The 144,179-nt window shown below is 37.8% G+C and overlaps 5 protein-coding genes across 5 annotated transcripts in view; 4 read left to right on the plus strand and 1 right to left on the minus strand.

The window, feature by feature from the left end:
• Positions 1-23,659: 23,659 nt before the first annotated feature.
• Positions 23,660-26,442, plus strand: LOC149846392 (uncharacterized). Its single transcript, XM_089997970.1, has 3 exons — positions 23,660-23,720; positions 23,849-24,379; positions 26,235-26,442. Exons 1-2 carry the CDS (start codon positions 23,684-23,686, stop codon positions 24,376-24,378), a joined length of 567 nt encoding a protein of 188 aa, XP_089854096.1. The 5' UTR covers positions 23,660-23,683; the 3' UTR covers position 24,379; positions 26,235-26,442.
• Positions 26,443-30,723: 4,281 nt separating this feature from the next.
• On the minus strand, positions 30,724-97,438 carry LOC149846393 (uncharacterized protein At5g01610-like). The gene is made up of 3 exons (XM_089996335.1): positions 97,218-97,438; positions 68,616-68,670; positions 30,724-31,244 (listed from the first exon to the last, which is right to left on the minus strand). Exons 1-3 carry the CDS (start codon positions 97,302-97,304, stop codon positions 30,874-30,876), a joined length of 513 nt encoding a protein of 170 aa, XP_089852461.1. The 5' UTR covers positions 97,305-97,438; the 3' UTR covers positions 30,724-30,873.
• Positions 97,439-120,190: 22,752 nt separating this feature from the next.
• Positions 120,191-121,160, plus strand: LOC149846394 (uncharacterized protein At5g39865-like). The gene is made up of 2 exons (XM_089991143.1): positions 120,191-120,888; positions 121,046-121,160. The coding sequence occupies exons 1-2, from the start codon at positions 120,191-120,193 to the stop codon at positions 121,158-121,160; spliced, it is 813 nt and encodes a 270-aa protein (XP_089847269.1).
• Positions 121,161-130,036: 8,876 nt separating this feature from the next.
• On the plus strand, positions 130,037-134,314 carry LOC149846395 (mannan endo-1,4-beta-mannosidase 1-like). Its single transcript, XM_089991150.1, has 5 exons — positions 130,037-130,363; positions 131,493-131,687; positions 131,920-132,042; positions 132,159-132,361; positions 133,930-134,314. Exons 1-5 carry the CDS (start codon positions 130,037-130,039, stop codon positions 134,312-134,314), a joined length of 1,233 nt encoding a protein of 410 aa, XP_089847276.1.
• A 1,080-nt stretch (positions 134,315-135,394) lies between these two features.
• LOC149846396 (uncharacterized) overlaps positions 135,395-144,179 on the plus strand; it is an 8,843-nt gene continuing 58 nt past the window's right edge. Inside the window, exons 1-4 of the mRNA XM_089991159.1 lie at positions 135,395-135,535; positions 142,666-142,770; positions 142,869-143,222; positions 144,045-144,179. The exon at positions 144,045-144,179 is cut by the window's right edge and continues 58 nt beyond it. Of these exons, the coding sequence (XP_089847285.1) occupies positions 135,395-135,535; positions 142,666-142,770; positions 142,869-143,222; positions 144,045-144,131 (687 nt within the window). The 3' untranslated portion in view covers positions 144,132-144,179. The remainder of the gene's footprint in view (positions 135,536-142,665; positions 142,771-142,868; positions 143,223-144,044) is intronic.

The following is a 144,179-nucleotide window of genomic DNA, read 5'->3' on the forward strand; positions in this document are numbered from 1 at the left end:
GATGGCTTAACGATGGATAGCGTTCATCGCTAATCCACAGAATTCTTGTGGTGGTATGATAAACGAGAGAAACTTTCAAAGGCCAAACAAAATAGGATACATCCCTAACTTCTGCAAAAGAACTTAGATGTACCACCTATGACAAATTAGCGATGACTGGGGACTAACAAATCCTTACCACTCGAAGCATGATAGTACAATTGATCTCGAAGTTTTGTACCACTTATGAAATTCCACTAGAGGGGGGTGAATAGTGAAATACGATATAGATCGATAAAATAAAATAATCAGGCAATAAGGCACAACACATAAAACATAGAATTTATATTGGTTCGGTCAGTACCCAGACCTACATCCAGTCCCCAAGCAAACCACTTGAGCTTTCCACTATAACATCCGAGTCACTGGATAAATAGTACAACACCCTCTTCCTCAGAGGTCTTCTTCTCTCAACAGAGAAGGGGCACACCCTCTTCCACAGAGGTCTTCTTCCCACAACAGAGAAGGACAACACCCTCTTTCACAGAGGTCTTCTTCTCTCAACAGAGAAGGGCAACACCCTCTTTCACAGAGGTCTACTTCTTTCAATAAAGAAGGAAAACAATGAATAACAGAGTTACAATACTTCCTATAGAACCTTCAGAATAATATGAATGCACGAATGAAGGATTCTCAGAATGTTCTGTTTGTCACTCAGAGGATGCTCTTTGTCAAAGAGCTGGACTTGACTTTTTCTCTTTTCTTTCTTTTCTTTTTCTCTTTCTTTTTCAAGGCTCTCTTTTCAAATATCGAATAGGAATTTTTCTCGTTGTAAGCTCACACGTCTATTCCATTCCATCGTTGAATAGTTTATTTGAGTGTGTTTATATAGGTTATGAAAAAGTAGTCGTTACATTTTGAAATCGTAGCCTTTTTGAAATGTGAAATGTTATGTCATTTCAAAAATATCTTTTAGAGAAATTTGAGAATGCCTTTTTCCATAAAAGTAAAATATAGGGTACACTAGTCGTTGTAATATTTTAGGTAATACATATTTTATGTAAAAAGTCTATTTCTTACAATAGTACATTGAACGTTGGGTTGTAGTTTTGTCTTTATTCTAATTAATGATTTGAGGTACATAAGTACTTCTTTACTTTAAATGAGTGTAAGTACAATGAGTGCTTTGAGATATTTATTTGTACATAGTCATGTCAAGTGTTTTCTTTATGTTGTGTTTTTCAAAGTCTTCAGAGAGAATGAGGACTAAAAGAAGGTCGACATTCTTTGAGAAGGATATTAACAAGGATTTGTTACAGGAGGTATTTAATGCTTTGTACAAAAGAGAATGATGACTTCAAGTAAGTCGACATTCTATGGTTTTGTAAAAAGGTAACTAGAGTCCTTTCAAAAACATATTATATTTGTTTTTCTTTTGTGTAGCCGATTTTATGTTTTTGTATTCTTCTTATATTAAAAACATTTCTTTAAAGAAGGTAACTAGAGTCTTTTCAAAAACATATTATATTTGTTTTTCTATGTAGTCGATTTTATGTTTTTGTCTTTTTCTTATATTAAAAACATTTCTTTAAAGAAGGTAACTAGAGTCTTTTCAAAAACATATTATATTTGTTTTTCCCTATGTAGCCGATTTTATGTTTTTGTCTTTTTCCTACATTTCTTTTTCATGTTGTCTTGTATATAGTGTAAGGTATAATTATTACATGACAAAATATCTTTTTCATAAAGGGTTGTAAGAAGGTACAATTATTGGTTTTCAAAAAGGAGCTTTTTGAAACTATCGTATACTTTTATGATATAGTTTTTATGAATGAGTATGTAATATGCAATATGCAAGTTCCTGAAGGCTCTGTTACATATGACTCTAAAGAAGAAAAAAGTCTTCATTTTGAGGTAGCTGATCTCTTCATTTGAACTTTAGGAATGCATGGCTCATCAAGCTTTTTCTTCAAGGAGTATGATTGCACCATAGTTGTACTTGAATCAGGAAGTCTCCATCCTTATTGGGTGAGATATCCTTGCATCAAATACTCGTTAGATTTATGGCAAAACATATTCAGTCATAATATAACATTTTTCAAGAGGACATATTATCATATCATATAAAATCAAATACGACAGTGTATCATATTATGTGACATCAAAACAGAGTTTCTCAACATTCTCCGCCTTTTTGATGATGACAAAATATGCTCCCCCTGTCAAAAAGACATTATGCATAGAAATAATAATATGATAAAATATTGAAAAAAAGTTTAAAGAGAGTATTTCTCCAATAATGGAGACAAGTTTTCTCCCCCTTTGTCATGGACAAAAAGGAAGGGATCAAAGTAAAAGAGTTATTACAGACCAAAAGGAATTAAAGGTTATTACAGACCGAAAAAAAAAACAAGTTTATCCCGAAGGTGGAGGAGGTGGATGTGTTCGGTCGGCACGATTCCGCTTGTGAGCTTGACGAGTCTGCTGCAACAGGGCTTGATTGCGAAGGATACGATCCTGAGAGCGCTCGATATCCATCAGAGTAGGGAAGTAATTGAAGGTGGATGTTGGATCTTCTTCATCAGAGTCGGGCATGTGCAGGGACCTTAGATTGAAGGTGGTATCATCGAGGACCTGAGAGGGACGGAGGATGACTTTGTTGTGAAGGGGTACTTTGAAGTATTTGAGAATGAGAGTTATGAAACACCCAAAAAGAAGAGGCTCGAATTTTCGATAACGAATAAAAAGGTCGAACAGAATGGAGGACCAGTTTATCGGAATAGAAGAAAAAACTGCGTAGATAAGGAGAGAGATTTTTCGTGGGACTAATCCCTTGCGGGGAAGCTTGGGATAGATGTTGTGGAGAAGAATCTGGGCAAGTAATTGAGCATGAGGTTGGAGATTCCTCATGTGCTAGGGTAGTTGGTAGCAGTTGGTACAGAGAAGAATTTTTTGAAGTATCGACCGTTCGATAGGTACTATGGTGTTGAGGTCGGTGCCGGTGGAAGGTAGGTTTAGAATTCTACCTAGGTCGGAAGCATCGAAAAACATCAGCTTGCCTCGAACATTGGTGGTGATTGTGGTTTGTTCATGATCAGTAGAGAAGTTGGTATAGAATAGTCGAACTAGTTCGGGATAATAGGCAGCTTGGGATGAAGATCCTAGTAGAGGTTTGAGTTCAGGGAGATAGTTGTCTAAGTCAAATAGCATGAAGTCGTCGAAGTTAACCAATTTACCTTCATGAATGGGGCGAGAGCATAGTAAGTTGTAGTTGTGAAACAGATCTGGATACCTTAGATCTGTTGCAGTAATCACATTGTTGGAGGAGGAAGAGGCCATTGCAAGAGTTTGTAAGGAAAAAGGAGGACTAAGAAGGGCGAGTTTGAAGTGGGTAATAGTTTGTAGGATGATAGAGAGATACGAGTGGAATTGGTGTGTGATGAATCAATCCATTAAATAGAGGAATGAAAATAATTTTGATAGGTTTTGAATGACATTGGAAGTGAGTGATTTTTAGAATTTAGTCAAATAAGGAAATCCGTGAGTAGTAAGTTAAGAGACTTGTGAATGACAAATCAAATCAATGTTTGAAGATAGTGTATTATATTGGGTTGAGAAGGACATAGTTTTGAAATATATAGATTTTACTATGGGTGAGTTTATCGACTAGTGAGAGAAGCCATTAATAGAGTATGTGGCGTCATGTTGAATTATAAAGAGTGAATGATTTTAAAAATAATGGCCTAATAAAACAAGCAACTTTTTACTTTATGTGAAAGTATTCTTAATTCGTGAATGGAGAGTTTAGAATAGGACAACCCATGGGGTATGAGTGAGATGCAATAATTTGTTATTTAATAAGTATATATTTTGATATGTGTGAAAAAAGAATGAATAGACATAAAGAAGGGTGTTACGAATATGTGGTTTGAAAGATATGACATTTTGGAAAGAAAAGAATGCCTTAAAAATGTGTCATGATTAATGTGTCTTCACATTTGTGATTTCTATGAGTATACGTAAATATGAGAGGGACATACTTTGACTATGAATAGTGGTGAGAGAGATGATGAGACAAAAAGATATTCATGAGTGAAGAGTAATAATTGCTTACATAAGAATTATTTTTGTGGATATGTGTGGAAGGAGTGTGAGTAGTCATAGAGAGAAGTGAGATGACATATATGGATTTTTGAGTAGGATAAGAAGTACTAAAAAATTCATGATTGATATGAGATGAAATACATGAGATAAAGTTATGATTGACATGAATTAATGTTTATTTGATAAACATATTTTTAAAGAAACTCGATTTGAGGAAGTTCATAGTTATTAGAGAATAAAGTTAAGTTTTAAATTGGTAAAGGAGTCACAAACAAGAATTGACAAGAATGGAGACTCAATTCGTATGAGAGAGAGAGAAAGTACTAAAGGTACTAATGAGAAAAAAATATAAAGGACAAGGTTTTAATGAGTCTCGATTGGAGAGAGATATAAAATATATGAGAAGGAGCTTCATATAATATATATAGAGAGAGATAAAAAGGTGATACAAAATGTACTAATGGGTGGAGTACAAGTGTTTTTATGATACTTTTTGTAAAAGATGTAAAGCATGAAGAGATGATAATAGATAGTTCGTTAGGGTATGATATAAAAGATGATATAGTAAAAATTTACGTGAGATATAATAGAGTGTACGTAATCTATGATATATCAAATGATATAGTAAAAATTTACATGAGAACATAGCAACTAGATCTTTAGAAAAAGGTAAAAGAACTAAAAAAATAATCATTTGATTTTAACTAATAATTTGAAAAGCAAGAGTTCTCATAAACTAATATGTTATCATGTAGAAGGTGAATCAATTTATCGTAAGAGAAGTTTTCACAAAAGGACAAAAATAATAAAGGAGTTATGAGATGAGTGATGGGAACAATGTTATGATAGCTTTTAATATAATTAGTTTTTATGGATATGAGTGAAAGGAGATAGGACAAGGAGACATAATGGATGTGTACTTGAAAGATGACAAGTTGAAAGACATAAAGAATGTGTCTTATAAGAGTTTAAAGTGTACGTGAATATGGAAACCTAATTTGACTAACAAAAATCGATAAGAAGAAAAGCTATTTAAAATAAGATTTTAACAAAACTTATAAGAAGTATTATAATAAGTGTGATTAATTTATAAGTCACTTAGTTTGCATATTCCTAGTTCTCTTCTAATTCGTGTAAAGTCTTCATGTTTCAATGGTTTAGTGAATATGTCTGCTAACTGTTGATTAGTGGGTATGAATTCTAGTTTAATTATGTTGTTTAAGACTTGTTCTCTTAAGAAGTGGTGTCTTATTTGAATGTGCTTAGTTCGTGAGTGTAAAATAGGATTCTTAGATAAGTTTATAGCACTCGTATTATCACAGAAAATAGTTGTATTTTCAAAATTTAAACCAAAATCTTTTAAGGTTTGTTTCATCCCGATAACTTGTGTACAGGCTAGGCTAGCAACAATGTATTCAGCTTCAGTAGTTGATAAGGATACACAGTTTTGTTTCTTACTGAACCATGATACTAGTGAGTGCCCTAGCATATGACATGTTCCACTTGTGCTTTTTCTGTCAGATTTACTTCCAGCAAAGTCAGCATCGCTGTATGAGATTAGATCAAATGTAGAGGATTTTGAATAGAATAATCCAAAATCAACTGTCTTTTAAATATCTCATTATTCTTTTTACAGCTTTAAGATGTGATTCTTTTGGATTTGACTGAAATCTAGCACACAAGCAAACACTGAACATAATATCTGGACGGCTAGCAGTTAGATAAATAAGTGATCCTATCATACCTCGGTATACCTTTGTATCAACAGACTTACCATCTTCATCTTTGTCCAGAACAGTAGTAGTGCTCATAGGAGTAGATTTTGAAGCAGTTGAGTTCATGTTGAACCTCTTCAGAAGTTCACGAGCATACTTAGATTGATTGATGAAAACTCCATCCTTGGTTTGCTTAATATGCAGTCCAAGAAAGTAGGTGAGTTCTCCCATCATACTCATTTCAAATTCTTTCTGCATGGACTTAGAAAATTCTTTACAAAGAGTGCTGTTAGAAGATCCAAAGATGATATCGTCTACATATATTTGAACAATTAGGGTATGATTATTCACTATTTTAACAAATAATGTAGAGTCTGCTTTGCCAACAGAAAAACCAGTTTTTAACAAAAAGGTTTTAAGTCTATCATATCAAGCACGAGGTGCTTGTTTTAAACCATACAAAGCACGTTTGAGTTTGAAAACATGATCTGGATATTGTTCATTTTCAAATCCTGGAGGTTGTTTTACATAAACTTCTTCATTTATAAAACCATTTAAGAAAGCACTTTTAACATCCATTTGATATAATTTGAAATCCATATAGCTTGCATATGCTAGAAACATTCTAATAGATTCAAGTTTAGCAACAGGAGCAAATGTTTCATCAAAATCAATACCTTCCTCCTGGTTGTATCCTTGAGCTTCTAGTCTGGCCTTGTTTCTTATAACATTACCTGTTTCGTCTAGCTTGTTTCTGAAGATCCATCTTGTCCCAATGATTGTATGATCCTTTGGTCTAGGTACAAGATCCCAAACTTCATTTCTTTGGAATTGATTCAGTTCTTCAGTCATGGCTAGCATCCAGAACTCATCAAAGATGGCTTCATCAATCTTCTTTGGTTCAAGTTGAGAAATGAATGCCATATTTGCAATTCGTTCTAACTGAGCTCTAGTCTGAACCCCCTTTGTCAGTTCTCCCAAAATCTGCTTTTGAGGATGATCTTTGATATCGATAAATGTTCTTTGATGATCATCTTCATTAGACTTAGCTGTGTTATCTAAAAATAAATCTGTACTTTCAACATCATCATCATTAGTTTGCTTATGAACAGATTGATCAATAGATTCACAAAAACTAACATGCATAGATTCTTCAATAGTATTATAACTCTTATTGAAAACTCTGTATGCTTTACTATGACTTGAATATCCTAAGAATATGCCTTCAACAGATTTAGCATCAAATTTATCCAGGCTATCTTTTGTGTTTAGGATAAAGCATTTACATCCAAAGACTTTGAAATAGTTTATTCTTGGAGTTCTGTCATAGAATAGTTCATAGGGAGTTTTATTTAATAAGGGTCTAATGAGAACTCTATTTGTTATGTAGCATGCAGTATTAACAGCTTCTGCCCAAAAAGATTTAGCAAGATTATTGTGTTGGAGCATAGTCCTGGCAGATTCCTGAAGGGTTCTATTCTTTCTTTCTACTACACCATTTTGAGGTGCAGCTCTAGGAAAGGCAAAGTTATGAGAAATACCATGCAAGTTACAAAAATTTACAAAGAGTTCATTTTCAAATTCTCCTCCATGGTCACTACGGATTTTAACAATAGAACACGATTTTTCATTTTGTAATTTTTTACACAAAATTTCAAATTGACAAAACGTATCACTTTTGTTTTTCAAAAATATTACCCAAGTAAATCTTGAGTAGTCATCTACAATGACAAAAGCATATCTATTATGATTAAGACTAGCTACTCTAGAAGGACCAAAAAGATCCAGGTGGAGAAGCTCTAAAGGTCTTTTACTTGAAATGATATTTTTTGATTTGAAAGATGATTTTGACAGTTTTCCTAATTGACATGCATCACAAAAATAATCCTTTTTAAAAGATATTTTGGGTAACCCACGTACTAACTTATCTTTAGCTAATTTAGACATGTATTTAGAATTGACATGACCCATTCTCATGTGCCATAGATGTTGAGTGTCATTATTAGCTATGAGGCAATGTTCTGTGATGTTTTCTAGGTATAGTTCATATATATTATTCTTTCTTATACCTTTTAAGATGATGTTTTCATTGGAGTCTGCTATGAGGCATGCATCATGATTAAAGCTAACATTATAACCTGTGTCACACATTTGACTGATACTTAGTAGGTTATGTTTTAAGCCTTTAACAAGGAGAACGTCTTTGATAAGAGGTCTATCTATGTTACCAATATTACCAATGCCCATTATCAAACCTTTGTTGTTATCTCCAAAGGTGACGGTTTCTCCTTCTTTATGATGAAGAACAACAAAAAGGTCTGGATGTCCTGTCATGTGTTTTGAACATCCACTGTCTAGAATCCATCTGTTCTTCTTATTTGGAGCCTGCAAATCATTAAGTAAAATTTTTTTTTGGTACCCAATCGGGTCCCTTTTTGTTAGACCTTGGAACCCATATCCATTTGGATTTGGGTTTGTCTACAACCTTAGAGGAGTTAAAAAGATTAACATTATAATACTCCTTATTTGGTTCAGATGAACTTTTCACAAACGTGGTCTTTTGATTCATACAAGAAGGTTTTTTGAAATGAGAGTAGCCATTACCATTCTTGTAAAAAGAGACTTTCTGAGAGGATAAGAGTTTATCCAAGTTCTCTTTACCTTTAGTAAACTTGAAAACCGTTTTCATGAGGTTCTCAGTTTTACTTTTTAGCTCTGAAATTTCTACTTGCAGATTTTTAGTTTTGGAGCTAGTAGAAGAAATTTCAGACATAAGCATAAGGTTTTTCTTTTTCAACTCAGAATTTTCACTGCTGAGCTTTTCATTCTTTTGGGAAAGCTTTAGATTTTCAGATTTTAAATCTTTATTTTTGAAACTCAATTTTCTAGATTCTTCAAATAGTTCTTGAAAAGCATCTAGAAGTTCTTCAAAGGAAATATCAGAGATTTCACTTACCGAACTTTCATTTGCCATGAAGCACATATTTCCAGTTTCGGCTTCATCATCACTTGACTCTTCACTAGTGGATGGTTCTGAATCATCCCATTGAGCATGCAGAGCCTTTTTCTTGAAGAACCTCTTCTTTGGTTCCTCAGTCTTGGACTTTCTTTTGAGAAGGGGACAATCACATCTTAAGTGACCTGGCTTATTACACTGATAGCACATGAGATCTTCTTTAGGATCTTTTCTTTCCTTGTGCCTATTTGGAAGCCGGTTCCTTCTCATGAAGCGCTGGAATTTTCTGGTAAGTAGCGCAATTTCTGATTCTTTATCTGAGTCGTCATTCTCAGATAAGGCTGGGAAAGCTAGAGTTTTCTTTACTGGTTGCTCTTCTTCCCTTTTTTCTTTCATGTGGACTTCATAGGCCATAAGATTGCCTATTAAGTCGTCCAAAGTAAGCTTAGATAAATCTTGAGCTTCTTCAATAGCTGTAGTCTTTTTCTCCCAATCAGTTGTGAGAGATCTCAAGATTTTCTTCACCTTTTCAATCTGGGAATATGTTACACCCAGAGATTTCAGATCGTTGGTGATGTTGGTGAATCTGGTAAACATCTCTGTGATGGGTTCATCTTTGTTCATTTTGAACAACTCATATTTTCTAACAAGAGATGAGATTTTGGCTTCTTTCACTTTGTTGGTTCCTTCATGAATAACTTCCAAAGAATGCCAAATATCATATGCAGATTCACATATAGATATTCTATTGAATTCGTTCTGATCAATGGCACAATATAAGGCATTCATAGCCTTTGCATTTAGGTTTGCCATTTTCTTTTCTTCATCAGACCATAAGCTATAGTCTGCGGATGGAGATGTGTATGGATGCTCAACAATTTTCCATACAGCAAAATCTATGGATTTGAGAAATATAGCCATTCTGCACTTCCAGTATCCATAGTTGGAGCCATTGAAGAAAGGTGGACGAGATGCGTGTTGACCTTCAATATCACGAGCATAGGAGGTAGATGCCATTTGTGCTGAAAGACTTGTTACGTCGAAACCAGCAAACCTGCTCTGATACCAAATGAAATTCCACTAGAGGGGGGTGAATAGTGAAATACGATATAGATCGATAAAATAAAATAATCAAGCAATAAGGCACAACACATAAAACATAGAATTTATATTGGTTCGGTCAGTACCCAGACCTACATCCAGTCCCCAAGCAAACCACTTGAGCTTTCCACTATAACATCCGAGTCACTGGATAAATAGTACAACACCCTCTTCCTCAGAGGTCTTCTTCTCTCAACAGAGAAGGGGCACACCCTCTTCCACAGAGGTCTTCTTCCCACAACAGAGAAGGACAACACCCTCTTTCACAGAGGTCTTCTTCTCTCAACAGAGAAGGGCAACACCCTCTTTCACAGAGGTCTACTTCTTTCAATAAAGAAGGAAAACAATGAATAACAGAGTTACAATACTTCCTATAGAACCTTCAGAATAATATGAATGCACGAATGAAGGATTCTCAGAATGTTCTGTTTGTCACTCAGAGGATGCTCTTTGTCAAAGAGCTGGACTTGACTTTTTCTCTTTTCTTTCTTTTCTTTTTCTCTTTCTTTTTCAAGGCTCTCTTTTCAAATATCGAATAGGAATTTTTCTCGTTGTAAGCTCACACGTCTATTCCATTCCATCGTTGAATAGTTTATTTGAGTGTGTTTATATAGGTTATGAAAAAGTAGTCGTTACATTTTGAAATCGTAGCCTTTTTGAAATGTGAAATGTTATGTCATTTCAAAAATATCTTTTAGAGAAATTTGAGAATGCCTTTTTCCATAAAAGTAAAATATAGGGTACACTAGTCGTTGTAATATTTTAGGTAATACATATTTTATGTAAAAAGTCTATTTCTTACAATAGTACATTGAACGTTGGGTTGTAGTTTTGTCTTTATTCTAATTAATGATTTGAGGTACATAAGTACTTCTTTACTTTAAATGAGTGTAAGTACAATGAGTGCTTTGAGATATTTATTTGTACATAGTCATGTCAAGTGTTTTCTTTATGTTGTGTTTTTCAAAGTCTTCAGAGAGAATGAGGACTAAAAGAAGGTTGACATTCTTTGAGAAGGATATTAACAAGGATTTGTTACAGGAGGTATTTAATGCTTTGTACAAAAGAGAATGATGACTTCAAGTAAGTCGACATTCTATGGTTTTGTAAAAAGGTAACTAGAGTCCTTTCAAAAACATATTATATTTGTTTTTCTTTTGTGTAGCCGATTTTATGTTTTTGTATTCTTCTTATATTAAAAACATTTCTTTAAAGAAGGTAAATAGAGTCTTTTCAAAAACATATTATATTTGTTTTTCTATGTAGTCGATTTTATGTTTTTGTCTTTTTCTTATATTAAAAACATTTCTTTAAAGAAGGTAACTAGAGTCTTTTCAAAAACATATTATATTTGTTTTTCCCTATGTAGCCGATTTTATGTTTTTGTCTTTTTCCTACATTTCTTTTTCATGTTGTCTTGTATATAGTGTAAGGTACAATTATTACATGACAAAATATCTTTTTCATAAAGGGTTGTAAGAAGGTACAATTATTGGTTTTCAAAAAGGAGCTTTTTGAAACTATCGTATACTTTTATGATATAGTTTTTATGAATGAGTATGTAATATGCAATATGCAAGTTCCTGAAGGCTCTGTTACATATGACTCTAAAGAAGAAAAAAGTCTTCATTTTGAGGTAGCTGATCTCTTCATTTGAACTTTAGGAATGCATGGCTCATCAAGCTTTTTCTTCAAGGAGTATGATTGCACCATAGTTGTACTTGAATCAGGAAGTCTCCATCCTTATTGGGTGAGATATCCTTGCATCAAATACTCGTTAGATTTATGGCAAAACATATTCAGTCATAATATAACATTTTTCAAGAGGACATATTATCATATCATATAAAATCAAATACGACAGTGTATCATATTATGTGACATCAAAAACAGAGTTTCTCAACAACTTACCCTCTTCAAGGCAAGCCCAAGTATGATGGAGTTATTTATTGTATTAATTTCATTATTAAGAGTTTTATTATCTGATCTCACAGGTGCTCACTAAGTATTGCACCCAATGGCTCAATGGTCTAAGTACCCACATAGAAAACGAACCATATTGCCATAGTGGCATGAGCCCAAAGATTTCCTACCCTAGGTAGGACATCAAGTTTCTATTTATTTAGGCAAACCCATGATACCTTTAAACCAATCAAGGAACAAGTGCTCTGGTGTCTTTAAGGTAATATCTCAAATTATGGGTGAAAGTATCTAAGTTTTATAAGTTAGTACCATTACAACACCCCCATTAGTCTATTTTAGACTCATGCCCAATCCCAGTTAATCCACTGTATATGTATACCATATAGGTCATATAACACAGTCACATCACAACCTGTGCAACACCACATTGGTAACTCTGAACCCACACTCACTCACGGGCCAAAACCTGTACACACACTATTTATCTGTAGCCACAGGTGTAAACTAACCCAGATGTCACATGTAATTATCATGCCATCATCATGCGGCTAATAAAAGTATCTAACATTCACAACCCCTAAGAAAGGTACACATATCGCTTGCATGATTCATGTAACTTTAATAGGTACAAAACATTTATATGCAAGTATCACAGGCACATTTTGCATCGTACATCCGGTTCCGTATGTAATACATATACTTATGACTTGTCTTAGCATTGCCTGCCTTAAAACCTCAGCTCCATAGATCAAAGCAGGCTATATGTCCCCCCCCCCCCCCCCCCTCGAAGACGGTTGTTAGCTACATCTTGTGTTCGGGGTCCCAATGAGCGCCACATATGTCAGCACATACGGCTCGTATCTCCATGTTTTTCAGCATCAATTAGCGTTGGAGTCTGGTGCGGTTGCAAAGACTTAAGTATCCTTTCCTCCATGGGTGCCATAAAAATGACGATTCTAGAAAATGAGCGGTTGCAAAGACTTAAGTACCCCGAAGATAGTTATTTAAGACTCAGTCCCTGCACTGCAAGATTATCCGAGAAAGGAATCCCCCCTGAAGAAAGCCATGAACATCAACCCTCTCTCTCTCTCCCTTCTCTTTCTGCCTCTGTGCATATCCAGCAGGCGATCCTGCACTGCTCCATCAAGCATCGACTGACCTGCGCACTGACTATAGCATGGTTCAACTTGATGAGTTGTGGAGCCTGATTCAGAGTTTTTTCCCTTACAGGAGGGGGGTTCGGGGGCTCCCCCGGTGCATGTCCCAATGAGCGCCATGTTACAAAGCTTTTTTTTGGGCCTTGTATAAATTCTTTCTTTTCTTTCTCTCTTGTAACTGTTGAAAAAGATCAATAAAGTGTTTTGTTTGATCGTGACGCTCATATGTTTCCTTTGGTTGTTTCTTGCTCGAAGTTTTGTAACACCCTTTCCCGTGATTTTTTATTTTTTTTGCTACGTGATTTTCGTAAATCGCTACTCGATTTAACGATTTTCTATTTTTTTTTTGCTACATGATTTTCGTAAATCGCTACTCAATTTAGCGATTTGCCATTTTTTTTGCTATGCAATTTTTGTAAATCGCTACTCGATATAGCGGTTTACGAAAATCGCATAGCGATTTGCCATTTATTTATTTTTTTCTACGCAATTTTCATAAATCGCGATGCCGAACACGGCCCCCTTGAGCACGATCTTCGTCGTGATCAGGCTGTAGTCGCCAGCCGTCCCGATGGCAGTCTTGCGGTCTGTGATGGGGAAGCCGGAGAGGAACGTGCCATTCCCGACGCCCGTATTGAGCAACGTCACTGTGTCCTGGAAGGCATAGCCCTGATCGAAAGTTTTGCCGACGTAGAGGGTAAACAGATTGTACTTTGAAAGACTCAGTTGTAGGTGTACTAGAGGAAGATTTCGTTGTAGGTATCCCTCGAAGGCGGAGGAGGGGCCACCGCAGTCGGTTGCCCGTTAGACGAGGGCAACATTCCAGCCACTGCTAGCAGAAAGAGGATGATGATCACCATCGGATCACCGGCTCTTTGCCTCCCTTAATTTCTTCTCTAGAGAGAGACAGAGAGGATTTTACAGTGTTTCAAGGAGAAGGAAGAAGAATAAGATGACGACGAAAAGTTCAAATAGAAAAGAAAGAGAGAGCGCTTCAGGTTCGTTTCGTTGTTTAGACTTTGAAAAGTCAACATCATCCTCGACTTTCTGGATGAATGATATTTTTGTTCTTTTTTTGAACAGTTGTTTCCCTTTTTTTGAATGAAGGACATTTTTGTCATTTTCTCGAACCATCGTTTTATGGCAAGAATAGCAAGAAAGAGTATTTAAGTCTTTGCAACCGCACGGGACTCCAATGCTAAGTGATGCCGACACACACAGGAATATGAGCCCTATGTGCTTACATACGTGGCGCTCATTCAGACCCCCAAACACGCATTGCGGTATTCAGTGCATCTTCGGGGGAGAACACACACCACCCTCTCCTCATAGATGCAAGAATTGCAGGTAGCATAAATTTTACATGTACTAAACATTAATGCAACCTTAAAACCTCATATGTGCAAGAATCGTAGGTAGCATAAATTTCACATATACTAAATATTAATGCAGCCTAATATTCAGCCCCATTATGATAGAAAAACAAATATCGGTGTAGCATTATCTTCGTGGGTGCAGTGAACTCATACTATATATATTTCACATGTGTAAATTCAGACTAATTATATTACTTTAAACTCCCTTGATATACCTGATAAGAGAGCTACCGAAGCAGCTCCATGATAATAGAAAAGTCAGATCAGTTTAGGGTGAGCGATGCTCACATGCTGTGCATTCTTGATAAATATTGTCATGGGTTTTAAAGAAACAACAAAACTTTATACATCAAGATATTTGCAGAGTTTTAGGCAGATTTCAAAATGCATTAATAGCCTCATGTGTTTGGTTTCCAATAGTTCCAATATAAATTGCCTATACTGAACAAAACTTATCTCGACCATATTACAATAGTGAAGAAAAATGTATGCTCTAAAGTGTGAAACATGAACTCCTCTGGACCCAAAGTGTACCAGAGATTGTGTGAATATGCATGTATCTATCGGTACATGCTAACAACATGCGCAATAATGTAGCATAAATTATATAGGCAAAAGCATTACATGCAGAACTCTATCAAAAATTCATCAAGATTGCAACACCATTTTTGCGCAGAAATAAGAATTTAACACTTCCAAATATCATAAAAAATGGCAGCCTTGGAAGTGTCCATTTGAGTAGTAATTTTGTCTGCTTGCTCCAATTATACAGTTAACATCTTAGAAAAGAGACAGATCCACTGTGTCAAAATTCTAAAACACACCCACTGGTTCTTAAATAATACAAAAAATAATATCCCCTATAATTCTCCATTTGCCACCGGACTCAAAATCATTTAATAATTGATGTTGACATATTTTTGAAAAAATGTTTATAAACACGTTAACATGACCTTTTTTACCATCAAAGCATATAAAACGAATACCAGCCAAAAACTACAAGTTATTGGGTAATCCACATTGTCTGCATAACATCGTTATTCCAAACCATCATAATAGGTTTTATAAACGTAATGTAGAGAGAAAACCCCTGAGTTGTTTGACAGTCATGTTTCAACCCAGAGTCTGTCATACTAGAAATTTTTTTATATTAATCTGCAGGTTTTTAAATCGACCCAAGAACACTTACATGATTGTTTTTGGTTGTTGTTGTTAAAATAAAGAAGACAGAATGTAACGTGGTTCAGCACGTAGCCTACATCCACGATGAAGGAGCTTGTTGTGCTCTTTTCTCTTGTATTGATCTCTTCCATTTTACAAATACATAAAGGGGCCAGATCCTTAATTTTAGGAAATGACAAAGAAGGAAGATAAGCAAGAAAAAGGAAATGATAAAGAATAGAAACAAATATCCAAGATTTCTAAAAGAGGATAGATGATCCTTATCTAATAACAACAAGCATCCTAACAATCTCCCCCTCAAGTTGGTGTGCAGATATCGATCTGCCCCAACTTGCTTATAATATTCTCGTGCTTCTCACTGCTTAGAGATTTGGTAAATATATCTGCAAGTTGATCTCCACTTGCGACATGAGGAGTTTTGATTATTCCAGCTTGAATTTTCTCTCTGATAAAGTGACAATCCACTTCTATGTGCTTTGTTCGTTCATGATACACGGGATTTGCTCCAATATATATAGCTGCCATATTGTAACTTTTTAGTTCGACTGGATTTTGAGTTTCTACTCCCATGTTTTTCAAAATGGATTTTAACCAAACAATTTCACACGTGCACAATGCCATGGACCTGTATTCGGCTTCTGCACTAGATCTGGCCACAACACCCTGCTTTTTGCTCTTCCATGTAACGAGGTTGCCACCTACAAAGGTACAATAACCTGAAGTAGATCGTCTATCATTTGGGTTTCCAGCCCAGTCTGCATCTGCATATCCCATCAAAGTAAGAGACTGGTTTCTTTTGAACATCACACCTCTACCAGGACTTCCTTTTAAGTATCTCAAGATTCTTTGAATGACTTCAACATGGGTTGAACGTGAGTCATGCATAAATTGAGTGAGTAGACTCACGACATATGTGATGTCAGGTCTAGTCATAGTTAAGTAAATAAGCTTATCGACCAGTTTTTGGTATCTTTCTTTGTCAGCCTTTTTTCCATCATCTATTTGAAGCTTGCAGTTCATTTCCAGAGGAGTTTCTACTGGTTTGGCCTCAAGCATCCCTGTTTCTTTCAAAAGATCAAGAACATATTTTCTTTGACAAATAAAAATGCCTTTTTCTTAATGTGCCACTTCAATTCCCAAAAAATATCTCAACTTTCCTAAATCTTTAATTAATTTCAAATTGGTTATTCAATTGTTGCTTTACCTTTCTCATAAAATGTTCATCATCACCTGCCATGATAATGTCGTCAACATAAACCAGTAAAATAGTGGTTTTAGAATTATTTTGGGCGGTGAACATTGTGTAACCTGACATGCTTTGTTTAAAACCAAGTTTAACAAGAGCATCACTTAATTTTGAAAACCATGCACGAGGGGAATGTTTCAGACCATATAAAGATTTTTCTAATTTGCAAACATATCTCTGTTTATTTTCGATTCCTTGCAGAATTTCCATGTAGACTTCTTCTTCGAGGTCTCCGTGAAGGAAGGCATTTTTGACATCAAGCTGCATAAGGTTCCAGTTTTTGTTAGAAGCAATTGAGAAAAGAGTCCTTACGGAATTCATCTTTATTATTAGAGCAAATATTTCATTGTAGTCAATTCCCTCCTGTTGTGTGTACCCCTTTGCAACTAAGCGAGCCTTGTATCGTTCAATACTGCCATCACTGTTGTATTTTATCTGATAAATCCACTGACACCCTACAACCTTCTTTCCTTTTGGTAAATAGACCAATTTCCATGTTTTGTTCCTTTGGAGAGCTGAGAGTTCTTCTGACATGGCTTTTCTCCATCTGGGGTCTTTGCTGGCTTTTTCAAATTTAGTGGGTTCATGTTGGGTATGGGTATTGAGAATATAATCTTGATAAGGTTTGGATAAGTTGGAAATGGATATAAATTTGTTGATAGGATACTTGCTAGTAGACGCAATATAGGTTTGGTAGTCTCTAAGATAGTTTGGTGGTCTACTAGGATGGGTAGATCTCCTTAATAAAGACTCGGTTTGGTTTTAGTCTAGTTCAAGAGTTTGATCAATATTGGATTCGGTTTGAGTAGTATCAAGTTCGGCTTCATTTTGATCCTCATTTGAAGTAGATCTATCTTGGATTGACAACACAGGACCTGTGTGGGTGTGTTCGGACTGGTCATTGTCTTTAGGCATGGCAAACTCCCCCTGGTTGGATTTTTGAAAGAATGGTTCTTCTTCAAAAAAATCTACATCCTTGGATATTATCATTTTTTGTGTGACAGGATTATAACACTTATACCCCTTTTTTTATCCTCAATACCCAAGAAATATACACTTGGTGGCTCTTTCTTTTAATTTGTTCCTATGAACTGTTTGTATGTGAACATATCACTTACACTCAAAGGTTTTAAGGTGTCTGATAGAAATAGGTCTTTTGTACAACAATTCCAAAGGTACCTGATTATCTAGACTGGAGTTAGGGATACGGTTGGTCAAGTAGCAAGTTGTGGCAATGGCTTCCGTCCAGAACTTGAAAGGGACATTCATATGAAACAACAACGAACGAGCAACATTGATCAATTGTTTGTTTTTCCATTCTGCAGTTCCATTTTGTTGGGGAGTCCCTGCACAAGTATTTTGAGGCAAAATTCCATGGTTGTTCATAAAGTTATGAAGCACCTCATTCACATATTCTCCACCATTATATGACCGCAAGTATTTAATTTTAACATTGAATTGAGTATAAACAGGTTGAAAAAATTTACAAAAACTATAACAACTTCATTCTTGTTTCTAAGAAAATAAAGCCAAGTAGTTCTAGTTTTATCTTCAATGAAAGTAACATAATATCGATAACCATTATGAGAATCAATGGGGCAGGTCCCCACACATCAGAGTGTACTAAATCAAATACAGATGATGATCTACTTTCAGATATAGGAAACGACAACCTGGTGGATTTGGACAGCTCACATGCATCACAAGCTTTCCCATCAGAATGTAGATCTGGGACCATCCTGTTCAACACTTGATCTGATATGTGCCTAAGACGTGAGTGCAATTGTCGATATACCTTGTGCTGATTAGTAATAAAAAAGTTAGAATGAAAATTTTGCAAAAAATACAAGCCATTGTGTTCCAATCCTCTACCAATCTCCTTCTTCGTTTCCAGTTCTTGAAAAATCACATCCTATAGAGAAAAAATAGCAAAGCAGTTGTATGTCTTGGTAAGTTTGCTTATAGATATCAAGCTGGTAGATAAACTAGGAATGTATAAAACATTTGCTTTTCTATTTTGCAAGAAAAAATCAGTATTGGTGATTCCTTCAACGGCTATGGGAGATCCATCGGCAGTGTAAACAAATTTGTTGTTGATCTTGCATAGATCATTGAGCCTTAAAGGTATACTGGTCATATGATCAGTAGCACCAGAATCGATAATCCATTTAGGTTCATTAAAATTTGCAAACAGGGCTGAATTATTACCTTCCATCTTGTTGGACGATTGAGTGGTGATGAGTTTGGTTTTAGAGAATTTTTATAAAAAATTCTCTAACTCTTAGTAACAAAATTTGCATTTTCTTAATTTTTTGTACTTTGTTTATCTCGATTTGGCCTTCCCACGATTTCCCAACAATTTTCATGAATGTGTCCAAGTTTCTTGCAGTGGCTACATCTAGGTCTTGTACAGCCCCTTGATTCTTGTTTGTAATCGGCTCTTTGTTGGTCCCCAAAAAAAATCCCTTTTGTAGCTTTGAGTTTGAAGAACTACTTTCTCTTCAATTTCTCCTTTAGTTTCGGGTTTTGAATTTATGTTCATGACTTTTCGCCTAGCATCCTCACATTGAATGGCTTGACAAACAACATTGTAACTGGGTAAAGGATTAGTCATTAGGATCTGACTTCGAAGACCTTCAAAGTTGTCTCCCAGACTGGCCAACACTTTGAATATTTTATCTTCTTCAAGACGTTGTTTGTAAACATTTGGATCAGAAGTTGTTGGCATGTACTGCACAAGCTCATCCCACAATCCTTTTAATATGCTCAAGTAAATATGAATTTGTTTGTCATCTCTAGCGCATTTTGAAATTTCCTGTTGGAGTTGGTAAACACGGGCAATAGTATTTTGTTCACCATAGAGTTCGTAAAGAGAGTCCCATACCTCTTTTGCGGTTTCTTGGAATAAGGAGTTGGCAATATGGGGTTCCATGGAGTTGAGAAGTCATCCCATGACCTGATCGTTGGATGAAACCCAGTCATCATAGTTGGATTCAGTGATGGCTGGTGGCTGGATTTTGCTATTGACATATCCAAATTTGGATCGACTGCTAAGAAAGGGGCGAGCAGCCTTTGCCCAACTCAAGTAGTTGGTGTCATTCAAAAGGTGAGTGGTGATTTTCAGGGTATTACTGCTCTCTTGATGATCTGAGTTGCCTTTACTCATATTTGTATTTTGACTTCCATGGTTGGATCCAGGCGCACTTGATTCACTAGTCATCGAATAGGTAGGAAGGAGCAACCACCATGGTGAAGCTTAAATCACGACTAACCTCACTATGATACCATGTTAAAATAAAGAAGACAGAATGTAACGTGGTTCAACACGTAGCCTACATCCACGATGAAGGAGCTTTCTGTGCTCTTTTCTCTTGTATTGATCTCTTTCATTTTACAGATACATAAAGGGGTCATATCTTTAATTTTAGGAAATGACAAAGAAGGAAGATAAGCAAGAAAAAGGAAATGATGAAGAATGGAAACGAATATCCGAGATTTCTAAAAGAGGATAGATGATCCTTATCTAATAACAACAAGCATCCTAACAGTTGTGTGAATCATTGATACACACCATAACAACCTTGGAACGATGAACACAACAAAGCCATAGAGATCCTACCTTTGCGGTGAAACGAGGACACCTAATAACGTTGGATTGTTGGTTGTTCTCTCCTTGTGACAGCAACACCCGCCCTGGCAGTCTCCTTAGAGTTGTGTAGGGGAGAGAGAGAAAGAGGGAGGAAAATAAATTCACGAGAGAGGGAGAGTTGAAACCATGAGAGAGGGATTTATGGGGTTACGAGAAGGAGAGAGAGATTATGAGAGAGGGAGTTAGAGAGGAATGGGGGTGGGGGCGAGTGAGAGGGAGGGAAGGGAGATCGTGAGAGATGGGGAGGGAGTTAGAGAGGAAAAAGAGAGTTTGAGTTCCCCTTTTCTAGCAAAGACGTGAATGTGTGTGTGTGTGTGTGTGTGGGGGGGGGGGGGGGGGGGGGGGGGGATTCCATGAGAGGTGGTTCCCTCCCACCTCTTTAAGTTACCATTATATATATATATTTTAACCTCTCCCCCTTTTTGTAATTTTTGCTTCTTTTATGTTAAAATTTACATTAAATCTTTTACTGGCCTACTTGAATATTTTATCTATTACATAAATATATATACATATATATTTATATATTAAGTAGGTGAGTGATGCCCCACCCTACTTGACTTTTCACTTATCATGGGTAATTGGATCAACTTAACAAGGATCCGAGATCCATTCATATTTTTGGATTCATATTGGGACTATCCAGATCCATACAAAAATCTAGAATTTTTGGAACCCGAAATCGAAGATCCAAATCTTGAGATCCAAATAAGATATCATGGATCCAATACTAGAGATCCAAATAAGATATTAGGATTCCAATATCAAAGATCCAAATAAGATGTCATTGATCCAATATCAAAGATCCAAATAAGATATCAGAGATCAAATATCAAAGATCTGAATAAAATATTCAGGATCTAATATCAAATATCCAAATAAAATATTACGGATCCAATATAAAAAATCCAAATAAGATATCAGGGTTCCGATATCAAAGATCCGAATAAAATATCTAGGATCCAATATCAAATATCTAAATAAAATATCATGGATCTAATATAAAAAATCCAAATAAGATAATAGGGATCCAAATAAAATATCTGGGATCCAAAATTAGATTCAAAAGTAAAAATACTCCCATATAACATTTGACCATAAAAAAAAATTTAAAATTCATGTTTGTTCATGTAACAAAATTCACAAGCGTTACATAGCATACATACTACATACAAATCTTATAAAATTATTTAATTAAATTAGGGCTCTGAACGTGTAATCCCTATAAATAAGAATGTCAAACCTCAGGGCCAACTCATTTATTTTATATCCGCTATAATATATTAACTTAAACTAAAATAATTCAAATAATTTTATAAAAATCATTCTATTTTTTTTCATATTTTGAGATTTTTTGAAATATCAAACAACACCTACCCTATTTCAAAAATCCATAACAATGAGGTATGTGAGTATTTCTTACCCTAATTCAAATCATAGTATCCAAAAATTATTTTAAAAATTTGGACAACACCCGCTTTATTTTTGAAAAATAATACCTATAAATTTACTGAGATTTAAACAATACCTGACCTATTTTAATTTGAAAAATCTATAAATTATTTAAAAAATTTGATAGAACCACTGTTATATAAGTATGAAAAATCCAAAAGTTATTATGAAAATATTGATAGAACCTCTGTTATATTAATATAAAAAATTTTGAAGTGTTTCTGAAAATTTTGACAGAATCTCTGAAAAATTGAAAGTATTTCTAAAAAAACAGAAGTATTTCTAAAAATTTTAACGTAAATGGACTAAATTTTTGGCATAATCACCGCATTTTAGTCCATAAAAAAATTGTAAAGGCTCACGAGGAAGCTAAGAGGTCCTATAAGTTAACACAAGAGCTCAAATGAGTTCTACAGGTACATACCCTTTTCTAACAAAAATTTGGCAACGCTTTTGTGGTGCTATCTCAAAACTGCCACCGATTTGGGCAAAACATCTGTTAGCCATGCTCTAAAAGTTGATTTTGAACTACTAACACTCCAACAAATCAAAGACTGGCGATAGGTAGCAGTAGGGAACATAAAAATTTCAATTTCTAACAGAATAAATCAAGAAAAATTTGGTATTTGGGGTAAAAAAAACTAGAGAGAGAAAGAGGGAAAAGGAGAGAAGGGAGAGAGGGGCGTGTGAGGAGAGGGAGAGAAGAGAAATGGGTTAGAGAGAGAAGGGGGGAGAGGATATTTATAGGATTTTTTTAGGAGATGCTTTTTGGAAAAAACCATGGGAAATGGTTTTAGAAAAACCATTGCCTTTCACCTTTTTCTTTGTCTCCCACCTTTTTTTGGAAAATGGTTTTAGAAAAAAACATTATCTTGTTTTCTGAAAAACTCTTAAACTTTTTAAAATTCAAAAATCTTTTTTAAAACTACCAAAATACCCTTGGTCTAATTTCAAGTAACAAAGTTGTCACTTGGATGCAAAATTACCTTTTTGCCCTTAAATATTTTAAATATTTATCAAAATATACTCTTGTGATGGTAAATTACTATTTTACTCCTGAACAATTTAAATATTTATAGGTATGTCCCTAAAATATAGACTTGAATAAATATCCAGATCCGCTAAAAAATCTATTTGACTAATACTTCAATCCGTTAAAGGATCAGATATCAGAGTATCCAGATCTAGTAGAAGATCCAGATTCAAATATCAGTTGGATCAAGCTTCTGAACTTCAGACCCAGTTTAAAATCCATAGGGTTTAATTTCATAAAATGAATTTATTTAACATTTAGAAATTATAGTTATTACACCCAAGCCTGCCCATATATTGCTCGGGTCGGGTTCAGTTGGACTTGAAGATTATTCATGTCAGCACTTTTCATGACTGTACACGGGAAACTTGGGTTTAAGTCCGGTCGGGTACCCAATACAAACTGGAGCCGTTGACAGTCCTGGCTTGATTGCACTTGGCTACATCTTGGATTAGATATACTATGCAATATTTGGATACATGACTAATGAGCTAACTTAATTAGGATTATCCAAATCTATTAATCAAATGGCCCGAACCAAGGTCCACCCCCGGAGCAGCCTCACTCGAACCTCCTGATAGGTCTTTTCGGTCAGGCTGTTACAATTGCATTATAGTCGACCCACCCTAGGGAATCACAGTTGCAGAAAGTTGGGCACTAACCGTGTCTAGTAGGTTCGCAAGTTTGGTCCGAACCCTGATCGCACCTTGCACGTTTAGGTGAAGTCTCGGAGCACTAGAAGAACCCACCGTGTGGGTTGTGCCCTCTCTCTCTCTCTCTCTCTCTCGCTCTCTTCTGCGTGGCCGGAAAATGTCTATTCCTCGCGCGCGTTCTTCTGACGCCGGCGGTACTCTCTCTCTCTCTCTCTCTCTCTCTCTCTCTCTGATGCTTCTCTTTATATTGAATCAATCGATACCATTATTTGAGAATTGCATCTAACGCCGTTCCTTCTTGGGATTTTGGTGAACGACGAAGACGATTCCGCTAGCGAATCCGACGACGGTGCGGCCGATTACTACGAGCCAATCTCAACAGAGGATAACGGAGGGGAAGATTTCTTGATCTTCAATCATGATGGTGGTGGTGGTGATAACCATCATGGGATTTCTCATCATTATGTAGATGACCATGATGGGGCATCCTTCGAGAACCACATTTTTTTCTGCAACGGCGTCTCCTTGATCGATTTGGTGAGGAACGGAATCTCGACCATCGATCTCGTTCATGATAATCATAGTGGTGGGCATGGCGAGGATGATCATGATGAAGAGGAAGAAGAGGAGAGATCGAGGCAAGATTCGGAGACGGCCATGTTGGCGGCTTTTAGGGAGGACGAGAGCAGGAGGAGCGCCCCTTTGCCGCCCGAGAGGAGCTCGGCGATCGTCAACGCAATGAGGAATGTCAGCTTTGGTGGTTTGCACCCTTCTTGGGCCGATCAGATCCAGGACGACCAGTGGATCGATCGGCTTCGGCAATTGCGGCAACAACCCGCGAATCAGAATTAAAGTAATTTTGATCCCCAAATGCTTTGCTTGATTTTCTGAATTCTCAAATCTTATCACCATCATTCCTACTGATGATTCATGCTTTATGCTTCAGTGGTTTGTTTAGAATTTTGAAATTTAAAGGTTGCTTCGAATTCAGATTGATTTCGTTTTAGTGCTTCATTTTCAACATTTTTGAAGAACCGTTCCAAGACGATGCGCCAGAAACTATACCAATGTCCAATTACATCTCGACTAACACTTGCTGTTGAATTTGTTACTTCGGCATATGACGGTGTTTTTTTAACCGATGTGTGATGGAAAATGTCCAACCACTCACTAAAGGGACCAAACAAACGCTACCAATGAATCATATTGTGCTATCAATCAATCTAATTTTATAGGCTTCAAATTTTGACATCGAGCAACAGATTCCATAAATTCTTTTTCGCGATAAGCTGCAATTAAGTCGTGATGATGCAATTGTAAACCTTACTGTTTTCCCAAAAGGCCTTCCTTTCCTGTTGGATTTTATCTTGCCTGATTTCATTGTGTGATCCTTGCTAGTCATAGATCTGTAATTTGCAAAAAAAGAACAGGTCATGCATCTTGCCAACCGATAGCGTGAAAGGAAAACTGTGAGAGAGATTAGCATGGCAACTGGGTTATCCTGCTCCCTTTTTGCATTGGTTTTGATAACTCTCAAGGCCCATAACATGGTGCATTTATACTAGAACAAATGCTAGGATGATCAAGACACTTATCGTGGTTGATTGTAGAAATTTTTAGGATAAGAAAATTTAAATTTCTTGTCATACTATGAAAATTAAGTTTGATGCTTTGATGATAAAGCAGAGGTGTAAAAATGACAGTAAGGATTGGATGCACGTTAAAGACAATAAAGGAAGGGACAAAGAAGAAGAATAGTCACTGGATTATCTTAACGAAAGATGTTGGAACATGCAGTTTTAGTTGGTGTAGGCAGAGTAAGCTGCTTGTGCTAAGAGCGAGGGACAGGTTGATAGGAGGAACAGAAGTTTGCTCGCAAACAATTGCTGCAGGATGGCTTGTGATGGCTGATAGAGGTACCACTTTGTTGTGGGTGGTCGTGTTGATCACTAAAGGATGATGTAAATAGATTCCATAGTTGAATTTGACAGTAGGGAAAGGGAAGCTCTTGCTCTTGAAATGTATACAATGAATCATCTTCTGCTGTCTCTTCTACTTGGGATTGCACAATACGATGAATGGACGTTGGCAACTTGGATGTCTTCTTCTAGGTGGTGAAAAAAATATATGCCCTTATATACATATAACAATGTAAAATGAATCACTTTGTTAATCCACTGATGATGTTTCAAAGATTCATCTAGGAACATCAAGCTGAATAATCATCATTGTTAGTATTGTAAAGCAACCTGTTCATTGCCTCATGGAGATTGCCAATTTTTCTGGTCTAGTGAAATGTCAGGGGCTAACTTTATTTTGGACTGATGACTTTATTATGAACTTGAACATAGTTGAATCACCTTGTCTACTTTTAAATAACCTGTATTCTTTACTATTTATTGCTACTTATTCTTAGCGTTCATTAGTGGCCTTGATATCAATTCTGAAAATTTCTCTGGTCCAAAGAACAAATCAAGTTTTATTTCGATTTCAAGTCATCTAAATGCTATATTTCTTTAAACCGTAACTCATGATAGGGTTTCTTGGAGAAGAGAAAAAGAGAAAGGGAAGAATACCTTTTAGGTTTTATTTTTGTGTCATAGTTCTCTTTATCAAACAAAAAGGAGAAGTGTTCCACAAATATCAATGTCCATGATGAACTCAGGCGTTTTCCTGCTGGAAAATAATCCTTTTTTCCTGGTTATCAGGTTGGAGTTGGACGCTAGAGAACAGGAGCCTCTTGCATGTTCTATCATCTCATCTATGTGGAATTTTGGAAAAAGATGAGTGGAAATGGGGAATTTTCTACTGATTGTTATTTTATATGACACAACAAGAGGAGTCCTTAACTCACAGGGAACAAATATAAAATGGATCACTTTGTTGATAATTCTATGATGATTTGGATTTTACTTCCATGAAGCTTGTTATTTAAGCATTTAAAGATCAAAAACAAATTATGTATTGCTTGCATGGAGGTTGCAAAGTTGCACATGGTCGATGGATGCAGGGGGCTAGCGGTGCAAATAAGGTAATAATTTACATTATTGGTTCTAACAAACACCAAATTCCTCATTATTTCCTTCTCTTTGAGATGCATTTTGAGGCCCGAATGCCTAAAAATTGGAAATTTTGCTGGTCTAGAAACTCATCCTAGTTTTTTCACTCAGTTTCGGTTCTTCAATGCTTGCTCCTTTGGTGGTTCACTTTCTTTAAACCAAAAGCCCTTGCTAGGGTTTTGTTAAGAGAGAATATATATAAAGGACATTCTTATGTTTTTGTCTTTTAGGTAGGAATCCTAGCTTTATCTGTCTTGGATAAAAAGAGATCAGAACTCCCAAACTTGATTGGCATCTGATGTATGTCTTTTGTAACACTAATGGAAGCATTGTCCCAAAAAATTTGCTGACATTATGAAAATATCTTTATATTCTCAAAGGATGATATTATGCCCCCCAAAAACGTGGTATTTTATAAATATTGCTTAGTTTGAAAATATCACATTTTTAACCAATATTAAGGCAATAGAAACACATTTTGCCTACTCTCTCTACATATATATAGGAAAATTTTACTATTTCAAGAATCAAAATCAATTAGTTATTGCCATGAAGTGACTATGCGAGTTCTAAGCGCAACTAGGTCCGTTTGGTTCCTCAATCACTTACCTGATAAATATATGAACCGAAACTAAATGCATTTTCATTTGACCCAAAAGCCAATCTGGTTATAATTGACAAAAGTTTTACTATTTCAAGAGTCAAGATCAGTTAGCTATTGCCATGATGGTGACTATGCGATCTCTAAGTGTAACGTCTGTTTGGTTTCTCAAGAGAGAGAGAGAGAGAGAGAGAGAGAGAGAGAGAGTCGACATACTCACGACTTGTGATATGTGGAAAAAAGGCTTCCTAAAAACTAGGTTTTCTCATGTGACAAGACATATGGGTAGCATGGTCATTTTAAAAAAATTACAACCAAATTAATTAGAGGGAATTAAATTGGGGTCATTTGATTAACCCAGGTAAAAACTTTGGTGGGCATTTGCAAACTCTGAAAAGTTTGGTGTGCTCAGGCCAAAACGTTTGGGGGGGGGTATTTGAAAATTTCTCATATATATATATATATATATATATATATATATATATATATATATATATATATATATATATATATATATATATATATATATATATATATATATATATATATATATATATATATATTCCGGAGTTTTTTCCCAAAAAACTCATTTTTCAGAATATAACAAGATTTTCTCTTGCTGCATTTTCCCGAGAATAAGATTTGTGGCTGGTTGGAAGGGCCCCATTGCTACCATGTCTCCTACATAAGCATATACTTGATCTTAGCCAAAAGGCTGAGAAGGGTCCCACATGCCCATATACGCCTACTATATTGAGGTCATGGTAGTGCGTGGAGGGAAAAGTCTTAAAAGAAAGAGGGTAAACCATGTTAAAGATTTTTACACAATGGTTGGTAGGGTTGGGAATCCCATTTCACGGAAGAGGGTAACATCCAAGATGACTGGTGCGGCTGAGTAAATGGATTTCAGATATCCACTCTCTACCTCCCAAATTGGTCATTGCGTGGCATCTAGTGATTGGGCAGAGTGCCTCCTAAGGTACTTGGTCCCATCATTGGATTTCCTCTCCACCTCATGCCTGATCCCTTCCCTATTTCACTTAGAGCTTTGGCAACAATGTCATGCCCTCGCTGTCCGCGAGATTTTTCCCCCTGTTTTTGTGAGATAAGTGGTGCTGCACAATGAGCCGGGCTATTTGCAGAAGCTTGAGTTTGTCCTAGTAAAGCTCAGCTTGATCTTGGTTCATTTGTTAAACGAGCTTAGATTGAGCCTAGCTTGAAGCTCATTTAGTTAAACAAGGAGCTTGAGGATCAGCTTAGGCTCGTTGAAACTAGATAAAGCTTGTCAATATACATAGATATCTCTATGCTGAGAGAGAGAGAGAGGGAGAGAGAGAGAGAGAGCACTTGCCCCAACGGTTATTCTTGAAATTAAGGGGGGTGTTTGAATAAGATCTAGTCTGGCACAGAGCCCGTGCCAGTGCACTTTCTCCAACGGTTAGTCTTCTTGAAATTAAAGGGGTATTTAAATAAGATCTGGTCTGGCACAAAGCCCATGCCAAATCCCCAGCTTTTGCAGAGGAGATCCTCAAAGACTCCCCAAGTTCATGAATCCCCAGTCGGTCGGAACATCATGAATTTTTTATTTCACGCATTAGATCTCTCTCTCTCTCTGCCCCCACTTTTCAAATGCTGCATCTATGATTGGAGATCCTAGGATCTCATATGGGATCTTAAATCCCAACGCCATCAAATACACATTAAAGGAAAAAATGAAGGTTCAAGTTCAACTCCTCGTCCCCTTGTACATGTTAAAACCTTTGAAAGAATATATGTTATGTTTTCTGGATCAGCTTGACCCCAACTCTAGTTGCGCTGAGCCAAGCTCAAATAGCTCAGGCTGGATCATGTGCAGCCCTAGCTAAGGAGAAATTTCTAGTAAACTGTGTGTGTGTGCAGGGGCATAGCTAGGATTCATGTGAGGGGGGGGGGGGGGGGGCAAACAGGGCTGTAGAAAAAAAAATTTGTGTGATAGTTGGGGGGTTCGGGGGCGCTGCCCCCGAAAATTTTTTTTTGAGATAAAATAAAAAATAGCTACAATTATTAATAAAAATCTATTTCATATGGACAAATCAAACTATTTGCTGCAGTCAGGGCTGGGCTAAAAAATGGATAAAAATCTATTTCATATGGAATCAGGGCTGGGCTAGGACTGGGCTTTTAAAAAAATTTAACTTTTTCGGGAGGCAGGACTGGGCTACAGCCCAGTCCTGCCCCCCCCCCCCCCCAGCTAAGCCTCTGTGTGTGTGTGTGTGTGTGTGTGTGTGAGAGAGAGAGAGAGAGAGAGAGAGAGAGAGAGAGAGAGAGAGAGAGAGAGAGAGAGTTTGCTTGCTCAGATTATCATAATTGATAATGAAGGGCCTAGGCAATCTTCATGCTTAAATTGGAGAGGAAAGAAACCAAAAGTAACTATGGTGTTTGTTTCAGACGTGAGAAAGAGAAACACAAACCTCACAAGATTTCCATTCCACATGATAGTAGAATCATGTGAAAAAAAGCTCATGAGAAAGTCTTTTTTTAATGTTTGTTTCGAGTGAAGACACCAAAATGCACATTTAGGGCACGTTTGGAAGCGAGAAAGATGTAGGAAAAGCGATGCAAAATGAAAATTCTGTATGGATTTTCTGACCCTTCCAAACGAGACTTTTTTGCTGAGAGAGTTTTTCTAAAATGTATATTTTTTGATAGAAAATATTTCTCCATGGGGGTTGGAGGAATGTTTCTTCCCAAGAGAATTTATTTTTACACTCCCCATCACCCATCTCACCACCACCACCACCCTCCATCACACCACCTTCCTCCTCTCTCGTTTTTTCACATTTTTTCACTCTGTTTTTCTCATGCTATACAAACAAGCAAAAGACTTTCGTTTGGAAAACTTCTCATATAAAAAACTCTCATAAGCAAAACTTTCTTTTCCCATGAGAGTTTTTCTCCCTTCCAAGCGTGCCCTTGTTAAAAAGAAACCCACAGTAAGAAAAGCTGGTGGAAAGCCTTTCCTCAAGGGGGGAGGTGCAATCCCACCTTAATTCTCTCACCAAAATGGGTGAAAGAGATGCACCCAGAAGCAAGTGAATATTTCTTAGTTGCTTTCTAATGGAGGTAAGATTATATCCTCTACCTCTTACCACTTCTTAGGCCTCTTTTGTTTCGTTCCCATGTAAATGAAAGCCTTTACATGAGACAGACTTCTAAAAAATCCTGCCAGCTCAGCCTTCTCATGTAAAAGGTTTTACGGAGAAGAGGTAGGAAAGGATTTACACAAAAAGTGGTTGGTAGTGGAAAAAATTAGGGCTCACTTGTGCCAGCATGGCACTTTCCCATCATTTGTTTCATTCATGGTGGGAAAGGATTACATGGGGGGATAAAAGCTCATAACTTGTCCATGTAAGTTGCATGAAGCAAACAGGCCTTGGAGTCCAATCAAGCCATCATAAGTCCATCATGCATACCTTTTGGTTAAGCTGCATCTACTCACCAAAAGCTAAACCTAAAACTTGGGCTATATACAGAATTTTCTCTAGGCAAACAGAAAGGTGAGATTAAACCCAACAAACTTTTTCCATACATAAAAACATAGTTCAGTGGAAAGAGTTACAATAGCATCCATATCCATTTCACTGATGCATATGGCAAAGTGCTCAAACTTACAAACTTAAAAACCTTTTACTTACACCACCCCAATGGTTAAAACTTTTCCACACTTACACCATCTCTAAGCACCTCATAAGCTTCACGGCTCCTCCCCTTCTTAATCCCAGATGTGAAATAAAGCTTTGAACCTTCTGATGAAATGGAAGTCACTTTTGTCCAAATCACCACCTTTGTCTTCATCCCTTCAATGTCAGCAAGCTTCCCCTTTTCCATATACCCAACCACAGTGGTAGAAAACCGCAACACAGATGAGTCCTTGTAACCAACTTCACATATAGATGGTATGAACACAGTTAGCTTTCCTGTCTCTTCATTAAATTCATAATTGGTCGCATCCCTGGGGAAAATGCCTATTGCCAGATCATATTGTTTTAGAAGTTCCGGCAGTGGCTTCTGTATCTTCCCTGCAACACAACATTCAATCTAGATCACATCAACTGACATGACATGTTAAGATTAAATGTATTATATATATATATATATCAAGGTTGTTAAATGCGATGAGGCGAAGCGAGGCGTTGAGCATGTTATGAAGCGAGGCGTAAGCCTCGAGGCGTTGAAGCGTAAGCTTCATGATCAGAATAATAAAATATATAATATTAATAAAAATAATGGAAATTTTAAATAAGAACTACTAATTTGCTTTTAGTTATTTTAGTACAAAATCATAAGAAAATAAAATAAAGATTCAGCACCAATCTCTGCGTTCGCCATTAACTGAACACACCAGATCCATATCCAAATCTGACTTTTGTGTACAAGATCCCAACCCAAATCCATATCCAAAATTTGATAAAGGTAGAGTTTAATATGGATCCAGCAAGAGGATTTTGCATTGATAGCCAAACTAAGTGCACACCATAGTCACAAATACCGGCCATTTTTTTAAATATCGTGATTTTATTGTGAGATTTTAAAAAACTGACACAATCTCGAGAAAAATGTGATATTTCAAAATATCGCCAATTTTGAAAATATCACATCTTTTATCACAATATTTTCTTGTTATAATGTGATCTTGGCATTTTTATATTTTTTGCCTATATTTTTCTACATAGTTTATCTAATATATATTAAAATTTTAAATATACCAATATTTTTTAAGATTTTCCTGAGGAAAATAAATTTTAAAGATTATCATGACATTTTCCTTTGTCAAGAAAATCGCTAATTAGATTTATGACTATGGAATACACACGCATCCAGATGGGTGCATGCTAGCATATCGGTAATCAAGTACACTTTGTTCTTTTTATTATATCTCAGGTGACGTCACATGGATACGTATACAATATACAAACATGGATGTGATATATGGATTCGAGACATGAGTACATTATATGATTTTTATGCAAGGTTAAACACAGTGATGATATATAATTATATATTTCTTAAATTTAATATATAACTTTTGATCTTTTTTATTATGAAAATCTACTAAAATATTATACATAGTGTCTTTGTAGGCCTTGTCATGTCTTCGTCCTTGTGATATAGAATTCTCAAAGTATTAGGAGGTCATAAAAGTCATCTTATGAACAAATGAAACATAAAAAGGCTAAAAGAAATATCAACGCTTCAGGTACTGAGTGTGCGCCTCAGTACCTTGAGGGTGCGCCTCGCCTGTGAGGCGTACACTTCAAGTACTGAGGCGTACGCCTCTCACAACACTGATATATATATATATATATATATATATATATATATATATATATATATATATATATATATATATATATATATATATAAATCAAACAAGTTGACTTAGTCCCAACGGCTAGAAATTCTACCCGTTGGGAGCTATCAAACTTGAGGCTTCTCCTTTTTGGCTATTGAGAGGACTTTGTCTCTTCCTCCCTTTCTCCTCTATATATAAAAGGTGTGTGTACGTGGAATGTTGAGAGAGTGATAGGTAGTATTAGGTATTTTATGTGTGCTTTGAGAGTTATGTAGTGAAGAACTTATATAATTTTTTCCTTTTGTTTCTCTAGTGTCCATTATGACCAGAGTTATTCAATGTAATTTTTCTTTTGTATTGCTAATGTTCATTATGAATAGAACTGTTCATTAACTATTTTTCACGTAACCATTTAACTCTCATGTTTTTATCCAAATGTTTTTATGTTCTTGGAGACCATTATCAAAGCCTTGACATTATGGTCTTAAAAATGATTCATATTTATGAATGGTATGGACTCAAGGATTTCACATTCCAGTATGTATTCTTGTCTTTCTACCTTTATATGTATGGTAGGTGTTTTTTCTAAATGGGTTATCTTAATATTACATGTTTTTCTTTTGAAATTAGAATACATTGAGATTGTTATCTTTTGATATATGAAATATATATTTTTGAATTATGAATATATAGTGAAAAACTATATTTTTTGCTAAGATATGTGATTTCTTAAAATCCTATGTGTTCATGTTTTGCAAAATATTAAAATTTATGTTTGAATGTTCCTTAATGTATGTGTATACATGAACTACCTTAGGATTGTTAATATATTGTGATGTTTCTTTAGGTTATTTTTAATTATGGGACTAAGATATTATGCTCTCATAGAGGTCTTTTTTATTATCATATGAATGTGTTATTTCATGTACGTGAGTGATATGATTCTATCATTATACAACTTATTAAGTAAGATTATTTTCAAAATTAATGACTTGTGAAATCTCTTGGTATATGCCTCAAGTAATTTTTATAAGTATTAAGCATGACTTGTTATCATATACTCGAATACATATTTTAAAATATTAAATGTGTTTATCTATTTTAGGTTGTATCCTTCTCTTAGTGGATTATTGTGATTATGCTTCCTCTTGAGCATTGTTAAAACTTATTTTTTCTTTTATACTTATCATTTAGTCCTTAGTGGATTTGTGTGTTTTTTGTCCATTGGTGATTTATTGATTCGGGAACTTGTGCACTTTTGCAAATTCTAATGGTTTCTCTCTTACGCTTTGATATTTTTCTTAGAAATTTCATATTTGTTACATGACATATGGATTCATAATTAGAGATCATATCTTCTCTTGTCTCTCTAATGAGACTTATTGACCTTTTTGTATGTGATGTGTTTAGTGCATTTGTTTATTATTGCTAGATTTATGATCCCTTCTCTATGTAGAGTGCCTATATTGGGCATGTAAAATTTGTGAAAATTGTCATAAGATATCATGTATTGCATATAATTACATCAATTGAAATATTATTATGCACATGATTACCCAAATTTTTATGCTAAGGTTTTTTTACCTAACTTTATTGGATTTGATTTAAAACTTATTTTTCTTTCAAATTGAATGCTTGATATGAACTCACCTATTTAAAAAATGAATTATGTGAGTATTTATTGCCTTCTTATGGCATTGATTTTGTCAATCACAGAATTATATATATGATGCATCATCTCTCTTGACCTTGTTGTTGCGTCAAGGTTAACTGTTGAGGTGAGTTATGTGTGAACCTCATATCACTTGTTTTAAGTATGATGGATGGTTGATTGGCCTCTGAACCCATTATTACTGGTATTCTGAATAAGTTGTTGAGGTGAGTTATGTGTGCACCTCAAATCATCTAATCAATCTGCTATTATCAAAGTTTATGAGTGTCGTGTTGACACTAATCTTGAATCTGATTGATAGTCGATTGACCTCTGGATCTATATATGTTTTTGTTGATTCAAAGATGTTTGTTGGGGTGAGTTGCGTGAACCTTGTTTTATGTCAATTTAGATTGTCAACTTATGGTTTGACTCTAACTGACAGTTGTTTGATCTCTGGATCTGAGTATGGTGTATCAATCATTTATTGTATGGTCATTGTTATTATTGATGCTTATAACTCAGTTTATTTGTGGTGACTATTTATTTTTGAAACCATGATGTTTCGAAAGATGGTTATAATTGATATTCTTATTGATAACATTAGTGTGTTTCCATTACAAACTTTCTTACATCGAGTGTCTTCTCCTTTTTATGCTTGTTATCTAAGTGTCATTATATGTAGACAAGAGATATTTGTTCATACCTTTGTCTATAATTTTAGCCTATTGTTGCCATTGAGATTATACTCTTGATCTAGTCGTTGATACACTTGTATTTTGGGTATCATTATATGTAGACAAGAGATGTTTATTCATACCTTTATGTATGATTTTAGCCTATCGTTGGCTTTGTGATTATGCTCTTGATCTAGTTGCTAATACACTTGTTTTGAGCGTCATTACATGCAAACAAGAGATGTTTATACACACTTTTGTGTATGTCTTTGGCCCTTTAGTGATATTATGCCTGTGCTCTTGTTCTAGTCACTGATACACTTGATTTTTGAGGATTGAAGATCTAGTGAGACAATTTCTTGTGATGGTCAAACTAATATTTTAATTTGCAAAATTTATTCATTATGATGTATGAGATTTTTAAAATTTCTTCATAATTTTTCTAAACTCATTTGCTCTTTTATGAGAAATAGTTGTTGAAATATTTTCATGCATTTTGCATTATATATGCTTTAGTTAAGTTATTCCATGATTAATTGTCTTGCATAATTTGCATAAGGTTATGTTTTTCCAAACATATATTCAGTAGACAAATATATATTCTTTTTTGTTTGTGTTTCCCTTTGTTGGCTCTTTGTATTGTCCCATAGTGGACTTGTGCTTATGCACTTTTGTGCTTGTATTGTGCCTTTGTATCTTTGTGTTGTCCATGCTTGGACTTATGTGCTTTTGCACTTTATTTTTTTGTAAATTCTACATATTTCATTACATGCTTTTCTAAACATTTCATTAGTGAAATCTCTTCTGTGTATGCCAATAGTGGCTACTGTGTGTATTTGACACTTGGTATTATCTTTTAAAAGAAATTAATGTTTCTTTAACACTCTTATCTTTTATGTCTTCCATTGTATAAAATTGTCTTGTAATCTTAACTCTTTTGTGAGTTCTTTCTTTAATAATCATGTTTTTTATGTGATAAATATATGTGTATTCACTTTAAATAATGCATGTTTTCATGTATGATTAAAATGATAAAAGTTTATTGTATAAAATTAATATTTTGTTCACTTTAAATGATGTTAAATTAAATACTTTTTATATATTGTGCGTTTGGCCATCCTCTTTTCATAATATATAGCTAATATAATTATCCTTTAAAATCTTATTAAGATATATTTTTGTATAGTGAGTTGTTTTATTAAATCTATTTACAGGTTTTCAAGGATTGATGATAATTAAAGATCTCTTGTGTAATGGAGCATATGATAGAGCACCTCCTCAATGAAGCAATGAATTAAAGAAATTGATGAAGACAAATGATGGTATTTTATGTAATGGTAGAGTGAGTCACCCTGAGTTTTAGGGAGTGTTAATATTAAATGTATCCTTTTGTGTGTGTATATATATATATATATTAGAGACTAAGTCAAACAAGTTGAGTTAGTCCCAATGACTAGAAATTCTAGCCGTTGAGACCTAGTCAACCTTGTTTGACTAGTGATCATGCATATTAGATATACGCTATGTCACACGGACTCTTCTAACAGGGCACTGCACCCGCACCCAAGCGGGTGCGACACTTGGACACAACTTCCTTTGTGTTAGGTAAAGTTAACCACACTAAGGTCCATTTCTATCCAAAAGTAGATTCAGTTAACCCTAATCAAGTCTATATATATATATATATATATATATATATATATATATATATATATATATATATATATATATATATATATATATATTATCCTTCTTGCACCCCCGCACCCAAGTTTTTTTAAAGTGCCGCATCTGCACCCATGTGACATAGGATATACGTTTATGTGCATGATTCATCGCAAAAATAGAATAAACATCTGTGGTTATCAACTTTTCCAGGGCATTACTCAAATTCAGAAAACGAGGAAAAATCACACAAAATGAATCTCACTAAAGTGGTTTTTGAGAAATGATTTATTCTAACAGCCCTTCTTTTGGAAATAAGTTTTAGAAAAGGTAGTTTTGAGAATTTCGTAAATTTAGGTAGTCTTTAGAAAATATTCTTTCTAACCTAATTTTTTTAGTATAAATATTATTAAACAAAGAGAGGGGCGTCTCTCCCCTTGGGATTCACACCCCCTGCTCTCTCTCTCTCTCTTCTCCAGCTGGTTTTCCCTTTTTCTTCCTTCTCTACTTTTTTTCTCCCTTTCTTTCCCTTCTCTCGCCGGATGCTTCTTTTCCTCGTCATCGAAGTGCAGGGTACACATGCGATTTCATAGGAGGACCGCTCTTTTCTCAACCTCTCCTTCGGAAACACCAGGTATGCTTCTTCTCCGCCTTCTCGTTATTTTTCTGCACATTAAATATTTTTTTAGTTTGGAGTACGTATAATTAATCTTTCAAATATTGCATTTAGGGTAGTCTGATTTTTGTTTTACTTTCTACATTTATATTATAATCAAAGTAAATCGTTGGTTTATAATTTTTTTTAGTGTCAGTCATTCTTTTAATTTTTTTTGGTTAATAGGACGCACAGTTGCAGATTGGTCTGCATGGAATTTATACCAGATCTGTCATCAGGTCCCAACGCACATCAGTGTGTTCATGCAGATCAGTCCTGATCTGCAGTGTCGAAAGTGTTAAAGTGATTCAGCACGTTCTTGCATTTCCATACAGATCTGATCTGGTATTGTTCTCAGATCATATCTGAATTTATTTTGTTTTCAACAAGCAGATCTGCATGGATTCGTATTACTTGACCCACGCAGGCAAGAGTTCGCAGGTCGGCCTGACAGTGCAGATCCGACCTGCATAACCCATCCTTTACATTGGGTTCGGGTTTGGTAACCCCAATCTGCACCTGTTGGGATTGATTCATCATGCAGATCACGCAGATCAGCATGATCTGCCTGTGTTGATCTGCTCAGTCATCAGCATCTGCTTGACCAGACTTGCACCATCTTCTCTCGGTCTGCTTGCCATACATTCTCTTTTTTTTTATCTGCCTATCATGAGCCTGATCGGTTACTCAAACTCGACCTGATTCAGTCAGCCTGAGTAACCAGGCTGGGCCTGATCAGTTATTACAAACAGACCTACGTGATTCAGCAATCACGCAGATCTATATGGTCAATCGGCTGCAGCAGTAACAGGTGGCTGGAAGAGAATTTTTAAGACTCGCTGGAGTCACGCTGCTTTGATCCTAGTTGTGTACGAGGTCTACGTGTTTTGTTACAACTTGTGTCCTCAGCTTAGTTTGTTTCCTTAGTCTTTTTATTTTAGAACGTTGTTGCATATTAATCTAGATGTTTAGTTCTTTAAGTAGTGAATTTAATTCGATACTACCTGCAATTTTTATGGAATTAATTATTTTTATTTATGCAAACTAACCGTAGTTATATCGGGAAGCCCAATTGGTGTGTGCATTTTGGTTTGCGTGTTTTAGGAGTTTTGCAGTCACGTGTGCGAAGGAAGTGATATCGCTAGGGTCATGCCCGTGCGAAGCAAGAGAGCTAGTCCGCGAAAGAAGGAGCCCGGCAGCTTTTTGTCTTTCTTTATTTTTAATTTTTGTTTTGGCCTTTGGCCATTTAATAGGGTTGTAATAATTTTTACTTTCTGCTTGACAATTGTAATAGGGTAGAAAGTTTTATTTATTCTTTTACTTAAGGCAATAAAGTTTTGTCATTGTACGGAGTATAAAAGCTTTTAATCTTGTTCCATGTGTTCGACCCAGCCTTCACCACTAGTGTAAACAAGAATTTTGAAATTTGGTGTACGGTTTGCATAAACGATTTTTATTGAAAAATACCTTTTAAAAATACTTTCACAAAAAGTTGCATCAAATTTTTGGCATTGTTGCTGAGGAACGGCAATTTAAAAACTTAGTACTCACTTTATTGTCTTTTTCGCGTTTATCTAGGATTTCTAGTTTGCTTTTGCATTTTATTTAGGATTGCTTAGTTTACTTTTCTGTTGATATTTAGAATTGCCTAGTTTGCTTTTGTTATTTATTTAGGATTACTAGAACCACGCTGAGTGCAAAACATAGAGCTCACTTGTTTTTTCCTGCACGACCCACCTATTAGGGTACCCTCCTAGGTGACTATGTTGTAGTTTGCTTTGAAAATCTATATCTGCATTGAGTGGTGGTTGTTTATTTCCAGTTTGTTTTGTTTTTGCCTACTTTCGTGGTGTGGTTTTATCGCGATTGCGCGTTAGGATAGTTAGAAAACCAACCCTTAGGACGGTTGCTACACCAGTCTCTACCCAAGGTGTATACAAGGGCGACGCTCGCTAGACCCCGAGATCATTGAACCTATAAAGGACCCAGAGTCATAAGCTTGCAAACAATCAAGTTTTCAAATAACTTGATACTTCTTTACTGTAATACATAACTTCAATGGGCTCACATAGCCCTTATTTATAAGCACACTTTTCCCAATGGCTCTTAATAGAGACGTTGAGAATCGGCCCAACGTCTATCTTTTAAACAGTGTACAACAGTCAGTGGGTTGACTGTTGTACACTGTACACAGTCAGCCATTGACTGTGTAAAAAAATATTACATAAAAAAAAGAAATGAAAAAAAAAATACAAAAATAAGAAAAAATAAAAAGGAGGAATTACAATCATATTAAAAAACATGAATATGCGTAAAATATAGAAGTGACTAAAATACCCCTATAGCTAATACAATAAAGAAATATATATTTTATATATATAAGTAGATGGGTACATGTACATATATATGAAATATATATGTATATGTATCTTCTTTTATATATATAAAATATATAGAAAATACATTGTCTTTTGAATTACAATTTAACACCACCCCTCAAACTTAAGGCAAGATGACCGAAAGTTTGCCAAGGAGGAAATTGAACCGCGGAGCACACAAAGCTTTGGTGAAGAAATCTGTCAACTGATATTCTAAAATTACATATGGAAGATCTATAACTCCTTTCGAATACACTTCCCGAACATAGTGACCGTCCATCTAAATGTGTTTAGTCTGCTCATGAAAACTATGGTTTTTGGCAATGTATATTGCACTTTTGTTATCACAACATAGTTTGGTGGGCCCTTCTATTGAAATCCTCATGTTTTCTAATAGTTGATGAATCCATACAATTTTCACGGTAGTAGTCGTCATGACACGATATTCAGCTTTTGTTGAGGATAGAGACACTTTTTGTTGCTTCTTACATCTCCATGAAACCAACGAGTCTCCTAAAAACACACAAAAACCAGTGGTGGAGTGACGGTTATTTGAGTCACCTCCCCAGTCAGAGTCAGTATAAGCAATTAATTTTAATTCAGAAGAAGAGGATAAGAATACTCCCTTGTTTAGTGTGCCCTTTATGTATCTCACAATCCGCAAGATGGCACTCATGTGAACTGATGTTGGTACATGTTGGAACTGACTTGCAGTATGAACTGCATGAGAATATCTAGTTTAGTAATACTTAGATACATCAAAGATCCCACAAGTTGTTTGTAGGGGGTGAGATCGTAGAGAGGAATACCATCATCAATCTTCATTTTGGCTCATACTATAGCAGGAGTTTCACAAACCTTATCATCCGTAATACCTGACCTGTCAATAATCTCAGAGGCAAGCTTAGTTTAAGATAAAAAATACCCTCTATGAGAGTATGCTACTTCAATACCCAAAAAATAAGTTAGAAATCTCAAATCAAACATTTCAAACCTATTATTCAAAATTGATTTTATGCTTTTAACCCCTTTAGAATTACTTCCGGTTATAAGCATATCATCCATATATAAGAGCACAATGACAATCCCTGCATTAGTTTTTCTAACAAATAAGGCAGTGTTAGTGAAACAGGAAGAAAAACCATTTTCTAACATTACGGAATTAAATCTATCATACCAAGCCTTAGGGGTTTGTTTTAAACCATAAAGTGTTTTTCGAAGGCGAAACACTTTCCCTTTTGGAGTCTCCATTCCTGGTGGAACATTCATATATACATCTTCATTCATATCACCATTTAAGAAGGCATTTTTAACATCCATTTGATAGATGTTCTATTTGTTGATTGAGGCAACGGTAATGAGACATCGAACAGTGATCATTCGGGCCACAGGGGCAAAAGTTTCTTCATAGTCAATCCTGTATTCTTGACTATATCTCTTTGCAACTAATCGAGCCTTATATCTCTCAAGAGATCCATCGATCTTAGTTTTTACCTTAAATATCCATCTACACTCTATTGCTTTCTTACCGATAGGAAGATCTTGGAACTCCCAAGTTTTTGACCGGTTGAGAGTTGAAAGCTCACATTCCATTGCTTTCAGTCATTCATCATTCTTTTTGGCTTCTTCAAAGTTTCTGGGTTCTATATAGGAATGAATGGCGCTAAGGCAGGCTCTATGTTTAGGAGTAAACGAGTCATATGAAATAAACCTAGAAGGCATATTTCTACTTCTCTCAGTTCTTCGTAGGTTTTCATCATTTGTTGAATTGGAACTACTAGGTTCACTGAATTTTTCAATTGCACTCCTAAAACTGTTTTTATCTCTATGGGTATATGTTATAGGATCTCTCAATGCTCCTTCATTTCTAAGTTGGGAGATAGGTGGATGGGAAGAGCCATCTTCTTTATCATTGACGTCATTATGAATGAAATCGCCATCACTATCATCATCATGTGCTAACATTTCAAATAAAAAAGAGTAATCCATGTTTTCTTCAAAGGGTTCACTCATTTCAAAACCATTAACATTTTCCAGAAAACTCACATTTCTGGAAACATATAGCTTATCATTCTTAATATCATAACAACGAAACCCTTTTTGGGTTTCAAAATATCCAAGAAAAGCGCATGCAATGGCTTTTGGTGAAAGCTTGTCGTTCTTGTCAGTAAGAACGAAGCATTTACAACCGAAAATTCTCAACCGACTATAGTCGGGTACTTTGGTATACATTTTTTCAAAAGGCGAGATATTGTTCAAGTTTTTAGAAGATAGTCGATTTATCAGATAGACAGATATGCTAAAGCCGCTTCAGCCCAAAAACCTTTTGGGATGTTTTAAGAAACAAGTAATGTTCGAGTTGTCTCTATTATATGTTTATGCTTCCTTTCGGCTAATCCATTTTGTTGAGGGGTTTTCAGATAAGATCTTTGGTGAAGAATACCATGACTTTCAAGATAATTTTTTAATTCACTTGAAAGGTATTCTCCACCAGAGTCTGTTCTAAAAATTTTTAGGTTCTCATTAAATTGATTTTTAATCATCATATGATAGGTTTTAAAAATCGAGAAAACTTCATATTTGTGTTTAAGAAAATAAATCCAACAATATCTCGTGTAGTCGTCAACAAAAATGACATAATATGCAAATCCTCTTTTTGATAGGACGGGTGCCGGTCCCCATATATCCGAATGGATAATTTCAAAAGGTCTTGTTGTAAACATAGATCTTTGACAAAAAGGCAATTTTTTCATTTTCCCAAGAATACAGTCGTTACAAGTGAAATCACTTTTACATAGACTTTTAACAAAAGGTAAATGATTTTTTTTTGAAATATTTGAATGTCCAAGTCTCTTGTGCCACACATTAATATTCTTTTGTTGGACAACATTACAAAACGGGTTCTTTGAAATTTGAAGTGAATCGACATATTATAGATCGCCCTTCCTAGAGCCTTCCCCAATCAATCTTTCGGACCGACGATCCTGTATCCAACATTTGTTAGATGAAAACTTTATATCACACCCATGATCCGAGAGTTGAGAAACGGAAAGCAAATTTAAGTTTAATTTGGGTATAAATCTAATTTTTTGAATAAAGAACCCTTATTTTTCAAAATTTCCTATTCCTTTTACTTCAAGAGATGTTTCATCCGCGGTTGAAACAAAAGATGAAGAAGAATTTTTTGAGTATTAAAAAAAAAACTAAAACTTGGGGTCATATGAAAAGAAGCACCCGAATCTAAAAGCCAAGAGGTCTTACCGGAAGGATAAGAGGTTGACATAGCGGCTTCGAAAATAGCCCCTATTAGAAGAGATTGAAGTGCATCTACGATTTGTTGCAATGAGAGAGCTCCATTTGAAGATGACAAGCACTCTTCCTTTTGAGGTTGAGATGTAGTAGCCATGGCAAATAACTTTTTTCACTTTGGGCAAATAGGCTTGATATGCCTCGGTTCCTTACAAAAATGGCATAAAAGCTTGCTATAATCCTTCTTCCCTCCTTGACCACTTGAATTTTGATTCTTGAAGTGAGGAGGCTTGTAGGTCCTTAAGTTGCTCCCCAGTCTTGAGACGGCATTAACTCCTTCATTTTCTTCATTATTGGAAGGTGTAGCTAGAACACTTGGGTTGTTCTTGCTTATACCCATAAGAGTCTCTTCCTCACTTAGTAAAAATAATTAAGTCTTCATGAGAGAGGGAAGTGAAGGCGGATAAAAGAGAAGACCGGATTTGTTCAAATTCAGGTCTAAGCCCATTCAAAAAATTAAAAAATCTATCTTCTTCAAATTGTTTATGACGAAGCTCTATAGCTTCTCCACTCCACTTGGGTTCGGGCATAGCAAGTTCATCCCAAATAGAAGAGAGTTCGGCAAAATACTCCCTTATAGTCATCTCTCTTTGATTAAGAGTTAGCGCCCTCTTTTGGAGGTAATATTTATGGGACAAGTCCCTAGAGGTGTACATCTTCTCAAGGTACTCCCACGCTTGAGAAGCCTTCTTAAACTTGATAATATTGGCGTTAAAATTCTTGTTTCTACGGATGAGAAAATCCATGAGAGGATTTTAAAATTCCTTATCTCCTATTCTTCATGCTTTTTGGTGTAGTCTTCAAGAGCCTTGGCTCTTTTTTTGCCTTCAAGAATTTTTATTTCTCCTTTCTCCTTTCTCCATTAAGGTTATCTTTGGCTCCGGTTCGGGAATTGAGCCTTAGACATAGCCCCAAAGCCCTTTTCCTTTAATATGAGCCTTCATGTTTCAGGCCCAAACGTGATAGTTGATCCCATTGAGTTTGAAGCTGAGAAAAAAATGAAAGTCGTTTTCACCCATTAGAGATGAGAGATGATGAAAAGAATATGTACTATAAAGAATTTTTAGACCTTTCTTGATAGAAGAGTCTTCTAAAATATTGGATGAACAAGCGAATCCACTCCAATCACCAAAAAATTGAGGGCATGCTTTTCGAGGCACCCAAAAAAGTGAGAATCCATAAGATCTTTCTTTCTCCAACCTTGCTCTGATACCATGTAAAGAATCCTTGCAAACAATCAAGTTTTCAAATAACTTGATACTTCAAATACTCAAGACACAAAATAAATGCAGTGTTTATAAGCTTTATACCACAAAAGAAGTGCAATAAATGCACAGTGTTTATAAGCTTTACACCACAAAAGAAGTGCAATAAATACACAGTATTCATAAGCTTAAGGAGACAACTCCTCACTGTAATACATAACTTCAATGGGCTCACATAGCCCTTATTTATAAGCACACTTAAAAGAGTCATTGGGCTATTCCCAACGGCTCTTAACAGAGACGTTGGGAATCAGCCCAACGTCTATCTTTTAAACTGTGTACAACAATCAGCCCACTGACTGTTGTACACTGTACACAGTCAGCCACTGACTGTGTATAGAAATATTACATAAAAAGAAAAAATAAGAAATGAAAAAAAAATACAAAACTAAGAAAAAATAAAGAGGAATTACAATCATATTAAAAAACATGAATATGCGTAAAATGTAGAAATGACTAAAATACCCCTACAGCTAATACAAGAAAGAAATATATATTTTATATATATAAATAAATGGGTACATGTACATATATATGAAATATGTATATCTATCTTCTTTTATATATAAAATATATATAGAAAATATATTGTCTTTTGAATTACAATTTAACACTAGTAACTCGAGCAATTAAGTATGAGGGATACTTTGTATCTGGTGCCTTAAGGTCGTCTGGCCTGGGAGTCACTGACCCAAAGCTCGTTACACGGGTCACGAAAACCTGAAAATTGATATAGTGCTCAACTGAAAAAAGTGAAAGTGTGAAAAAATGAAAAAGTGAAAAAGAAAAAGAAAAATAATCACAAGAGCTTATTGAAAAAAAATCAATGCTTAGAAAGAATCATGAAAAATTGTATAGAAAACATACAAGTGAGGATAAATAAGCAATGGCATGTGTACGTGATTTTCTGAGAATAAAGCATAGATAATTACAATTTTTAGAAAAGTACAGAAAAAGGTTTTTCTTCTATGGTGGTATGTGAAAACCCTAAATATGTTATGAAAATGTAATTGCATGAAATATTTGATTAGACGAACTTCTTAACGACCTAATATTTTTCGAATTTGAATTATGATGTATACATGACAAAAATGTTTGTGGGTAGCATCGCTGCAAACCCTCACGAGACCTTACTCGTCCACAAAGGTAACCCAAGGGTTTAAAAAGCTTGTTGCATACACTAAATGCAACCGTCATTCCTACGAAAGTGAGTTAGGTTGTTTTGCATGTATTGTTTCGTTTTTACTAAGGGTCAGTTTGCTCGAGGACTAACAAATGATAAGCATAAAGGGAATTTGATCATGCATAATTTTATGCATATTAGATATACGTTTATGTGCATGATTCATTGCAAAAATAGAATAAACACCCGTGGTTATCAACTTTTCCAGGGCATTACTCAAATTGAGAAAAAGAGGAAAAATCACACAAAAATGAATCTCACCTTAGTGGTTTTTGAGCAATGATTTATTCTAACAATCCTTCTTTTGGAAATAAGTTTTAGAAAAGGTAGTTTTGAGAATTTTGTAAATTTAGGTAGTCTTTAGAAAATATTCTTTCTAACCTAATTTTTTTAGTATAAATATTATTAAACAAAGAGAGGGGGGGCATCTCTCCCCTTGGGATTCAAGTCCCCTGCTCTCTCTCTCTCTCTCTCTCTCTCCTCTCTCTCTCTTCTCTAGCTGGTTTTCCCCTCTTCTTCTTCTTCTTCTTCTTCCTTCTCTACTTCTTCTCCCTTTCTTTCCCTTCTCACGCCGGCTGCTCTTTTTCCTCGTCATCGGAGTGCAAGGTACACATTTGATCTCATAAGAGGATCGCTCTTTTCTCAACCTCTCCTTCGAAAACACTAGGTATGCTTCTTCTCCTCCTTCTCGTTATTTTTCTGCACATTAAATATTTTTTTAGTTTGGAGTATGTATAATTAATCTTTCAAATATTGCATTTAGGGTAGTCTAATTTCTGCATTTATATTATAATCAAAGTAAACCGTTGGTTTATAACTTTTTTTAGTGTCGGTCATTCTTTTAATTTTTTTGTTTAATAGGACGCACAGTTGCAGATTGGTCTGCATGGAATTTATACCAGATCTGTCATCAGGTCCCAATGCAGATCAGCGTGCTCACGCAGATCTGTCCTGATCTGCAGTGCCAAAAGCGTTAAAGTGATTCAGCACGTTCTTGCATTTCCATACAGATCTGATCTGGTATTGTTCTCAGATCATATCTGAATTTATTTTGTTTTGAACAAGCAGATCTGCGTGGATTCGCAGAACTCGAACCACACAGGCAAGAGTTCGCAGGTCTGTCTGTCAGTGCAGATCCGACCTGCATAACCCATCGTTTATATTGGGTTCGGGTTTGGCAACCCTGATCTGCGCCTGTTGCGATTGATTCATCATGCAGATCACGTAGATCAGCGTGATCTGCCTGTGTTGATCTGCTCAGTCATCAGCATCTGCTTGACCAGACTTGCACTATCTTTTCTCGGTCAGCGTGGCTGCTTGACATATATTCCCTTTTTTTTTATCTGCCTATCATCAGCCTACTCAGTTACTCAAACTCGACCTGATTTGGTCCCAGGCTGGGCCTGATCAGTCATTACAAACAGACCTGCGTGATCCAGCAATCACGCAGATCTGTATGGTCAATCGGTTGCAGCAGTAACAGGTGGTTGGAAGTGAATTTTTAAGACTCACTGGCGGCACGCTGCTTTGATCCCAGTTGCATACCAGGTCTGTGTGTTTTGTTACAACTTGTGTCCTCTGCTTAGTTTGTTTCCTTAGTCTTTTTATTTTAGAACGTTGTTGCATATTAATCTAGATGTTAGTTCTTTAAGTAGTGAATTTAATTAGATACTGCCTGCAATTTTTGTGGATTTAATTATTTTTATTTGTGCAAACTAACCGTAGTTATATTGGGAAGCCCAATTGGTGCATGCATTTTGGTTTGAGTGTTTTGGATGTTTTGCAGGTGGATTCACGTGTGCCAAGGAAGTGTTGTCGCTAGGGTCGTGCCTGTGCGAAACAAGAGAGCTAGTCGGCGAAAGGAGCCCTGCATCTTTTTGTCTTTATTTATTTTTAAATTTTTTTGGGCCTTTGGCCATTTAATGGGGTTGTAATAATTTTTACTTTCAGCTCAACAATTGTAATAGGGTAGAATGTTTTATTTATTCTTTTACTTAAGGCAATAAAGTTTTGTCATTGTGTGGAGTACAAAAGCTTTTAATCCCGTTGGACTTTACCACTAGTGTGAACCGAAATTTTAAGATTTGATGCATGGTTTGCATAAACAATTTTTATTGAAAAATAATTTCACGAAAAGTTGCATCAACTAGCTGCCAACGACTTCTAGCCATTGGGAGGCTTCTCCTTTTTTGTTATTAAGAGGGATTCCTCTCATTCTCCCTTTCTCCTTTATAAATAAAGTGTACATGTATGTGTAACATTGAGAGAGTGACAGGTAATATTAGGTATTTTGTGTGTGCTTTGAGAGTATTGTAGTGAGAAACTTATGTAATTTTCCTTTTGTTTCTCTAGTGTCCATCATGACTAGAGTTATTCAATGTAATTTTTCTTCTGTATTTTTAATGTCTATTATGAATAGAATTATTCATTCAATATTTTTCATGTAACCTTTTAGCTATCATGTTTTTATCCAAATATTTTTATGTTCTTGGAGATCATTATGGAGTGTATTGGGATCTGTGTCATTTCATGATATGACAGCCTAAATTTGTTACCCATTTGCTTTAAAAAGAACTTACTTTTTGTTTTTGGGATCCATGGCTGATTGATAGCATGAATAGATTCTAGCATCAAGAGGGAATGTAAAGTAGACAAAATGCAAAATTTTGACATGTCAATTGATACACCACAAGTTTGACATGCCAAAATTTTGGCATTCTAGCATCATAATTGTTTAATTTTTGTTGATCAAACCTTATAGATGTGATTTACATGTATTCTTAGTAGAAAACAAGTTTTAAATCACTCACCCAGGTCTCCCAAGTGGCAGAAAGCCAGGGGAGAAGGTGCTGACCGCTTCATCCTAGGTTCGGCTCCCACCAATTTTGCAAGTGCCTTTGACCGGTGGACATCGTAAGGGCTTGGGTGTCCGTGACCCCACCTGGAGTTTACTGATAGCATCCCCACCCAGTTAGCATAAAAGTAGGGATGGCAGTGGACCGGGGGAAAACGGGGCCCCGCCTCGCCCTGTTTGGACCGGGATAAAGGGCATGAAACGAGGATGAAGGTTAAAATCCATCCCCGTGCGGGGATGGAGGCGGGAATGAACTTACGCTTTCCCCCGCCCCGCCCCCGTCCCAATCCCCGTCTTGCCCCGCCCCTCCCCAAACCTTCTAAGGGATGACAATAGACCGAGGAGAAACGAGGCCCCGCCTCGCCCCTGTTTGAACAAGGGATGGAGGACATGAAACGGGGATGGAGGCGGAGTGGAGGTTAAAATTCATCCCCGTGCGGGGATGGAGGTTCGTATTTTGAGATGGGGCGGGGTGGAGATCTTTTCCCCCACCCCTCGCCCCGGTCCATTGCCATCCCTACATAGGAGTTTGGATCTAGATACCCCTCTTAGTTAAATGGGTCTATTGAACCATGTGGGTGTATGCAGGATTTTGGGTTAGGATAAGGGATAGTCCAGTCAACTCCAAATAACAGGATAGATGAAGCAGTTCAAAGAAGAGGTAGGGGCAGAAAAGACCATTTTCTTGACATTATTGGGTTTTGATAGGGAAATGCAAGGGCAAAATGAAAAGAAATGCGAAAGAAATCCCCCAATGATAGGGGTGCCGAGCTTGATTACCTCCTTTTGTGTTCATCTTCCTTCTTTTTTGTTTTATTTTCTATTTCTATGCACTTTTCTCTATTTAAAGCCATGTAATTAGTTTCCTGCTTTTTTATGCAATTAATAAAACTCTTTTGGCTTACCTTGGTACGATTTGACTTCCTTCTTAGAAGAAGATTGTTCTCTTGGTATTTACACCCAAGGGGATCCCACTCTCATGTTTCCCTCTCTCTCACGTCTCCATCTCTCTCTCCCCCTTCTCACTCACGCAACTCTGTCCCTCTCCACGCCCTTGCCGCCCTACCATCCACAGCCCTGGTTCGAGAGTGCAGCCCCCTCCAACGGGACTGTATCATCGATCCCTCTATCTCATGTTCCCATCTCTCTCTCTCCCCCTTCTCTCTCATGCAACTTTGTCCCTCTCCACACCCTTGCCGCCCTACCATCCATGGCCCTGGTTCGAGAGTGCAGCCCCATCCAACAGGACTATCATTTACCTCACAGAGAGGTGGGCCCATTAAGTGACCCAGTTCTTAGTGAGGGTTCCTTGTCATAAAAAATAAATTTTAAGTCGTGATTTTGATGTGCATGTAGGTTTTTATGATCTTTAAAGATCCACAATGCACCAAAATTTCTAGATGAGAATGTTAAATAATGTAACATAACATCATATATAATCTCATAGTTTTAGTTTAGTTAGGATTAGGATAGCTTCTTTGTTTAGTTAGGCTTTCCTTTTTTCAATTTGATTTTTTGGACATAATTGGACTTTATGCTTTGTTGACCAAAGTCAAAAAGCATAAAGTGAGAGAGTCGTTGGACCTCAACAAATCTATTTAGAGTCGTTGGGAGCCCAACAACTCCCTCCTTCCCTCTTCTTTTTGTATTATAAATATGGGGTTTTACCCCTTTGTAAGTTATGCTTTTAGTGGGTGTTTTCCCAATCAATAAAATTATGTTTTTTTCTCTTGTTGTGGTATACCCTTTCTTGGGTATTGTGTACGAATCCTTGTGGTTCATGTGAATAATCCCTTCGGTGGTTCCATTTGAAGATTCGCTTGGTGATAATCCAAGAACTCATCTTCTTACATGGTATCAGAGCTCGATAGTGATCAAGCTATTCTTTTCAGTGAATCAGGAAGCATGCTACCCAAAGTTTGGAAAAGAGGCAGTGTTCTTTTCAAGTGTATGTGAAATTGTGATTGTGCAAAAGCTTGGGAGTTTGAAGAAGCACTCGTACTCACTATCCGTGGTGGAGTACATATTCTCTCCTATATTCTTCTTCTCTACTCTTCTTTTTTTTCATTGTTATTTCTTTATCCAAACTTTGTAAAATGGAAGACAATGGTAATGTCACCATTAAACTCAACGATTCAAACTATATTACATGGGCTTCGATTATGAAGTACCTTATATGGGAAAAATGGTTGTAGCGATTACTTGATGAAACCGATTTAGAACCTAAACTAATCCTTACAAAGGTAGGAGAGAAAGAAATACTTCTCACGGAGGTTGAGAAAAATAAAGCCATTACCACTTATGAAAAAAAATGAAAAGAATGGAGAATGAGACATGCCAAGATTATATCTTGGCTCATTAGTGTTGACATAAAAAAATGTTCAAGTCTTGCAAAATTTGAACAAGCTAATGATGCTTGAGATTATCTTAAGAAAATGTATTCTCTTAAAGACATTGCACATGTGTGCAACCTACAAGACAAAGTTAGAAATATGGTTCAAGAGAATAAGAGCATTAGGGAGTATTATAATAGTTTGTCAGAGTTATAGGAAGAATTGACTCTCCTAAAACCTAAGTGGTATTGTCCACAAGATATAGAACTCCGTCAAAAATCAAATAAATGCAGAGCACTTCTTTCATTTTATTAGTGGGTCAAGAACGGAATTTGAATCAACCAAATCCGTTCTTCTTCATCGAGGAAAGGTGCCTTCCATAGAAGACACAATAGAAGAATTGAGTATGAAAGAGAATAGGTTCAAAAAGAATATCTCTAAAAATGATGATGACTCGGTTCTAGCCGTATCTAGACCAGAAAATCATGTTCGTATATACAAACCTCCACACTATAGGAGGACTAATGATGAAAAACCAAGGAATGATTTTGAGAAAAGAAAAGTCATTTGTTACTATTGCCGAGAACAGGGACATGTAAAGACTTATTGTCCAAAATTGAAGAAACTTAATGAAAAGAAGGTCGCTTCAGTTGAATCCCCACAAGATTCAAATACGACATTCATTGGAAGCATGTCCTTGACTCAACTAGTGGAGGCACTTCAACCACTACTCAAAGGAGCATCTTTATCTACTGGAGTTGTTGTTTCCTCCGTCGGCATTTCCGATCCCGGTAAATCTTTTTGGGTACTTGACTCGGGTGTATATTTTCATATGACACCAAACATAGATAAACTATTTGAATGTCGTAACTCAAATGGGTCGAATGTTTTTACCGCTGCTGGAACATCTTTTGAAATCAAGGGAATAAGAAATTTTGAAAATATTTCTCAAAACTCGAAAGGATTTTGTATTCCACAAATTAGATATATTCTTAAACTTAATCTAAACCTTTTATCTGTCTCTCAATTATCTGACCATGGATATAATGTTTTATTCTTCTCTCATGGTTGTCACGTGCAGGGTCATCAATCAGGAAAGCTGATTGGAGAAGCCTATAGAGGAGGCTTGTACAAGAGTTACCGGAAACGCACATGTACTAGGGGAAGCGCGCTTCCCCGAGACGCGATTCGGAAGCGTGAAACGCGGCGCTTCCGAAACGCGTGGGGAAGCGCATGAAAAATATAGGAAGCGCGTCCCCCTTTAAAGGGAAGCGCGTCCCCCGTTAAAGGGGTACGCGTACTCCTTTAAAGGGGGACGCATTTAATAAAACGTCAAGTTTGCCCCTTTTTTAAAAAAAATTTAACACGTGAAAAACAAAAAAATTAAAGAAAATCGTTTTTGAATAAGGGCAAAATGGACATTTTCAAAAAATCATAAGGATAAAAAAAAGAAACTTAGGGTTTTTGTTTTTTTCATCCGACTCTCTCTCTCTCTCTCTCTCTCTCTCTCTCTCTCTCGTTTTCGGCCACCGGCGACCTCCTCCATTGACATCCGACGATCGATGATCGACGACCTCCTCCTCCATTGACGTTCGACGACCGGCGACCTCCTACGCTATTCACGTCCGACGACCGGCGACCTCCTCCACCGACATCCAACAACCGGCGACCTCCCCCACCGACGATGTCTCTGTTCAGGTACGCTCTCTTTTCTCGATTCTCTCTCCTGTCATTTCTCGTCCCTCCGTTGTTGTTTTGGATCATGTTGGTTGTGTTCATAATTTTCTTCTAAGTGGTCACACGCTTCCCCGCTTCCTAAATTTTTGAAAGTGCCTCGCTTCCCGCTCCCGCTTCCCGTATCGCTTCCCGCTCCCGCTTCCTCGACTGGTAACTCTGGCTTGTACTACATGGATTTTATGAAAATACCCAAGAGTACATTATGTTATAATGTCCAGAAAATGAACTTGGATCTTTGGCACAAGAGACTGGTCATCCTAGTATATCCAAGATTCAGTTTTTTTCAAAGATAATTTTTTTTTAATTTTGAAACTTTTTCATGTGAACACATGTATTCTTGGAAAAATAAAAAGATTACCTTTTTAAGGAAGAACATTTGTCTCCTCACGATCACTTGAGTTAATACATTCAAATGTATGGAGACCATTGTTGTTAAAAGCGTTGAGGCGTAACGAGGCGCTCCACCAAAATCTGAGGCGAGGCATAAGCCTCGAGGCGCAAAGCGTAAGCCTCAAAAAAAAATTAACTTAAAAAAAATTAACTTAAAAAAATTTATAAAAATTATCTAAAATTATAAATAAATAAGAAATGCTTTATTGATGAAGCGCCAACCAACACGAAATAAAAAATCTCAAATAAATACGAAAAAAATATGAGATTAACATGCAAAAGTAACATTAATGCAACAACTTGATCTATATAAGTATCTAATTGCATAAATATGAGCATTCATTCAATAAAAAACTAACATTAACAACAAAATGCATATTAGCACTAACAACATCATGTCATAATTAAAAAATGCATGTTAACATTAACAACCAAATGTTAATGTATTTGTCCAGAATTCTTCAAAATGAGAGTGTTAACATTTACAATTACAACTGAAAGTCCCAAAAAACATATAAATGGCCATAGCTCTATGATATGAATTAGGGCCTAGGCTCTTGTTGTGTCTCGTCATCATCAATATTTAAGTCTTCAATATCATCATCTCAAGAATCCATATAAATAGGTTCTTCTTCATCTTCATTCTCTGACTCTTCATCATCTACACTTTCTTCATCCACGTCCTCAATTACTTCTTTTGCTTTTCTTTTTCCTTCAATAAAAAATCATGTATTAAATATTTATGTTATGTAATTAAAAAAATACATTTATATTCATAGCTAGGTAAAAGGAATATAACTTTACCTCGATCTCTTGAAGACATGTCTTGCCTAGAACCACTTTGTGAAACATTAGGTGAAGTGACTTTTTCAATAGGCACATGCTCAATGGCATTTATGTCGAAGTTCGGATCCAACCATGAATCCTCCAACCAATTGGGATCACTAGGCAACACTGGATCTTCCTTCTCCACAATCCACTCATCGTCTGAGTCTATATGATCTAGACATATAGGGTCTTTGGTAGCCCTCCTCTTCATATTTCTCTCTCTTAATTTCATATTATACATTACAAAAACCAATGCATTCATCTTCTCTTGTTCAAGTCTATTCCTTCGTTTTGTATGCACCTATAATTTCAAATCATTGATAATCAAATATAAGATAATTAAACATATAAAAATGTATTTCAAAAATAAAATACAAAGTCACAAACCAATGAGAAAGTACTCCAATTCCTCTCACGGCCCGATACACTGCATGTCAAACTTAAAATTCGAATTGCAAAATTCATCAACTCAGGATTTTCGTGCCCAAATGAACTCCACCAATCAGCTGCATGCAAATAAAATAATCAAAAATTGATAAAAACATTAAGAATGTCATAATTAACAAAAACATAAAAAAATATTGACAAATAACAACATAATTGCAAACTTACCAGGACTTTTTAATTTTCTTGTTGGAACAACTGCCAAACAAGCCCTTTGCCTTTTTAAATGCATTGATTTGTGTTGTAATTTTCAACTGAATATTTGCATCAGAAACTAATTTTTCAACACAATCATAAAAGCCACCCATAACTTCTCCATCAGGGTTGAAGTTGTCAGCATAATGAAAATGTGGATTTAAATAATAGGCAGTTGCATGCAAAGGCTTATTGATGCAGGGCAGGACCCGATTGGGTTCATCGTGCCACCTGATCCGCCACAAAGGGCAGATGAAGGACCCCGCGCATATGACTCACTTGCAGGGACGGAGCCACGACGCAGGGAGGTACCCCTGCGCACCTACGTCAGGCGTGGTGGAGTTCGCACGCCCCAGAACCAGCTGCAGATAGAGGCTGACCCGGATCATGGGTCGGATCCAAATCTGGACCCACGACCCGGGTCCAGTAAACAACCTTTAAAAGGCCCTGCCTAGGGTTGCGTGGAGGCAGAGAAGATTGAAACTCCAGCCGCCTTTTGCCTTTTGTATTTTTCCTATTCCTATTCCTTTATTTTACTTGCTTACTGTGTTCCTTTACATTCTTTACTGTTTATTGATTTTCCATTGCTTATTGAAACATTTGTGAGTTTAATAAAGAAGTTCAGCCACACCGATTCACGGTGGGCCATTTGTTTCACCCTTCCTCCATTGTGGGCTGCATCAAAGTGGTATCAGAGCCGCACCCATCTTCCTCAGCGAGATGGCTCTTGAAGCAGGGAGCGATCCGGTGCGAGGCGAGGAACGTGAGGAGGCCGGCAGCGAAGACCCATTATTGCGTGTCATGGATGTATTGACGAAAATCCAAGAAAACATGATGCGAATGAGTAGGGATATCGCCGGCTTGTCAAAGAGGATGGACGGGTTTGAAGATCGCGTGACAACACTCGAGAAACCCCAAGAGCCGTGCGCAACATCGTGCGCAGGCCTCGTCGAGGGCGCAGCAGCAGGTCCACTTCCCAGCTTTACCGCATCCCTGCAGCCGAAGCAACACCAGCAGGGTCGAAGCACCGCGTTCCTGCCGGCGACAGCCCTCGCCCCTGATCTGAATAACGCGCAGCAACACCAGGGAGCCCCGATGAGCAGCAACCCTCTGGTAACAGCCCCACCATCTAAACCGCGCCTCCCTGCGTTGGGATCGCAGGTAGGACCAAACCTGCAGGGACCCAGCAGTGTGCAGGGGACACCTGCCAATCCCGGCGAGTGGTCGCGCGTACCTGGGGCTACGCTGCAGGTCGACCCAAACCTGCAGGGTCCCAGCCTTGCGCTGGGCCCACCTGCAGGTCCGGCCTTGAGGCAGGGCACCGCGCGCGATGCGCAACAACTGGACCTGGGTCGACAGGGCCCCAACGTCACGCTGGGCCTAGTTGTAGACCCAGGTTCGTCTGTCTGAATCAGGGGAGAGCCATCTCTCCCTCCCGATCCCGCGCGGGGAGGCTCTGAAATGGTACCTCTATGAGCGGGAGCGGGCCAGACCCATTTGGGGGGACCTGACATCAGAGGGTCCAACTCGGTTTTTGTTCCAGCAGGGCACAGGCCCGTTTCGTTGGGACCAACCCTTGGGTCCCAGAGAGCGGGTTTGGGTCTAGACCTCCCGTACCCAACCTACCTAGTTGGTTCAGGTGCGCGGGCAACCCCGAACCAGAACCAACCCAGTAATTTTGACCCACAAAGTAGATCTCATGCCGACCCTAGCCTATATCGGACCCGGACGGAGCTCCAGTTTGGATTTGAGCCGGGTCAAAACCAGACCCATAATCTCTTGGATCGGGGATCGAGTTCAGACCAAGCCTATTATCCCCAAAACTCGATCCTCGATCCTTCCCATCCATATCTGGGTCCAACGAGTAGTGTAGAAATGGGCCCGATCCACATCCCATCGGGCGAGTCAACCCATCCATATACACATTAAACCCCATACCCATACCCAAACCCAAACCCACCTGTTTACCCAACCTTGACCCAGAACCCAACACAACATCCAGCCCAACACCATACTCCTAACCCACAGCCATATTATACCCATTCTACCCGCCAGGAACCAGAACCTCACCCGAACCCTCCCCCTACCTTGGACTTCCCATCATTCCAGTACCACAATACCGGCCGCAGATGGTGCCCGCCCACGGGCAAACCAGACTGAGGCTATGTCAGCAGGAACCGGCGTGCCCCGACCGCCGACCCCCCATCGGAAGAGTTCGATGGCACCAGCATCCCGGCGAGCCATACCCCCCCTACGGGCAATGAAGCAGCATGGGACGACGACATTTTCTGGAACGAGCATCCTGCAGGAATGGTGGATCCGCGACAACAGAGAGCACCAAACCACTCCTCCACCTATGGCGTAAAACTGGATCTTCCAGAGTTTGCGGGGCGATTCGACGCGGAACAGTTTTTCGACTGGTCTTATGCAGTGCAGTTCTTCTTCGACTATCACACCGTCGCTGAACATCGTCGTGTCTCGCTAGCATCTACGCGATTGAGAGGCCTAGCACAGACATGGTGGGTGGAGCTCCAACGATCAAGGGAGCGGCAGGGATTAGAGCGCGTACAGTCGTGGGAGGAAATGCAAAGACTGATGCAGTCAAAGTTCGTGTCTTCGAATCACGCCGAGTGAGCCTACAAGGAATACCTAACCCTGCGCCAAGGTTCCCGAACTGTAGCAGAGTATACCGCGGAGTTCCATCGTCTTTCCCTGCGTGTGCAGATCGAGGAAACAGCTCGTCAGCAGGTCACGAGGTACATTTCGGGTCTCCGTCCTGTTATCTCTGACGATTTTAGTTGTGTCACAGTGGAGACATTAGATCAAGTCAGCAGTTATGCCATGAACATCGAGGACAAGCTGAAGCGGAGGCAAGAATATAGGACGACCCGTAGTGAGCCCACCAGCCGACCCAAGCCGAGTTTCCCAGCCAGGGGAGCAAGCTCCCCTAGTGATTCAAAACCTAGAACAGACCTTAGCAAACCTGACCAGTCAGGCCCAGCTTTCCACACCCGGTCCAAAGCCAAACCTAGTGAGTCGACCCTTCGTTGTTTTAGGTGTCAAGAGTTAGGACATGTCGCGTCCAAGTGTCCGACCGTGAGCAGGAACACCCATCTTGTTGAAGGAATTGTCGAGTCCGCAAGTGAGAGTGATAGTGATGACAATTCATTAGTTGAGGTTGAGGATGAGAGGGGAGTTATAGAGTTCGACGGCAACGTCGAAAGTTTGTTTTCCATCCGTCATGTGTTGACCACACCCCGAGAATCGGCCCCATCGAAATGGCTAAGGAATAACATTTTTAGGACCCGGTGCAACTGTGAGGGGCACGCTTGTGATGTCATCATTGATACCGGAGCATGTGAGAACATGGTGTCTGAGAGTGTGGTGTCTACCTTGAAACTCAACACCGAAAAGTTGTCCCAACCCTATAAGATGGTCTGGTTCAAGAAAGGAAATGAGGTTCCCATCACTTAGCGATGCCTAGTCCGGTTTTCCATGGGGGAACACTACCACGATGAGGTGTGGTGTGATGTAGCCCCTATGCACGCGTGTCACATTCTCTTGGGACGTACCTGGCAGTTCGATCGCCAGACAACTCACGATGGCCGCAAGAACACATACTCCTTTGTCTTTAATGGCCATAGGATAGTCCTTCTACCTATCAAGGAGACTGGTTTCCCCACTGTAGACAAACCTGAGCGAGTTCCCCGAATCGCAGGCCTCTCGTACCGGCTCTTCGTGGACCATTGTCAGGAAGATGGCTATTGTTATGCCCTAGTGGCAAAGCCAGTGATGAGTTCGTCTGTGTCCATTCCCGCGGATGTTGCCCCTCTTCTAGAGGAGTTCTGCGACATTATGCCGGATGAACTACCTGATGGATTACCTTCGGCAAGGGTAGTTCAGCATGCCATTGACTTTGTGCCAGGGTCGAGTCTACCCAACCTTCCCGCATATCGCATGAACCCCACTGAGCATACTGAGTTATTAAGACAGGTTCAGCAATTGCTGCAAAAGGGTTTCATTCGCGAGAGTGTTAGTCCTTGTGTCGTTCCCGCCTTACTTACTCCTAAGAAAGATGGGTTCATGTGCATGTGTGTCGATAGTCGTGCGATCAATCGCATTACAGTCAAATACCGTTTTCCCATTCCTCGTTTGGATGATATGTTATCTGGTGCCTCCATTTTCTCTAAAATAGATCTAAAAAGCGGGTATCACCAGATTCGTATACGCGAAGGGGACGAGTGGAAAACGGCATTCAAGACGCGTGATGGATTGTACGAGTGGTTAGTCATGCCGTTTGGGTTATCTAATGCCCCAAGTACCTTTATGAACATGATGACCCAGGTCTTGCGTCCGTGTATTGGGAAGTTTGTTGTTGTCTACTTTGACGACATTTTGATCTATAGTTCCTCATTGTCCGAGCATTTGAGTCACCTGCGTCAAGTCTTAGATATTTTGAGAAAGGAAAAATTGTATGCCAATGCCAAGAAGTGTGAGTTTATGACATCCAGTGTCGTGTTCTTAGGGTTTATTGTGTCATCTGATGGCGTCAAGGCCGACCCCGCAAAAGTCCGCGCGATTGTCGATTGGCCTACCCCAAAGACTATAGGAGAGATCCGTAGTTTCCACGGGTTAGCCACTTTTTACCGACATTTCGTGAGAAATTTTAGTACCCTTATGGCCCCCATCACGGAGTGCCTAAAAGGTACTAGTTTTCATTGGACGCCCGCGGCTAGCAAAGCCTTTACGATCATCAAAGACAAAATGGCCAGTGCTCCTGTCTTAGCTCTCCCAGATTTTAGTGCAGTCTTTGAGGTTGAATGTGATGCCTCTAAAGTGGGGATTGGCGCCGTCTTGAGTCAGAATCGTAGGCTTGTGGCCTTCTTTAGTGAGAAGCTGACTCAAGCCAGGTGCCAATACTCCACTTACGATGTTGAGTTCTATGCCGTTGTACAAGCCCTTCGTTATTGGAGACATTATCTCATTTATAAGGAATTTGTCTTGTACACGGACCATGAGGCATTGAAGTATCTGAACAGTCAAAAGAAGTTGAGTGCTCGTCATGCCAAGTGGGTCAGCTTCTTGCAAGAGTACACCTTTTCGCTTCGGCATCAATCTGGTACCCTGAACAAGGTGGCTGACACTCTTAGTAGGAAGAACAGCCTTCTGATGACTATGTCAGTGCAGGTCATTGGTTTTGAACAATGCAAAGAGTTATACCCTACAGACCCTGATTTTCACAAAGTCTGGGAAGGGTGCACCTCTTCAGATCGCACTCTCGACCCCCATTTTTGTATTCATAATGGTTACCTCTTCCGTGGTAACCAATTATGTGTGCCCAATTTCTCCCTTAGACTTTAGTTGATTTCTGAATTACATGAAGGAGGGTTAGCAGGGCATTTCGGGCATGATAAGACGTTCGCTCTCTTAGATGAACGATACTTTTGGCCCAAAATGCGCAAAGATGTTAAGTTCATCCAAGGCTGTCATGTGTGTCAAGTGTCCAAGGGTCATCGTCAGAATAGTGGTCTGTATACCCCGTTACCCATTCCTGAACGGCCGTGGGAGCATGTATCCATGGATTTTATCGTGGGCCTTCCCCGCACACCACGTCGTTTTGATTCAATTTTAGTAGTTGTTGACCGGTTCTCCAAAATGGCTATCTTTGTTCCGTGCAAGCGCACCACCGATGCCTCTTTAGTCGCCTCATATTATTTTAAGGACGTTGCCTGTTTCCACGGTCTACCTCACACAATCACTTCCGATCGCGACACGCGTTTTATGAGCCACTTTTGGAAATCGTTATGGGCCCTGTTGAAAACTAAGCTTCAGTTCAGTAGTGCGTATCACCCCCAGACTGATGGCCAAACCGAAGTTGTGAACCGCACCTTAGGAAATTTGTTACGGAGCCTAGTGGGCGAAAATGTCAAAACTTGGGATCTCGTATTGCCCCAAGCCGAGTTTGCCTATAACAACTCCATTAACCGTTCTACTGGTAAATCTCCGTTCCAGGTAGTGTATGGTCGGTCTCCCACCCATGTCGTTGACCTAGCCCCTGTGTCAGATCTCTCAGCTCCAGCTCTGGATGCCTTTGATGCCGTTGAATATATGCGTGATGTTCACAGACAAGTCCGGGCCAAACTTGTTGAAAGCTACGAGACCTACAAAGCTTTCGTAGATCAGGGTCGTCGTGATGTCCATTTCGAGGTCAGTCAACTTGTCTGGGTGTATCTGCGTCCAGAGCGTTTTCCTGTAGGCACCTATAGCAAATTAAGTCCTAAGAAGTATGGCCCTTTTAGGATCCTTCAGCGATTGGGTTCGAATGCTTACCTCCTTGAGTTGCCCGATGATTGGCATATTTCCCTTATTTTCAATGTGGTTGATCTATATGCTTATTGTGGCAACAACAAGTCGACAGAGCCGACTTCTTCCCAACCAGGAGAGAATGATGCAGGGCAGGACCCGATTGGGTCCATCGTGCCACCCGATCCGCCACAAAGGGCAGATGAAGGACCTCGCGCATATGACTCACTTGCAGGGACGGAGCCACGACGCAGGGAGGTACCCCTGCGCACCTACGTCAAGCGTGGTGGAGTTCGCACGCCCCAGAACCAGCTGCAGATAGAGGCTGACCCGGATCGTGGGTCGGATCCAAATCTGGACCCACGACCCGGGTCCAGTAAACACCCTTTAAAAGGCCCTGCCTAGGGTTGCGTGGAGGCAGAGAAGATTGAAACTCCAGCCGCCTTTTGCATTTTTCCTATTCCTATTCCTTTATTTTACTTGCTTACTGTGTTTCTTTACATTCTTTACTGTTTATTGATTTTCCATTGCTTATTGAAACATTTGTGAGTTTAATAAAGAAGTTCAGCCACACCGATTCACGGTGGGCCATTTGTTTCACCCTTCCTCCATTGTGGGCTGCATCACTTATGAAGTTGCAAGTCTCATCGTCTATCAATGATATCCCAAATAGATTTATATTTTCTTTCGACATTGTCAAGGTTTGAAGCAATTTCCTCCTTCGCTCTATCCATTGCCTCATACAAAAATTCCATAGCAGGTTCGTCTGCATCAACGAGTCGCAACACTTTCACGAGAGGCAGTGTAACTTTAATTGCATATGATATGGCAGCCCAAAACTTATGATCATTAAGAATAATATAAGAAATGTTCTTAGCATCAGATTTCTTATAGTAATTAGATGTTCTAAAATTTGAAGATAAGAACATCGACTTTAACTCTTTCTTATAACACCCAATACTATGAAGTGTAAGATATGTTGTGGCAAAACGAGTGACAGCTGGACGCAGAAGTTCTTTCTTCTTTGTGAATTTTCTCATTAAATTTAATACTCATGCATGACTATAAATGTATCTTGTAATTTTTTTTGCCTTTTCTACTGTATCTTTAAAAATTTATATCTTTCCAATATCTTCTAACATAAGATCCAAGCAGTAGGCTGCACATGGTGTCCAAAAACATGTTTTTCCTGTTGTTAACATATTTCCAGCTGCCACATAATTTGGTGCATTATCTGTAATGAATTGCACCACATTATTTTTACCAACTTCTTCAAACAACTTACACAAATTTGCACCAGTTTTTTTCATGTCGCTGATGTCAACGGATTTCAAAAATACTGTCCCAGATGAGTTGTTCACAAGAAAATTAATTAAGTTTCTTCATTTTTCATCTGTCCAACCATCTGCCATAATACTGCAACCAACCTTTGGCCACTCTTTTTGAACTCTTTCAAAATTTCATGAGTACAATCTACCTCGTCCTTCAAAATTCACGTTCTGATTTCATGATAAGAAGGCGGTTTGAACCCTCGCCCATAATTTGCAATAGCTTCTACCATTGCACCAAAATATGGATTGTTGCAAAGATTAAATGATAAGGCATTTGCATAAAAAAATCTACCAATGGCACGAGATACATTTTTTCTTTCATCCCTTTTGAAAGCAGTGTTTATTGTGGTTTGTCGTGCTTCTTTGTTCACAAAAAGGTCAATAGGACCAGCTGTACTTGTTTTTGCATCACTACCTAATCCACTAGTATGTTTATTCACATTTTCGTTGGTTGATGATCCAAAATAAACACTTCTCCCGATATCCAACATGTTTTGTTATAACTCTTTTTTCTTTAGCCTTTGATCCTTTAGATGATTCTGAAAAAATCTATTCACGTCAGGTGGAACCGCTTCGCACATGCTTACACCATGCTTTGTGCCAGCTAAGTGATGTTTTAGCCTATAGATGCCTCCTGTACTCTCTTTATGATAGTAATTGCAAATTACATGTCCTACGAGTTTGGGATCTTTAGTAAGATTTGGAACTTTAACTCCATGATCCCATCCTACATCTTTTGCCATTGTTCAACTGCAAAAATACATAACACAAAATATATATTAACATCATGCATTCTGCTGACCACATTACATGAAAACAAATGCAAAATAGACAATCTTGGTGTATAAGCTATATAGGAATCCTAGAAAAAAACATAATTGAGCAACAGGAGCTACGTTGCTCATGTGTGCCAAACTAATAGAAACAAAACAATGACGGCATACATAACTCTTCTGTAATGTAACAGACTAATATACAACATGCTAACTGAAGGCATAGTAGTCAGGAAGTTGCAAATCTATCAAAATATAATGTGAGTTGAAAGGTTCTTTAAGTATTTTGTCCATCTTAACCAGGTTTGGTCTGTTGCAGGTTTTGTAAACCAAACCCATGATTGTGATCTCTTTAGTTCTTTTAGTTGAAAGAAAGCGAAAAGATGGCTACTTGTGCATGTCCAGAGACTAGAGTATTTCTATATTTGAAGAGGCAAGGAATAACATCCAAAATATTTTGAATCCGTAGTTACTAAACTAATACATAAATGCAAACAAGGCTAAAAGGTGACAAGAAAAACACGAGTGACAGCATGGCAAAAAAGTCATTAATAAGACAACAAGAACAGAAGCCAACAGTAAAATATTCATATAATGAACCTACTTTTTAATTTAAATTAGACCGAGTGCATCTAGTGGTCTAAATAGTTGACATGATAACCTTTCATAGTAGAGAACCAAAGAGTGATGGGAAGAGTAAAACAATCTCTCAAGAAAAAAAGAAAAAAGAAGAAGATGGGAACAGTAAAACAAAGCAAAAAGCTAAGTAGATGAAAAATCAACTTAACTTCAAATCCCCTAAGGCCCTAATATTATCTGTCACCTGGAAGTTCAGAGACATCCAATTCATAACAAGAAGTATGGCAGAAGTATATTGCTTGTCATACAATAATCAAAGAAACAAACTTTTAAATTTTTAGCTACAAACTGAAAATTCATATCATGAAGAGAGAATTCAGAGTTATACTAATTCACAGACAAAAACATACACAATTTTTTTTCTTTAACATCCAAAAAGCCGATGGCATCGGCCTGCTCATGGTTTCATCATTCTGAGGGCCTTCATGGCATCAGCCTGCTCGTGGCCAGGCTATAACAACACACTTTCAATCCCTCTTTTCCTCCATTTAGTGAAGCAAGCATAGTGTTTTGCATGGCACCCATAACCACATTTAGGTTCCAGTCATCCATATTGCCATTCCTGTCATTAGACCTCACTGATGCAAGTTGTTTTCATCAAATTGGACCCTGTGTATGTGATCTACATCATCCATTTAGTGAAGATCGGCATTTGAATAGACAGAATCCGACTTATGTGCAAGACTTTTTGCTGATTCAAAAAACAATAACCATTAATAAAAACATGGTTTTTTTGTTAAAGAACACTGTCAAAATAAATTGAAAATCATGTTTTTTTTGTTAAAGAACACTATCAAAAGATTGATTTCTATTAAATCAATCGTGATGAACCCATCGATAGGGCCAGATTGATCAAAATAACTTAGTACCAATGAGATCCCAGAGGGAGTTATGACCACAGAGGATGATATAGGGATGAGTGGAGTCGGGTTCCCCATAAACGTAGGTTACACGGTTTCACAAAGAACAAATGACAAAAGAAGAAGCTGCGGAAAAACACACAGATCTTCGTCGACCCATCACGGAGAAGAAGCAAAGAAGTTTACCTGTCACCGGAAAACGCAGAGGTCGCCGGAATGGACGGCGGTGGCGCTGAGTCGCTAGCCGATGGAGAGTGGTGGCCGGCGGCGAGTGGTGGCCGATGCCTTCTCAGCAGAGGAAAGAAGGTGGAAGAGGCGATGATCGGCGACGGGTGGTGGCCGGCGGCGAGTGGTGGCCGGCGGCGAGTGGTGGCCGACGGCGAGTGGTGGCCGGCGACGAGTGGTGGCCAGCGACAGCAGTGGTGGGGGACGAGAGGGGACGGAGTGGAGAGAGAAGGGGCGAGGGCTTTCCCTCGCCGCGAAGGGCCTGTCTTTTTTAAAGACAGGTTCTCGATCTTTCGAGAATACGGGCCCGGATCCGGGTCGAACTCGGGTCCGGGCCATCCGATTTCTTAATGCGTGCCTTGCCTCAAGGCGTACTCCTCAAGGCGCATGAGGCGTACGCTTTTGCGATTTTGCGCTTTTTAAGTGCGCCTCAAGGCGAAAAGGCCCTCGCCTCGAGGCGAGGCACGCTTTTTGCGCCTTGAGGCGTATTTTTAACAACACTGATGGAGACCCACACCTGTTATAGTAAAATGAGGTTTTATGTATTATGTTATTTTTGTAGATGACTTTACAAGACATACTTGAATTTATTTTCTTAAACATAAATCCGAAGTTTTCTCATATTTTCGAATATTTCATAATCTGGTCAAAAATCAGTTTAAGAGTGATATTTCAATTTTTCGCACTAATTCAGGAGGAGAGTTTTTGTCAAAAGAATTTAAAGATTATTTGAATTTTCACGGTATTACACATCAAAGGTCATGTCCCTATACTCCTCAATAAAATGATTTAGCTGAAAGAAAATATAGGCATATTATAGAAACAACAAGGACTTTACTCATTACACATCAAGTACCAAAAACTTTTTGGGCCGAAGCCACTCTAACTGCGGTTTATCTCATTAACAAAATGTCTTCTTCACTAAACAATATCTCTCCTGTGGAAAAACTTTTTAAGCAAACTCCAGATTACTCTAGACTAAGGGTTTTTGGGTGTAAATGTTTTGTTTTTACAGATAAAAATGATAAATTTTCTCCTCGTGCAATTCGTTGTGCCTTTCTAGGATATGCAAGTCACCAAAAAAGCTATAGATGTTTTGACCTTAAAACTGAAAAATTATATGTATCAAGGAATGTATCCTTCCTAGAAAAGAAAAGTTTTTTCGGTAAGAATCCTATGGAAATAGATGAGTACTCCTTTTTGTTGGACTTAGTTCCAAAGATTGATGAAGGTGATATTAATGAAAGTCAAGACAAACAAAATGATATGATAAGTCCAGAATCATTTAGTGATGATCAAGGTTATATTCAATACTCTAGGCGGGGAAATTTAGAAAAGCCATGTGCTCTAGAAAAATATACTCAAGAACAGGAACAAATATCAACCAGAAAGTCATCTAGAGTGTCAAAAGTTCTCGAAAAATTTGTCATGAGTCTTTTTCCCCAAAATATCAAGCATACATTGCCTTGATACACTCCTACAAAGAGCCCTCTAACTATGTCGAAGCAAAAGAACAGCCTGAATGGGTCAAAGCTATGACAACAGAATTAAAAGCCTTAGAAAAAACAAATACTTGGACCATTCAAGACATTCCAACATGCAAAAAGCCTATAGGTTGTTGATGAGTGTACAAAATCAAAACCAAGAGTGATGGCACTCTTGAGAGGTTTAAAGTCTGATTAGTTGTCAAAGGCTATTCCCAAGAATATGAAATAGACTATAAAGAGACTTTTGCCCCAATCGCTTGAATGACCACAGTAAGTATCTTAATAGCTCTTGCCTCTGTAAAGAAATGACATATATACCAAATGGATATCGAAAATGCATTTCTAAATGAAAGCCTCGTCGAAGAAGTATACATGGACCCACCACCTGGCATAAATATTCCTAAAGGAAAAACTTTTCATTTAAATAAGGCTTTGTATGGATTTAAGTAAGCCCCAAAAGCTTGGTATGATAAGTTTAGTCAAGTTATGCTTGATTTTGGTTTGCAATCTTGTCTTACTGACACAGCTTTGTTTGTTAAGAATTCTGATGCAGGTATCATTATTATTTTCCTCTATGTAAACGACATAATCAGCATTGGAAGTGATAAACAGAGAGTGGACAATATTAAAAAGTTGCTCAAAACACACTTTGAAATGAATGACTTGGGTTTTCTAAAAGAAATTCTTGGAATAGAAGTTGTTTATTCTCCTAGATGATATTTACTAACTCAATCTAAATTTGCTTTAGATATTGTTGACAGGTCTGGTATCTCAGATGGAAGACAAGTTGACACTCCCGAAGTTGTAAATGTCAAAATGAAGATTGATGATGAAGAACCACTTAAAAATCCAGCACCTTACAGACAACTTGTCGGGGCACTGTCTTATCTCTCCATTATAAGACCTGACATTGCGCATGTTGTTCACAAAGCAAGCCAATTTCAACATGCTCCCACTACTGTCCATATAAGAGTTGTTTTATGCATTATTAGATATATTAAAACTTTCGTTTTTCGAGGACTTTCCTTATCAGTTTTTTCTTCCTTAGACTTAACTGCTTATATTGATGCAGATTGGGGAGATGATTCTAATGATCGACACTCAACTACTGGCTTATGTGTGTTTTTAGGAGAATCATTGGTCTCTTGGAAGTGCAAGAAGCAACAAAAGGTCTCCCTTTCATCAACTGAAACCGAGTACAGAGCAATGGCTACAACCACCATGAAGTAGTCCAACTAAGGCGATTGTTTCGCGACATGGGTGTTAGGAGTACAAGAGCATTCCGACTGTGTTGTGACAACAAAAGTTCTATTTACATTGCCAACAACTGAACATTCCACGAATAAACTAAACATATTCAGATGGATTGTCACTACGTACAAGAGGAATTTCTACATGGCACCATTGATCTTCCATATGTCTCCTCTGAATATCAACTGACAGACTTTTTTTTCAAACATCTCGCTGCTCCTCGTTTTCACTTTCTCTTGGACAAGCTTTCAGTTGTTCAACCGTAAGTTTGAGGGAGTGTTAAATAATGTAACATAACATCATATGTAATCTCATAGTTTTAGTTTAGTTATATAGTTAGGATTAGAATAGTTTCTTTGTTTAGTTAGGTTTTCCTTTTTTCAGTTTGATTTTTTGGACATAATTAGACTTTATGCTTTGTTGACCAAAGTCAAAAAGCATAAAGTGAGAGAGTTGTTGGACCCCCAACGACTCTATTTAGAGTCGTTGGGAGCCTAACGACTCCCTCATTCCCTCTTCTCTTTGTATTATAAATATGGGGTTTTACCCCCTTGTAATTTATAATTTTAGTGGGTGCTTTCCCAATCAATAAAATCATATTCTTTCCTCTTGTTGTGGTATACCCTTTCTTGGGTATTGTGTATGAATCCTTGTGGTTCATGTGAATAATCTTTTCGGTGGTTCCATTTGAAGATTTGCTTGGTGATAATCCAAGAACTCATCTGTTTACAAAGAAAACATATTTTTACATTCAAAAAACATGGTCCAATGTATGGTTCCTATCAAACAAATTATATTGAATACATCTATGAGATCTGATTGAGAATATACGGCCTGCACCCATGCTTTCTACTATAGGTGGGTGTAGGTAGGGATGTCAACAGGTCGGTTTTACTCGGACATGACCCAGACCAAACCCTATAGGGTCCAGGTATGGTGACAAATAAGAAGACCCGAGTCCGGACCCGAAGCTCTGATTAATACATGGACCCGGGTATAGCTTGTGAAATTTTATGCCAGACTAGGGCCTGACTCGAGTTCCGATTAAGACCCGCAAATTTACAATGTAAAAATGATAAAAAATATTATTTTACCGGGTATAGTTTCTCTTATAGTAGACCGATTAGACTCGGGTCCGGACCCGATACCATACCCAAAAATCTGGTCCAAGTTTGGTTCCACCTGGGTCCAAACCAAACCGATCCTTTGACACTCCTAGGTGTAGATGCACTTGGAGCACCCTAACAATAATAATACTAATATTATTATTATTATATACCCCTTGTCAAAATTATGAAAAGAAAACTAGTAATTAACAAGATCTATATGTACTATATGTATACTTGTGAATGTACTTATGCAAGCAAACCTGTAAAACTTAAGATCATCTGAACCCATCCCAATGTCAAAATTATAGAGGAAAATTAGTGATTCACACAGATCAAGACTCAAAATCATTAAATATGCACAATTTGCACTCTCCATCTGCATTTTCTGAGTTTGTGTTATACCAAAACTTAATGTTGTCCATTTGATAAACATTGTTTTAGATCTAATGTTCCAGATACTGTTGTGCATCTACAAATAGAAAGTAAAAGCATGGTATTTCCACATAGACAAGTATAAGAAGCTAAAGAAGCAAAGGAAAAAGAAAAGTAATTGACCTTTAATCTTATTAACCAGCCACTTTGTACCCCCTTCAATGCTGCTAGACAATGACTATTAACCAAGAAAAAAACATCATCAGCATCATGCTAGAATTTAGAAACATCAAAGATTGAGGAATAATAAAATAATTAAAACTTAATTACACAAGAAATCATTAATCTTAAACACAAATATAAGCACTTTGTCAAGGAGAAATTTTTTCATGTTGGTGTAAAACAACTAATGCTTTGACTTTGACCAGAAATCATTTGCATATTGCATGTACGCCAAATAGCTAAAATGTTTGACAGCTATTACGAAACATTGAATATAGCAGGAAGAAGTCCAGAGTTGTGAGTCGGGGAAGCGAGAGCGAAAAGCGATTCGGGAAGTGGAAGCGGGAAGCGAGACACTTCCAAAATTTTAGAAAGCGGGAAGCGCGGGACAACTTAGAAGCGAACTAGGAAGGGAACCGGAAGCGACCTAAGAAGCTAGAGAGAAGCGAAAAAAGAAAGAAAAATGAAAATGAAAACACAAAAAAAAAAGAAGGGGAAGCGAGCTTCCCCTAAATGGGAAGTGCGCTTCCCCTAAATGGAAAGTGTGCTTCCCAATTTATTTTGGCGCTTCCCAATACCTTTTGGAAGTGCCATGTTTCGCGCTTCGGAGAAGCACGCTTCCCCGTGCCTTATGGGGCTTCCGGTAACCCTGAAAAGAACAAGAATCAATTGATTTCTAGTTTATTCAATATGATTTCCTATATCACATCAAATCATGTAAAAGAAATTTCAAGGGACATTCTTGTTAACATACACATGCACCCATTTTGCAGTCCATAGAATTGCTGTTGCTAACCAGCAACATGAGGATTGCAATAAATTATTCTGAATATCTCAAAGCAATGCACAATTACAGGCTATACAACTTAGAGATGTCACACAGAAGTGAAATGTCATTAGAATGTAATGGATATAAAGGAGAATAGTGGTACACTATTCAAATTCCTCAAACTCTCAACAGAAAATGTATTAAAAGGTCACCAATAAAATTATACAGAACAACAACCGGTCACCTGATCCTAAGCTAAGTGAGCATTATAGAGATCCTATGGTAGGGTGTTTAGCAGACAACTTTCTGTAATATATATATATATATGTAAGTATTAGATGTATTTTGTATACCATAAAGATTGTGCTTAACCTGAATAATATTCCACTCTAAGAAATAAGGCAAAGAAGCCACAAGTCATCTTTTAGAAAGATGCTAGTATCTGTAATAGAAAATGCATTATGTACTTTTGTTCACTACACAATGATGGATCTTCATAATGGAATGGAAAATACACAATAAGGTGCCTCTTAAGGGCTTACAATCATACAAAGAGAGCACATGCAAAGACCACTTATGGGTCAATACATATCACAAGCACAATAGCCTCTTATGGGCTTGGAACACAACATAAAAATATAAGATTTTATATATTCAAATGTGCTTGAGAACAAGAATACTTAATAAAGGGAGACACCCTTTATATAAACAAAGGAGAGCGCTTATAGTTGTTGGGATGCTCCCAGCAGCTATAATGGTCAATGACTATTAAGCCCTTACAAGGAAAATAAAAGACAGAAATAAAGAAAATAAAAATAAGAACATACAAATGACTAAAGTGCCTCTAGTGGACACAGTCTATTACATGAACTGAAAGACCAAAATATCCTTAATGAATATAACTTATTACAATGACAATATATATATATATATATGTACAAATCCTAATATATACAATTTAACACTCCCCTTCAAACTTACAGTATAATCACCGAAAGTTTGTCAAGAGATGAAACTGGGGAGAAGGAAGTGTCTTGGTGAAGAAGTCGACTAACTGAAACTCAAATGCTACGTAAGACAAGATGATAATCCTCTTGAGATACTTTTTATGAACATAATGGCAATTCATCTCAATATGTTTGGTCTGTTCATGGAATGTATGGTTGTCAGCAATGTAGATGGTGCTTTTATTATCACAATATAATTTTGAGGGTGACTGTATATACACCCTCTTTTCTTCTAATAATCTCCTCAACCATATGATTTCCATGGCATAATACTCAACTTCAGTTGACGACAGTGATACTTTTTGCATTTTCAGAATACCAACGAATCACCTATAAACACACAAAAACCAGTGGTTCAGTTCTATCATTGGGATCCCCTCCTCAATCATTATCAGTATAAGCAATTAATTCAAGTGGAGAGGAAGAGGATAACAATAGCCCTCTTGAAATAGAGGTTTGCAAATATCTAATAATACACATAACAACGCTCATGTGTACAGTCATATGAGAATGTTGAAACTGACTTGTTGTGTGCACGGCATGAGAAATGTCAGGTCGGGTGATAGCCAAATATGTAAAAGCTCTAATCATTTGTTCATAAGGAGTAGGGTCGTCTAAAGGGGTGTCGTCATTGATTTTCATCTTATCATTGATAACTTCAGGCGTATCAACCATCTTTTCATTTGTAATGCCAGACCTATCAATAATCTCAGAGGCAAACTTGGATTGAGTTAGCAAATAACCACAGACAGAGTAAGCTACTTCAATCCCTAAACAATATCGAAGAAAAGCTAGATCATTCATTTCAAACCTTTGTTTTAAAACAATTTAAATATAACAAACTCTTTGTTTATCTCCAACGATGATCATGTCGTCAACATAAAGCAGAAAAATAACCATACATGCATTAGATTTTTTAATAAACATAGCAGTGCCAGTATAACAAGATTTAAAACCAAGATTAAGCATAATTGAATTGAATCTATCATACGAGACTTTAGGAGCTTGTTTTAAGCTATACAAGGCTTTACGAAGATGAATAATCATTCCTACGAGAATTTCATATCCTGGTGGATACTTTTTCTTTTAGTTCACCATTCAAAAAGGCATTTTTAACATCCATTTGATAAATGAACCAATTCTTAATGACAACTACAACAATGAAAGTCCTAACCAAGGTCATCCTAACCACAGGTGTGAAATTCTCATCATTAGTCTATATTGTATTCTTGCGAATAGCCTTTGGTGACTAGTCTAGCCTTATACCATTCTAGGAAACTATCGCTCTTAGTTTTAACCTTGTAAACCTAACTACAACCTGTTATCATTGCAAAATTTTACTTTTGCAAGTCAAACTGACATTTGAAAAAAGATTTTGAAAATAACTCGCCTCCGTTTTAAAATGCAGGATAATTCTGAGGAATGGGACTCGTCTGTCGGTACGAGGTTTAACTGTTCCTGGCACTATAACCAGGGGTAATTGAACCAAAGATCAATCTAGTTTTTGCTTTGCTTTGCTCAACTTGTCTAAACCGATGTTTTATTCCTAAATGCACAAAGAATCAGGCATGTGCTATGAAATTCTGAAAATGAAGATTTGAAAACATGATGTTTGCTTGAAATAATTGAAAATATTTGAAAAAGGATACTTGAAAATCGTGAACCATGTTGAGAGAACATTTCTGAAGAAAAGAATCGATTTCTGAAGAAATCTTAATGTGTTATGAAAATCGATTTCTGAGAAAATTCAAATAACTTTGAGAAAATTGATTTTTTTTAGATGAATTTGGAAAATATATCAAAAGGGATGGGCGTGTGGCCCTATGAAAATCCTTTCATGACGCAATCTAACTTAGATGAATGAATGCAATTTTGAAAAAAACATTTTCTGAAGAACTTTTGAGAAAATTGTTTGAAAAAAGAAGTTTATGTGCCTTATAGAATTTCAATAAAATAGATTTTCCTCATATCCCTGACTATGGCCACAGATATGGATTGAATCTAATCCATTTAATTCTAAAAGGAGAAAATATTTAGAAAACTTTGAAATATGCAATGGTTTTTTAAAGCCAAATGAAGAGATTTTTGAAAGATTTTCTCAAAATAAGTGAGAATAAGTCAGAAAAAACAGTCAGGGTTAGAGTCCTAACTTAACCGAAACTCTTAAATAGAATCCTAAATCAACTGGAACTCTATGAAATAGACTAATTTTTGAAAAACAAGTGAAGAGAATGAAAATGGAAGTAGAAACATAAATCAAAATGGAGTCCTAACCGGATTAGGACTCTGAGACAGAGTCCTGATCGGACTAAAACTCTAGATTTTTTGTTTTTCTGACAATAATTGAGATAATTTTTAGAAAATAAGTGGAATATGATGAAATTTGAAATCGGGATTAGAGTCCTAATCCAACTGAAACTCCAAGGCAGAGTCCTAGTTCAACCGAAACTCTAAAATTTTGGGTTTGTTTTCGAAAAACAAGTAAAATAAAGGTAACAGATGAAAGCATGGTAGAGTTCTGAACCGATCGGGACTCTAGGACAGACTCTTGATTCGACTGAAACTCTAGAATTTTGCTTCTTTTGGAAAACAAATGAAATGATTTTCGAAAACAAGTGAAAATAGCAACACGCAGTGAAATCAGACCCAACCGAAACTCTGGGGATAGAGTCCTAATTAGGCTAGAACTCTAGAATTTTGCTATTTTTGAAAGATGAATTAAAAGGTTTTCTCAGAATTTGATAAAATGAGCTGAAAAACGAAGTTAGGGTCAGAGTCCTGATCAAACTGGGACTCTGGGATAGAGTCCTAATTTGACTAAAACTCTCAGAATTTTGAACAAACAAGGAGATTTTAGAAGTTTTTTCGCAAAAATAGATGAAAACAAGGTGAAAACTGAAATCAGAATTAGAGTCTTGATCCAACTAGGACTCTGGGACAGAGTCCTAATTCGACTAAAACTCTTAAAATTTAGGGTTTTCTAGAAAACAAATAAGAGGATTTTAGAAAATAGGTGAAAATAAGATAGAAATTGAAGTCAAGTTCAGAGTCCTGATCCGACTAGGACTCTGAGAAAGAGTCCTAATTCGACTAGAACTCTTAGAATTTTTGGTTTTCTGAAAATCAAATGATGAGATTTTAAAAAAGACTTGAAAACAAGTGAAAATGAAATAAGAAAATGAAATCAGGATAGAGTCTTGATTCGAATGGGATTTTGGGGAGGAGTCCTGATTCGACCAAAACTCTAAGATTTTTGTCTTTTTAAAAGTCAGATGAGAAGGTTTTCAAAAACAAGTGAAAAACGGGAGTAAAGGATGAAATCGGGATAGGACTACCTCTGATTTAAAATCAAAATAAAATTTTGAAAATGTTCAAAAAGATGAAAAGACAGAGTCCTGATTCGACTAGGACTCTGAAATTTTGAGAATTTCGACAAATGAAGAAATCCAGAAGCGACACCACCTAGATGGGTCTCATCTGAGATTTGAAATCAGTTAAAATTTGAGTATGAAATAAATCCAGATTGTTTTCTAAGAAAAATATTTTGAAATATAGGATCATGGGAGTTGACAAATGGTAAATGTTGATCTAAAACCCAAGTTTTTGAAATTGATTTCGAAAGAAGGGTTTTAAAATTGAATCTAGATTTGAAGATTTTGAAAAACCAGAGTGATGGATCTCGAGAATGGTATGCAATGCGATGAAATGATAAGAAATGATGATATATGACATGGAATGTCACGTGAAATGCAAACCTTGGATAAAGGATTTCAGGTATTGGACCCCGATCGACAGTTGTACCAATTAAAAAGTGATAAAATTGATAAAAATGAACAAAATGATTCAAGAAATGGTTTTTGTCCCTATAGGGCCAGGAGTGACACTGAAAACAGGGGTTTAATTGGTTTTAACTGGAATGAACTGAGTTCTAGGGTTTCAGAACTCTAATGAACTGACAAGACACTGGCTCAACTAAACTCCTAGACTGAATGATCGAGAAATGATATCATTTCTTAGAGAAATTGTGAGAAATGATCACTGGAGTGAAGTGAGTTACGAACAAGAACTGGGTTTGAGCTGGAACAAAGATCAGTAATACTGAGATGAACTAAAATTAAAGCTTAAACACTAGCTCAACTGACTGGACTTAGCTCAATTTTAGCTGAAATGAGCTGAAATGGGCTAAAATGGATTCCTAGACTGTGGGAAATGGATTTGAACTGGAACCGCGCTACTTGAACTCCTGATGAGCTCAGGATAGACTCAGAGGAATAGGGTCAATTGAATTTGACTAACCCGGGAACAATTGACTGGGATTCAGGTTAGAAATAAGCTCATTTCTCAGGAAATGAACCAATTTTGGCAGAAATGGTCAGAAATGAACATGATCTGCTCATCGTGAGCTCAGGTGAGCTAGAAATGACTGACATTCTAATTATTCTGAGCTTAAAAATAAGCTTGGTCGACTCTGACTGACAAGGATCTAAGGTAAACTAGGGAAAAAATGGGAATTTTAATGACAGAATGGGGGTGAAATGACATCTAAAAGAAGACAGACATAGGGTTAGACTCCTACACTGACCTACAGGTTTGGCATCTATGGCAGGGGGTATCTGGAAGTGAACGAGGAAAATTTGGGGTGTTTACACAATCTATGAACTTTTTTCTTTGTGGTAGATTTCCTATTTGCCAAGTGATATATTTCTAAGGCTTTAAGCTCATGGTTTATGGTTTCTATTTACTCGAGATGACTTTTGGCTTGTTTGCAGGAAGTGGTTCGAAACGAAAAAAGATTTTAGCTAGACGTGCTCGGTACTGAGTAGAAAATGAGTCATAGGAGACAAATCTATCTGGGGTCGAGATTCCCTAGTAGATCTCCTAGTACTTTGCAACTCAAGGTTAGAGTATTGATCTAAGGCATTAGGTTGACTCTCGTTGCCTCTTCTATATTAAATTATAGGAGGTTCACTTCTATCTATATCATGATCCACATCACAAGGGGTACGAATAACAAGTTCTTCTTCATCAATATTCAAAGAATCTTCCTTAGGAAGTAATTTAAATAAAAAGGAATAATTGTTAGCTTTCTTAGGCACATCATGATAAAAAAAACTTTTTTTTCTAAAAAGGTAACATTTCTAGAAATATATAATTTATTGTTTTTAAGATCATAACACCTAAAACCTTTTTGGATTTCACCATACCCAAGAAAACACAGGGAATAACCCAAGAAAATAATTTATCATTTTTGTTAGTGAGAACAAAACATTTACATCCAAAAGTTCTTAATTTATAGCAATCCGGAGAGATTTTGCAAAGTTTTTTAATAGGTGTAATGTGTTGAAGTTTGACGGGAGGGATTCTATTTATAAGATAAACAACAGTAAGGGTAATTTCGGCCCAAAACTCTTTTGAAACATTTTTTGAGATTAGTAAGGTACGAGTAGTTTCAACAATATGCTTATGTTTTCTTTCAGTCAAACCATTTTGTTGAGGAGTACGAGCGCACACGATCTTTGGTGAACAATTTCATTTAGTTCTAAATACTTTTTAAACTCATTTGACATAAATTCTTCCCTTTAATCGGACTGAAAAATAGTTATATTAGATTGAAATAAATTTTTGAGTAAGTTGTGAAAAGATTTAAAAACCTCAAAAACTTCACTTTTGTAACTCAAAAAGTATATTCATGTATAACAAGAATAATCATCAACAAAAATCACATAATAAACAAAACCACCCTTAGATATAACAGGTGTTGAACCTTGTACATCCGAGTTAATCAACTCAAGTGGTTTAGAGGCAAAAAAGATCCTTTCTTGAAAGCGAATGGCCTTTATTTTTTTTAAAATATAATAAAAACAATCGAAGTTTACATTACAAAATTTTCATCAATGAGGTACATTGGATCATTTAGATATGCTAGGATGACCTAGCCTTTAATGCCACAAAACAATATCCAAATCTTGTACATTATAACAAAAAGAAGTTTTTGAAAGAATCAATCGATCCACGTAGTAGAGGTTTCATTCTCTATGACCTTCCTCAATCTGCATCCCTGACTGGAGATCATATACTAAAAACATTGGTTCGATGAGAAGGAGATTTTACAACCATGATCGGCAATTTAAGAGACAGAAAGAAGATTTAAATTTAGTTTTGGAACAAATTTGATTTTTGGTATAGAAAATTTTAAAGAATTTTTAAAATTTCCAATACCTTTTATCTCAAGAGAAGAGTCATCCGCAGTAAAAACATTAGATACACTTGAGTTTTTCATCGGAAAGCAAAGCATTATTAGGGATTTCATATGACTATGCATTAAAGTCCAAAAGCCAAAGAATTTTAACTGGAGGAGATCATGACGAAACAACGACACCCGTGATAGAAGAGGACGACACCTTGAGAAGCGGTTGTAGAGCGTCCACCAGTTGGGACAAAGACATAATTCCAATGGATTTGGAATCTCCATTAACTCCACTCTTGTCTTCATGTGATGATTCTATGCTCGCCACTCTTCACTCATCTCTTCCTTGGAACTTAGGGAATAAGGCTTGAGATGACCCGGTTCTCCATAATTGTGACATATAATTTTTTTCCTCCCTTCATTGTTATGTTGCCTCCCAAAGTTTGATTTTGGTGAAATAAGGAGGCTTGTAGGTATTAGTGTTGGCTCCAGGTCTTGAGACGGCCAATCAACACATTATCCTTAACTTCCTTGGGCTTAGACATGGTTTTCAACCTCGTCTCTTCCATGCAAACTTTGGCCAAGACTTCATGTAGAGGTGATGACTCATCTTTGTTACAGTGAGTAATGGTGACCTTTGTTCATATTTGGGTCTAAAGCCTTGCATAAATTAAAAGAATTGTTCTTTTAAGATTTGTTTCTTCCTTAGACAAGCATCATGAGACGTATCCCAAATAAGCTCAAACTTAGCCATTTGTGAAAATAAATCGAATATCAAATGTGTGGAAGCCATCAGAGTTAGCCTTCTGCAGGAAATAGGGAGAAAGAGAAAGAGAGAGGGAGATGCTCAGAAAATGGCAGCCACACTTGCAATAGTCGTGCCCTAATAGTATTATATGCAACTTAATATACATTGGGTTTAAAGTACAAACAAATTACAAAATATGCCATTACACAATATAAAACATGATTATGTGATCAAACGCACGGATCTGGATCCAATCCAGATCCAGTGACATCTAATCACATTTTATCACCCTCCCTCAAGTTGTGCATGATCTTGTACCATTGACAACTTGTTCTTTAAGAACCAAAATTGATGCTTTGTTAGGCCTTTAGTGAACAAGTCGGCAACTTGACTTTCTGTGCGAATGTGATAAGGCTCAATCTTGTTGTCTTCAACCTTCTGTCTGATAAAGTGTTGATCTATCAAAATATGTTTTGTGCAACTATGTTGTATTGGATTATAAGCAATGTTAATAATACTCTCATTATCACACAACAAAAATGATTGAGATACTCCTCCCAGATCAGCTAGAAGATGTCTGACCCATGTAGCTTCAGTTGTCCCGACTGTCATAGACCTGTATTCTGCTTCAGTACTGGATCTAGCAACAACTCTTTGTTTCCTGCTACTCCATGACACCAAATTTCTTCTAATGAATATACAATATCCAGAAATAGATCTACTCTCATTTGGATCCCCTGCCCAATCTGCATTTGTATAAGTGATGATTTCGTGCCCCTTATTGTCAGACCAATTTCTTGATAAAAAAGACCATCTCCAATGGTTCCTTTCAAGAATCTTAAAATTCTCTTCACAGCATCAACATAACTAGTTCTTGGTTCGTGCATAAATTAAGATACCTGATTAACAAAATATACAATGTCTGGCCTGGTGAAGGTAAGATCCTGAAGCATCCCAACAGTGCTCTGATATTTAGTCGGATCATTATATAAATCTTCATCATTAGAGCTTAGCCTTTGATGCAAAACACTAAGCGTGTTTAGGGGTTTACAATTTGTCATTCATGTCCTGCTCAAAAGATCAAGAGTGTATTTATGTTGTGTAAGAGTTAAAACATCACCTCGTTTATCAACTTCAACTCCAAGAAAATATCTTAAATCATCAAGATCTTTATCTTAAAATTTTGCATCAACAATTTCTTTATTGTTTGTATATGACTCTTTGAATTGCCTGTAAGGATTATGTCATCAACATATATAAGTAGTAAGGTAGTAACATCTTATCCTTGAAAATGAATAGAGAATGGTCAAGAGAGCATCCGCGAAAACCATAATTTTGAATTTTGAGAGAAAAACTCCCAAGCTAAGAGCGAGAGGCTTGCTTCAACCCATAAAGAGCTCTTTTCAGTTTGCACACATAATTCTTGGGATCTCCTTCAGCATATCCAGGAGGTTGTTCCATGAAAACTTCTTCCTTTAAATCTCCATGTAAGAAGGCATTTTTTTACATTTAACCGACTCAACTGTCATCCATAATCAATTGCCAAAGATATAACAATCCATATTGTTTCCATTTTAACCACAGGACTGAAAGTCTCATCATAATCTTGCCGATATTCTTGTGTAAAACCTCATGCCACAAGTCTTACTTTATATCTCTCAATGCATCCATCAGGCTTATATTTAATCTTATAAACCCACTTGCACCCCACAACGTTTTTTTCCTCGAGTCTAGGAACAATTTCCTAGGTTTGACATTCATGTAGAGTCTCCATCTCTTCATTCATAACCTCTATCCATTTTTGGGATTTAATGGCTTGATAGAAGTTGACTCGTTCATCATGCTTCTCAACTTGTGACATGAACAACTGTAAATTCATGGAGAAATTATCATAGCTAACCCATCTTTGAATAGGATGACGTATCCTTTTTGATCTTCTTAATGGAGGTTGACTCATATTATACTCGGCATTGTCTATGACAGGATCTCTTTCTCTTCAAACATAAACTTGACTAGAGAATCTCTGAATTTCTCTAGGCCTTTCATTTTCTGAAATATGTGAAGGTTCCAAATTTTGTCTATTAGAGCACAATTCTTCACAAAATGGCTGACAAGTCCTCCCTTCACTTGCAAACAATTCTGCACTCATCCAGGGATCATAAACTTCAACATTTCAAGGTGGTTCTGCTTTTGAGACAATGACATGCTCTCAAAATTTTGTTCATCAAAAACAACATTTCTGAAAATCTTGATACGTTTAGTTACAGGATCATAACATTTGTATCCCTTATAATCATTCGCATATCCAACAAACCTATCCTTCACTGCTGAAATTTATTTTTCAGAGACTTGTCAATATGAACATAACAAACACAACAAAAAATACGCAAGTCATTATAATCAGTATGTTTTCCAAAAAGAGTAAAATATGAAGACTTGTCCTCTAGAATTCCCATGGGGAGGCAGTTAATCACATGTACGACGGTGTGAAAAGCTTTTGTCCAAAGATTAATATGAACATTACTATCATGAAGTATGCTCATAGCACTCTCAACAATATGGCGGTGTTTCCGTTCAGCCACTCCAGTTTGTTGAGTATGTGGACAAGACACTCGTCTACTTATCCCATTATTTCGAAGAAAATCAATGAAGTCATTTGAAGAATATTCACCTCCACCATCACATTGAAAATGTATAATATTAGAACAGAAACGATTATTTATGATTACACAGAAGTCTTGAAATAATCTAAAAACTTCGGACTTGTGTTTCATGAAGTATATTCAGGTGAAGCGAGAATAACTATCTATGAATAAAACATAATATTGACTTCCAGATGAAGAATAGACAGGAGTTGGTCCCCATACATCAGAGTACACAATTTCAAAAGCTCCTGAGACTCTTTTATTAACAACATTAAAAGGAAGAACATGACTCTTATATAGTTGATAACTCGAACACTTTTTAGCATCCAAAACAGGGTGCAGACAAGACTCTAGAATCAAATTTTCTGACACAAGTTTCTTAATAAAACCATGACTACAATGACCCAAACGACTGTGCCACAAATCTAGCTTATTACATTGAGAAAGATTGTATAGACCTGTATGATAAGACTTGAGACTCTGTGATGTTGGTTTCAAGAAAGATGACTTCAAGGTAGAAGATGAATGAGAAATGGGATCCTCCTTGAAGATATACATGTTTTCTCGTCGCTCCCCCTCAGCGAATGTCTCCTTCATTCGAAGATCCTTAACATACAGAGAAGAGGGTGTTAAAATATATATATATATATATATATATATATATATATATATATATACTTATATATATATACATCCGTATATATATAAGTATATGTATATACATATATGTATATATATATTATTTCTCATTTAGATAAATACCCGATTGGGGTATTCTTGTAAAACCACTCATGTATTTTTCTCTTTTTTTTCTCTTTTTCCCTTTTTCCTTTTCTTTTTTTCCTTTATTTTTCCTTTTTTGAAATGACCACAAGGGGGGCCCACACTTGTAGTCGTTGGGGCTCCAACGGTCAGATTTCTGACCGTTGGGGCTCCCAACGACTACAAGGGAGCCCCCCCCCCCTTGTGGTTCCTTTAGTGCTTCCCTCCTCTATAAATAGAGGAGGTCTTCCCCTCTTAAATGTATGGGTTTATACCCCTCTCTCTTCTCTTCTTCAATAATATCCAACTTATGACTTTAAGTCATTTCCATATTTGAGAGTTTTTGTGTGTGCACATTTGGTGTTTGTGTTCTTGGCTTTAGTGGTCACTCTTTAAGAGTGGCATTTGCTCTATTGGTGCTTCCGCCTCTTTTCATTACATGGTATCAGAGCTCGGTTGGTGATTGGGCTTCTCTTTTGTCATCTTGGAACGCGTGCCTCTCAAAGTTTTTTGAAGAAGAGAAGAATAGTTGGTGCCGATGGAACGTGACTCTAAAGTGGAGCTCTCTTTTAAGCTAAATGGGTCCAACTACCCCATGTGGGCCTCCGCGATGGAAAATCACCTAAGAGGTAAGAAACTTTGGGGTTTTGTTATGGGAACTACTCCCGAACCCTCTCTTGTTCTCACCAAAATGGAAAACGAGATTGAGAAGGCTTTAGATGGCGATGAGCGCATCAAAGCCATTAATGAACATCAATCCAAAATTGAGGATTGGGAAAGTAACCATGCCAAAATTTTGGCATGGTTCATGAACAATGTAGATCTTAAAAATTGTGCTAATATTGCCAAATTTAGAAGGGCCAATGAGGCTTGGTTTTTCCTTAAGGGTATGTATACCCAAAAGGATCTTGCTCGACAATTTTTTTGTCAAGAGAAAATCCGTTCTACCAAACAAATGGACATGAGTGTCCGGGACTATTTTAGCTCTCTAACCCCCCTTTGGGATGAGCTTGCTCTTCTTGAGCCTAAGTGGGTTGCTCCTCAAGATATTGAGCTAAGAAGGGAACAAATTGAAAAGGAGCACTTTTTTCAATTCCTTCATGGTCTTCGCCCGGAATTTGAACAAGTAAGGGCATCTCTTCTCCATAGAAGCAAAGCCCTACCTATTGAAGACGCCCTTGCCGAGATATGTCAAGAAGAAACTCGGCTTGGTTTGAGCATTAAGAGTGATGATGTTTTGGCCGTTACTAGGCCCGGATCTAATGTTAAAGCATATAGACCTCCCCACTTTAACAAAAATAACTATGGACCTAGAAAGGGGATTATATGTCATTATTGTAATGAACCGGGGCACATAAGACCGGTTTGCCCAAAGCTTAAAGGAAAAGTTGCCGCCGTTGGAGAAGATTCTCCAAAGAAGGAAGATTGCACAAAAGAAGGAGATATCAAAGAAACTCTAAATCACATCTCCGAAGCTCTCCAACATCTACTCAAGGCTTCTCCTTCAACATCCGGGGCCGCCATTGCCTACTCTTCATCTCCTCCAGGTATGTGGATACTAGATTCCGGTGCTTCTTTTCATATGACATCTCATAAAAATTCTCTTTCAAACGTTTTTTCCGAACCTATATCTTCTTGTGTTTCAACCACCGATGGTACATCATTAAAAATTGAAAGTATTGGATCTCTTAATTTTAAAAACTTTTTTGTTCCTAAAGTAAGAATCGTTCCTAAAATAAATTTAAACCTTTTTTCCGTATCTCAAATTACCGATCATGGATGCCAAGTCTCTTTCTCACCCAAGGATTGCACCGTGCAGGATCTCCAGTCAGGGAAGCTGATTGGGCAAGGCCATAGAAGGGGTGACCTCTATTTTATGGATTTTTTGACTCTTCCATCTAAGCCATCATGTAATCTTGTAAAGGACAAAAGTATTGGAATATGGCATGAGAGACTTGGCCATCCAAATTTTGTAAAAATGTCTCTTTTTCCGTTTTTGAACAATACTTGTAAAAACAATCACATGACTTGTAAAGATTGCATTTTTGGGAAATCTAAAGCTATTCCATTTCCACAAAGAAGTTACTTTACCACTCGGCCATTTGAACTTATTCATTCCGATGTATGGGGACCTTCCCCTATTTTGTCTAAAGGTGGTTTTTCGTATTACGTGGTATTTATTGATGATTTTACTCGATTCACATGGATTTACTTCCTAAGTCGTAAATCCGAAGTTTTTTCCTTCTTTAAAGAATTTCATGCAATGGTCAAAAACCAATTTTTGGGAAATCTATCTATTCTTAGATCCGATTCGGGAGGCGAATATATGTCCAATGATTTTCAAACCTATTTGAAAGAAAATGGAATTCTTCACCAACGTTCTTGCCCCAACACTCCACAACAAAATGGCCTTGCGGAAAGAAAGCATAGGCACATAATAGAGACTACAAGAACGTTATTGATCTCAAGAAACATTCCAAAATCTTTCTGGGCCGAGGCGGTTCTAACCTCTGCGTATCTTATCAATAGAACTCCTTCGTCCTCCTTGAAAAATCTTTCTCCTTTTCAAAAACTTTACAACATGTCTCCCGATTATAAAATACTAAGAATTTTTGGATGCAAATGCTTTGTTTTAACCCACAAGAATGATAAACTCTCCCCTAGGGCTATTGAATGCATTTTTTTGGGATATGGCGAAAAACAAAAAGGATATCGATGTTTTGACATACTTAAAAACAAGCTTTATATTTCTAAAGATGTCACATTCCTTGAAGAGGAAAGTGGTTTTTCGCCCCAACCAAATGAAAATATCGATTATTCATTCTTATTTGACTTATTGCCTAAAGATGATCATATTAATCCTAATGAATTCCTTGGTGAAGATCTTGTTGAACATCCAAGCGATGATCAAAACTTAGAAGAAAATGGTTCAAGACAAATACAAGTCTACTCTAGAAGGAATGAAAGGAATCCTCCTTGTGCCTTTGAAAGATTTTCCCAAAATGAGTCCATCGAAGAGACTTCTCAAAGAAGGTCAAATCGAATTTCTAAAATACCAAATAGGTTTGTTTCTTATGATTCTTTTTCGCCTAATTTTCGAGCATGTCTTCTTGCTATTCACTCTTTTCATGAACCATCTCATTACAATGATGCTAAGCAATATGCTCATTGGAATGATGCTATGCAACTTGAACTTAATGCCCTCAAAAAGGCACAAACTTGGGAAATCATTGATCCTCCCAATGGCAAGAAACCCATTGGATGTAGATGGGTTTTAAAGTGAAAACTAAGAGTGATGGTTCATTGGAAAGATATAAGGCTAGGTTGGTAGCCAAAGGATATGCCCAAGAGTATGGGGTAGATTATGATGAAACCTTTGCCCCCGTTGCTCGAATGACTAGTGTTCGAGCTCTTATTGCTATAGCCGCAGTTAAAAAATGGCCAATTTTTCAACTTGATGTTAAAAATGCCTTTTTGAATGGTAATTTAAATGAAGAAGTGTATATGGAACCACCTCCAGGTATGGATTTAAATGGAAAAATTTTGAAATTAAAAAAGGCTTTATATGGTCTTAAGCAAGCACCTAAAGCTTGGTATGATAGGTTTAGTAACGTATTAATAAATTTAGGCTTTTCTTCTTGTTATACTGACACTGCTCTTTTTGTGAAGAGAACAGGTGACTCCATTATTATGCTTCTGTTGTATGTTGATGATATGATCATCACTGGGAATGACAAAAAGGAAGTAAATGATGTTAAGTCTATGCTAAAAGATACCTTTGATATGTCTGACCTTGGTTATTTACAATATTTCTTAGGTATTGAAGTGGCTTATTCCGAACGTGGATACATCTTATCTCAGATGAAGTTAGCTGCTGAAATTTGTACCAAATCAGGAATATCTGACGAAAAGAAAGTTGAGACTCCAGAAGTTATCAATGCAAAACTTAAACTTGAAGATGGTGTTCTTCTTGAAGATCCAACTCCCTACCGTCAATTAATTGGATCCCTCACTTATCTATCCATCACTCGTCCTGACATAGCTCATGCGGTTCATGCAGCAAGCCAGTTCCAGCACGCACCTACCACAGTTCATATGGCGGCCGTAATGAGAATTGTGCGATATATCAAAAATACCATCTCAAAGGGACTCTTCTTATCCTCTTCCTCATCTCTTGAATTGACTGCTTTTACTGATGCTGACTGGGAAGGCAATCCCAATGATCGTATCTCAATTACGGGTCTTTGTATCTTTTTAGGAGAATCTCTCATCTCGTGGAGATGTAAGAAGCAGCAGAAAGTCTCCTTATCATCTACTGAAGCTGAGTATCGGGCTATGGCGATGACAACTATGGAAATCGTATGGCTCATAAGTCTCCTTGCCGACATGGGCGTTCTCATTTCCACTCCTACCAAGCTCTGCTGTGACAACAAAAGTGTGATATACATTGCCAGCAATCACACCTTTCATGAACGGACAAAGCATATCGAGATGGATTGCCATTATGTTCGAGACGAATATCTCAGAGGGACTATTTCGTTACCATATGTTACTTCAGAATATCAGTTGGCTGACTTCTTCACCAAAGCGCTTCCAACTCCACGATTTATGTTCCTCCTTAGCAAACTTTCGGTCTTCTCCCCGTAAAGTTTGAGGGGGCGTGTTAAAATATATATATATATATATATATATATATATATATATATATATATATATATATATATATATATATATACTTATATATATATATACATCCGTATATATATAAGTATATGTATATACATATATGTATATATATATTATTTCTCATTTAGATAAATACCCGATAGGGGTATTCTTGTAAAACCACTTATGTATTTTTCTCTTTTTTTTTCTCTTTTTCCCTTTTTCCTTTTCTTTTTTTCCTTTATTTTTCCTTTTTTGAAATGACCACAAGGGGGCCCCACACTTGTAGTCGTTGGGGCTCCAACGGTCAGATTTCTGACCGTTGGGGCTCCCAACGACTACAAGGGAGCCCCCCCCTTGTGGTTCCTTTAGTGCTTCCCTCCTCTATAAATAGAGGAGGTCTTCCCCTCTTAAATGTATGGGTTTATACCCCTCTCTCTTCTCTTCTTCAATAATATCCAACTTATGACTTTAAGTCATTTCCATATTTGAGAGTTTTTGTGTGTGCACATTTGGTGTTTGTGTTCTTGGCTTTAGTGGTCACTCTTTAAGAGTGACATTTGCTCTATTGGTGCTTCCGCCTCTTTTCATTACAGAGGGAGTAAATTCGACGGAAGAATTTGTATCATCAACAAGTTTGGATACATAGACAATATTCTTTTTAATGTTAGGAGCAAGAAGAACATTGAACAAACTAAGAGAAGTACTAGATAAAGGAATTTGTGCACTTTCAATATGAAAAATATAATGATGTGTGCCATCTCCAGTGACTATATTACTTTTTCCGAAATAAGGGGATAAATTCAAGAGCTTACTAACATTGCCTGTAACATGAGTAGTTGCTCCGGAATCCACGTACTATTCTCCTTGCTCATTCTGCTTAATACTCATCTGAGATAAAGCCGCCAGCAAAAGTTGTTGTGTATATCCAATGGGTTTCTGCCCCTCAGATTCCCTTTTGTTTCCTGCTTTGTTATTATTTTCCTTGTTTTGGGGATTAAACCAACAGTCAGCTTTCACATGTCCTTTCTTATTACACAGAAAGCATGTAGGCACTCTCCTCTGATTCCCTGCATAAAAGAATCTTGATAGATTCGGAGTACGAAGAATGCCACGACCTCTCTATCCAAAACGACCACGTCCTCTACCACCTTGAAAACTGTTACCCCCACGCCCAGTACCTTGAGACATATCTGAGGCCAATACACTATGTGCTCATAGTATGTTCACCACCTTCAGTCATGTTATTTATGCTCATCTCGTACTGAAGAAGTTTAGCTTGAAGATCTTCAAAACTGGGCAATACTGGCAAAACTGATAAGGATGTAGAGAGTACATGATATTCTGGGCCCAGTCCATTAAGAGTTTGTTGTACCTTTTCCTTATCAAAGACTGCACTTCCAACAATAGCAAGCTGTCTGTAAGAGACTTTACCTTGTCTAAAAACTTCATGACTGACATTGAGCTTTTCTTTAAGGGTCTGAAACTCCTTTTTTAGGAATAAGACTCTTGCTACTGAAATCTGAGAATATATTTGTGCAAGCTTGTTCCATAGTTGTCCAGTTGTACAATCATCTGGTATTGATAACAATACTTCATATGATAGCGTGGAAGTAAAGTATGCAACCAAAGCCTGATCTCGCTTCATCCATGTTGTAAATTCAAGGTTTGAAATATACTTAACTAATGCAACTCCTTTATCATCCTTCGTTTCCTGTGAAATGAACTGTGGTGGGACCGGAATTGATCTATCCAGATGCCCAAACAAATTTTGGCTCCTTATGAAAGGAACAATTTGCCTCTTCAAGTCAGAAAACTAGAGTGATTAAGCTTTTCGAAAAGCTGGCTTCTAAGTCACACGGACTTGGCTAAGGAGGCGCCGCACCCGAGTCGACACGCCCCGACACGGGTGCGGACACGGATGCGGCTTCGGACTCGGCCCAGACTCGGTCAACGCAGAGTCGGACTCGGTCAACGAGTCAAGGTTGACTCCGTCCACATTTTGGACTCGGTCAACTTTGACCGAGTCCAAAAATGTTCGTTTTGATTTTTAAAATACGTTTTGGATCCGGGTCGGATCGGGTCCAGACCCGACCCAGATCCAAATCTCATATGCAGCCGAACCCTAAAAGGGGTTTATCGACAGGGGGAGGGGCTTACCCTCTCGATTTTGCCTCTCCCCCTCAGCCCCTGTAGCTTTCTCCTACACCCACGCCGGCGATCCAAACTCCGGCGACGGTACGCACAGGCGCCAACCACCGTCTCCCCCTCCGTCAACACTCAACGGGTATGTCGACCCTCCTGCACCCTTTGCTCGCAGCCTCCCTCCTTGCACCCTCTGCTCGCAGAAGAGGGGCTCAGTCCCTCTTTGTGCCTCCTATTCACAAAGGAGAGGCTTGGCCCCTCCTCGTTTCACTTATGTCAGGCAGTCCCCTCCCCCCCTGCACCCTCTACTCGCAGAAGAGGGGCTCGGTCCCTCCCTGTGCCTCTGATTCACAGATGAGGGGCTTAGCCCCTCCTTGTTTCCCTTTTATCGCAGGGGTAAGAAGTAGGAGTGGGGGAAGGAGGGGGCTCTGCTGACAAGCCCAGCCTTGCCCCGCCGGACAGAAGGGAAACGAGGAGGGGTCGAGCCCCCTCCTCTGTGAATCGAAGGCAAAGGGAGGGGCCGAGCCCCTCTTCTGCGAACAGAGGGTGCAGGGAGGGGGGGGGCTTCTTTATGTGTTATATTTTGATAAGTTTGTGTTGTTAAGAATTGCTTTTTTATTTTTGCTTTAAAATTTACAATCTTTATGTGTTAATTTATTGTTATATATATAATTATATATATTTAAAATATATATATTTTTAATATATATATATATATAGCTGAGTCCCCGTGTCCAATTTTTTTGGAATTGCGCCCCACCCGTGTCCCACCCGCACCTGCACCCATGTGACAAAGGCTGGCTTAAAAAATTCAAAGAGAGTCCAGCATAGGTAGAAGAATCCATTGATAAAAGGAGAAGAGTGTTATGATAGAACGAAAAGAAGATTAGGACTGATTCAGTCAAGAACTAATATGTAGCAGCGAAATCAGATTTGGCCAATAAGCAGGAAAAACTGTAGTTTTTATACAAAACGTGCCTTTTTTAGAATGAAAAAGGCACTATTCCGGACTCAGTCCGATCCCTGCAACCAGGCCTGTTAATACAATAAGGTGATGCCTATATATATGCTGACTGAATATATGCGAAAACACTGAAAAGAAATAATGGATTCAACAATAAAGAGATGTCGACAAAGAAGAGTATTTCAGATCAGTCGGCAGATCCCAGAAAATAAAATCTGGTTTAATACCAAAACAAGTGGGATTTTCAGATTAGGATATTTAAAAACAAACGAACACTGTTTTGACATCAAAAAAGATTTTTAGGTTTTAAAAGAATGCTTGACGTCAAAGAGGATAATATGCTATTTGAGTGAAGAAATCCAAAAAAGAACAGATTGGCAGGGAATGAAAGAAAGAAGAGAAGAAGGTTTAGAAAGAAGTAGGAAGGAAGGAAGATTCTGACTAGAAGACCAAATTTCAGATTTTTATGGGCATACCTTTTGGAAGAAATCCGCAGCCCGGCTCTGATACCATGAAAATAAATTGAATATCAGATGTGTGGAAGCCACCAGAGTTAGCTTTATGTAGGAAATAGGGAGAAAGAGAAAGAGAGAGGGAGATGCTCAGAAAACGGCAGCCACACTTGCAATAGGCGTGCCCTAATAGTATTATATGCAACTTAATATACATTGGGTTTAAAGTACAAAAAATTTACAAAATATGCCATTACACAATATACAACATGATTATGTGATCAGACGCACGAATCTGGATCCAATCCAGTGACGTCTAATCACATTTTATCAATTTGGTCTCAAAGTCTTTTCAAAGATTCACAGCATTCTCTCACTCTTGTCACCTTGTTTACAATTATAGATTTTGTTGCAAATTTTCCATTTATGGGCACCATCCTTTTGAGTGTAGGTTTGTTTGATAAATGTCCAAGCCTTATCTGCTCTCTCAAATTTAAGAATGTTCTCGCATGGTTTCTCACCTATGTCACATAGGTGAGGGTGCGGGTACGGCGATGCGGCACTTTAAAAAAACTTGGGTGCATGGAGGGTATATATATATATATTCGGAACGAAGAGATACGTAAGAAGGTAGGTGTTGCACCCATTGAAAATAAGATGCGAGAGAATCGTTTACGGTGGTTTGGACATATTCGGCGAAGGCCTAATGATGCTCCAGTTAGAAGGTTGGAGAAATGGGAAAATATATTAGTTAAAAGAGGTCGGGGTAGGCATAGGAAGACTTGGATGGAGATGATAGGAAAGGATATGAATGCTTTGAACCTCAACGAGGACATGGCGTTGGATAGAAATGATTGGAGGAAAAGGCTTCATGTGGAAGACCCAAAATGAATTTCTTTTTTGGTTCATATCGCTGACCCCAATTGTTTTGGGATGAAGGCGTAGTTGTTGTTGTTGTTGTTGTTGTTGTATATATATATATATATATATATATATATATATATATATATATATATATATATATATCTGTAACACTTTTAAATTAGCATTACTAATGAAATAAAAATAATTATCATATCATCAATTCATCGTGCATAAATTCATGCAATAAATCAAATTAACTACGAAGTACAAATAAAGCAAATTGCATACAATCAAACAAGTCAAACACTGGGTTCAGAACCCAGGCCTGGGTTCAGCAGAGCCGAACCCAGCAACCATGGGTTTAGCTCTGTTGAACCCAGCAAAGCAACCATGGGTTCAGCAGAGTCGAACCCAGCAACCCTGGGTTCAGTTTTGCTAAACCCAAGAGCCCAAACTAGCAGGCCTGAGTTTACGTTCTGCTGAACCCAACAACCATGGGTTCGGCTCTGCTGAACCTAGCAACAACTGAACCCAAGAGCCCAAACTAGCAGGCATGGGTTCAACAAAGCCGAACCCAGGCATGGGTTTAGGTTATGTTGAACCCAACATAACTTAACCTAGGAGCCAAACCAAAACTTGAGTTCGGCTCTTGCAAAAATGAGGGAGAGAGAGAGGAGGAGGGGGAGAAGGAAGAAGAAGAAAGAGAGAGGAGGAGGAGAAAGCGAGGAGACGGTGGAGGGAGGAAGAGAAGAAAGAAGAAAAAAAGAGGAAGAAGCTTAAATGTCGCCGTTGTCGGTAGGAAGAGGAGGACCGACGTTGTGTTGACGTCATCGATAGGAGGAGGAGCAGGGACAGGAGGCATAGAGGAAGGATGGAGAAAGGGGGGGGGGGGGGGGGGGGGGGGTTGCGCAAATGTGCCCTAACACAACCCCCCCCCCTTTAAAACATGTTTAAATTTTTCCTTTTTGGACCGAAATGGACTCGGTCATAGTTGACTGAGTCTATTTCTGAACACTTATAACCTTGAGTGTGGTTGACTGCACCCAGGGAAGTTTGACCGCATCGGGTGCCGCACCCACGTCATGTCGACGCGGGTGCGACGACCCTTTAGAAGAGTCCATGTGACTTAGTTCCTCACACATGTTTTTTATAAATAGAGAGAGAACTTTGGCTTGACCTACTTTCCATGCCTTATATTCATTTTTATAATCCGAGAGAGTCTTTTCCATGGTTGCCAGTCGAGGAAGCGGGAAGCGATGCACTTTCAAAATTTTAGAAAGCGGGAAGCGTGGGACGACTTAGAAGCGAATCACGAACCATCTCGGAAGCGAACCAGAAGCAAGGGGGAAGCGAAAAAAGAGGACAAAATTTAAAAAAAAATGAAAAAAAGGGGGAAGCATGTTTCCCATAAAAGGGAAGCGCGCTTCCCAAAAAAAAGGTGCTTCCCTGCGCATTTCGGAAGTGCAACATTTCGCGCTTTCGAAACGTGCTTCGGGGAAGTGCGCTTCCCCGTATGCCTAGGCGCTTCTGGTAACTCTGGTCTTTTCTCTCCCTTTCCCTTTAAGAGATTCCTCTTTAGTCTCACCATCTTCTCCCACAATATTTTTGGTGAAAATAGGTTGAGGTTCTGGTGTAAAACCATCAACTAAGTGTCATAGTTATTTTCCCACTAGGATTCTTTTAACACGGTGGCCCACATGTTGTAGTTGATCCCATCAAATTTGATGGGAACAACGGTTACAACTTCTTTGTCGGCCATGGAGGTAAAGAAAAAGATAGAGAGAAAAGAGAGAATACAAGGAGAGAAGAAGAAAATATGAAGAACTTGATGGCACATTTTCTAAAGCAACGAACCAACGCTCCTTTGATATTCACGGTCCACCACACAATCTTCAATAACACAATACAATGATAGAGCACCAAGGCTATGATACTATGTAATGGAATGGAAAATACACATCTTATACGCTTGGAACACAATATAAAAATATAAGATTTTATATATTCAAATATGCTTGAGAACAAGCATACTTAATAAAGGGAGAGGCATCCTTTATATAGATAAAAGAGACCACTTAGAGTTGTTGGGATGCTCCCAACAGCTATAAATATAGCTGTTGGGAGCTCCCAACAGCTATATTGGTCAATGACTATTAAGCCCTTACAAGGAAAATAAAAGACAAATGAAGAAAATAAAAACATAAAAAAGACTAGGGATGGCAGTGGACCGGGAGAAAGCGGGGCCCCACCCCGCCTCGCCCCATTTGGACCGGGGATGAAGGGTATGAAATGGGGATGGAGGCGGGGACGAAGGTTAAAATCCATCCCCGTTCGGGGATGGACTTACACTTTTCCCCACCCCGCCATGATCCCCGCCTAGCCCCATCCCCAGTCCTTCTAAAGGATGGCAATAGACTACGGGGAAACGGGGCCCGCCCCGCCTCATCCCCGTTTGAGCCAGGGATGGAGGACATGAAACGGGGATGAAGGCGGGGGTGGAGGTTAAAATCCATCCCCGTGCAGGGATGGAGGTTCTAATCTTGAGAAGGGGCAAGGGTGGAGACCTTGTCCCCTGCCCCCGCCCCGGTCCATTGCCATCCCTACAAAAGACTAAAGTGCCCCTAGTGGATACAGTCTATTACATGGATTGAAAGATAAAAATACCCCTAATGAGTATAACCTATTACAATGACAGAAAATATATATACATATTTATATGCATATTTATATATATATATACAAATCCTAATATATGCAATTTAACAATATCTGACAGCCTCTACGAAGACGAAATACTTGTAGCATATAATCTATGTGGTCTTTGAGACAAAAAAAGTATAGGAGGAACAACTCTCACACATAGCAGATAATATGCTAGGAAGTAATAAAGGTAAACTTAATTGAAAGCACCCCACATGGTGATACTTGTATTTGATATCATCAATCAGTTTGAAAGCTCAGAAGCTCATGATACTGGAATGTTTCAGGTTATGAACATGAGAGTAAGTTTAATAAGCAAGCATGGATGAAGACCTCAAAAAAAATACGATTTGTGAGAAGGGAGATGTAAACAATCTCAAGCCCCATGACTTGGTGAATATGCAATGAGAATGATTATTTCAAACTACAGAAGAAGAACCAAGATTGACATCCAGAATACAATTCTGCAATCTAATGAAATAAATCCAGCCAAAAATAACTATCCTTAGATCTTACAACTTAAGATAGACCATTGGCTCGCTACTAGTGAAAATGGGTTAATGAAATAGGTGTCTCCAAGTCTGGTGTTCTCAGTGCATTGATAAAGAGCCAGTTCTTTGTTGACCAAATAGATACAGGAACTGGGATTCATATAAACGAATTATCCAATCATTCTTTGTATTTTCTGGGCTATCTTTCAGGTGTACGACTAATGCCATGGGTGATAAGAAGTCAAATACTAGAGAATTCATTTATGATTGATACTACTATTAAGAGATTCTATACAATAGTCCCGATTTTTCCTCTGATTGGATCGTTGGTTAAAGCAAAATTTGGTAATGTATCAGGGTATCCTATTAGTAAATCAGTTTGGGCCAATTCGCCGGATTCTGATATTATTGCTCGATTCGGGTGGATATGCAAAAATCTCTCTCATTATCACAGTGGATCCTCAAAAAACACAGTTTGTGTTGAATAAATTATATACTTCAACTTTCATGTGCTAGAACTCTAGCTTGTAAACATAAACGTACAATACGCACAATCTATAAGAGATTAGTTTCAAAAGGCCCCACCCTGTCTCCACTGGATTTGTTCCAGGGAGTACCCTCCAAAAGGAACTTTTCCTCAACTCAACCAATTTATTTCGGATTAAGATGTAGAAGTGTGTTTCTCTCTACTCTATAAGAATAGTGCATTGTTCTGAGGTGTGAAGTGAGAGAGAAATGTCATAATTAGAGTTTTGAATAAGACAACCTTCTCATTTAATAAGGAAAAGAGGTGTTAAGCTTTTTATCATCCTGGCACCGAGCTATTTTTCTGCAGGACCTCTCCTACAGTATCGTCACCGCAGTAGAGTTTAACCACCAAGTTTGGGATGGATTGGTGTGGTTCATCTATGCCTAGGGAACCAAAATATTGAACCATGAGCGAAGAAGGGCATGAGAGAAAAACCTTATTATATTGGCTAGTGATTGTGAAGCCCCAATTCTTGATTGGAAGGGACATCAAAGGGAACCTTCCTCTACCCCTCCATCCCTTGGATAGATAGAGATGTAGGGCAGAGCTTTTGGTTTTTCATGTCGTAAAAAATTGAACAATGAAAATAGATGACGAGTGCCTGATCAAATCGATCGGGTCATGCAGGAACAAGGTTCAAATGTCTCAGTCTGTTAGGATGCCTCAGCTGCATACATCACTAAGTACAACCACATCCAACTGCTCCATTTTAATTCAATCCATTTGTGCTTCATGGGGTACAACTTAACCTCTATCCACCTTATGATTTGTGCTTTCTAGGTCATCTTCAATATCAATGAAGAGAAACCCCCCTCTGTCATGCAATTAACAGCCCAATGGGCAAATAGCAGAGGGATCTAGATATGAGATATGTGAATGGAAGCTTTAGCTGTTGTGAAGAGCTCTGCCTTAATACTCATCAAACTTCTTGCCAAAATTCATGATACCAAAGATACCCAAGCAAATTTATGAGTATACAACCTGATATCAAATATGGTCCTTCCTCTTCTAAAATGAAGTCTATATAGACTTAGACATTTTTGGCCTCTTGCAACAGAAATCTTGAATGACTTCATCAAATTCCACTTTGGCTATGACATAGAAAGCCAAACTCCTGGACGAAGAAGATGCAGAAAACATCGTGACCTAAGGCCTCCTATGGACAAATCATATGATCTTTTTCTTAATGATGAAGGAAACCACCCGTGCAGTCAGTTGGAGATGTTGTTATTCGTCCCATCACCAACCCCCCTCAAGAGTGTACCAAACCTCTGAGTACCACTCCTCTGCCCACCAGGAAAGTCTCCCAATCTCTTTGGTCTTGCAACAAAGAGCACACACCTTGGGCATTGAACTCATGATGTCCTTCAACTTGAACGCCTTAAGCTGACCCACCCAGCCAGGTGTGAGGAGCCCTTGTGGGCCATATGATGTACATCTAATCACATCCCCTTTGATACTTATTTCCAGAACAATATATCATTCTCTAAATAAGAAGGAAAACACATATTTTCATCATAAATTTAATAATGCACATGAGCCATTTCATGCCTTTTAAATTCCATTAAAGGTAGAGGCTTCACAGCCCACCTCTTTCATACACTCGCAAAGGCAATTTTTTTAGCATTCAACAACATAGACAATACAAGCATATACAATCTCAACCACCAAAATAAAGGCATTACTAAACCCTTTTTTTGTAATATAGTCAAGCTGGGTTATAGCCCCGTAACCCAAGATCCCTTTGGTTAGGATAGCATAACTCTAATTAGTCAAGCTATCATATTTGAACCCTTATTACCGAACTTAAGGTTACAAATGTGCCAAACATTCTTGATGGCCCATCCTGTTCTGAGATAAGTTCAAGTAACTCCACAAGGATGTAGCAGAATGGACCAAACCTAAGAGGCATTTCAGGCTTCCGTAGACTGGCTTTGAAAGAGCTCAGGTCACCTTGTATAGAACCCCAATCTAAGTCAACCTTAGCCTCCTGTCTGGAGTTCTTAACCATAATACCTACTTGGGTATCTTTGGCAAGGATAGTCCAAGACTGCTAACAATACTAAATTGCAATTTGGCATTCCCTAGAGACTAGGTGTGTGACATGAAACCAACTAGATGTGATAAAGAAACAAAAGTTGTGACATAACAAACATAATTGGATTAGGAATACATGGCAACAGCCAATAATGATCAGTAACAGCAATATTCTCATATTATGATCGTGCATATCTTACAGTTTCCAGAATAGGTGGTTCGTCACTAAATTGACAGGCTTCTCATATGGAATAACAGAGGATGATGTTTGGACGTAGCTTTAAGATATATCAAGGAAACAACAGGCATGAATATTGATATCACAAGAACAAATACACTATATGGGGCATAACCAACAAACTTGCACTAAACAAGAGGCTAATCCCACTTGGTATTTTGGAGTATAAAGGCAAATACTTCAGAAGGCACTAATCCAGACTAGTGGAGAGCAGCAGAATACAATCACACGATAGGAGTATGCCAAAGAGAGAAAATATAGGTACCAAGTAAATGAGGTGCAAAGACATCAGAGACTCGTGTGCACAGGAAAGTTGATAAAAGATACCCAAACTTGACATTGGAAGAAATATGATGTGCTTCTCATAAACTTCAATTCAGTATGTAAATAACAGAAGAAAACCCGGTGATCTTCATTGTAGAGAAATAAGCAAATCAGAGGTCAAATTTAAATCCATCTCCAACAAAGAAAACCCCGAGTTTGTTATTGAATTATATCAATAAAGTAATTAAGATAGCAAGTGGTTGCAACATAAACACCAAAATTTCACACAAAGACCATAAAGAATCAAATTGTCTTTGACTCAAAGCATGGAAAAACAAGCTCCAAGAGGAGTGGCATTCTAAAAGGCCAGCCGAGGAGCAGCATGCAGGATGGCTAAAACTTAAAAGGTCAAGAAGCTAAAGATAAAACGTGTAGGTTCAAAAACAAAAACCAAAAAAAAAAAAAAAACACGCAAAACGAAAGTCACAACGTCGTTTGATCTTCTTTTTTTCCAATTTCTTGTAGAATAACTCAAAGTTCCGTTTTTTCTCATCCCATTCTCTCTATCTCTCCTTTCTCGGGTGGTGATGGGGAAGAGTGGACGTAAGGAACACCCTTCTGTCTGGGGAGCGTTTCATTTGTATAAGAAAAACCAAGATGAAGTTCGGAAATTGCATGCTGAAATGTAACCCAGTTTCCCCATTTATCCCACTTTTTCTGAAACGTTTAGGAAACTTCCAAAACATTACATTCGCGCCTCAATTCTCGAAAAGACGCAATTGGCAGCAAACCATAAACGCTGAACAAAATCATTATGAGAAGCGCCAAGGACAATTAAACAAATTGGGATTCATTACACCACAGAGAAAAAGAAAAAGGAGACGAGATTCAAGAACAAGAATCAAGTCCATGGCTTTCATGTCAATCAAACCATACAAAACATCAAGCACCAACCAGAGAATTACAACCCAAGATGCCCCAAATCAATATGATGAAAAAGGAAAACATGGGTATCGAAATTCAGAACCCTAACATGAAGACCATTCATCAAAATAACAGGAAACAATAAGAAGAGAGGAAGATATTGTTGTCATACGTTGAGATCATCTCCGACGGAGGAAATCTCCTTGTTGGCCTTTTGGGAGAACCAGTAGGTCCCCACCTTGTTCAGGATCTGATCCATGATCGACTCCTCCCTTCCCCAATTCGCCCCAAGGAAAACCCTAAATCGTTCCGCGGGATCAAATGGGGGAGGAAGGAGAGATCTGCCTCTTCAATGAGGCTTTCCTTGATTTTACCGGTTCTTTTCTTTTCTTTTTTTCGTTTTTGTTTTTTTTTTCTTCGTTCTTATTTGATTTTTTCTTTCATTTTTTAGAAAGTGAGGTTTCGACCTCTTTCTGTTTATGAACGCTTCACAGCCTGAGCACTAAATACGGTTCGGCAGCTACGTCACAAAGATACGCGTACCACATGATAAGTGACATGCATGTTAGAAATCATAATCACAAATATTGGCATTCCACAATCCTAATTACATATATGTAATATTTTAGAAATGTGAGATAATTATAAATAATGGTTAAAACCGAAAGCCATTGAAAAGCTTATTTAAAAAAAATAAAAAAAACTATAGCAAAAGTCAGTTTCTTAATGAAAAGTTGTATTAATGTTGTAATGCAATTTATTTTTGGAGTTTTTAATTTACCGTAATGTTTTATACATTGTTTTCTTGAGAAAATCTACAGAGCACCTTGAATTCTTAAGAAATAATTTATAACACGTTTGGATATCTTAGGTGAGAATGTTTGGCATTAAGAACTCTGAAACTTTGAGAGTCCAAGTATCTTAGGGCTTGTTTGATGGCTTGTCGAGGATTGGACAAAATGAAAAAAAAAACGACAGAACACTGGTTTTGTTAGTTTCATAACAATTGTATCAAGTCTAATGTTTGTTGGGACCATACTTGAATACTGTGTTCTAAATGTCCCTTGTCTGTTGATGACGTGCAGACAACTTGGATAGTCATAGATAATGGATCAGATTACTTCATTTTGGATCATATGAATTGATCCACCCACTATTTTACATGTTTTAACAAGCTTATTATGGATTTTTGTTCCGGATATAGATTCAATTGTTTAAAATCATGGATTTTTTCTCGAATATGAAATTTTCGAGAATATGGATCTCAAATTGAATCCAAATAAGAAAACATACAAAAATGTATGTAAAACAACTACACGTTAACTTTTTTCATACCCTGCCATTATAATTGGTATCAAAAGTTAACCAGGAAATGCAAAAATGCCCTTTAAAAGAAGCAAAACAAACAATAAACAGTAACTTGATCAATATGTACGACGGAAAATCAGAGTATGACACACAAAAGGTCCCAACCCTTTATTGAGTATGAAAGAAGTTGTCCCATGGCAAAAAGAATAAGAAACAAATACAACAAAAACATCCCCCCAAGTTATGGTTACACTGTAAACACATTGGACCTAATTTCATATAATGTCAAGCTTACCTATACACTAGAATTATCAAGTGGCAGAGTTTCAGGCTCATCCGTTGATTCATCCAGATGGATCTGGACAAAATTCCAGATCATCCCGGTCCTCTCCCTGTAAGTACTCCCCTTTTTCTCTTCGTCTGCTTTCTCAACCTTTTCCTTGGTCTTAAGGCTCACATCTTCAGCAGCTTTAGCGATTGCTCATGATTGCAGAACCAACAGTGTTTACCTTCTTTTCAGGTACAGCAATCTTCTCGGAAAATTGAAACCGTCCATCCATCTCCCTCATTTTGTCATTGACAACAGCGGTTCCAATGCTTAGTTTCTCACTCAGTCCAATCTTCTGGTCAATAGATGCAACAGTAGCTGAATCATTGGATGTCTAATTAAGTTTCTCATCAAATGTCTTTGCTTTATTCAGAGCATCCTTCCCAAAGACAAATAAAAAGAGTAAAAGAAGACCCACAAATACACAAATTATGCACTAAACAGAAAAATAACAACTTTTCAATAGGCTTAATTGAAATAAATAATAAAACCATTGTAATTCTTATATTAGTTCGAGTGCTTCAATCTTCTAAACCAAAGGTATCCAGATTCCAGACAAGGAATAAAGCATAACAGTTCTCTACGTATTGTTGCAGAGATAGCAATGAAGTGTACAGATCAGACTGCTAACATGAGGCCTACAATGGATAATGTTGTAAACAAGCTAAAAGAAGCTATGGAGCTGGAGGGTAATCGACAAAAGACTGAAAAAAACATCAAAAGAGAAATACATGTGGACTATCCTTAGGCGACTTTAGTCAATCAAACACGGATTCAGTTAGTGGATTAGAAACACGGTAAAGAGCAATGAGTAAAGACTACTACAGAGTTCCTAATGCAGGGAGCAATTATTTTCACTGTATAAAGACTGTATTAGATGTTTTAGAAGAAGGCACTCTCTCACATTATCCTGCATTCATCTGGATAAGCTTGAGCCAGTGAAACAGTTACTGAGAGAGAAAATCGGCAAGTCCCACTGCGGGCTGGGTAGATGGCTACCCAAGAGGGTGAAACCGCCAGCCTTATCTCTCCCTTATATGAGAAAGAGGACTTACTAAAAAAAAAGATACAGATACGAGAGAAAAAATCTGAGAAGTAATACTCCCTCCTCTCGTTTACATCCCTATCCTCGTCTTCATCTGCACGCACACCCGTCAACGATCCTTCAAAAAGAAGGGAAACTCACGGTCATCTGCGTGAAGGGAGGAAGAGGAGTATTTTCTATTGCCATTGTTGGCAGATGGACGGTGAAGGATCCTTCTTACAGCCCTCTGGGGAGAGAGAGAATTGGGTGCCCCCGTCGAGGTATTTTTTTTTTAACTTTGTTCCCAGTCCTGGAAAAGGCATTCCGCGCATCTCTTGTGTCTCACATTTGTTACAAAATGTGTAATTTTTGGTGATTTCGTCTCGCGTGATGCAAGGGACGTGCATCAAACATACCCTGATGGCTTGTCCAAGATTGGACAAAATGAACAATTAGAATGGAACACAACATTGGTTATGTTCGTTCCATTCTTTTTGTTCCAAGTCCAACAAATATCCTTTGTCTGATGGGGAAGAATGAAGAAGAAGAAGAAACCCTAATCAATGGAAAAAAACCTAATCAAGAAGAAAAAACCCTAATCAATAAAATCAAACAAAAACCTAATATATGAAAATCAAACAAAAACCCTTAATCTAAGAAAACCCTCATATATGAAAACCTAAAAATGCCCTAAAAGAAATTTGATTCAAACTAAAATAAAAGAAGAAGAAGAAGAAGAAAGGAGGAAGAAAGAAAAGTGAGAACCTCATCCCCGACGGCCTCGCATCTCCTCGTTGATGGCCTCGCATCACCTCGTCGGCCTCGCATTGCCTCAACGGCAGCCTCATCCCCAGTGTCGCTGACCCCGACACTGGTGACGGGGCTGCCAAGGAGAGAGAAAGAGAGTCGGGGGGCCCCGTACCCTCAATTTTTTTTTATGTGTTTCCTGTGTCATGTTCTTTTTGTAACAAGGGGAGGGGTGTTACAAAAATAACACCTTTTTAAGGATACAGTGGATGTTCGGAACATTTGTTGAAATCAATGTCCCCCGCATCCATTTCGTCCCATTTCGGGCAGGGGGAGAGTGATTCAAACATACCCTTAGAACTTGTTTGCTTTGGTCACAAGAGGGACGAGCAATTTCAGTGAAGAATTCAAATGTCATTTGGTTGTGATTATTGTTGTAATCACAAAAAGCTCAGAAAATTCATGAATCACAAGAGTTGCAAGTGTGCCCTGCCAAAAAAATTTGTAGGGTCCATGTTTTTACTTTGGAGCGAGAGAGAGAGAGAGATACGCTTCAGTTTTAGTTGTCCGCTCGCAATCACGTTTGCAGTTGCCCCTCGCAGAGAAGCTCAGAGACTTGGTAGAGTTTAAATACATTACCAACACTTGGTAAAGCAAAATGAGTAATACTCATTTTTGCGTTTTGAAAGAACCATGAAAAAAAAAACCCATAAAAAGTGATACAAAATTGTCGGTGATATATCGCGAGATTTAGTAAATCTCATGATATTTTTGTGAGAAATTATAAAAAAAAATCTTGTGAGATTTTATAAATGTTGCAAGATTTAGCCGTTTAAAACTTTTAAAGTTTTTCTCATATTTGTTTGCAAGTTTTTTGTAAATATCGTGATATTTGTCACCATGGCTACAACATTCAAGAGGCAACACCCACAGAAGAAGCCATATGAGCAGAGATCACCTGCTGATGGAGTTTGCCCGAAGTGTCATAGAAAGCATAATGGGCGTCCTTGCCCACTTGAGACCTGCTCCCGCTTCCAATGTAGGAAGTTGGAGCACCTAGCTCGAGATTGTCTCCAAAATAAGACGTAGTCCCAACTACAACATCAGCACCATCATCCACCACCATAGGTCCAATAATAGAAGAAGCCAGTTGGACGTCTATACGTAACCACCGCAGAGAAGACGAGCTCGAGTAGCTGTGTGATCGAAGGTATTATTGCCATCGTTGATTTTTCTACTCATGTTTTGTTCAATTCGGCTGCTAAACACTCCTTTGTGTCCTATGATTTTGCTAGACTATTTAGTTTACCAATGAAGGAGTTGGATATATCTCTTGAGGTGACTACTCCCCTAGGAGTGAAGTCAAGTTGTGTGTAGTTTGTTCTGAATGTTGATGTGTTGATTGAGGGAATGTGTTCTCAACAAATCTTATTCTAATAGAGATTGTAGAGTATGACAATTCTTGGCATGAATTGGTTGTACACGCATTTTGCGAGTCTTCAGTGTTACGGTCGAAAAGTCCTGTTGGAGAGACCCGACTACCTAGTGATTAAATTCAGTGCTTTGGGCACTTTTAAAAATAGAGGTTGATCTATGCATTGAAAGTTCAAAAGTATGCTTGGCAGGGATGTCAGATATTTCTTGCTAGTATTATGATGTTAAATCGCAATGTGATGACGATAAAAGAATTAGGGTAGTTCGAGATTTTGAAAATGTATTTTAGGAGGTTTTGCCTGATTTACCACCAAATCAAGAGATCGAGTTTGCTATCGATATGGTACCTAGAACAACTCCAATTTCAAAAGCACCATATTGTATTGCCTCAGCAGAGTTGATCAAATTAAAGAAGCAATTGCAAGAGTTGTTGAATCAAGGCTTTATGAGATCTAGTGTATCACCTTGAGGTGCACTAGTACTATTCGTGAAGAAGAAAGATGGATCCTTCAGGCTTCATATCGACTATAGGATGTTGAATCAAGTAACGATTAAGAATAAATATCCACTTCCAAGGATTTAGGACCTGTTTGACTAGCTGAAGTCAACCAAAGTGTTTTTCAAGATTGATCTCAGGTCTGACTATTATCAACTGTGAATCAAGGCAGACCATATATTGATGACTATTTTTCAGACTAGATATAACCACTACGAGTTTCTAGTTATGCCATTTAGATTGACGATTGCCCCAACTGCCTTTATGGATTTGATGAACCGATTATTCAGAAACTTCTTGGATTAATTTGTGATCATATTTATCGATGATATCTTAGTATACTCCGAGGATGAAGAGCAACATAAGATCCATTTAGAGATCATTTTGGAGACATTGAGAGTATAAACTATATGCTAAAGTCTCAAAGTGTGAATTTTGGCTCGATCGTATTGGATTCTTGGATCACATAATATCAAGTAAAGGTGTTGAGGTAGATCTAACAAAAGTAGAGGCAATATTGGCATGGGAGCCACCCAAGAGTGTCACAGAAATTCAAAGTTTCTTGGGACTCATAGGATATTATCCTAGATTTATCCGAGATTTTGCAAAGATTGCAACTCCTTTAACTAAGCTCTTAAAGAAAGGAGTCAAATATGTATGGATGCCCCAATGTGAAGAGAGTTTTAAGATATGAAGATAAGATTGATTATTGCACCAGTATTGGCCTTGCCAAGTGGATTGGGAGTCTTCGTAGTTTATAGCGATGCCTTAGGCACAAGTTTGGGATGTGTTTTGATGCAGTATGGAAGAGTTATTGTGTATGCCTCTAGGCAATTGAAGATTCATGAACGAAACTATCGTATGCACGACTTAGAATTAGCAACAGTCATCTTCGCTTTAAAGATTCAGGGACATTATTTATATGGAGATAAATTTGAAGTGTTCTCAGATTATAAATGTCTGAAGTATCTTTTCTCGTAGAAAGAGTTGAATTTGAAACAAAAGATATGGTTGAAATTTCTAAAAGACTATGAGTTTTCCATCTCATAACACCTTGGTAAGGCGATTGCGGTGGCAGATGCTCTGAGTAGAAATGCATCATTATCGACTTTGACTGGTCTGAGTTGGGACTTTTTGAAGGATGTTATTAATTGGTAGTTGATCATTGAGGAATATGATAGTGTGTGGTGTTCACACATAGTTGACAGACCATAAATTTTGGACAAGATCACCAAATCTCAGTAGAGAAGTCCTTATTTTGGTAGATTCAAGGATGATGCTAGTAAGCCAGAGTCTTGATTCACGTGTGTCTAGAATAGGATTATTAAATTCATGGAAAATGGTGGATCCCTGATGACCCATCTTTGAAGGAAGAATTGCTTGTCGAAGCGCATCGATCTAGGTACTCCATCTACTTGAAGAGTATGAAGATGTTTAAAAATTTGCAGAGGAATTTTTTGTGGTGCAGCATGAAGCGTAGTGTTGCAGATTTTGTATCGAGGTGTCTCATCTATCAAAAGGTAAAACTAGAGCACCAAAGGCCAGGAGGTTTATTGAGACCCTTGGATATTCCAAAATAGAAGTGGGATGACATAACTATAAATTTCATGATTGGGTTGCCGCAGACTCATAGACATAACGACTCTATTTGGATAATAGTGGACTGACTCACTAAGTTTGCACATATTCTACCAATCAATTGAAGTAAGACTTTGGAAGGTTTAGCAGAACTTTATATTGAGGAGATTGTCAGATTGCACGGAGTGCCACAATCTATCATGTCTGACCGTGATCCTCATTTTATATCTCATTTTTTAAAATGGTTACAGAAGGCCCTTGGGACGAACCTGAGATTTAGCACTGCTTTCCATCCAGAGATAGCTGGCCAGTCAGAGAGGACCATCTAGACTGTAGAAGATATGCTCAGATCTTGTGTCCTGGAATGATCAGGCAAATGAGATCAACATGTGAAACTAGTCGGGTTTGTGTATAACAATAGTTTTCACTCTAGCATCAGAATGAAAACGTTTAAGGCTCTCTACGGAAGCCATGTCGGTCGTCGACTTGTTGGAGTGACATTGGTGATAGGATGATCGAATCACTTGAGATTATACAACACTACTCGAATCAGGTGAAGATAATTCAACAACGCCTATTGATAGCCCAGAGCAGACAAAAGAATTATGCAGATCGGAGATGTCGAGAACTTGAGTTTGGCTTTGGAGACCATGTGTTTATATGGATTGCACCGACTCAAAATGTGTTCAGATTAAGTGAGCAGGGCAAGTTGAGCCCAAGGTACATTCATCCATTAGAGGTTCTTGAGAAAATTAGATCAGCGGTATATATGATTGCACTATTGCCACAGTTCGCTCAGGTACACAATGCATTTCATGTATCGATGCTAAGAAAGTATGTTCCATATCCTTTTCACATCATCCATCAGAAGAATATAAAAGTATGTGGGGATTTGACGATGGAAGAGCGACCAATGCAGATTGTAGATCACCGTGAGAAAGTGTTAAAAAACAAGGTTGTTCATTTGGTTAAGGTCAGGTGGAAATTTCACGGCCTAGAAGAATGCACTTGGGAAACCAAAGCTAAGATTCAAGAGTGTTACCCCTACCTTTGATGATTTTGTTTAATCTAAATTTTTGAGGACAAAATTTTTTTGTTAGAGGGGTAGACTGTAACATCATAACTTTTTCAAACATATAAAATAGACATATTTTGAGTTATTTGTGAGCTTTTGGGGTTACAAATGTCTTATATGCAATAAATATTTGTTTCTCATGATTTTGAATCTCAAACTAGTTAAAATTTGGGTTTAGATCGGCCCCATTTGGATTCGAGGGCATAATTATCATTTTTTGAAGAGATGATGGGCTTTTTGGGCAAGGGACATGCCAGGTATTCTTAACAAAGAGTCAAGGTATTTTTGTCTTAGGGATAATAAAGGAATTTTTAAAAAAGATATTGGTTTTATAAGTAATGGTAGTCTTGTAATTAAGTTTGCTAAAAAAGGAAAAAATAGAAAATTTGATTTTTGTTAGGTTAAATGGGTAATTTTAGTAGGAGCAGTTGTCATTAACAGAGATAGCTCAACCCTCATCAACTGAACATATCTTAACCTATATAAGGGGGTTTCATTAGAGTTAACTTAATAACTCATTACGCATAAACCTTCTTCTCCTTCACTAACCCTGCAACTGAATCCTCCTCCACCTCCCTCTCACTCACCTCCCTCTTCTTCTCTTCCCAAACCTTGTTGAGATTGTGGTAAGAGTAGGAGCTGAACTAGTTGAATTCATTTTTGGAGGTGCTTTAGTACGTCGAAGAATTTTTGCAAAATTGAGGTTGAACTTGAATAGTTTCTGGATTTTTATTTTGGGTGTTCTTGCACGCTCTAGAAAGGTACAATGCCATACTCCAAAGACTTATAGGAAGTATGCAACATGTAGATGTTTCGTAAGCATGTGTTTTATGGAACCATGTTAGAAAATGGTAGATTTATGAAAAACTAATGTTTATGCTTAATATATGACTTGAAATCTAGTTTAGCATGTGTTTTTGTAGCTTTTTGTTATGTAGTTTTAATTCTCTGTGTAAAAGAATAAAATCTGAACATGAATCCATGTTGAGCTATTGTTGTTATGAAGTTTTTTTTCGGATTGTTCCTTCTTTTGTCTTAACATAGGAGTCGATCTTCATGTTCAGTGAGTCGACCCCTGTAGTGTAACGGTCGAACCTTGATAACCTTGGAGTCGACCTCTACATTGCAAGAGTCGACCCCTGTGAGCTCAGAAGCACTCCTGTGTATATAGAGTCGACCCCTAAACTTCCAGAGTCAACTCGTGAGTTCTCCAAATATGTTTTCTTGTTATTCTGAGTTCGTGTACAGGTTGTTAAGCCTGGGTTTTGATGGATGCAAGCCTGAACAATTATATATGCATGTTTAGTATCAGTGTTAATGAATTTTGAACAATCTTTATGCAATAAGGTAGTATTTGATTTCAGTTGGTCTTAGAGAACCATGTCATGCATAAATACATATTTTTCTTATTGCGTGTTGTATGCTGCATTGAGATGTCAGGTTCCATGTTTCAGTTATGGGTATTACAAAGATGATAATATCAATGAGGAAAAGAAATATGCAATTGGTATTTTAGGATGATGACCCTAGAGTTATCTTGTTACAAAAGCATGTTCGGGTGTTGACCTCGAGTAACAAGAGAGAATATTGCGAGGTTATGTGATGCATAAAAAATAAATAAATAAGAACGAATTTCACTAAAAGTTTGGTTCGTGTTCGCCAAAATGTGTGGTTTGAGCATGCTTGTCAAAGATAGACGAGCATTAGCACCAAGCTTTTGGCAAAGCGTGTAATGCTAGTTGGTCAATCATGGACCATTCCTAGCCACACAGATTAGGGGACTCAAACTATGATACTCAGGGCAGAGTTGGAGCTACTGCAGTATGCCTAGTAATGCACTACATTGACTTCGGAAAGGAATAAGGTTCTTGTATTTTGGATTATAGGGAAAGGGATGCCTTAACAAATGGTCCGCATCTCTGGTGCAAGTGTCGTGGTATTTTTCAATAGTTAAAAGATATAAGGAAATGATTGAATAAACACCCTTGGACAAAGTCAAAAATGCCCACAGAGGCCAGGAGAGTGGTGCTCCTTGGATATAACGCAGGATCATAACAAAAGGTGTATGTTAAGCATCTCATATAAAACAACAAAAATTAAATATGTTGGTCCACATGGCATCCGTTTTTTAGCATGGTGCGTGAGGCACCTAAGGGTCAATCCCTATGTTGAAGTAGTCAATTCCTTTTTAATGTAGCTATAATTTTTCTATTTTGAAAGTCGACCCTTATGACGGGAGGGTCGACTCCTCTTGTGAAATTGATGTTAGACCTATTTCTTAGGGTCGACTCCTGGGATTGCAGGATTGATTCCTCTTGAGTTTCTTATATATGTGTGTGTGCTCTTTGGTATGTGAGTCAACTTCAGTTGGGGTGAGTCGACTCTTTTGAGTTGTTATCTTATGTTGAGTAAACCTAAAGGTCAAACTCCTACTAGAGGAGTGGACTCTTCGTATTTGAGAATTAAGGATTTTTTACAAATGAACTTTTGGTTCGGCTCATATTCACTAGTGATCATGTACGACGATAAATTGTTTCGTACTATCGTTATTAAAAATTTCAGGGACTAAGGCGAAGGCGGAATAGAGCGAAGTGGACACTGAAGGCTCGTGGATTTTGACAGATTCTCTTGGACTTCCTTTTGAAAAACTTTTTGGGATTTTGGGTTTTGTTGTAATTATGAAATGCGTGATTTGAACTTCACATTTTGTTGTAAATGAATATGGATATTTTTATCGAAGTGTTGAAACCCATTTCATTTCTTAATCTTGAGATGATTATTTAAATGGTATTTTATGGAGGCTTTTCTTAAATCTATTTAGAAAAAAAATATTCACAGTGTCCAGGTGTCACGTGAGGTTGTTACGGGATTCTAGTGCCTCGTAGTTGCAAAGAAATGGATTGTGTCTAGAATTTGGCTGTCAGGTATCACCACTTCCTTTGGACTACCTCAGACTTAGGATCCGTTTGCATGTCACGAAAGAGGAAGCCGCGGCACCTCTTTCGCAGAAACAGAATCCTCCACAGGAACGCTTTCCAAGGACTCTATTTGTTGCAAACTGCTCAGAGATTTTGGAATCAGGACATGTGAAATTGTTCCTCGACAAGTTTAATGCATAGATCCCCTTTAACGTCCCCATCACTTCTGAAATTTCATCGGTGAATAAATTGTTGGATAAATTAGTGGATGTTAAAATGGGAATTATCTTCCATACCTGAAGTTGTCCTTTGATTGTTACTGACAATGCTTGCTGATTGTGAAAGAACCTGACTCGTTAAACCACACATTAAAATAAAACCAACTCACAACAGATTTTAAAGAGGTTTGATCTCAAAGATCTACATCCATGATATGATCCACTCTCTGTCTCTCACAATGAGAATAAGAGAGAAGACCTATATTATTTATATATTTAGCCACATACAACGTTTTGACGAGTTTTCTCCTCTTTTTGGAGCATAACAAAGTCTAACTTCCTTTAGAAAGTTTACATTCTTATCAAATCTAAAAACTCCTTGTTAGGAAACTTAGTTTACATTCTTATCAAATCTAAAAACTCCTTGTTAAGATACTTAGTTTAAATTCTTATCAATTCCAAAAACCTCTCTTTTGATCTCTTCTTCTTGCTTTTGTGTGATCTTCAAGACTTGCTTTCTTGATGAACTCAAGACTTCTTCTTGCAGTAGACGTTCTTTCTTCACCAATTTGTTCTCTTTTGGGCTTGGGACTTTCTCTTGTAGTGAACTTGCTTTCTTCATCAATTCTTTCTCTTTTAGTGGACTCACCAAGACTTGCTCTTTTGACAGGTTAAGTGGATGACGAGTTTTAGTCTCTAACATCCTCCTGCAAGCTCAAAGTCCTATAGGTGACATTGACCTTGGACCTAAAATATTGAAACTTGGAGACCAACAAGAATTTTGTCAAGATATGATCAACAATACAAGTTTTGAATACACAGCTGCTGCTTAGCCATTTTTTCACGAACGAAATGACATCAATTTCGATATGTTGGCTTCGGTTATGAAAAGTTGGATGTGTTGCAAGATATGTTTTACTCACGTTATCACACCAAATAACCGGTGGAGAAGGTATCTCAATGCCGAGCTTGTGAAGAAGAAATTGAACCCGCATTATTTCTACTACAACAGTAGCAAAAATCCTGTACTTAGCCTCGGTACTAAAACGAGATACACTGTTGTTTTCTAGAACTCCAAGATGCTAGGTTTGGACCCAGATAGACTGCATATCCAGAAGTTGATTAATGGTCATCTGGGCAGCCGACCCAATCAATATTATAATAAACTGATATAATATGAGATTTTAATGGCCTCAATAACAATCCATATCGAATAATAAATTTTAGGTACCATAAGATGCGTTTAACAACTGCCCTAGTGTTCAACAGTGTGTCAATGCATAATTTGACATACTTTATTAACACTATTCTCACTTGTAGACTTGTAGTTGAGAGGTTGAGTGAGGTATCCATTGGAGTAGAAATTGATTTCGCGTCAAGCATGTTAGACATCATAAGTAGGGAGATAAAAAGAACCTATTGAGCATAGATTGCTTCTATACCAAGGAAGCAACCTGTCAAGATCTTTCAAAGCAAATTATTTCCCAATAGAAGCAACCAAGTCTGACAATTTTCAGTCACTAAAATATCATTAACATATACCAATATAAAAATTTACAGTTATCTCTATGACAAATGAACAATGAAAGATCTGTTTTAGAGCTGACAAATCCTTTCTTAATCAAAGCATTACTCAACTCTTGGAACCAAGTCCATAGAGCCCATTTTAAACCATACAAGGCTTTATTGAATTGGCAAACAAAACTAGAAAACCTTGGATTTTCAAAATTGGGTTGTTGAATCATATACGCATCTTCTTCTGACATTCTATTGAGGATCACATTATTGACATCAAGTTGTCTGACCTCCCATCCTACACTCAAATCAATAGACAAGACAATGTGAATAGTGGTTGGTTTGACAATCAGGCTAAAGGTCTAAAAAAAGTTCACTCCTTATTGGTGAAAACCCTTGACAACCAAACAAGCTTTATATCGTTCAAGTGTTTCACCAACTCCCTTTTTAATTTTATAAACCTATTTGCAGCCTACAAGGTTGCAAGACTTATTTAGAGGGACAAGCTTCCAAGTATTATTTTTCATAAGAGCAACATATTCTTCTTGCATGACTTGTTGCCATTTAGGGTCTTTGATTGCCTACCTATCTAAAGATGACTTCTGATCTCGTGTAAGTTCACTTAACAGGGCTATAGGAAAAGAATGTTTAGAAACATAATACACTTTGGGCTTGAGTGTTCCATCTTGAGCATAAGTTATCATATGATGGGTTCTTTGTGGCACAGGTGAACGGGTGACATTATGAGGTTGATCAAATACTTTTGGTAATTCTCCAAGATTGACAACAAGGTTAATCCCAGGTGAGTTAGGAGGAAAGGGTCAAGAGTTTTATACTCACCACCATCATCAATATGCAAATATCTAATCTTCTTTCCAACCATATTTTCAACCAAGACTTTAAACTTTCAAAAAATATTTACAACACCAGATTTGTAGTTCATTAGATAAAGCCAAGAATATTTTTAAAAATCATAAAAAAAAATTATGTAATATCTATAGCTATTTTTACCCAAGATAAGGGCTAGTCCCCACACATCAAAAAATATAATTTATAAAGGCTCAAGATTATCATAGAAAACCCAAGAAAAGGGTAACTTGTGCATCTAAAATTCAGAGCACACATGAACATCAGTGTTAATATAAACCAAACCAAACTGTTGAATAACTTTTTGAACAGTTCTTAAATTAGCATGTCGAAACCTACTATGCTAAGTATTAAAATCAACTTTTTCTTCTGCATAAGCATTTTTAGTACTAAAATTACTAAAATAATCTATAAAGTAAAGACCATCTTTTGCTTTCCCTTGAATAAGTGCATGTCCAGATTTGATGTCCTTCACATTGCAATAAGATGGATGAAATTCGAATGCTACTCTATTGTCTTCTTTGAATCTTTGTACAAAAGCAGTTTCTTTGTTATTTTAAGAACATGCATAATATCACTAACAATAAATTTAAAATTTCTATATTTAAAAATAGAACTATATATCAATATGAGAAATCTTTAAACCTTTACCATTACCAATCTTGACAGTCTTGACCTTGATATTCTAAATGAGTTAATACGACATTCAAGTCTAGTGAAATATGGTGAGAGGTGACTGAGTCAGGATACCATGTATCATCCCCTTACACAACATGAGTAGTGTGATAAGCATGAGGAGGTACACTTTGACTTTCTCCTAAAATCAATTTGCAGGTATTGTCAGAGTGGTCAGTCTTATCACAAATTTGATAAACAAGATATTGCTGCCTTGAATTGCCATGATCACTTGATGAATCCTGTCCTCTAAACTGATTAGTGTTGGACACCCTTCCATAAAATTGACCACCTCTGCCATGTCCTCTAAACTGCCCTTGTCCACCTCGACCTTCATGATAGTTGACTCGATTGCCATCTCTTTGAACAAAGCTAGCTTCATGAAGCTCTCTTATGTTCATCTGCTTTAGAGAGATAAGCTTCTTGTGAAAGAAGAAGATTGTGAAGTTCTGATAACTTAATTGGGATGGATTCAGAGTGGGTGTTGATTGACACTTGAAAGGAGTCATACTCATGAGGTAGACCCTAAAGAATATAAAGGATCAAATCCTCTTCTTGGATGGGTTTTCCAGCAATTGCAAGTTGATGCACAATCAACTTAATCTTCTGGATATATTCATCAATGCTCTTGTTGCCCTTTTTAAAGCATTGAAGTTGTTCTTTAAGTTGCAAGACTTTTGCACATGAGTGTGCAACATAGGCCTTCTTGAGAGCTTCCATACCTCATAGGAGGTGTCAAGATCCATGACTTGAGTGTGGACAACCTCCGACAGTAAAGAGATAATCCAGCTTAACAATAGTTGGTCATGTCTCCTCCAAACGACATACTCGGGATTGGGAATCTGCTTCCCATTTTGAGTTATGAACTCAACAAGTTTGATCTTTGAGCCATCAATATACTCGTATAGATCATAAGAGATCAACAGGGGCTTGAATTGGGAGGCCCATAAGACGTAGTTGTCAGTGGTGATCTTAGTGCTCAGGAAATATTAGAACATATTTGGTGCAAGAAGCATTAGAAGAGAAAGAGAAGACAGCTCACTCTTGTTCTACTAATTCTCTATGAATGATGTTGACACAATAATGGATGAGATAAACAATGATGGTGGTTATGGCTCTAATATAGTATGAGATAATTGGACTCATCAAACCAGACTTTAAAATGAAACTAGCTCACAAAAGATTTTAACATAGTTTGATTTCAAGGTTCTATGTTCACAATATGATTCTCTATTTGTCTCTCACAACGACAATAAGAAAGAAGACCTCTATTATCTATAGATTCGACTACATACAACATTTTGGAGAGTTTTCTTTTTTGTTGGGAACATAACAAAGTCAAACTTTGTTTAGGAAGTTTACATTCTTATCAAATCTGAAAACTCCTTGAATGTGAGGGATTTCTTCTTTGTTAGGAAACTTAGTTTCCATATTCTCTTGGATATTTCTCATGTTGATGCCAATTCCAAAAACCTCTATTTTGATCTTTTCTTCTTGCTTTGTGTGGTCTTCGAGATTTACCTTCTTGATGGACTCAAGACTTCCTCTTGTGGTGAACTTGCTTTCTTCATCAATTATTTCTCTTTTGTTGGACTCACCAAGACTTGCTCTTTTGATAGGTGAGGTAGATGACGAGTTCTGGTCTCTAACATTGATTATCACTTTCATAAGATACAACTACAGGTTGAGTCATCCATTTGTACTTCATCATACCCTTAAAATTTTCATAACTTGTGTGGGAGACATGCAGTGAAATGGTTACCAGAAATGTCAATGATATGTAGCAAAGAAAATGCTTATTCAAAGATAGAGGACCCAACGAGACCATAGAAATGGTTGAAATGTAGTACTAGCACCCTATAACAAGGCGAGTTTTAAGCTTGGAATTTGAGGAAACATAGAAACACCATATCCTTGATAACTAACATGAGAGGACTCTACCAATACGGGCTCCACATGGTTGGTAGGAGCTATCAGTGCACGTCTCCTTGTGGTGGGACGAGGTTTAAACCTCAGTGGTACATTGAATAATAACTAGTAGGGGTCTACCTAAACCTAGCTTGCCTAAATAAAAACATGAGAGGACTCTATGGTCGGTTTGTTATTTGAAAGGTTCACATATGAAAGTTTCTTTAGGCTCAGGAATAGCAAGAGGTTGATGGTACCATTGAATCTAAATGAGGAAAGTTTGAGTCATCTAAGATGAAACAACTTGCTTATGGAATGGTGATCATGCATATATTTTGCATTTTATTCATTCAATTTTATGCATGATCCATTGAAAAATCATGTTAAAAACCCAGTCTTATTGGTATTTTTGAGAAACTGCATTTAAATTGAAAATAAAAGAAAAAGTGCACTTTTTAAATACTTCCCTGCATTTTTCAATGTTTAATTTTGTTTAGGACATTTAATTAGTGTTCTAATTAGCTTAGAACTGTTTAAGTCATATATTATTTAGTTTAGGAAATGTATTTTTGTGAAACACATTTTTTTCAAAAGCACCTATTTGAAATTTTTGAAAATAAATTAGAGTTTTTTGAAAAAACTTGTTAACCTAATTTTCTTAGTATAAATAGTAACTTTTTAGCCAAAGCACACATTTTTTCTCTTTGTAGCCTTCACCTCTCTCTCTCTCTCTCTCTCTACCTCCCCTTCTTTCTTTCTTTCCCTTATTCGATCTACTGGTTGCCTACCTTCTTCTTCTTGCTTCTTATGCTTTTCAATCCTTCTTCTAAACTTCATCGTCGCCGGTTCTTCTCATCCCCTCTGTCGAAGAGAGAGCGGAGTTCATTCGGTTGCAACGAAAAAGCCAACTTCTTCTTCTCAACCCTTCCATCGGAGGTAAACCACAATGTATACTTCTTCTCCCCCTTCTCCATAGTATCTAGGAGCTTTGCATGCATCATAGTTAGATTCATTGATTTTTTTTCTATCATCTTCATGGCATCTTGCATGCATTGATTTTATTTCATTTTTAGCATATCATATTTGATAGTCATTGGTTATTGTTTAAAAAAAAAAGAAGAAAAGGAAAAAAAATGTAAAACAATAGTAGTGCAGTATAGGTTGTTTTAGAGTTTGTTAGTATTTTAATTTTTTGTTTTTTGCTGCCATTGGATGTGCGTGATTAGATGATCAGATCTGTCGTTATTGACAGATCGGATTGCCTATCCGGTTAATACATGGCATACTGTGTGCCCTTATGCTATTGAGGTTAACCGAATTTTGATATGACAGCAAGAACAATCTATTTCGTGTTAGCAAGTTAATCATGTTATTTGCTTAAATCATTTTATAGCTCAGTTTAGAATTGATAGGATTATTTCACAACATAGAGTAAGGTTTATTTTATTTTATTTGATTGAATAGTGTACTATTCATTCACATGAGTATTAGTTAATGGTTAATTTTATTTTTAGATTACAAGTCGGTCAGCAGTAGTTAATTAGTGTTAGTAATCAAGTTATATTCATGTTTTAGTTGCTTAGAATAATACATTAGTCTAATCAGGCATAAACCATATTCATGTTTTCCTCTTTGTTAATTAATTAGTTTAGTTATTTCTTGTTATTTGTTCTTAGTTAATTCCATAACTTGTTCCTTGTTAGTTAGTTAATTAATTTGTTATGCTAATTTGTTTTTAAGTTAATTTGTTCATAACTTAGTTCTTGTTAGTTAGATAGTTAGTTTTACTATTTTGTCTTGTAGTGGGTTATTATTTCATGTTAGGTTACTTCATGCTTTTGTGATTTTTGTTCATACTAACCTTCGATTTTTTGTATAGTTTTCTTTCTTGTTTTCGTGTTTTATCTTTTTATTCTTGCAAAGAAGCGTTCAGACATGCGATGAGCCCTAAAAGGGCCCTCTGAGGTCCCCAAAAGGTCCCCTCAAAAGGGTTCTCAAGCCCTTCAGAGAGCCCCTCAGACCGCTCAGGGAGCATATCTAATGAAAACCAATGATGAAAGAAGAGACTAGAAGCACAAAACACTGAAGACCTTTTCTTTTTTTTTTAGTTTAGGCTTTTATTTTATTTTTATTAATTTGGGTTTGTAATAAAACTATTTATTTATTTGTTTAAGCCCTCTACAGAGGGTCGTACTTTTAGTTTATTTATTTAATTAATTCTTTCATTTTTCAAGATAATAAAGAGTAGCTTAGTTATTTGTGGAATACAAAGTATTTTTCTCGCTCTCTGAGATTGACTCAGACTCTACCACTAGTGTGAGCTAGTTTTTATGATTTGATGCATGGTTTGCACAAATATTTTTATTGAAAATATATCTTAAAAATACTATATTAAAAAAGTTGCATCAAATTTTTGGCGTCATTGTCGGGGAACGATGATTGAAATATGAGTATTCACTTTATTTCCTCTTGCGTGTTCTCGTTTTACTTAGGGTTATTTGTTTCTTTTCTACATAATATTTAGGATTACCAGTTTATTTTTTCTATTCACTAACTAGGATTGCTAGTTTGCTTTTATATTTAGGATTTTTAGAACCATGTTGCTTGTGAGGCCTAGAGACTAGTTTACTTTTCTTGTACGGCCCACCTATTAGGTTTCTCCTTAGGAGGCAATTGTGCATGATTGGTACCGTGCTTATAGTTTGCTTTTTCACAAAATATTTATTTGGGTACAAGTGAGTGTTGCATGTTTTCTGCTTTATTTATTTCTGTTATTTTGCCTGCTTCATGGTTTGTGTGGTTGATCACGTGTGCACGCTAAGTTTAGGTAGAACGCCTTTCTTTAGGATGGTTGTTACATCGGTCTACCCTCAGGTGTATGCATGGGTGACGCTCGTTTGACCTCAAGCTTGCTAAGTTAGTAGAGGACCCCGAGTCTATCATTAGGAGAGTTCATTGATCTGACCCCATGGCTGAGGATTAACAGTTGACTTGTCCCCTCTGAGAGTATTTCATTCTCACTGAATATACTCCCACCACCTGTATCGCTGAACCCATTGTAGGAGTCAATCAGTTCGAGATCAAGGCTAATATAATCCAAATGTTACTATCCTTTTATGGCCTTAGCAACAAAGACCCCTATCATCATCTCGATGAATTTATCGAGATCTGCTCTATAGTACAGATCAACAATTTTGAAGATGACACGTTAAGGTTGACATTGTGACCGTTTTTTCTCAAGGACAAAGCCAAGAACTGGTTGAAAGCTTTAGATACAATTTAAATTACCACTTGAGAATGCATGCAGCGAGAATTTCTTAAGAAATACTTCTCAATTGGTAAGACAAATCAGTTTCAAAAAGTTATCACCAGTTTTTCTCAGATTAAGGAAGAACAATTCTATGAGACTTGGGAGATAATGAAATATCTTCTCCGAAGGTGCCTCTACCACCAGGTGCCCCGTTGGCAACTGGTGCAGTACTTTTACGATGTTTTGACTAAGAAAGATAGGCAGATGGTTGATTCTTCGTGTTGGGACACGTTCATGCTTAAGAGTAAGGACAAAGCATGGACCCTATTCGAAACACTATGAGAGAATTCTATGCGCCATGCCCTGTCTTCAAGACTTGATAGAACCACATATGTTCCTAATAGTCTTAAAAAGGGATGAATGTTTTAAGTTGAGTCTGAGCATGAATTGCAAATCAAAGTAGACCAATTGACCAGGAAAGTTGATCAATTACTGGCCAACCCAGTTTTAATACATCATGTTGAAAAAGTGTGTGAGCTATATGCTAGCCCTGCACACTATGTTTCAAACTATCTGGCAACGCCACTTTATCATAAATTCGTTAAGGAGCAAGTGAGTCTTGTCAAAAGTTTTGCCAGGCCGATGCACGATCCTTATGCACTCACCTATAACCCAAGATGGCAAAACCACCCCAACTTTGCATGGAGTAATCCACAAGCCCCATCTCATATGCCTTCCCAGACACAGCCAAGACTGAAGGTAGGCCTCCTAGTCTCATTCTGTTCTTCTAGCTGCTTATTTGTCCCTAATAAAACTTTGGTAACTCCAGTTTTTTACCATCCTAAATAAGAAGTTTATCAAATTAGGTATTTTGGTTAATTAGAATTAGGAAACCCCATTTACATATAGATGAAAAATCCATGTGGCTAATTACTTTAGTTGAGATTTCAAATAATTAATCTCCATTTATTGGCAGTTATTTCTGTTTTTTTTCATGCGAATCTGGTTTTTTCAGTATCGGCCATCTATCAGGGCATACTCTCTCTCTCTCTCTCTCTCTCTCTCTCTCTCTCTCGTCAGTAGAACTATAGAAAGGCACGTGCCATCATGACCAAAATTCTAGAGACCTCTTGAGCTATGCCTACCAACCGAACTGATTTACCAGTACCAAGAAGCTAATGAATTCAGCTTCAATAATGCCTTCTTCCGTGCGGTTTCGGAGTGTATCTTGTTTTGCAAGCCATCATATAGGTTTGAAAGATAGCTACCTAATAAAAAACGCACATGTAATTTATGTTCTTCCCATTGTTCAAATGGACAAAATCTAAAACCGTTTTTAAGAATGCCATATCCTTGCAAAGTCGGTTGTGGAGGAGTAAATATAATCCATATGCTTGGCTTCATCAGAGGTTCTAACTAAACCAATATTTAAGCAACAAGAGTGATCAACCTTTAAAGGTGCGTTTCCATCCTTGAGAAATCCAACTTTTTTGTGGGTCTTTTGCAGTTTCCCAACACTTGTAGTAGGACCACCTAAGGTCCAGATAATTGATCTTATATATAGCTTATTGCTGGTAATCATCCCAATTATGTGCCTCTGCCCCCCAGCATAAGGTGGTTATGCTTGGATGGTCCACAACTGCTACCATAGACTTTGAGTTGCCTACTTATAGATCTTTCAGGTGGATGGCAGTGGTAGGACCTAAAGTGATAATAGCTCCACACCAAATAGGAACGAGATGCATTAGCTTGTGGGGTTCAATTTAGAAGTTTGTAGTTAACATCAACGGGGCCTTTTAAGTTAATGTCAAATATTGTATAACAAATCCTCCAGCCATTTTTAAGAGAAATGCTATACAGATCCCTTGAGGTCCGACTGTCATTGACCAGGTATCCTCCCATGTCCAGATCGAGCATTGTGTGTAATAAAGATATGGATCTATATATAGATCTATGCATTGTGAAATTGAATCTGGAAAAATGGGTTAAACTAGCACGACTCATCTATTGCTTTTGTATTGGAAAGAAGGTCATGTTAAACCCCTTCCCAATCCGAATGTCATGTGTTTTACCTATGTCCAGATCCAACAAGAACGATCATATATTAAATGTAATCCTAAAATGGCAATCATGCAGGCAATCCTAGCAAATAATCATATCCACTTGGTGGGTTCAAGATCACTTTCACCCAGATGTTTTTGGACTCTGTTTATCAAATAGTCATTCGAACCAGTTGAGTCTGATCTATTAGTTATAGTTGGGACAATTACCTGAACCCCATTGCCCCAATCAGTTGAGATATGGTAAGATTAGTTAGGTCCATTCAGACATCTGATCTGATCCAAATGCCCAATTATTCAGATTGGATTCGGATCTATTTGACTGGGTTCAGACTTAAATTCAAATTGTTGTATATCTAAATCAATCTGTCACATGCATGTCAAGGTTGAGCAAGATACAACTTTAAGATCGTACTTAAATCTACATATCCACTCAAGATCCACTGCATTGAAGGTCAGATAATAATCTATGTGAACATGAGATGCCCTACATCCAACTTATTTTGCCACCTATTAACTCATCTTAATGAGTTAATGAATGCACCATGTACCTTTTCTTAATAAGAAATCTCTCTCTCTCTCTCTCTCTCTCTCTCTCTCATGCAGTAATCAATGAAAAAGTGAAAAGTGGTTCATATTGGCTTCGGTTCTCACTAGAACCAGCCTCTACTGGTAGAGGCCCTCCGCATAGCATCCATGGATAGCTGGTTAGTGAAAGTGAGACCCCAGGGGTCCGCATAGCATTTCTAGTTCTAAGTTTGATGGTCATCAAACACTACAAACCAATATCTAACCACAAACTTAGCGCCAAAAATTCTTCTCAAATAAGCAAAAGGATTACCAGTTATGAAGAAGGATTTATGCCTAAGATGATGTTCACAATATGCGCAATGATTAGTCTATTCTATCTGTTTCATTATAACTTGATTAGCCATCTTAGGTCACCAATTGGATGCACATAACATAATGCACATGGTGGTTTTATCTTAACAATTTAACACATTTCCCCCCACCGTTTATCATATACTTAAATCTCACTATTTTCTACATAAAACAATATATTGTAATGAGTGGTTTGAGGCCATCCTAATTAATAATTACATAAACGAATCCAGCTTAGGCGTCCTAACACCAGCTAGCTTTTTTAAAAATTGAAATCCCTCACTATAATATACATTCATCTAATGAATGACTTGAAGCCATCCTAATTGAAAATTAAAATCACAGATGTTGACAAAACAAGGAAATATATTTACACTCCCAAACATACCAATTAAAAATAAAGAATTACTCAGAAACCTTTCTTCCTCCCATAAGCTAAGAAAACCAGACATATGATTGATTTGACTGTGTCAAATAAAACGAGGCACCAACTTTCACTATGCTGCAGAAGGCCAGCAAATAAAGGGGTCAAGAAAAGGAAGTAATCCCAACAAACTTAACCACCCAATATCACCCTCTAAATCCCACCTAAATCTAGAGAGAGAAAGTGGATGAGAGAGAGACCCTGTCTCTAACTTTCCATATTTCGTCTCCACGAGAAACCTTCCAACTAAAAAAGGGGGCAGCCTCCATCCTCTCTCTGCACCCTCCGCTTTTCCAGTTCCTCCAGCCGGTTTATTCCATCCATAGATCGAGCGAGAGAGAGAGAGACTGTTGCTTGAAGCAACAAATACTTCCTTCCATAACCGATATTTCACCTCCCCTCTTTCCCCCGGTGGCCCCATATCGACCGGATCCCTCAATGTGGTCGCCGTGGGGAAAATCCGGTCGCCGGAAATTCCAACCAGACCAATCCTTCTCCTCCTTCAAAGACGTCCAAGTCCTCTGCAAAGACGAACCCCAGCGCAAGATCTCCGTCGTCCGCCGAATCGACTCCTCCCCACTTCAAATCTCGGCCTCCATCGCCCGCTGCAAATCCGTCCCGGCCTCCCGCACCCTAAGAAACGAAGATGGTGTCGACCCCTACGGAGAAACTCTCGCTCTGGACAGATGGGGACTCCACCCAGACCCCCCAAAGGGCGCGGAGAAGAAGATCGTGCTCTACTTCACGAGCCTCAGGGTCGTGAGGAAGACGTTCGAGGATTGCCGGACCGTCGGATCGATCCTCAAGGGGTTCCGCGTGCCGATCGACGAGCGGGACCTCTCCATGGACGCCGGATTCCTGAGGGAGCTGGAGTCGATACTCGGGAGGAGGCTAAGCCTCCCCAGTGTGTTCATCGGCGGGAGGTACATGGGCGGGGCGGAGGAGATCCGGCAGCTCCACGAGTCCGGCGAGCTCAAGCGGTTCCTTGAGGGCCTGCCGGAGGCCGACGGCCTCTGCGACTGCTGCGGCGGGCTGAGGTTCGTCCTCTGCTACGAGTGCGACGGCAGCCACAAGTGCTACAGCGAGAAAGGAGGGTTCAGGTCCTGCTCTAGCTGCAACGAGAATGGATTGATGAGGTGCCCCTCTTGTTGCTCCTAACTGTTTGTGAAATTTTAGATGAAAGTAAAAAGAAGAACGGTATCGTTTCTTGTTTAAGAACATAAGAAATGATTGTTACAGTGTTTCACGGATAGATTTTAATGAAAATTTTTGCTCTTTTCTTTCTTTTTGCAGTTTTTTTTGTTTTTGGTGTAAGAAACAGGGGATCAGAGAACAAGAGTACCCACTTCTTCTGTTATTATTTTTTCAGTTTTTGTTGTGGTGTAAGAAACATGGGATAGGAGAATAGAGTACCGACTTCCTGTTATTATTTTTCAGTTTTTGTGTTTGTGTTAGAAACATGGATGACAGAACAAGATATCCATTTCTTTTTTTTTTTCCTTTTCCTTTTTCCTTCGGGGATTTTGAGTTTTTCAAACTAGAAGGAAGAAAGATAAATGGGTGTTTCATTACAGTTTGAGCATTTTTTTAAAGGAAAATTAATCAGATATACAACGTTAATACCTCGGTAAAGAAGAAGGTGGCGTATTTCAATTAGTTGCAGCACATTGCCAAATCCCAAATCCGTGCGAAGCATTTCTTGGTAAGAAAACATGACCAAAAAATATGGAAAAACTATTCTTTATGTATTTGGCAAAATGAGCATTGGTTAGGCAAGCTGAAACCTCTTCAATGAGTAGCTTATAGGATCAACCAATCTACTCTCGAATTGAAGAGGCTTGATTCCAAAGAGCCTTATGGGGCAGCCATTAAACAAGGTAGGGGCTAAACATTCCATAACAGGTGTGGTTTCATATAGGATTATCAAGACCCGAATTTGAGTGGAGAGGTGCAATCAATCGCAAAAGTTCCATCCACTCAGCCACAATTATGGTGGGTTTCGTTTGAGCATGGAAATTGTAGGATCAGATTAGGATCTCCTGGACTTATGGGGAATGGTGATGAATTAAAGTCATGCATTGACATACTTGAACTTGGGGAAGGCATTCTGCAGATTGCACTATGACTTCCTTGCATGGAGTGGGGAACTTTGAATGAGCAAAACATTTTCCTTTTTTATTACCTTGTTTTCAAGGTAAACTCGCTTGTAGTAGCTTGTCTTTTTTCATTAAACTTGAGAACTCTCGTTTGCTTTGAAAAGATGATAAAATTAAGCCAAAATTTTCCAACAATGAGTCCAATCACCATCTTGAGGTGACAAACAGGAATCTCACATGGGAATATCTTTTTGCAAAGAGAGAATTGAACTGGGGGAGTGGGTGAGAAAATAAGGATCATATCCTATTATCAATCTTAGCCGTCCAATTGAATGCGTCTTTGCCTGGGATTGATTAGTGCGCCCTTGTCAACTATTCGTATACATAATCCTTTTCTGAAATACCTTAGGTGGCCTAGATTCTCCCACCACCATAGTGACAGATATGGTAAATATTTTGAAAATATTGCAAAAAGATGCAATATTACGGGGTGACAAAAATTCCCGTGTTTGTTTTCACCATGGAAAAACTGCATGAATTTTTTGTTGAAAAAAAAATTTCAAAATATAATATATTTGTAAAGTTTTTGGTGATTTATTGTTTCCACTAAAAGTGCTTTAAAAATGTTTAGTCCCATATCTAAGAGGGAGAAATTTTTCTTGTGGCTTAAATAGAGTATTTGTTCTATATTCTTTACTTTGTTAAATCGTGTGTTAGACAAACTTGTGGACTTTGTTGCGCTTCGTGCAAGAAGAGACTCGTTGTTTCCTCGCATATGTATGCAAGGGCACTTGAGGCACAATATGGTGTTTTGATAGCGCACTTTGTACGTTTGCAGCGGTGTGAGGCCGCATGTAAGGTGTTGAGGTTTGCTTTGACCGATCATCTTTTGACTTTTCATTTTTCAAATGATTTGGTTGTTTGAAAGACTTCAAAAATGCATTTATATAGCGTTTATGGGGCATTGTGACAGTTGGACTGTTTTGGAGGTCCTTGATCGTTAGTCAAAGGTGGGTGACCATTTAGGATCATTTTTGACTATTTTTCAAACTGTTGGATTTATGGCCTTTAATTTTATTTATCACAAAAACTTCTTGGTCTTCCTAAAGTCTATAAATTTCTTCATTTTTCGTCTTTTGGATCATCAAATTTTTTTATTCTCAAGCTTTCTCTTTCTATCTTTTGTTCTCGATTTGGTTTGCCAAGCTCAAGTGTGGGAGAGGTCACCTGATCTTGCGAAACAGTGACTCTCTTGAGGTTCAAGCCTAGTTGTATCCAGAGAACTCAATCATAAACAAACCCTTTTTGCATCTTCGAAATTCTCAAAGTGGGGTGACCGAAGTTCTAAAGATAGTGATCTTAGGAACGTGCCTCTAGGCTTGGGATCTCGATTTTTCTAAATTTTGTTTTTTGTCACCATTTGTTCCAACAATTTTAGAACTTCAATAATGACCTCTGGTTTGACATCCAACTCCATCAATTTGTTGAGCCGTGACTTTGAAAAACTCGATTGATTTGATGGGTCAAACTTCAAGCGATGGCAATCGAATGTCGTTTTCTTGTTGTTAGAGTTGTACATAAACTATGTCTTTAAAAAGTCTTGTTCCACTATTGTTGCCAGAGAAGTTGAGACAAAAAAGCAAAAGAAAAAGCGAAAGAAGTGATACACAGACAACTAGCGATGCAAAGGGCATATCCTGAACATTTTAGCCGATTCTCTTTTTGACTTGTATTCTCTTTTGGAGTCAGCTAGAGAATTGTGAAATGCTCTGGAGATCAAGTACAATGCAGAAAATGCTGGTAATAAAAGGTTTATCCTAGACCAATATGTTAATTTTTCTACTGTTGATGATAAGCCTATACTTGCTCAAATTCATTAGATGCAAATATTGGCTTATAAGATTAATGGAGAATGTATGTATCTTGATGATTTCCAAATTGTAGTCATCATTGAAAAACTACTTGATTCCTAGAAAGAATATAAGAATCACCTAAAATATAAAAATGAAAAAATTACTTTAGATGGTCTTCTTAAGGACATTCGAATTGAGGAGGAGACTCATCTCCGTGATAAAAGAAATTTGAGTCCTAAACAGGGTTATCCTAAAATTGAGTATTTGTTCTCCAATCATACCCAATTGTATCTTTGTTGCATTTTTCTAGTTTCTGGTATTTGGGGTTGCTTGTTCATGGTCCACATTATTCGTCTAAAAAGCCATTTTTTTGTGCATTCTAAGTTATGGTTTCAATATCTATTATTCAAAAGGTCTCTTCTTATTAATGTTCTAATGATTGACTTCTCATGCAAATTTTGAATCTGAGATGGTGATGGGGAAGGAAGAGTTTCTCGTAGAGGGAAAGTTGCACACTCAAGAGAAGCAAAACAGGTTGGACCCAATTGAAATCCAATGACTATTTTTCTTCTCTATGCCTCATTGTTATCAGTTTCTTGTTAGTGTCGTGTATCTAATTCCTGTTCATTTTTCTAATTTGATTTGCCTGTTCTATTACAAGAGAGAAACTCAGAGATTTATAGACCAAAGTTTGAGTTTGATAACACGGCTCAAGTTACTGATGTTCAGGACTATAAGTATTGAACTTGAAGATCTAGAGAGAGACAGAGAGAAGCAAACAAAGGGATTTACAAACAAAAAAAAGAAAGAAATCGAAAGATAAAGAACAAAAATCGATCAAAGCAGGAGAAAAAACCCTAAAGATTCGATGGAGGAGAACCCCTAACTTCTCCCTCCTTTTGATCTCCTCTATTAATCAGACGGTGTGAATTTGAGAGAGAGGCTAAGAAAAAATTAGGAAAGAGAGGGGATTGGAGAAGGAAACAGGGATGGCACTGGACCGGGGCGGGGGACAAGGTCTCCACCCCGCCCCGTCGACTCAAAAACTTAACCTTCATCCCCGGTCCATCCCCGTGGCGGGGGGGGGGGGCTTTGGACCTCCACCCTCGCCCCGTCTCAACATAATTATCCCCATCCCCATCCCCATCCCCGTCCCCCCCCCCCCATCCCCGTCCCCCCCCCCCCCCCCCATCCCATATAGAAATTCAAAACCCTAAAACCCCCTCAAAATAACCTGATTCCTCTCAAAACCTCATTCCATACACCAAATCAGAAATTCACAAAACAAATAACCAAAAAATACACACAATATATATAATAACAATCACAAAAAGAAGAAAAAGAAAAATCGTACCTGTAAAAGAAGTCCAAAACCTAGCTCGATCGGTCATCGTCGATGATGAAAACTCCACAAAGAAAAAAGGCTGAAACTCCTTTTCCTCGGTAGGAAGAGGGGGTGATCCATCACGAGAAGCGAACACCTCTCTTTCTTCTTTTTCGCAAAGAGGAGAAGGCGAATGCGGCAAAGGGAGACTCACGTTCTCTCTCTCTCTCTGGGCGGCGAGTCGGTGACTGACTCCATTTTTTTATTAATACGATTTAGGGTTAGTTAGTATATATAAGTGTTTTTTTTTGTAATTTTATTACTTAGGTTAGGGTATTTTAGTAATATTATTAATGGGGATGGGGCAGGGCTAAGGCGGGGCGGGGCTGGGGCGGGGGAGAGTGTAAGTCCATCCCCGCGTAGGGATGAATTTTAACCTTCATCCCCGCCCCATTCCCGTTTCATGCCCTTCATCCCCGGTCCAAACGGGGGGAGGCGGGGCGGGGCCCCGTTTTCCCCCGGTCCACTGCCATCCCTAGAAGGAAAGGGGGTTGTCGGCCTCCTTTGGGTCTGGCACCAGTGCCCGCCCAGGATAGGCATTGCCCACATTATAACCAAGTCTAAGCCTTTTGTAACCTCTGATAAAGGAAAGGAAACCAATACAACTAGCACATTTGCAGCATTTTTTAATTTCTTTGGAAACTGGTAGGTAGAGAGAAGTACCAAATCCGCGGATTTCATAGTTCCCTCCTCAGCTACCTCCAACTGTTAGTTTCCAAACAGAGCCTTAAATGCAATTCATAATTGTCTCATCTCGAGTGTAAGAACAAACAAAATTAAACCCATTTCACTGGAATACTTCGATTTACTTTCTTGGCCACTTGATGAAAACTTTATGAAAGCAGCGTGCCTTGACTTCTCACAACATAAAATCGGATTGGAGTTTTATTCTGAATCTGAATTAGATCCAATCTAAAACACTGATCACAATCTGATTCAAATATGGAAATGATTTGATTAAACGAATCTTAGTATGATCTGCGTGCATATTAGGATTTTACTATTATATGTAATCAATTCTTGGATATTATTCCATCCTCACTGCACCACCTCACTTGATTGAGATGCACAGTTCCCAAGTGAGATGTATGGTGGAAATTGAATAAAACCATTGACCGCTTATATATGATTGAGATGCACAGTTGCATTAAGAGAGGGGATCACGTCATCTTAAAAATGAACGACACCCATAAAAACAGTGAGCAAAGCTCATTGTGAGTCATTCATTTGGTGCACTCATTTGGTAAATGAGCTACTTTGAACTTAGCTCAGTAAGTTTAGAGTCTAAGTTTTATTATTTTCAATTTTGATTTTTTTTTTTTTTTGTAAGCCAGTTAGCTAGAGCTCGGGCCATTTAACTCGAGCTTGCCATCAGGCTCAATACAGGAATGAACTATTATGGTTCATTTGGCTAGTTTACCAGCTCTATACTCACCACATTGGCGAACATTACATAGATCATTCTGCACAAATCACGTTAATGTTTGGGTTGAGGGAATTTGGTGGAATTCCAAATCCGTATCCACCAAATTCTTTGGCTATTTTGCAGCCACAAAGAACTTCAGTGAAATAGGATTCCAGTTCCACTGCATTACCTGCATCCAAACACATTATGGAACAACATACAGACACCGTATTGTCCTGACACCAAGCAATGGCTTTAATCATCGTGCCACATTGCAGACCTACTAGTGCAATAGTCCACATCTTGGAAATATGGCGGATTATAATAATTTACCCTTTTTTCTCTCTAATTTAGTTCAAAAGATTACTTTCAAATGAAATACATTGAGCAATCAACTACCACAAATAATTATTTTAGAAATTAAAAAGAGGATGCGAAGGGAATCAAGTGTATATTTTCTATATTTGTTATAGTAAGTAGCTTTATGATAAGACTATGTTTCTATAATTGCTCTAGTAAACTGCCCTTTCCTTTTCTTTGAACATAGATCCACTTTAATACATGCGACGTTTGGTTGCATCTCATGTGATTTGGAGTATGTGATTTAAAATCACATGAGTATGAGTAAATTCACCCCAAATGTGATTTCTGATATGTCTGGTTCGCTATGAAAATGAAATTCTTTCTCTCATTTGCATGGGTGTCTGAAACTCATGAGATGTTACCAAACATATTTAATTTCATTCTTATCTAAATTTTCTCTGCCATTATTTTCTTTTTAGTAACATGCTATGATATTATTATGTTTCTACAATTGCTCTAGTAAACTGCCCTTCCCTTTTCTCTGAACATAGATCCACTTTAATGCGACGGTTGGTTGCATCTCATGTGATTTAAATTCACATGAGTATGAGTAAATTCACCCCAAATGTGATTTCTGATCGATGTCTGGTTCGCTATGAAAATGAAATTCTCTCATTTGCATGGGAGTCTGAACCTCATGAGAAGTTACCAAACATATTTAATTTCATTCTTATCTAAATTTTCCCTGCCATTATTATCTTCAACATTTGGTTTAGTAACAGGCTATGATATTATTATGTTTCTGCATTTGCTCTAGTAACGTGCCCTTCCTCCTCCTCTGAAATTAGAGCCACCTGTTGTCTGAATTTTCTATGCCCATATAAACCACATCCCTCTCTCTCTCTCGTTATTATCTTCCTTCAGATGACACAGTCTTAATGTACACTGAATTTTCTTGTTCCTGAGAGTGACTATTTGATAGGTAGAGGTAAGTGGCTTTATAAGTTTCTTTAGTCTTTTTTTACCTTGCTAATGGTAGTTCCTTTTGCAGCTTTCATCAGATCAAAATCTCTCTCTCATGCGATGGGAACCTACAAAATCAAAAATGCAAAATGGGATTTTTGGGAGTTTTTTTTTTTGTTTATTTTCAAATTCAGATTATACGGATGTGATCTACGTGCACGATTTCATAGAGATCAACGGGCCAAAATCTTCCTAATTTTTTTTTTTTAACTTTTTTTCATTGAAAAACCAACAATCGATGTATCAGTTCGACCATTCTAAATGCTTCTACAGGGTTAGAATTGAAAATAAAGAGTCATAAAACTCATTTATGCCTATTTTGCATGTTCTCATCACCTTATATATATATATATATATATATATATATATATATATATATATATATATATATATATATATATATATATATATATATGAGTGTTAGCTGTTCAACCTTTAGGTGCGCAGGTACCTATGGGACGCTGCTGAGCGTCCATCACGGGCAGCATTTTTTTCTGTGAAAGAATACTGAAACAGCATAAAAAAACACTGAAGATGGCCTTAACGTCACTTTCTGAGCGACGCTAAAAGTCTCAATTTTGCTGAGACCTTTAAGGGTGCTTGAAACCGCTGCAAAAGTTTTCTTTAAAAAAAAAGGATGCGTGCATCTTTATAGGCTTTAGGGTAGCTTAGAAAGTGCCACTAATTCCTTTTAAACGAGAATCACTCGCTTTTTCACATTTTTTTCTGCATTTTTTGCTCTAGCCGTCCATCAGCCCTGCCATGGACGGTGTGATCTCGTAGGTAGCTGTGTACCTAAGGATTGTGCAGCTATCACTTTATATATATATATATATATATATATATATATATATATATATATATATATATATATATATATATATATATATATATATTGTAGGCACCCAACCTCACATCTATGTCGCATGCATTTGCTGTCAAAGTGTGGACACTTGTGATGATTTGTTGACTTTTGTCATAAGATGATACTAACAGAGGTGTTGGCATGCTGTTATATACTAAGTTGGTGATTACATTTACAGACGGTTGTTTTATCATTTTAATTTGGTTTCTAAACCCAATCTAAGTACCCATTTGGAACAGTTCAACGTTAACTAGAAATGTCGATGGATTAGATTTTATCATATATCTGACTAAATCCGGCTTTATTTAATCAGATTTGGTTTTCCGAAGCCGTATTTGATTAGTCAGTTGCGGGTATGGTTTTGATTTTTTACTATCCAATCGATCAGATATCTGGATTTGATGGAAATTCAATCCAATTACTTGTAAAGAGGTGGATGTCGTATGAGCTTTTCACCATCCAAGTAAGTTTGAATCTGAATCCAAGTCTGTTTAAATATCATCCAATTAATCGGAACTGGTATTGGGCACATTTTGACCCTAATCCAAACCGTTTACATCCCTTTAACAAAAACAATCCATGCGGTCCAAACTGACGTAAAAGCCTTTCAGTTTTGAATGAAAACAACATTTCCTAAAATAAGATCCCTATGTAAATTTAGATAGCATTTGGGCTTATATGATGAACTTTTTTGTGGACTCGGATCAACATTGTCTGAACCAGATCTGGTCTGTTTTTGTTATATATTTGCATAGTAAAGGACTTTAAACGAGTCTCAACAAGCCCAAAGGGAGGTTGGCGTAGTGGGGTGGGACCTTTGCTGATAGACCGGCAGTCAAGGTTCAATTCTTATGGGCATTGCCCATCTGCGAAAGCCAACACTTAGCATAGGCCCCGGGGGCAGGGATTCTAACCTCAGATCGTTTTATGCTGCTGGCACGACGACCGTAGGTATGGCAGGCTGCTGCTGGCACAACGACCATAGGTACGACAGGCTGAGCCAGTGCGACTAGGTTTTCGTCCTGAGTGTGATTTCTTCGGGTTATAAATTCAAAAAGAAAAAAACAGGTCTTAACAAGATTAAACTGGTGTTTGAGCTAGCTGCAGCTTTTGTTCTCTGAAATTTTAAAATCACAAAATCCAGAAATCTTTTTTTTTTTTTTTTTGAAAGGCAAGCTGGGGTTAGGCAGACAAATAAAACACTGGGTTTTGATCCTGCAACGTCCCAAAATCTAGATTCTTTGACAAAGCATGTGATAACCAGTTTCCTTGTTAGTGCAATTCGGTGAATTTTTCTCCCTTTATTTCTGCTTTCTTTAGGTACTTGTTTTTTAACCTGAAGCTTGTGAGAAAGTATGGAGATGAAGAATTCTGTGCTTGTTTTCATAATTGGGTTCCTGGTATGGCAGTACATGGGAGGCCATGTTGCAGCTGGAGGAGGCTTTGTTGCAGCCAATGGAAGACACTTTGTCCTGAATGGGGACAGAATTTATGTGAATGGCTTCAATGCCTACTGGCTAATGCTCTTGGCCTCTGATCCTTTCCAGAGACACAAAGTAACCTCAGTTCTCCAGCAGGCTGCTAAGTCTGGGCTAACAGTGGCTAGAACTTGGGCTTTTAGTGATGGTGGCTACAGACCATTGCAGTATTCTCCTGGCCGCTACAATGAGGCCATGTTCAAGGTGACTGCATTTCACTCTTTTCAATGTGTGTGTGTATGGAGCTCGTTCCCCTCATCCCCTATGCATTCCCCATCTTCATACCTCTCTTAAATCTTATGATGCAAGTTGTTTTGATCAAATTTAGCCTTATAGATGGATTCAGCATGGTCAATTTAATAAAAACCGATGTGTATGTGTTTGTGCGCGTGTGTGGAGCTCGTTCCCCTCATCCCGTAAGTCATCCCCCATCTTCATACCCCTCATATATCTTAAGATGCAAGTTGTTTTGATCAAATTTAACCTTGTAGATGAATTCAGCTTGGTCGATTTAATAAGACCAGATGTGTATGTGTATGCATCCCCATCTTCATATACCTCGCTTAAATCTTGCAATGCAAGTTGTTTTGATCAAATTTAACCTTATAGATGGATTCAGCATGGTTGATTTAGAGAGAGCCATTTTAGCCACATATCCGTGGTGACACAAACCGGACACGCTAACACAAACACGACACATTGTGGATATTTTTAATCATTTTAATATTTGCAGTGATATTTTCAAATAATTTTTTTTTATTTTTTTTCTTGTTTGCGATGGATTAGCGACGGATATATCTGTCGCTATACATATAATTTAGCGATGACTGTAAATCCGTCGCTAAGCCGAGGTCGCCGTTTAGTACCGGCGGATTCGCGATGGAATCCGTCATTTGTTATTCCGTCGCAATTAGCGATGAAACTGGCGACGGATTTATTCCGTTGCCAGTTAGCGTCGAAAAATTCGTGACGTAAGCTATCCGTCGCTACTTCGCCGCTATGCCTGTTAGTGACAGAATAGCAACGAAATGAGGTCGTCGCTAATCCATTGCTTTGTTGTAGTGTTAATAAAATGCATTTTTAAGTATTAAAAAACAAAAGTTAGCTTTTATTTGACTAAATTTTTTTAAAAAAATTTGTGTCCCCATGCCATATTTTTCAAAACATTTCCGAACTTGTTGAACCCTCATCGCTTGTCGGGTAGTAATTGTGACATATATATGTGTGTGTTTTAAGTGTAAGGGAGTGCTACATTGTGAAAATATGAATTTTGATCTGAACAAATTTTATGGATATTTTCTTTTTTTTTTTTAAAAATTGATGGATATTGCAGGGCCTGGATTTTGTGGTCTCAGAAGCATCAAAATATGGGATCAGCCTGATCATGTGCTTAGCTAACAACTACCAAGATTTTGGTGGGAGGCATCAGTATGTGCAATGGGCAAGGGAACGCGGGCAGTATGTGAACTCAGATGATGATTTCTATAGGAACTCAGTTGTGAAAGGCTACTATAAGAACCATGTCAAAGTACCTTTCTCTCTCTCCCACTCACACTCAGTTGCAATGTGATTGCACACTTTTGGCGTGCTGTTGCAACTGATCACCCTCCATCTGCTGTTGGGTTCACCATCTGACAGGTTGTATCCCAAAGGGTGATCAGGTACAGCAGCACACCAAATGTGTGCAATCACATTTCACCTCATCCTCCCTGGGGTCGATGCCACTTTACCTTAAAAATCTTCTGTTGTGAATTTGGCAGACAGTTCTTACTAGAGTGAACTCAAAGACTGGGAAAGCATACAAAGACGATCCCACTATTTTTGCATGGGAGCTCATGAATGAACCTCGATGTGAGAGTGACCTTTCTGGTAGAACACTGCAGGCAAGCAAATTATTTGCCTCAAATTCATGGATGTTACAGCTCTTGAGTATTTCTAACTTCATATAAGAATTCTGAGTGTGATTTTTTTTTTCTTTTGGTTCTGAAAAATGTTACAGGGTTGGATAGCAGAAATGGCCTCTTATTTGAAGTCCATAGACACTAATCATATGGTAGAAGTAGGACTAGAAGGTTTCTATGGAGAATCAGCACCTTCAAGAAAGCATTTCAACCCTGGTTATCAAGTTGGGACAGATTTCATCACCAACAATCAAGTACCAGGGATCGACTTTAGCACTATTCACGCCTATCCAGATCAATGGTACTTTATTGTTACTACTCTTTTCACTTGACATCCATGTAAATTTCTCAACCTTCTACGAGTGATTGGTAGGAGCTGTCTCCTTGTGGAGGGACGTTGCAGGTTCAAAACCCAGTGGTACGATTGAATAATAACTGGTGGGGTCTGCTTAACCTCAGCTTGCCTTTCAAGAAAAAAAAAATCTCGACCTTTTGGGGAATGCAGCTCATTCTCTAGACGGGCACATCAAAGCATGTTAATAGATTTCTAGTTGTTTTTTTTGAAAATTCTGATCCATAGATGTGTTTAGCATGATTGACACTTGGACCATGCATTTTTATGAAAAAATTGGTATTTAGAACCTCTAAAATTTATGAAAATTGTAAGCTGTTGATTTTTTGAAAAATGATAAAAACCGATCCATGCATAGGAATCAAGTGCTTCAAAAGTGATTTCTATAAAAACAATATTATATTGTTGTAAGTTTAAATCTCATGGGCGTCACCCCTTGCCCAAGCCGAAGTGTGGCGACTCCTTAAGGGCAAGGGGTAAGCTCAGGAGTTTTATGCTGCCAGGACAATGATCGTAAGTACGGCAGGCAGAGCCAGCACGGCTAGGTCTTTGAACTTGGGGGTTGTTTCTCCGAGTAAATATTATAAAAATATATATGTAAAATGTGTTCCTTATGCCCCTTTTTTTGTAAGCTAGGTCTCCTTCAAAAATCGCAGTTTTAAGTATTTGTTCTCATGTCTAACATCATGGTGATGTGATCTATAGGTTTGATTTAGTGGGAACCAGCTTGGATCGCTCTGCATACAGGTTTTTTGTTTAATCCGAAATCAATGTCTATGAATGTAATAGTTTTTTCTAGCTCATAAAAACATGTTTTTTTATCAAAAAAATTGATCCAAGAGTTGATCCCACTAAATCGATCATGTTAAACACATCTAATGGTTCAGATCTATAATAAAACACTTAAAAACCTATAAGGCATAATGGGGCAGAACAAGAAATAGGGCTCTCTCTCTCTCTCTCTCTCTCTCTCTCTCTCTCTCTCTCTCTCTCTCTCTATATATATATATATATATATATATATATATATATATATATATATATATATATATATATATATATATATAGCATTTTAACTCGACTGGTGGTGAGATTTGCTTGTATCCAACAGGTAGGGGTTCCATTCTCATTATGATTCCATTGATAAAAGAATGATTTTTTATTTAAGTGAGCCAGCTTGGGTCCCCTCGTTTGGCTTGGGTTCATACAAGCTGAGCTCAGCTCGCACAAGCTTTACAAACCGATCCCTGACACTACAACATGGCCGTAAATGAACCGAGTACAAACAGCCCCTGTTCAGTTCGTTCGACTCATTTACCAGCCCTACTGCCATATGATTGGCTGGAGGCACAAAGGTATTAGTTAAGAAATCCTTGGATCTCCTCTCTTTTGGTTTTGGTGGTAGGGTCTGGGAGAGATTGATGCCCTACCGAACATCTCATCTCCAAGCGGTTAAAACCCCTCGGTCGCCCCCTCGAAATCAAGTACCCTTTATACACACATTTCTCTGTTTGCAGGCTGCCAGCAAGCGCCAGTGAACATGACCGGCTCTCTTTTGTGAAGGCATGGATTACTGCACACGTTAAAGACTCAGACAGTGTGCTTAGAAAACCACTACTCTTCACAGAATTTGGGGAGTCTTCCAAGGGCAGAGACTTCACTCGAGGAAATAGGGACATCTTATATCAGATTGTCTATGATAACATCTACTTCTCTGCAATGCATGGTGGTGCTGGCGCTGGTGCACTCTTCTGGCAATTGTTCGTTGAAGGAATGGACGCACTCAAAGATGGGTATGAGATTGTACTCAGTGAGGTACCTTCAACTGCAAAACTGATTGTTGATCAATCAAATAAATTGACAAGAGCCCGATCTGTGCTTGCAAGATCGACGGCTGATTGAAAGATTATAGATAAATAAATAAAATGATTGTAGTTTCCCATTGGACGAATCAACAGCAGTAGTTTTAATGTCCTGCTGTTGGTTTTGGTTTTGAGTTTCGAGAGAGTTTCTGGGTGTCATAACCTACATAGCTTGAACAAGGAAATTTCTATGGAAAATACCATGTTTCTTAAATCTAATGAAAGAAAATTCATATGAAGTTTCTTCCTTTCTTGAGCAGCACCACTGGAATACGAGTGTAATTCATAAGTACTGTCTTATTTCATGATCTTAATTCTTTTCCGATATTAGTTGATCTACCAGAGCAATTAATTAACCAAACGCTTTGTGATTCAGTTCCCTCTGTGTGTGAGAGAGAGAGATGCAGTTCATTTAAGATGGAAATTTCTTGTGGGTGCCATCTTGGCTGGTGCCGGTCATCCTCTGCAATGGGTTTTGGGTGTCGTTCATCTTTGTGATGGACGGTATCCAAAGTGCCTTGGACTTGTTCTGCTCTCAAGTGAAGTGCCCTACACCCAAACAAGAAGATCACCAAGGGGTTTGCATATTGTTGACCTCGATGAAAAGGCATCTTGGCTCCTTAGAACAGTTTCACTATAGAGGATATTTTAGTAACTAAGTGTAGGGGTGTCAACGGGTCTGGTTTACTCGGATCAGACACGGACCAAACCCTATAGGGTCCGGGAATGGCGATAAATAATAAGATCTGGGTCCGGACTTGAAGGTCCAATTAATACATGAACCTGAGTATAGTTTGTGAAATTTTATATCAGACCCAGATCCGACCCGAATTCCGATTAAGACCCGCAATTTTCAATGTAAAAATGATGAAAGAAATATTATTTTACTGGGTATGGTCTGGGTCTGGTTTTTGTAGTTCTTATTGAATCTGGGTATGGTTTCTCTTATAGTAGACTTGATTAGATCTGGGTTCGGACCCGGTACCATACCCAAAAATCTGGTCCAGGTCTGGTTCCACCTGGGTCCGAACCAAACCCGAACCGTTGACACCCCTAGCTAAGAAAGGCGATTTTGTCACTTAGATTGATTGGTGAACTCGAGTTTAACGATAGATCCACAATGGGCAGGAACATGGATAATGTGCTAAGAATCATGGATTCCTTATTACTTCAAAGCATAAGGAGGAGCCCCTATGCATTAGAAGACCGTGAGAAAGTTGACATCTCTTGGGGCATGTTTGTTTTGGTCATGGGTGAGAAAGTAGAAGCTTGATAAAGTAGATCATAAGTTGGGAGATGTTGCAAGTTCAAAACCCATTGGTATGTTGTATAACTGGTGGGGGTCTGCATAACCCAAACTTGCTAAAAAAACGTATGGTGATTGTGATTACCAAAAATCACCTGTTTCAAGTGAGAAAACAAAGATGATGTTCATTTAGGGCATGTTTGAGATGCAGTAAAAATCGAACAGTGGAAACGATGGGCGCAAGTCTGTGGTGTTCATGGAACACTGATTCAATCCCTCTCTCTCTCTCACCCCTGTGCAGTGCCAAGCGGCGAGGCCACCAGCGAAAGGCTGACAACAGCACTTGATCTCTCTCTTTTTTATTAGGGTTTTGAATCAATTTTTTTAATTCAAGCTTTTTATATTTAGTTTGATTATGGTTTTTCTTTGATTTTTTTATTAGGGCTTTGAATCAAATATCTTGGATTACACTACAAGAAAATTGTTAATTAGCGACGGAAATTAGCGACGGATTTTTCCCGTCGCTACTTAGCGACAGATTAGCTAGAGATAGAATCTGTCGCTAATTTGCGACGGATTAACGAGGAAACGACTTTTATCGCTAATCTGTCGCTACTTAGCGACGGATTAGCGACTGCATGTTTTTGTCGCTACTTTTGATTACAAGAACACCATTTTAGCGACGGATTTAGAGAGGGAACTCTGTCGTCGCTACTCCGTCGCTAATTAGCGATGGAGTAGCGACAGAATATATTCTGTCGCTTTTTTGGTATTTGGGTTTCGCGACGGCTTCGCGACGGAATTTTTCCGTCGCTAAGCCGTCGCTAAATGTCGCGTAAATCCCTAATCCCATCCCTCTTTCTCTTTTCCCTGTTTCGCTGTACTGCACCCTCCCGCCGCCCGTCGGCCCTCGCCACCGTCCGGCCACCGCCGCTCGCCAGCCGCCGCTCCCCGTCCACCGCTCGCCAGCCGGCGCTCGCCAGCTGCCGCTCCCCGTCAACCTCCCGCCACCGTCCGGCGAAGCGCAGGTTCTTCTTCTTCTTCTTCTTCTTCTTCTTCTTCTTCTTCTTCTTCTTCTTCTAAACGCAGGGGGTACGCCCCTTCCCTGCCGGAAACGGAGGGGGTTTAACCCCCTGCCGTGCTTTCCGGCAGGGGGGGTTGACCCCCTGCGTTTCCGGCAAGGGGGGTCGACCCCCTGTCGGAAAGGCATGGGGGGTCGACCCCCTGCCGGAAACGCATGGGGGGTCGACCCCCTGCCGGAAACGCATGGGGGGTCGACCCCCCTGCCGTAAAGGCACGGCAGGGGGTCAACCCCCCATGCCGGAACTGCCTTTCCGGCAGGGGGTTTAACCCCCTTCCCTGTTTTGAAAAGAATTTTTGTCGGCTGGGCCGGCTGGGCCGGCTATGGCCCTGTCATAGGCTCGCCTAGCACCCAGCCGACTGGGTGCTGGGCCTGGCGCACCTGCCAGCATGCTGGCATTCAGCCGAGTGCTACTCGGCTGGCTGCCAGCCAGCCAACAGCCACCAACGTGAATAAAAAGATTTTTTTTTTGAAATAAAGGGATCATACCCAGCCGATCACTCGGCTGGGCCAACAACGAGGGTTCACGGCTTGACTTCGGCTGGTCTGTCAGCCGACACCCATACCACATCGATCGTGCCATGGATTTCTTTTTGAAAAAAAAAATGAAAAACAAGAAAAAATATCAATATAACATAGTGGATTCGTAGATCCACTGATTCGCCATGGATTTCCATCAAAACATCCATGGAAATCCTACCTCTACCCGATTTCTCAAACGTTTCACATAAGAAAATGCCCGTACCTTGAGAGAAATACCCGATTTTTTTAGTTAGTGTTTCATCTTGTTTCATGATTAGTTAGTTTGTTACTTAATTTGTTTTGTTTTTGTGCAGATTTTTCAACGGAACCAACTCGTGCTCGGCCACCTGTGGTAAGTAAATGACAAAAACAATGCAAATCGGGTAAATACCCGTGGTGAGTAAGTGATGCAAACGTATCACATGTTATTTAATTTATTGAATGCAGCACTTTATTGTTCACACACTCACTTAGTTGTTGATATCTAGGACTGCTTTGTTGGAGTTTGGAGATCATGCTGAGCATGATTTTAATGTAGAAATATGGAAGTGTTCTTATTTTTGGAGTACGGAGTCCATGCTAAGCATGGTAGTAGTTAGTGAGATATTGAAGTGTGTTTGCTGTAGGTACATGTTTGCCATTTATTTGATATGAATGATTATGATGTATTGCAATGTTTGATGTAATTGTATCCATGCTTGCATGTAGTTACTTTCAATTTGATTTTGACTTCCATGTGAAATTTTATAATAAAAGCATGCTTCAAATGATTGTATCATGTCATTAATAGTTTGCACATGAAAATATTAAGTTATCAATGCATGCATCAAAATTCTTGTTATTGTTTGACATAGTATATTGCATGATAAATTTGATATTTTCTTCATCGTCGCATTCTGATTGTTTTTTTCTTAATTCGTTAGGATACTATTCGTAACATCATACGACAGAATGACTGCAAACCGTGAATGGATGTACCGTAGGATAGTGGACAATGAGTTATCGCATGAATATATGGATGGTGTCGATAGTTTTATTGAATTTGCAACGGCGAGTGTCAGTACGGTAGATCCCACAGGTCGGATTAGGTGTCCCTGCAAGATTTGTAAGAATAATCGATTTGTAGAACCTCATGGCGTTAGACATCACCTATACAGGAAGGGTTTTGTGAGTGATTATCAGAACTGGGCGTTTCATGGAGAAGAATTTAGAAACGATTTTGATGCACGGGTGAATGTGGTGTACGATAATCCATATACGAATTTGATATTTGATGCTGCAGGAACAGAACTGGGTTCTGCTATGAGTTCTAGTGATGTAAGAACTGTCGTAGATGAAGAATCACCAAACGATGCAGCTAGTAGATTTTATGATTTACTTAAAGATGCTGATGAGCCACTTTGGAACGGTTGTGAGAGTCACACTATCTTGTCTACAGTTCTTCAACTAATGAATTTGAAGTTCGAGTATAATTTGAGTCAATCATGTTTTGACCGTTTGTGCATGATTGTGAAGAGTATGTTGCCTAAAGATGAGAAATTGCCACAAAATTTCTATCGTGCGAAAGTTATGGTCAACGCTCTAGGTATGGGTTACAAAAAGATTGATGCTTGTCCAAATCACTGCATGTTGTATTTCAAGGAGCAGGAAAACGACATATCATGCCCGTCATGTGGGCATCCTCGGTTCAAGCCAAAGACAAGAGGCAATGGTAGCACGAGATCAAAGGAAGTTTCATACAAGTCGCTCCGCTACTTTCCTATCACTCCTAGATTGCAGCGATTGTATATGTCTTCAAAGACAGCTAAACACATGAGATGGCATGCAAATAAAGTTCGACACGATGAAAACAAGATCACGCATCCTGTTGACGCTGAAGCTTGGAAGCACTTTGATCGTACTCATCAGAACTTCGCAATGGAAGTGCGAAATGTTAGACTCGGTCTATGTACAGATGGATTTAATCCATTTGGGGGTAGATCAACTCCATACTCATGCTGGCCAGTATTTGTAACTCCATACAACCTTCCACCAAGCTTGTGTATGAAACATCCAAATCTTTTCTTGTCTCTGTTGATCCCTGGTCCGACCTCACCTGGCCAAAATCTTGATGTATATCTAAGGCCATTGATTGATGAATTAAAAGTACTGTGGGATGACGGTGTTACCACGTATGATGCCCACAAAAAACAAAATTTCAACATGAAGGCCGCTGTTCTATGGACAATCAGTGACTGTGATGCATATAGAGAAAAATGTGTTTGATAATGTGTTCAATACAGTAATGAATATTAAAGGAAAAACGAAGGATAATCCGAAGGCCCGTATGGATTTAAAATTAATATGTAAAAGACCAGAATTGGAACTCAAAGAGTATAATGGCAAAGTACTGAAACCAAAGGCGAAGTACGTGCTCGGACCTGATCAAATAAAACATGTATGTCAATGGTTGAGACAACTGAGATTTCCAGATGGATATGTCTCTAACATTGCTCGGGCTGTGAAGATTGACGATGGACAGTTATATGGGTTGAAGAGCCATGATTGTCATATCTTTATGCAACGATTGATACCCCTAGCATTCCATGATATGTTAGACAAACCTATATGGGGGGTATTGTCTGAGTTGAGCGGATTTTTCAGAACATTGTGCGCATCGGAGGTCATTGTATCAGATGTAAAGAATCTCGAGGACTCTGTTATCACCACTGTTTGTCTGTTAGAAAAGATATTTACGCCAGCATTTTTCGATGTTATGGAACATTTGATCATACATCTGCCATATGAACTAAGGGTTGGTGGCCCTGTGCAATATCGATGGATGTACCCATTTGAAAGGTATATGTTTTTTTATATTTGTCTCTTTAATGACAGATATTTAAAATTTGAAATGTATATTCTTGTCAGATGCATGTTCGACCTAAAAAAAAAGGTTCGTAATAAAGCAAGAGTAGAAGGCTCTATTTGTGAGGCGTACACTTTAGAAGAGATTTCAAATTTCTCATCTATGTACTTCGAACCTCATATTTCAACACGTTACACATGCCCGCCCCGTAACGATGATGGAGAACAAGTAACTGTAGCTGACAAGCTGTCGATATTTCAACGACTTGGGCATGCATTTGGTAGTTGCCGATCAAGGCTATTGACAGATCGAGAGCAAGATGCAGCACACATCTATATTCTTTTTAATTGTTCAGCGATCGACCCATACATCGAGTAAGTATATGTATATGCAACTCAATTATAAATCCTTTTATGTTCTATATGTGGATACATGGCTCGGTAATATAAGTATTTGTGGTTTGCAGACGATTTGATCTGGAGTTGCAAAGCAAAGTTTCACATCTCACTAATGCAGAAGTACAAAAAGAACGTGAAACTAAGTTTGTGGAGTGGTTGAAACAGTTGGTAAAGAAGCTAACATAAATTTTGTACTTATAAACAACACTAAGTTACTTAATTGATCGTGATCACAATAATTGTTTATGTCTGTGCGTAGGTTCGCCATGGTGATGTTAAAGATCAAGGAATATGTGATTTAGAAAATGGTCCGACCAAAGTTGTGCAATGCTACAACGGGTATATCGTAAATGGTTATCGATTCCATACAAAAGACTACGGTATAAACAAATCAACGATAAATAGTGGCGTGTGTGTCAAGGGTAGCAGCTACGGTGAAAATGAACATGATTACTACGGTGTTATAGAGGAAATAATGGAGTTGACTTACTTAGGCATGAATAACAGGGTTACGGTATTCAAGTGTCATTGGTTTGATCCAACTGCAACAAGACTCGACAAAGCTTCAGGCATTGTGGAGGTGAATCATAAATCCAGGTTTGGAACATATGAACCATTCATATTAGCCTCGCAAGCTCAACAAGTTTATTATACTTCATATCCGAGTATAAAAAAGTCAGATAGAAATGAATGGTGGGCAGTTTGCAAGGTGAAATCCAAACTATACCCCGAGTATGATCAGTTACAAGAAGATGAGTTAGCTGAAGACAGTGATTACTATCAATCAGATGATGTCTGTGACTTCGCTTATGGTCACGATGTTGCGCATGATATGCATGTCATATCTCCATTGGCTGATGAAACATTCATAGAGGAATGTGATCCAAATGATGTACCAAGTGGATGGGCAAACAATGAAGAAGAAGAAGAAGAAGAAGAAGAAGAAGAAAGTCAAACTAGTGACGAGGAAGAATTCTCAAGCTAGTGAAAAAAATCTTATACTACAAACCTCTATTTAAATGCATTGTAATACTTGATGTGAGTTGTATTGCAATACTTGGTGTGAATGATTAAAAATTTTATTTCAATGTATTGTAATACTTGATACGAATGATTCGAATGCATTGTAATTTATCTGAATGTATTATAATTTATGCAATTAACGAATGATTTGAATTAATGCAATACTTGATGTCAATGATTTGAATTATTTGAATGCATTGCAATGCTTGATGTGAATGACTTGAATGCATTGTAATACTTGATGTGAATTATTTGAATGTATTGTATGACATATGTTATTTGTTAGAATATGGTTCGTGGAGGTTATAGTGGTCGCTCATCCAGTAGTAGCCAGGCTCAACCTTCATCTTCACGGGCTCCTGTGATAGGTATATCATATAACTAATTAGATGCTTGATTAGTTCAAATGCACATTCTGAGAACTTGGTGTGTATTTTTTTACAGATGATGTTGCGCCTGTATACGACCCACCTACACCAGTTGATCGCACAAGTCAACAGCCAACACAGGAAACAGGGTCTTCACAGGCTGGCACAAGAAGACTCATTCGAATAGTGTATATCGATAATCGACCGTAAGTATTTTGTTTTCAATTATTGCATATCTTTTAAATATTTTATATTGATATTTACTGTGTAACAATTCATGTGCAGCACGAGGTTTGAGCCACAAGAAGTAGTACGGGAGATTAGGAATTCACTTCTTCAACATCTACCAGGACCAGTTGCTCAATGGAAAGAGTACCCAAAGGAGGTATTAGACAGATTGTGGTCCTCATTCATGGTATACAGTTGTTCCTCATAGTTAATGTGTTTCATATTTAATTTATTTAAGCAATGTCTACTAACTTTCTGAAAATATTTGTAGGCTTCGAATCGCTTTGCAACTACGGTGGAAGAAAATGATGCAAGGAAGGTGTGGCAGAAGGTGGCTGCCAATCGATTTGCAGACATGCTGCACACTATGAAGACTGCAGCAAAAAAAGCATCTGGCGTAGTAGATGATCCATTACTGTGGAAGGGCCATGGTCCTATTACTATCAGGAGAGATTACTGGGATGAAATGTGCGATATGTGGGCGGGAGATGCATTTAAAAATCGCTCTGCGAAGGCTTCACAAAATCGATCGAAGATGCCCGAAGCCCATCTACACACAGGTGGATCTAAGACATTTGGGAGCCACCTAAAGAAAATGGTAACTCATCAATATATAATATTAATTTTATAAGTATAGTTGCAAATTTGTGTACTAAATCTTTTGTCATTTAACTTCGCAGGAAGCAGAAAAAGGAGGCAGTGTACCATATAAGGATGTGTTTGTAGAAACACATAAACGGAAGACCACGGGAGTCTTCGTATCAGAGAAGGCGAGAACGACAACGGTATGTATTAATTCTATTAATAATCATTGCAATATATATGCAAGTCATCATAATGTTATCATTAATTATTAATGAATACTTTAAACATTATTTTGTAGGAGGCATATGAGCAACAAATGGTAGAGCGATATGGTGAAGACGCTACTCAGCATCCATCATTTGATCCTACAGCATGGGTGACTGCAGCAGGTGAACCCAAAAAAGGTCGCGTGTTCGGGTTTGGGAGTAATATGAACACTTCACCAGTTATTGGTTCTTCCAGTTACGGCTCACCAACTTCTTGCGCCGACATAAGCTCCAAGCAGCCGACTATTCTTTTCGGTGATGATGTACGCGAGATCATTAATGAATCACTGAATAACTACTTCCAATACACCGTCGCCCCCTTTCTCCGAAATGAGATCAAGGCCGCTGTTCAGGATAGGGGATCTTCGATTCCAGGTCCCTCTCAGGTATAATCACATATATAGTTTTTTTGACTATCTTAAAGCACATCTGAGCATGGTAGAATCACATATAGAGTTTTTCTAGATGCCTTAGAACACATATGAACATGCTATAATCACATATTCAATTTTTTTACTGCCTTAGCACACATATGAGCATGATAGAATCACATATATATATATTTAACTTTTTGTCTGTCTTAGAGCACATATGAGCATGATAGAATCACATATAAAGTTTTTTTGATTGCATTAGAACACATAAGCATGCTATAATCACATATTCAGTTTTTTTACTGCCTAAGAACACATATGAGCATATTATAATCACATATTCTGTTTTTTGACTGCCTTAGCACACATATGAACATGCTATAATAACATATAGAGTTTTTTAACTGCCTTAGAACACATATGAACATGTTATATATCATTTATGATAGAATCACATATAAAATTTTTGGCTTTGCCTGCCTTAGAGCACATATGAGCATGCTATATTCACATATTCAATTTTTTTACTGCCTTAGCACACATACGAGCATGATCGAATCACATATATAGTTTTTTGCTTGCCTTAAAGCACATCTGAGCATGGTAGAATCACATATAGAGTTTTTTTATATGCCTTAGAACACATATGAACATGCTATAATCACATATTCAATTTTTTGACTGCCTTAGCACACATATGAGCATGATAGAATCACATATAGAGTTTTTTTATTGCCTTAGATCACACATGAGCACATGATAGAATCACATATAGTGTGTAATTTATTTCATTATATTTTGTTTATCAATACTGACTGTTCTTTTCTTGTGTAGGCTGCTAGCGATAATCAGGGTAGTGGAGCTGAAGGGACAGATAAAGACAATGAACAAGAAGACGCACAAAATCTTGGCGATGATTAGAGGACTGTGTTGAAGAAGTTCTATTTTTTTTATTTTTCCTAATTGTAA

This window comes from Nuphar pumila, chromosome 2 (assembly GCF_984573655.1).
Source record: "Nuphar pumila chromosome 2, dmNupPumi1.hap1.1, whole genome shotgun sequence".
Lineage (NCBI taxonomy): Eukaryota > Viridiplantae > Streptophyta > Magnoliopsida > Nymphaeales > Nymphaeaceae > Nuphar > Nuphar pumila.

Excerpts from the sequence above, each read along its gene's own strand:
- LOC149846392 (XM_089997970.1), top strand. The coding sequence starts at position 23,684 with ATGTCTATTCCTCGCGCGCGTTCTTCTGACGCCGGCG. Across the intron at positions 23,721-23,848 it reads GCGTTCTTCTGACGCCGGCG|ACGATTCCGCTAGCGAATCC; the intron begins GTACTCTCTCTC and ends TGAACGACGAAG.
- LOC149846393 (XM_089996335.1), bottom strand. The coding sequence starts at position 97,304 with ATGGATCAGATCCTGAACAAGGTGGGGACCTACTGGTTCTCCCAAAAG. Across the intron at positions 68,671-97,217 it reads CCGTCGGAGATGATCTCAAC|TCATTGTCTAGCAGCATTGA; the intron begins GTATGACAACAA and ends CTTGGTTAATAG. Across the intron at positions 31,245-68,615 it reads GCTGGTTAATAAGATTAAAG|GGAAGATACAGAAGCCACTG; the intron begins GTCAATTACTTT and ends GTTGTGTTGCAG.
- LOC149846394 (XM_089991143.1), top strand. The coding sequence starts at position 120,191 with ATGTGGTCGCCGTGGGGAAAATCCGGTCGCCGGAAATTCCAACCAGAC. Across the intron at positions 120,889-121,045 it reads AACGAGAATGGATTGATGAG|TTTTTTTTGTTTTTGGTGTA; the intron begins GTGCCCCTCTTG and ends TTCTTTTTGCAG.
- LOC149846395 (XM_089991150.1), top strand. The coding sequence starts at position 130,037 with ATGGAGATGAAGAATTCTGTGCTTGTTTTCATAATTGGGTTCCTGGTA. Across the intron at positions 130,364-131,492 it reads ACAATGAGGCCATGTTCAAG|GGCCTGGATTTTGTGGTCTC; the intron begins GTGACTGCATTT and ends TGGATATTGCAG. Across the intron at positions 132,362-133,929 it reads CACGCCTATCCAGATCAATG|GCTGCCAGCAAGCGCCAGTG; the intron begins GTACTTTATTGT and ends CTCTGTTTGCAG.